Here is a 144,179-nt window from a genome sequence, read left to right on the forward strand (position 1 = left end):
CCCCTTGCTTCTCTATTCGGGACCTGCAAAAGGACCTTTGGTGACGTAATCAAATAGAATCTTCTACCTTCATTCAGCAGGACCTGCGCTGACATGACCGCACTCACCGCGTGGTGAGCGCGATTACATCACCAAAGGTCCTTTTGCAGGTCCTGAAAGAAGAAGCAAGAAGAGGATGCAGGCTGCGCGATCAATTGGAACAGGTAAGTTAAATTATTATTTTTTTTCACACCTCAGTCTACATTTTACTAAGCCTTCTGTATTCAGAATGCTATTATTTTCACTTATAACCATGTTATAAGGGAAAATATTACAGGGAACACACTTTAATGGGGTCCAGGGTTGCTTTTCTCCCTATGACCTCCTAGCAACAATGCATGAAAATCACACCGCATCCGCACTTGCTTGTGATTTTCACGCATATTAATAAATTTCTATGGGGCCTGCGTTGCACGAAAAAAAACGCAGAATATAGAACATGCTGTGATTTTCACGCAACGCACAAGTGATGCGTGAAAATCACCGCTCATGTGCACAGCCCCATTGGAGTGAATGGGTCCAGATTCAGTGCGGGTGCAATACGTTCACCTCACGCATTGCACCCGCACGGAATTCTCACCCGTGTGAAAAGGGCCTAAGACCTCTTTCCCATGACAGTGATTAATGGACATGTGCTATTCGTGGTACTCTATGGACAGCACATGTATCCATTGATTTTAAGGTGGTTATTCACACATCAGTGGTTTTCTATGGACCGTGGGTTACCGGTGACACTACGGAAGCATGGCCTATGATTAGATATCCCTCATGCACATTATAACCTGTGGGTCTGTGAAAACCATGGATGCCATCAGTGTTTGGTCTGTGGTTTTCCTAACTTCTAGCATATGATCTGTAAATTAATTTTTCAGCCTAGCAGTGTTGATGAAATACGGATGGCACATGAAGAGCAAACTGCGTCTGAAATAGGTGCAGCTGGTAACTGGTATGGGGCGGTCTGAGTATTGCCGTGGTCTATTTTGCATGGATGTCCAAGTGATGAATACTATGCTCTATCGCCGACATAAGAGAAGCAACGTCCTGAAAAGGATGATCCCAACCGGTACTCATACCTAATCCCTCTCCTAACTCAAACATGACACGCTAAGGCTGCCGGAACAGCCTACTTGATCTGTCTGCATTCCAGAATTGCCAGAAGCTACAGCGTCAATGTCCGGCTCCATTAACGATAATAGGCATCGCGCCACGGTTTTCATCTGGCCAATTCTCAGCATGTTTGCCCCGTTGTGGCTGAATCTTTGCGGATTCTCATCATAGTGAATGGGGCTGGTGGGTATCGGGTAGCATCTGGCACTGCCAGATTCAGACACCTCCAGCAGGCTGCTCCTTGTCAGAACAGCCTGCTGGAGTTTTTATAACACTAGTGTGAGATTAGCATAACCTGCTCCTATGTGTTTCGCCAGTAATAAGACACTGGCTCATCAGGGAGTCTGAGATTGCATGGTTCATAGGTTAGGACATTAGAGAGGCAGTGGCCATATGTTTTTAATAAAAATAAAAAAATAAAGTTAAAAGGGTTTTCTGTGATTTTTATACTGATGACCTATCCTTTGGGTAGGTAATCAGTATCTAATCAGTGGGGGTTCGGGACCCCCGCCGATTAATTGAGAAGACAAGGACGCTCCAGTGAGACCGATGGCTTTCTCTCAGCTTTTCCTAGGCCAGTGACGACACATTCATTGGTCACGTGGCCTAGGATCAGCTCAGGCCCATAGAAGTGAAAGAGGCAAAGCTGTGCTACCAAGCACAGCCGCTATACAATGTACGGAGCTGTGCTTGGTAAGCTGCAAGAAGGCAGGGGCGCATTGCCTTCTCAAACAGGTGAACAGCAGGGGTCCTGGGTGTTAGACCTTCACTGATCAGCTACTAATGACATATCCAGAGGATAGGTCATTAGAATAAAAAATAAATTGTATAAAAAGTTTTATACACTACTCCCTGTCTGGAGAAACAGTATAAATAACAGACTGATAGTTCTCTCTTTTGTATCAAAATGAGACATTGCGTCTCGCCTTGGGGCCTAGTATGGCAGCACCATGGCAAGTACATACAAACTTCATGCAAAGTCTCCCTGGTGAAATCCAATATAAAACGTATGACATGACTTAAAACGTATACATTTGTAGCCCATTTCATAAGAAAAAGAAACTTTGACCACACAAGTCGTGCCAGATAAAAAAATTATTGCCAAATCCATAAATAAATTTAAATTAACTTTAGTAAAATTGTAGCCCTATTATATATAAATTTAAAGGAGGCATTAGAGAGAAAAAACAGAATTTATTTACATTGGCACAAGAATCAGTTATCTTTAGCTGTGCAAAATGTAAAGTGTCTACATTCACTTACACATTTATAACAGATATTTCCTGTATTATGTACATCTTGGTTAATTATGGTAAATGCATTTACACTCATAAGACTAGATAGTAAAACCCATGTTTAATAGTAAATTCACTGCTTAAATTAAATCTGTCATCAGCAACCTTCCTGTCAAACTGTTTGCATAGACACACAGGCCTCATTCAGACGGCCGTATGCGGTCTGCAAAAATACTGAATGCTATCCGTTTTTTGCGGATCCTCAAAAAAATTGATAGCATTCAGTATTCTTGAGGACCCATAGACTTCAATGGGGCCATGTCCTGATTTTCACAGACAAGTATAGGACATGTTTCATTTGTTTTGCGGAACCGTGGAATAGAAAAGGGCCCCATAGAAGTGAATGGGTCAGCATTAATCCGCAGAAAAACGGATCCGCATTTTTGCGGATAGAAAATGGCCGTCTGAATGAGCCCTAAAATGCAATTTTTCTGTTGATCTGAGACTCCGTTGCCGAGTTATGACCATTTTTCATAAAGTGCAAATTACGCCTTTGCTGCAATGGGGGCATCACCATTACTCTTGAGGCACCAAAGTTTCTTTCCTTTCTCTGGCCAGCCCCTCCCTCGCTGCTTTGATTTTCAGGACCAGGCAAGTGACAATGCAGCCAAGAAGGGACAGGCCACAGAAAAGAATAGAGCTTGGCTGCATCAAGAGCAAAGGTGATGTCCTCGTTGCACCAAAGGTCTAATTTGCATGTTAAGAAAAAGTATACATAACTCAGTAACAGAGCATTGGATCAACAAAAGAAACAGCGTTTTAATCAGGTGGACCACAGTTAAGTGTCTATGCAACCAGTTGGCTAGAGAGTCAGCTGGGTTTTAACACTCTTTCCTTCTTCTTGCTGCATCTTTTAACACACGGGGCGGGTTTTCCACTGCAAATTTCACTCTCTTGCGAAGGATTAAAACCCTGGTGGATATCCACAGTGTAAATGGACATACTGTGGGTTTACAATCCACACTGCAGGTCAATTTATGCTGCTCATTTTTCAAAGCGTGTGGATATTTCTTAATATATCATTGTTTTTGCTGCTACTGCAAAAGTTTGGGGAATTATCCCGCCTGCAAACCGGGCATGCATCGCGTGGGCATACGCTGAACACAGGATTTCTGTTTATGTGGGTGGAGTGTTTCTGGTGTGAAAATGGAGATAAATGCTGTGCGCACTGATCAATCCGATGTCTCAGCTCCAATCGTTTAGCATGGAATCTCACACAGGTTGAGGCAAACCTTCTGCGCCCCTCTCACAGCACACAGACACAGAGGGTGAGATATGGCTGCACCTCATCTCCCTCTCTCCTTTTTACTGTTTTATGATACATATATTTATTGGAGCCCGATGAGGCTTTTAAACATGTACAGACACCCTAAACGGAAGGCATAGGAGAACACGAGAACTACAGGCTGGAAGGTGAGGAAGAGGTCTACCCTTCATCTAGTAAGATGCATGTATATATTATACAAGCACAAACAAATATACATATACCAAACACATTAAATATGTATTCACATGTGGTATTAACATTATGTACACTTCAATATTGATCTCCTAATAACTAAGAAACTTTCATTACCACAGAAAGGAATTTGAACTCTGAAAAAACCTAGAGGAAAAAAAGCTATATAAACACCTTTAATAAAACACAAATTTGAATTTAAAGGTAACTTGTCACCGGGATTTGATGTATAGAGCTGGCACATCCGCAATACCCAGTCCCCATAGCTCTGTGTGCTTTTATTGTGTAAAAAAAAATGATTTGATCCATATGCAAATTAACCTGAGATGAGTCCTGTATGTGAGACAAGTCCAGTGTGAAGGAGCCCAGCACCGCCCCACATCCTCAGACTCTCCTCCTTGCTCCCCGACGTCAGTAAGACAAAGCGCCGTAATCTTGCGATGCGGGAGCTAGCGCATGTGCAGTGTCGTCATAGTGTTCCTTTCCTGTGCTGGCATCAGCCTCAGGGAAGGAACTGCGCATGCGCTAACTCGTGCATCGCAAGATTACCACGCGCTGGCTTTCTGACGTCGGGGAGCAAGGAGGAGATTCTGAGGATGCGGGGCGGTACTGGGCTCCTTCACGCTGGACTCGTCTCACGCACAATACACATCGCGGGTTAATTTGCATATGGAGCAAATAATTTTTTTTACACAATAAAAAACACACAAAGCTATGGGTACTGGGTATTGCGGATGTGCTAGCGGCGATCTAGCAACCCATGTCCTCAGCTCTATACATCAAATCCCGGTGACAGGTTCACTTTAAAATCTATTTGCAAACTAGTCACTAGATGGTCCTAATCTTTACTACAAAAAGACTCTTAAAGGGGCTCTGTCACTGGTATCAACCCTATACAACCAGGCATATCATGCCCCCCTCCCTTTAGATTGACAGCACTAGACCAGAGGTCAGATCCCTGCCTGTCTAGGCTTCAAGCCAATAGAGCCGCCACTTCTGAGTTCAGCGACATGAACAGCACGTGGGCAGTATGCATCTTTGCTTCATGCCGATAAAGCCAAAGATGTTGTGCTCAAGTGCCGTTCTAGTGAGCTAGTGCGCAGGCTGTCAATCTAAAGGGAGGGGGCGTCTGTATGGAGCACCAGTGACAGTGCTAGAGCAGTGCTCAAACCGCATAAGCCCGCCTCTTGGTGCTCCAATAGCTCATTAGCATATTGATTAAAGTTTAAACTTCTCCACAACGCTACTACCCATGTTTATGTATCATTTTAATCAGTGTCAGCAACCCTTCCAGGCTATATACCTGGTTGTATAGGGTTGATCCATGTGACAGAGCTGCTTTAAGTGAAGCATTAAATATTGCTAATTCATCCCAATACCCCGTGATGATGAGATACATGGATAATCATGGCCTGTAGGATAAGTTTTCTGAACAGTGCAATCAAATTATGACCTGGAACTTTTTCTTACTGAAACACAATATATTTGACCAACTAGTGAAAGCGATTCATACAAATTGAATTTGTTCAAAAATCAGCCTATTTGAGCAGCGCAGGCAAATCAATTCTCTCATCACTGCTAAAAAAGATAGCATCTTGTTGGAACTTTCTGGGATAAAAGTACTTTAAACCTAAAAGTACTTTAAACCTTTGAAACTCAATATCCATTTCCCTTCCTGTTCCTTTATGGCAGGAAGTGAAATTTACCTGTACTGATTCATGCAAAGTTTGTTGAAATTACCATTTAAGAGACACTAAAGTATAAAATCCCTTTAGAATAAACAATAAAAAATACTTTTAATTCCTATAAAAAAATATCTTATCTTTATATCTTAAATATCCTGCACTGATGATCCAAGTGATAGAAACAAAAAGTTGATTCACAGTCTTCATATTCCCCCCCTTTCCACGTGCAAAGTGTGCAATCATAAAACTCAAGTCTTTAGTCAGGAAAAGCAACCATGGGCATTGATCTATCTTTCCTACCACAGTGAAGAAGGATATCAGACTTTCATGTGCATTTAAGGCAAGGAGGTTGGGTTAAACTATTCAATTCAAAAGGCATATTTAAAAAAAGTCTGAAGGAGCCTCCATGGCAGCATTTTCTTCAAGCATGAAGGACTAGTTCTAAAGCTAAGCCACACGTGTAGATACCAAATTCTTAGAAGCCATTATTCATCGCAAATGCCATAACTGACATAATGAAGATTATTAGCGCGTTTCCTAAAAGAGAAGAGAGACAAACACATTAGAAATGTGAAATTATGTTAATTTATAACTAGGGAAACTTGAGATCAGATGCGCCAACAAATGGTCAAGGTTTCCAGCCCTAAGGAATGGAAGAATAAAGGTAACATGAAGAAAAGACTGATAGAGGAAGGTGCATACGATGGACAGACAAACGCCCAGAAAAATTGTTAAGAAAATTTGCTGTAAAACATTTAAAGCAATAAACATAAAAGAATGCAACTTTAAAGCATGCAATGAAATACCGGTACCTTAAGAGGAATCTGTTGTAACTAAAACCATCTGCCTCTGTAAATATGTGCTTGTCAGATTCTAATTCTTGAAACATCGAGAAGGGACTAAGAGCATTCGAATCTGATGACGTGCAGAAGCAGACAGTTTTAGTTGCAGGTATGTGGTGACAGATTCCCTCTACATTAACACAGATAACACTTACAATGCTAGTTTGTAATGTTAAGTACGAAACAAACTGATGATAATTTATTTAAAAGGGATGCAATACAATTTTGAAAAATCTTAACACAGCCCCTTTAAATCAGCACTTAACTAAGTTCTTTCAAAGCATAAAATTATCAGCAAAAAATGACATTAGGTGCACATTTATTGACAGTGTCTCAAGAATGCCACTATTGTAATGCACTTTATGGCACAATTCTGAGGCATTACTTTGGATAAACGAGTCCTATATTGTTAAAATGTTAATGACAGAGATGAAAGATGGCCTTCAGGATGGCACGAGTTATAGCTAGGGCAGATACAAAACTGGCAGTTAAGGGTTAAATATGTAACAAAAAAAAAAAAAAAAGCGGCAACAAGGAGTTCTGGAGAAACATTCTTCTTCTTAATTCCTGATCTGCAAAGCCAGAAACGGTATCTTACAAACAAAGTCAATGTCATGACGATGTTAGTATGCAACATGCAGGACTACAGTTAATGACTCATGGAGCACAGGAAGCGTTGAAAGCTTGTCCAGAGACAGATCTACCTGTGCTTATATCTCCTTCATATCACACTGCTCTATAGGTGTCTGATGGCTACTTGATGTGCCACCGTCAACGTTGTTTCGGGTTGGACCTACATAACCATCACTGCACAAGTGTCCACATAAGAACGAAAAAGACAACAGTATATGGTGCATGTTAATATAATGACATAGTGCCAAATTATTACAAATGTAATAAATTAAATGTAATAAAAGAAAATCTGTTGGCTCTCCTAACATGTCTGTTGTAGTAAGAATCTGCATTCCCCAGATCTTGAGTATCTACTTACAACTCTGTGTTGGGTCACACCTCTGGAAGTGTATGATAACTGGGTGTTACCGCTGCCCTTGTCAAAGTGGTAAAGGTAAGGGATGGCATAATGCTATGTCATAAGCAAAGGTTCGCCAGAATTGTTATAATATGGGAAACATAAGTAAAACAGACATATCAGGAGATGACTTCTATAATCCATCAACTCCTAATTCATCCACACCCAGATTTTCCATAGCAGCTTCTGACTTCATAGATGGTTTGCCCCCTTTCCCTCTCAGGCCCCTAACTGAATTACTGACTAGGTTGTGCCCATTAGGGGAGTTTTGAAAATGTATTTTGCAGTGTCAGTTGGATGTATACACAGGGAGGATCGCTGACCTTTACCTCCACCAGATGACATGGCTTCCATTGTAAAAAACAGAATTCATATGACAAACGCATCGGGAGCTTTCATGACACATGCAGCAAACATATGTGAAAAATGTATACTGCAAATGACTAACTGCAGTCATAATGATTTCTGGGTCTATTACAGAAGTTAAAAACTCATTTTGGCCTGAAAGATGTTGTCCGGGATATTGTTTTTAAGACTGGGAAGGTATTAGAATAATAAAACCTTATACTTACTGACCAGAACCACCTCCATTCCAGTGGCAGTGCTCTGTCCTCCCCGCCAGGCTGTTTTCACAACAGCAGCAGTGACATACATGCTTGTATACTGTGCGTGACTGCTGCCTGCAATCAGTGACCTCAGCGGTTTGGTGCCATATAATGTCCTGCTAAGGCCAGTGACTGGCTGCAGTGGTCATTTGTGGTCGATAAGCATGATATCACTGCAGTAGAAGAAAAGGTAAGAGTGGCAGTGCTAGAATCTTTTCTTCTACTGCAGTGATATCAGTGCTAGAACAGGGGGTTTAGAGTGTTAGTATATTTTTTTTAAAATTATTCTAATAACTTTGCTGGCTTTTTAAAATAACTGCGGCAACTCCTGTAAGCCCTTGGATACTGGAGGTTTTTTCATTTTTGCACATTCATTTTTCTTCCCCATCTACCTTGTGCCATAACTTCTCATGAGGGCTTGTATTTTGCGGTACAAGTTGTAATTTCTAATGCCACCATTTAATATGGTATACAATGTAGCGGGAAAATAAATTTTAAATGGGGTGGAATTGGGAAGAAAAAAAAAATATATATATATATATATTTTTTTTTTATTCCTCCAGCATTTTACGCGTTTTGTTCCTACTGTGTTCCCTTTGCGGCAAAATTATTTTTATAATTATGTAAAAATAAATTAAAAACTTTGAAAAAAAATATTTTTTTTTTCACATCACTATCTTCTGACTCCCATAACTTTTTTATAGTATGTACTGAGCAGTGTGAGGACTCTTTTTTTGCAGGACGATCTGCATTTGTTATTGATACCTTTTTGGAATATGTGCAACTTTTTGGCGTGTGTGTGATCACATTTTATAAAAAATGTTTGGGGTAAGAGAAGTGATGAAAAAATAGCGAATTGGTCTTTTTGACCATGTTTTCCGTTACGCCATTCACCGTATTGGAAATTATTTTTTTTTGATTTTAATAGTACAGGCGTTTTTGGACATAGTTATACCCACAAAGTTCATATTTTTTGTTATTATGTATTGATATTTTTATTCTTTGGAAAAGCGATTTACATTTTTATATATACAGGTGAAACTTGAAAAATTTGAATATCGTGCAAAAGTCCATTTATTTCAGTAATACAAATTAAAAGCAATTGCATTAATGCAGCTTAAAATTAGAATTTTAAGAAAAGGTTCAATATTCTAGGCTCAAAATGTCACACTCTAGTCAGATAATCCATATCCCCTGAGCAAAGGGTAGCTCAAAATTGTGACTTTGGGGTTTCATAAGCTGTAAGCCATAATCATCCAAATTATAACAAATAAAGGCTTGAAATATCTCGCTATGCATGTAATGAGTCTATCACCTATGTTAGTTTCATCTTTTAAGTTGCATTATTGAAATAAATGAACTTTGCACAATATTCTAATTTTTCGAGTTTCACCTGTATATCTTTTTAAAATTTCAAACTTTTTATGGTTTTGTAGATCATGTTTGAGGTTAGGAGACTGACTTTTTTTTATTATTCAATATTACCACACTCCATACAGGAGCATGGTAATAAGTGAATTGCTGATTTCTTATGTTGGCCTGCCACATGCTGGCCAAAATAAGAATTGAGCTCCAATACCCTGGGTTTCTTCAGAAAGACCCAGCGTATTGAATTCAAATACAGACATCCTCATTGGTCGCAGTGATCACACATGATCACAGCATCTACAAGGATTTAATGATCATAATTTCTAGGGTCACTAGAAATTATGCCTGTGCGAGCAAGTGCCATGTTTAGTAGCAAAAGAGTTAAATGCTCACTGTACTGTTAAACTTTGCAGAAATCAATAGTTTGTGTGAATGAGAAACTTTGTAATATATATTATCAGAAAAAAATGCTTTTAAGCTCACTCTACCTCTCCATAAACTTCTATGGGCAGCATGTAATCTGATCCTTCTGTCAGTTGACAGTCCATCTGGTCTCTAAAGACAGGCTTAGCAGAGAACTTACGTAGGAGGGGAGAGGAAGAAGCATCTTCCACTACATTACAAAAAATGATTTATGCAAAGTTTGTTGAAAGTACAATGACCACTTAAAATTGATGCATTATCTGAAAACACCTTTAACTCATGCCATGTAGCTTGAAGCAAATGAATGGCTTCAACAGTGAAGATGACCAGTTCCATATCCAGCTGGAAGAAAACAAGCCAGGGACTGGAAGCTGGGCGAGCATAAGCCAGCACACACGACCGGAGCAGTGGAGAGCAGTTAAGAATGACTCTCACAATAGGTAAGGCAGGATACAGGGCATAAGTAAAAAATGAGGACCTTTCTGTTTTAGTAAAACTGCATTTCACATGAAATGACAATTCAGGAGAACATGAATGGCTATAAATCTACAGATGCAGCAATCATTATTTTGACAGGCTTAATGCATTGACGCCACAAAAATATATTAGGCCTCTTTCACACGAGTGTGGCGTGTGATAAGATGCGGGTGCATTGCTGTAACATGCGCGATTTTCCCGCGCGAGTGCAAAGTGTTTTAATGCGTTTTGCACGCGCGTGAGAAAAATCGCCATGTTTGGTACCCAGACCCAAACCCGGACTTCATCACTTGTTGTGTATATTTTGTTATTTTCCCTTATAACATGGTAATAGGGATGGAGGGGTAAAAAAAAAAAAAAAAAAAGAAAAAGAAAAGGTAACTTACCTGCTCCATAGCTGCCGGTCTCTGTTCTATCAGGACCTGGCAAAAGACCTGTGGTGACGTCACTGTGCTCATCACATGGTTCATCACCATGGTGAGGGACCATGTGATGTGACGTCACCACAGGTCCTTAGCCGGCAGCTCAACATTACAGAAGACGACAGAGATCCGCAACTACGCGATCAAGTGGACTCGGAGTTAACTTTTATTTATTTTTTTAACCCCTCCATCACTATTTTACTTTGCATTCTGCATTAAGAATGCTATTATTTTCCCTTATAACCATGTTATAAGGGAAAATAATACAGATTGGGTCCCCAGCCCGATCGTCACCTAGCAACCACGCGTGAAAATCGAACCGCATCCGCGGATGCTTGCGATTTTCACGCAGCCCCATTCACTTCTATGGGGCCAGTGTTGCGTGAAAAAACACAGAATATAGATGCGATTTTCAGGCAACGCACAAGTGATGCGTGAAAATCACAGCTCATTTGCACAGCCTCATAGAAATGAATGGGTCCAGATTCAGTGCGGGTGCAATGCGTACACATCGCGGAATACTAGCCCGTGTGAAAGGGGCCTTAGAGTAATAAAACAAATCTCTTCACCTGACCACATTAGGAGGTCTGCCTGAAATGCCCTTGGGGTGAACAACCCATTTAAATGACCGCCCTTGCACAGCTTGTGTCAAAATAATGTGGGGTACATCTGTATGTTGTGCCATTCCACTATTATCCCTACTAAAAGGAGATTTTTGTGAAACTCACCTGTAAAATCTTTTTCTCGTCTTTTCCATTGGGGGACACAGACCATGGGTATAGCTTAGAGGTATTAGTAGGAGGGACACTATGCAAATGAAAGAGCTCCTCCTCCTCGGGCTATACCCCCAGACTCCACCAGGAGGAACTCAGGCGTTGCACAAGCAGTAGGAGAAGGAGCAAGAAAAAATCATGGAAACCATCGGACCAAGCCATAAGGTCCAACCAGAAACAGAAAAACTGAACTAAAGACCCCTCCTGCAACAGGAATAATGGGTGGGAGCTGTGTCCCCCAATGGAAAAGACGAGAAAAAGATTTTACAGGTGAGTTTCACAAAAATCTCCTTTTCTCGTGCTTTTTTCCATTGGGGGACACAGACCATGGGACGTCCAAAAGCAGTCCATGGGGTGGGAAAAAATACCAGCACCGCCAGGAGGAACGCCCCAACGGTCAAACAGGAACCACAGCCTGCAAAACCCTGCGGCCAAAGCCGCATCAGCCGAAGCCAGTGAATGCAACTGACAAAAATTTGCAAAGGTATGCAAGGACGACCAGGTGGCCGCCGTACACAGCTGAGACGCAGAGGCACGACTGCGTCTTGCCCAGGAAGCCCCCTCCGCCCCAATGGAGAGAACGGCAATTCTAGCCGGGGGAACTCCACCACAAGCGTGACAAGCCGCGGAAATAGCCAAGCAGATCCAGAGCGCCAAGAACGGCGGACGGAAGCAGTAGCCGCGAGACACACCTCCAGGACCCGTACAACATCCAGGGAATGCAGAGTGCATTCCTTGGGGTTAGCCGGAGAAGGACAAAAGGAAGGCAGGACAAGATCCTCATCAAGGCGGAAGGGAGAGACCACCCTGGGCAAAAAGAAGGGGACTGGACGGAGCACAACTTAATCCTGGTGGAAAACCAGAAAGGCTCCTGACAGGAAAGAGCGGCCAGCTCCGACACCAGTCTGACTTAAAAGCTCGTGATGGGACGTGAACTCACAGCCACTGCATAATAGCCCAGAACTTTAATCACTACGCTATGTAGCTGTATCAGAAGCTATGGTCACAAGGAAGTCCAGATGAGAACAGTCAGAGAGACCCTCCTCAAAGGCTCGAAGGGGGCCGACTGCAGAGCGCGCAGAACCAAATTGAGATCCCAAGGAGACAAAGGGGGAACATACGGGGAACCGAATGCGCCACCGCCGAAGAAAGGTCACCACCGGACCCTTAAGAGCAAGGGACCTCTGACGGCCCGCGCCGAAACCTGACCTTACAGGGAACTAAGCGACAGTCCCTGCACAAGCCCAGACTGAAGAAAAGACAGTACCATCAAGATGGAAAACCGAAGGGGAGGGAACCCCGAACCCTCAAAAAAGGATAGGAAGGCCATCCAGGTACGATAGTAAATCCGGGAGGAAGAAGACTTCCCCGGACTGATCATGGTCCTAACCACTGAATCCGAGAACCCCATCTTTATCAGGATGGCGGTTTCAACAGTCATGCCGGTAAACGAAGAGACCGCAAATTCCGGTGGAAGAACGGGCCCTGAGACAGTAGGTCCTGTCCGTCGGGAAGAGGCCATGGGGTGTCCGCCAGCAACCGAGCCACGTCCGAAAAAACCACGCGCGGCGAGGCCACTCTGGGGTGATGAGAACGGTCGGAGTCCCTTCCGCCTCGAACTGGCGTAGACCCTTTGGTAGGAGAGGAAAACAGAGGAGGCTGAAGTCCTGCCACGGAGACACCTGCGCATCCATCCGTACGCCTCCGGATCTCGGGCGCGAGCCAGGACCACTGGGATCTTGTTGTTGAACCCGGACGCCATTAAGTCCACATCCGGACGGTCCCATCTGTGGCAGATTTCCTCGAACCCTTCTGGATGCAGAGACCACCCGCTTGGATCCACCGTGTTGTGGCTTAGAAAGTCCGCTGTCCAGTTGCCCACTCCTGGAATGCAAACTGCTGACAACACCGGAACGTGCGTCTCCGCCCACGTCAGAATTCTCTTCACCTCCTGCATCACCATCCGGCTGCGGGTCCCGCCCTGATGGTTGATATAGGCCACGGCATTGCCCGTTTGAACCCGCACTGGGAGGCCCGCAAGGAGAGAGGTCCAATAGGAGAGAGAGAGCGGAAAAAATCGCCCTCAGTTCCAGAAAGTTGATTGGAAGGCGAGACTCTGCCGCCGACCAAATTCCTTGAACCGTGCGAGACTGGAAAACGCCACCCCCAACCCAGGATGCTGGCATCGGTGGCGGCGATCGTCCAGGAGAATGCGAGAAAGGAACTCCCCGACCTCAGGTTCTTTGGGAACAGCCACCAAGGGAGAGCTGCCCGAACCCGCTGAAAGGTAAAGGATCTCCTGTTGCGCCAGGCGAGTGTGAAACTGGGCATATGGAAGGCCTCGAAAGAGGCTACCATAAGACCCAGGACCTGCAAGTATTCCCGAATGGAGAGGCACGGGGAGCGCAGCAGATGCGACACTGCCCCCTGGACCTGGGAGGACTTGAAGGCTGGTAGAATACTTAGGCAGCCGAGGTGTCCAAAATCACCCTCCGGAAGGAGAGCCTCTGGGACGGGAAGAGGCAGGAGTTTGGGAAAGTTACCAGCCAGCCGAACCGTTCCAGGGTCTGAACAGTGATCCGGACGCTGTCCGTGGTCTGCGGTAGAGAGGGGGGCCTCTATCCGGATATCGTCCCGATAGGGCAGCAAAGGAATGCCCCTGGTACGAAGAAGCGCCATGAGCGGTCCAGGACCGTGGCAAGGACCCGCGGGGTGGTCGCCAACCCGAAGGAAGGGCGACAAACTGACAGTGTCGACCCATAATGGCGAAGCGCAGGAATCGATGGTGGGATTCCGCAATCGGGACATGTGATAGGCCTAGGAGCAGCAGGGCGGGCTGACTGGGCCCTCTAGTGCCGGGAAGGCTGGTGCAAAGGAAGGGCTCTTTGCGGGCGACCTGAGACCCCCGGCGGAGGAAGCAGGCGACGGCCTACCAGATGAGAAACGGCAAAAGGCATGCAGAGATGAACTCGTCCAGCTGATCCCCATAAGGTCTGGAAACCCCAAAGGGGAGATTAGCAAGGGAACGCTTGGTGGAGGCGTCAGCATCCCACACCTTCAATCAAATCTCTTCGCGCTGAGTGACAGAGATGGCCAACCTGCGGGCAAAGAGGGAAACAATGTCCCTAGAAGCTTCGCAAAGAATCTTAGAAGCCTGAGACATCTGGAGAACCAACTCCAGTGTGTTAGTAGCCGCATCTCGTACCGCCAGTTCCTGGTGGTGGTGTTGTAACCACACCGAGAGAGCACTGGCTACCCCTGCTGAGTGAAAGGTAGGTCACAGGGACGCGCTGCCAGCGAAAAAAGGACCTGGAAGAGAGTCTATGCGTCTGTCTACAGCATCCTGGAAAGAGGAACTGACTAAGACAGGAAGGACCACATAATTGGCTAATCCGGCCACCGGAGGATCCACCTTAGGGGGAGGAGACACCTCTCCTCGCCGTCAGCAGGGAAAGGAAAGTATATTCATGCGCTGGGTGGTCGAGAACCTTATTAAGACCACCCCAGGCCCTGGACATGACCGCGGAAAAATCCCTCATGGACCGGGAACATGGTAGTCTCCGACTGCCTGGACGGAAAAAGGGGGAACTCCTGACCAGTGGAAGGAGGAGAATCCCCTTGGAGAATAAAGGTGTCTCGGACAGTCACCACTAAGTCAGCCACCCTGGTGGAGAGCTTAGGCGAGGGGTCCCGCTCCATGACCTAATCAGAGCCGGAAATTCTCCTTCAGACTTGCGCTCCCTAAGGGAGGGGAGAGTCGCCCGAACGCGCCTCTAGACGAGGGGGGGGGGGGGGGAGAGCCAGAGCCATCCGAGGAGGGATGCTGCTGCTCACGCTCCCTGTTAGTAGTCGGGCGTCTTCTGTGGAAAACCACTTAGAGAGGTGGTTGGCGTCACAGGATTTGAAAATGCCCTATAGTCCAAAAAGGACCTGGCTCGTCCGAGCCGGATAATTCTCCTTCGGATTACTCTCCCTAGGGAGGGGGAAGAGCAGTCCGCAAGCGCCACCGGCGAGGTGAGGGGGGTGGAGAGACGGAGACATCCGAGGTGTGATGCTGCCGCTCACGCTGCCTCTTCGTAGTCAGACACCCACTGTGGGGACCACTGAGAGAGATGGAGTCGTTAGCGCCACAGGATTAAAGGACATGGTTGCCTTGGCGACTAAGACCAATTTAGCGGCCGCGCTGGACATGGCAGATGCCCAAGCGGGGACCGCAGGCCCCCAGGGACGTGGAGGAGGGGTGGAGGAGGGGGGTAAGGCAGGGATGCAGGTAATACTTATCTGCTCCTGCAGAACTTCTCCTGCAGAACTTCTCCCTCGACTCCAGGACCAGCAGGGATGCACCTCATCAGGCTTCTGACTCCTTGTCCAGGAGTGCAGTGTTCTGGTGGAGGGTGGCAGCAGGAGACCCAGTAGCTGGTGGGATACCGGAGCTGCAGCTCGAGCCCGGATCCACTTGTCTTCTTTGGGGGGCAATGGAGGCAGCCAGGCAGCGTCCAAGGACGGCAGCGGGCATTCCACGGGGGACCAGGAAGGCGCCATGCCGACCTGTGTCCCCATCTAGAATAATATAAACAATTTTTGAAGGCTGAAAGGGGCTTTGAACTCAGAAAGCCTGGACATGGGGCAGCAGCAGCAGTACCACTGAGCTACCAGCTTGCCTGGCACAAAACGGAGTAGAGTGATGAGGAGCTGCACGGCCATGAGCAAACAGAGTCTCCGGTGTAAGGAGAGTCAGAGCGGCATGTCGAGGCTCCGCCTCCCCGAACGCGTCATTATGGCGCGAAAAAAAAAAAAAAAGCGCGCGAAAAATAAGCGCGCGCGCGAAAATAAGCGCGCGCGCGAAAATATGCGCGCGTGCGAAAATATGCGCGAAAATAAGCGCACGCGCGAAAATAAGCGCACGCGCGCGGAAATAAGCGCGCGCGTGATTTAAACAAACACCACGTGGAGGAGCGGCCTGCCGGCGGGCGCTGAGGGAGCGCAGCAGCCAAGGCCCGACGAGAGAAGCGCTGAAGCCCACAGTTTAAGGGGGAAGAGATGCCAGTACTCCAGTGCCAAAATGAAGAAAGTGCCCCATCAGGATCCTTCTTCAAGTTCACCCAGGTAGCCACAGACAAATAGACACAGAGGGAGGGGGAGGGATTGGGCAACACTTATCTGCTCAGCATGCTCCCTCGATGTCCAGACCAGCAGGGATGCGCCTCTTCAGACTTCTGACTCCAATCCAGGAGAACAGTGCTCTGGAGGAGGGTAGGCAGCAGGCGTCCCAGCAGCTGGTGGGATGCCGGAGCTAACAGGTCGAGCCCGGATCCACTTATCTTCTTGGGGGGAAATGGAGGCAGCCAGGCAACGTCCCAAAGACGGCGGCGGGCACTCCACGGGGGACCAGGAAGGCGCCATGCCGACCTGTGTCCCCATCTAGAATAAAAATAACAAAAAGGAGTAGAATCAGAGAGTGTCAACCTCCTTCACCAGACACTAAGCAAAGACTGAGTTCCTCCTGGTGGAGTCTGGGGGTATAGCCCGAGGAGGAGGAGCTCTTTCATTTGCATAGTGTCCCTCCTACTAATACCTCTAAGCTATACCCATGGTCTGTGTCCCCCAATGGAAAAAAGCACGAGAAAAGTTTGTTAATAAAAAGGTACAGTATGCAGGTATATTGTTGGACTGTGCAGGGACATCACTTCCAACTAATTATACCTTTATACATAAACTTCAGCAGGGAATAATGAGTCATGGCACAACATATCTACAAGAAAATATGCAGAACAGTGGCTCAGTGGTTAGCACTGGTGTCTTGCAGCTAATGTCTGTAATACACTAAGAAGTATGTCAGTGCTATATAAGGCCTCATTCACATATACATGGATTTTCAAGGACAACAGTCCGTGAAAACCCACGTGTGTGTGTGTGTGTGAATGAGGCCTAAATGTGTCTAGAAGTGATATTGCATGGGAAATGGCTACTAAAACAGACATGTCAGGAGAGGTGACAGGTTCTTGTTAAAGAGTCATTAAACTACCAGGATTCACCAGTTTCTCACATTATTTATCATGCTGTAAAAAACAAACAAGGCCAGATTTTTGCCAACATTGCCTCCCCCCAAAAATAACCAATAAGCGATTAAAAAATTGTATGTACCCCAAACCTGTTGTGATAAAACCATTAGCTCGCCCTGCAGAAAAAGCCCTTTCGATGGAAAAATTAGGAAAATAAGTTATATGGAGAAACACAGCATAACTAAAGCTATAAAAATGTAGTACTGACCGCAGAATAAAATTAACATGTCATTAACACCATGCATATTGAGAGCTACCCGGGGCTAAAAGAATGCTCATTAGGCATACATTTAACAGGGGAACACTGGAGCTTTTTTTCCCATGGAGTAAGGCTTTGATGCTACACATGGTGTTAAAGGGGCCTAATATATTGTTATAGAAGGGCAAGATAGCAGAGGCATTTAAAATTCCCTTGGGCTTCCTTGTCTACGTATGCAGCAGCTAAATACAGTACAGCTGAAACTGCGGCAATTAGAAATCATAACACGACTTCCCCGCACTAGTCCCACTGCCTGGTAGAGATACTATAAAAAAATATATTTTACTTTACTCTGTTGAAGCTATATTAAGAAAACAATTTTCATACTATAATCTCACCCTTTTCTTTTCTTATACCAGCACATATAAATAACTGCTGCTGTAACCAGAATTCCAACAATTCCAGCGATAACTCCTCCTTAAAAGAAATACAGCCATGTTACATACAAATGCACGTTTATGTGCTTGACTAAAAAGTACTCAATACTCATTAGTCAAGAAGAAACAGTTACACTTGGACATTGAACAAATGTTCCCACAGTAGCTGTGTGAGGTTAATATCTTAGGCTACTTTCACACTAGCGTTCATAGGTCCGTTCGTGAGCTCCGTTTGAAGGAGCTCACGAGCGGACCCGAACGCCTCCGTCCAGCCCTGATGCAGTCTGAATGGAGCGGATCCGCTCAGACTGCATCAGTCTGGCGGCGTTCAGCCTCCGCTCCGCTCGCCTCCGCACGGACAGGCGGACAGCTGAACGCTGCTTGCAGCGTTCAGCTGTCCGCCTGGCCGTGCGGAGGCGAGCGGATCTGTTCAGACTTACAATGTAAGTCAATGGGAACGGATCCGCTTGAAGATGTCACCATATGGCTCAATCTTCAAGCGGATCCGTCCCCCATGGACTTTACATTTAAAGTCTGAACGGATCCGCTCAGGCTACTTTCACACTTAGAATTTTTTCTAAGTTATTAATGCAGACGGATCCGTACTGAATGGAGCCTCCGTCTGCATTAATATGATCGGATCCGTTCAGAACGGATCCGATCGAACGCTAGTGTGAAAGTAGCCTTAAAAGAACAAAAGGGTTAGGAACAGGCAATAATGGATGTATAAAAAATGTTCTGGGGCAATAAACACCACAAGGAAAACCAGAAGCTAGCGAAGCCGACTAAATAAAGGAAAAGTAAATTAAGTAAATACAGATAAAAGGCAGCACGATGAAGACAGAAAGGTTCTATGTCAGAGTAAAATTAACCCTAAAAATGTTCTTCAGATATATAAAAAGGTATAAACGTTAAAACTGAATGTGTTGGCCCTTTAAAAGGTGATAAGGGAGGAGTTGTAGAAGGTGAGGAGGAGAAAGTGAGTTTAAAAGGGTTGGCTGCTTTCTGGTTACTATTGACCAGTGTGTTTGTAAAATGATTACATATGAATACAGTCTTTGTGGAAATTCTGTAACATTTTCTATATTTCGTATATCATACAGTATTCCTCCCTTGTTTGCCAAGTCTTTTGTGCTGCCCACACAGAAATGGTCAATAAAATGGCTGCTAATAGAGGGTCATGTGACCAGGCAAATCACCTCAAGTGATGTCACCTCTATTCAAATACTCTTCCCTTGCAATCTGCACCTGCGCTGTTTGGAGTTTAGAGTACATGCAGTGTGTTTGAATAGAAGAGGCGGAGACCCTCCATCAGCAGCCATATTATGGACAAGACCTCTATGTAGACAGCACAGAAGAATTGCCCAACAATAGCTTATGAAATAGAGCAAACGGCACAGAATGTCAAGAAAGGCTATATTAGTAAGTGCCATATAGGTATACATACACATTGGTCACAAGTAGCCAGATAGTGGCCAACCTATAAGTGAATGTATTCAGAGGAAAGTGCAGCACCTCCTTAAAAAGATAAAATAAACAAATCACCTGGTACAGATGGCATACATCCCTATATCCTGATGGAAATAAGTAATATACGGCAATAGATTGAACCTTATTTCTTATATTTAAAGAAGTTATGTCATGACTGATGTAAAAAGGAATATCACACATAATATAGAACATGACAATCTGTTTCTAAGGCTACTTTCACACTTGGGTTTTTCCCTGATCCAGCAGGGATCAGCAAAAACACTTCCGTTTCTGATAATACAACCATCTGCATTCATTATGAACGGATCTGGTTGGATTATCTTTAAAATAGCAATGACGGATCAGTCATGAATACCATTGAAAGTCAATAGGGGCTGGATCTGTTTCCTATTGTGTCTGAGAAAACTGATCTGGCACCATCGACTTGCATTGTGTCATGCGTATTGCTCTGCATCCCATGCCATACAGAAAGCTGCAGCTTGCTGGAAATGCAACCAAACGGAACGGAATACATTTTGGAAGATTCCGTTCAGTTTTGTCCCCATTGACAATGAATGGGGACAAAGCAGAAGAGTTTTTCTCCGATATTGAGATCCTCTGCCAGATCTCAACACTTGAAAAGTTAAACGCAAGTGTGAAAGTAGCCTAACAAAGCTAGAAACTGCCCTGTACTTCACGTGGATTAAGAGCTCCTCCTGTTCATTGCTCTGCTAGATTCTCTTCAAGCTGGCAGCTAAGGGGGCATGTTCTATCTGCTGCTACTCTCTCCATAAATCCTTCACACCTTTAACAGTATATAAAGCTGATGGCAGATAAAGGATGGAACGGAGCATGTGCGACCACTTCAGTATGTGGATGTGCATGTTACTATATAGTTTAAACACCAGGTGGCACTATTCTAGTGGTATAAAGAAATAAATCTCACAACTGGTGCATTTTTGTAACACAGTAAATTAGAAAACTAACTTCATGCTGAATTCCATTGGAAAAAAAAACTAAAAACAACATTTAATGGTGGCACAACCCTTTAAGGATTTTATAACGACAGCGTCTGTTTAACAGGACTGGCACATGGCATAGGGGGTACCTATATTCAAAGAGGGGGTAAAAAAGGGAGCCTGGAAATTCTAGGCTGTTAAGTTTAACCTCTATTATGGGTAATTGTTTAAAGAGGACCTTTCACCTGAAAATGAAAGTTAAACTAAAGATATAGCCTTACTTACATGCCCCCGCTATTGCGTATTCAGTCATTAATTTTTCAATCAGTGCCCCCGTTTGTCCGTGCTGCCCCCTGTAATATTTGCCGCCTTGTATGCTAATGAGCCATTCGGCTCAACTGGGCAGGCCTTCAAAAGTTCTCCCGGGCGTGTCATTCCTCTCCCTGGCATGAAGCGCATCCCAATCAGCCGTGCTCCGCTCTTAGCCAGGGAGAAGACGCACCAGTTCTCGCGAGATCTGGAGCGATTTTATCCATCTGGAGCCTGGCGCCTATCTCGCGAGAACTGGATCGTCTTCTTCCTGGGTAAGAGCGGAGCGCGCAGATTGGATGCGCTTCGTGCCAGGGAGAAGAATGACATGCCCCGGAGAACTTTTGAAGGCCTGCCCAGTTGAGCCGAATGGCTCATTAGCATACAAACGGGGGAACAGGATTGAAAAATTAATGACTGAATAAGCAATACTGGGGGGCATGTAAGTAAGGCTATATCTTTAGTTTAACTTTCAATTTCAGGTGAAAGGTCCTCTTTAGAGGTTTTCTAAGAGGTGCTATTCTGGAGTATCTAAATAAAAATAAGGGTTCAACTCTGTATAAGCATCGATGTACGAGGGATCAGTCCTATCAAGCTAATCTGACCAATTTTTATGAGGTACAGATGTAGCCAGTGCTATTTTAATACCAGCTGCTCTAGGATGATCACTTTAATGACATTTGTTGTATAGCTGTAATGTGTTTTTGTTGCGTTAACGCATTAAGTGGCAAAATGGCAGCTACATCTGCAAGTTCTAGTCTGGACTTGTGTCAGTCGCTGGATGGGATATATCTTATCTCTATTTTTGCAAAGCATTCAATATTGTGCCACAAAAAAGGTTAGTAGATAAAATGAGAATGCTAGGACTGAGTGAAAAATGTATGTAAGTGGCTAAGTGATAGAAATCCATGCGGTGGTTACTAATGGTACATACTCTGATCAAGTCACAGTTACTAGTGGGGTACCACAGAGATCAGTAATAGGCCCTATTCTCTTCTATATGTACATATTTATGTGGTTCTGGGAATTCAAAGAATCATAAAATCGGCATGATGCTGTGAGTTTGATCACGGGAGCAGGGTTTGGTCTGGGAAATGCAGCCATCACACAGAGCGCGTTTCCCAGACACACCATAATTGTGTGAAACTGGCCTCACTCGCCTAAAGGACTTCAGAAACTACTACTGCAATAAATGTCTATTATTATTATTATTCAGTATTCCTGAATTTTGCATTAATAAAACACAGCTCAAATTAGGTTTCAGGCCTTGATTTGCAATTGTGTATCTGCTGAAGACTCTAAAGTTTCATAGTGCTAGCCTTTTCATATTGCCCTGCTCACCATGCAATGCTATCAAATATTAAGTATACTGCCAGATGGTTAACAAGCTAACAAAACACTATTACCCACATTCAGTACACTTAGCTGTAGATACATCATTTTTTCAACTGGAATCTTTCAGAAAAAATAATCTGGTGTATAGAGATTACTCTTACATATCTGCGATTCCCTCTTGGAACGTATACTTAAAAGGGAATCTGTCAGCGTCAAAAACCAACCCAAACCGCCAGCAGTGTGTTTCTAATGACTATTTTCTTCCTGCAGCGTTTTGGTGTTCGCATGACAATGCAGAGCCAAACGGATCCGTCCTGACTTACAATTTAAATCAATGGGGACAAATCCGTTTTCACTGACACAATATGGTGCAATTGAAAGATCTTTTATAAAGAATAATGCAAACGGATCCGTTCTGAACAGATGCAAGCGTTTGCATTATTGGTGCGGATCCGTCTGTGCAGATACAAGACAGATCCGCACCAAACGCGAGTGTGAAAGTAGCCTTAACTGCATAATTCCAACAAACATTTGAAGAAAAAATAAATCATCATCTGGAAAGCACAGTAATGAGATTACACACGTGGAATGGATATTTTCCACTCCTGTCCTGCGGGCAGCACAGAATGGGTTATTGTCCAGCTCCTCCTGTCTAGGACAGAAGGAAGTAAAGCAGTTAATGTACTATTGCTTTACATTCTGGGACCTCATGCAAAAGACCGTATGCATGTTGCAGTCTGCAAATTGCGTTTCTGCAAAATGCGGATACCATCAGTGTTGCAGCCACATTTTTTGTTGACCCATTTGTCATTATCATTTTGCGGAACGGACATATGCATGCGAAAACATGTGTTCCCTCCTCTTCCCCTCATACCTAGAGTACTGCGGAAGTTCAGAGACGAGAAGGGTGTGCTTTTCTACATATGTTAAAGCATCTTATTGACAGCTTCCAATTCTTCTCCTCCTTGGTGGTCTACGACATCCCAATCCACACATTTTTCCGTTTAGAGTTTAGAAACTGACAGGATGTGATTAAAAAACAAGCGGCTAACAAATAAGTTATTTCTAACCTTTTAGCAGCCTATAATAGGTATATTCAAACAAACATAAAATCTGCTACAGATTTAGTTGTGGAAAACATATTTTTAATCTGCCAAATTCACCATCAAAAACCTAATATTACACAGTGGCGTTTTTTCCATGTTACTTCTTCGAAGCAGATTGTTAGTGGATTTTCTATTGAAGTCAATGGGGAAGCAGAAAAAAGGTAGAAGTTTTAGAAGCTTTTTTCTATCCACCTCTTCTAGATCCTCTTCTGGAAAGCTTGCAATACTCCACTAAATCAACTATCAAATTAACAAGTCGGTTTTGACAGCAGATTTCTAGCAGTGAGTAATCTGCTACTGATCTTGCTGTGTGAACTTTAGCCTTAGGGCTCATACATATGACTGTATGCATTTTGCGGTCTGCAAAACACTGATCCGCAAAAAATAAAAAATACGGATGACGTCCGTGTGCAATCCGTATTTTGTGGAATGGGACAGCTGGCCCCTAAAGAACAGTCTGAATTATTTTGTGGAACGGACATATGGTAACATAATGCACATGGAGTAACATTTCTTTTGCGGACCCATTGAAATGAATGGTATCGGATACGGTCCGCAAAAAAAATGCTACAGACACGGAAAGAAAATATGTTCCTCTGCTACTTCCAAAGCTAGATTTGGAAGATCTTGACAGATTGGTGCACAAAAAACAGCTTTCAGAATCCTTCCCTTCCTCATGTGTTCCAATTTAGGTAAGGGCTACAGAGCAACAAGAAAATTGTGCTTCATGTAATGTATTTCAATGGTGTCGCAACGTGGCATGCTGCGACACGACAGACACATGGTGGTTCATTTTCCAATCAAACATTAGTTAGAAGATTCTTCAGAAGCACTTGAAATCCTCCAGTAAAACCTCTGGTTTTATCGTGGGATCTTTTGGCGGTACTCAGCAGCCTCACGGATCCACCTTTTGAGCCGCTTTCAGAGAACAGCTTTAGATTTCTTTTCTGGAAGTCTTTGGCCCTGATTTATCATACCTTCACTCCAGAATTCTGGCATTATAAAGTCGCAAAAATAGGGCTTTTCCAACTTTTTTGCACTCAATTGCACAAAATGTAAGCATAAATGTTGCGACTTGTGTGTCTATATGCATTTTTACAGCACTCATTTCAGTTTTGCAATGTGGGTGGGAAAGTGGGTGTGGTTAGCTTCACTCCAGGAGGAGGGTGGAGTAGTTAAAGGGAACCTGTCACCTCCTAAAAACATCTCAAGCTGGTAGCAGTACCTGAGAGTAGCCAGCAGCGTGTTTGTAACGATCAATTTCTTCCTGAAGGCAGATGAGGCAAAAGCTGTAAAAACGTTCTTTAATCCCCTGCCCGGCGCGCTTCTCCAGTCAGGCTTAATGTCTGACAGCCAGCAGTTCAGCAAAGCCAGCCAAACTGTCGCGCATAAGCGCTGTCTATCACAGCGAAGGGGGCGTGGTTACCGTGACTTGAAGCAAGGAGGCCGCTGCCTCCGTGACTCCAAGCCTGACTAGAGAAGCGCGTCGGCAGGGGATTAAAGAACGTTTTTACAGCTTTTGCCTCATCTGCCTTCAGGAAGAAAATGATCATTACAAACACAGCTGCTGGCTACTCTCAGGAACTGCTGCCGGCTTGGGATGTTTTTGACAGGCTTCCTTTAAACTGGAGTAGCTTCTAGACAAAAGTGTTAGGTCTAAGGATTAACGCCTCATTCACAAGTCAGTATTTTGGTCACAAAACAGGGGCAGATCTTTTCATTACACCTTATATCTGTGGAGCCTCCAATCCTGGTTTTGGCTCTCAACCACTGATGGAAATCACTGACCAAAACACTGACGTGTGAATGAGGCTTAATACAACTCGCTCTTCCTAGAACTTCATGGTTCCTGAAAGGGTCAAGCTGCCAACATATCTACTCTAGTTCTGTAGATTCAAACTACTATTTACAGCTGCCATGATCTATCAAAGCTCATTCCACTTGATCACATAAACCAAGAAGAAAGTGGGTTACCTTTAAAAGATATCTTTTAATAATACATAAAATGCCCATAGGTGAATAAGTGCAAGTGCAATTTAAATGAGCAGGGTACAACTTACCCCAATTTAGGTGGGTTTGTTATAGTCTAAGGAGGGTGCTGCCATATGCGGAGTCCAGCTGCTGGGTCAGCGGGAAACATATCGCTAGGCCTGCAATCTTGGGAACATGTCCACTGACTGTCTCTCCTAACATAAGTAATCTCTTTGCTTGAAATCGCCCTATGTAGTTTTGGCATATTTGTACATCGCCAATACACTGGGCGGTTGTGAACTCACATTAATACCAAGACATTTATCGTTACTGGTTTCTGTGTGCTATCTTGCTACTCTTGTGTTGACCCCCTCCTCTGCTAACACCAATGTGTCAAGGCCCCTGATGAACTAGCAAGACCAGAGAAACGCATCGGGTTGTTTTATGGTGTATTTGAGGTGTACACACCAGCATTTATTCAGACAACTGAATATGGGTGTTCACATGGTCTGCTGACGCCTGAGTTCTTGGATATGCAGGACAAACTGTTTTTCAAATTCAAGCGTTGTGTTAGAGTGGCTGTGTCCCAGGGACCTGGGTACACAACACCTGGCAAAGGTGGGTTTGTGACTTAGGCTACTTTCACAGTTGCGTTCAGAGCGGATCCGTCAGAGAAGGATCAACTCATATAATGCAGACGATGGATCCGTTCAGAACGGATCCGTCTGCATTATATTGTAAAAAAAATTCTAAGTGTCAAAGTAGCCGCAGACGGATCCGTCCAGACTTTACATTGAAAGTCAATGGGGGACGGATCAGTTTGAAAATTGAGCGATAGTGTGTCATATTCAAACGGATCCGTCCCCATTGACTTACATTGTAAGTCTGGACGGATCCGTTTGCCTCCGCACGGCCAGGCGGACACCCAAACGCTGCAAGCAGCGTTCAGGTGTCCGCCTGCTGAGCGGAGGGGAGGCCAAACGCTGCTAGACTGATGCATTCTGAGCGGATCCGCATCCACTCAGAATGCATTAGGGCCGCTTGTGAGAGCCTTTGAACGGAGCTCACAAGCGGAGCCCCGAACGCTAGTGTGAAAGTAGCCTTAGGGTATCCTATCCCCCTCTTCCCTTCCGCCTCAGGACGAAGCTGGGCAGTCACTGCACTGTTCAGGGAAGCATATAGGGATGGTATAAGAGTTGTGCGGTGGCTAGGATAGGGATCCTATATTTAGGGTGTATAGTAGGGGCAGAGACCCAGCAGCCCCGTTCCCCCCTATCCTATCCCCTCCTTAGACTATAACAAACCCACCTAAATTGGGGTAAGTTGTACCCTGCTCATTTACATTGCACTTGCACTTATTCACCTAGGGGAGTTTTATGTAGTATTAAAAGATATCTTTTAAAGGTAACCCACTTTCTTCTTGGTTTATGTGATGTAATTATAGGGTACCTGAATAGAAAAGAATACAATTAGGCCCCATGCACACGGCCGTGTTTCACAGCCGTGTGCGGGCTGTGGAACCGCGGCCTGGATCCCTCCTGAGAGCAGGAGCGCACGGCGTCACTGGTTGCTATGACGCCGTGCGCTCCCTGCTGCCGCCGCAATACAGTAATACACTGGTATGATCTATACCAGTGTATTACTGTACTGTGCCGGCAGCAGGGAGCGCACGGCGTCATAGCAACCAGTGACGCCGTGCGCTCCTGCTCTCAGGAGGGATCCAGGCCGAGGTTCCACGGCCCGCACACGGCTGTGAAACACGGCCGTGTGCATGGGGCCTTAATCTGAAAGGTTCTTGTCATTCCACTTGATCCACTGTGACCTCATGGATGGAGAAAGGCGGAATTTCATTTGATCAAATCTGCAGAGCAGCAACATGGTCATCATCCTGCATTTTTGGCAAACACTACAGATTAAACCTGGTTGCTGCTAGCCATTCAGCCCTCAGCAGAAGAGTGGTCTCAAGCGCAATTATTTCTACCCCCTTAAGTTGTATTGCTTTTCATATTCCATTATAAGCTGCCTGAAGAACGATAAGGAAGGAGAAAATTTGCTTACCGAAATGTTTTTTTTGACTTGAGTCCAAAGGCAGCACATACTTATTCCTCCCTAATAAATGTATTGCTTTGCATAAAACACATCAGGTTTATTGTGTAGGGTCCTTTATGGGGCAAATCCAATTTATGTAACCCATTTTTAACGTTTTACTTTAACCCATTCTGAGCTGCCCTTGGCCTTAAGGAAAGAAAGATTTCTGTAAGAAAATCTTCTTGCAGGGTCCTGGAATGTGCCAACTTCTATGGGGATTTCACACACTGAAAAATTTTGAGAAAATTTGAGGAAAACCAGGAAATAATTCACAACACACAGCATTGTCCACTACAATCTCTACTTTCAAATCTGCACAAACATCCTGTAGGCTCTTCAGATTTTTACGTCGCACATTTTAAAGGCAGCTTAAAAGTAGCCGTGGAGAAGTGGAACATACAGAGGCTCCTGCTATAATGTAAACTGTTATTTTCACACATTAAAATATGGTTACTTATATCTATGGATATAAAAAGATCACAAACGCTAAATGAAGCTGCTTTGTGAAACAAAAAAATAACATCACTGAAGCAATGCATGAAATGTTTACCTGTATACTGACTGGCAAAATATAAATAAAACATTTCTTACCCACGACAGCACCAGTGTTATTTCCCCCTATAACAAAAAAATAAAATAAAATCACAACAGATAAATGAAGTGAATATTATAGATTCAGAACATATTTTCCATATGACTAAATACCAATTTACCACATAACTAGAAAAAAAAATACATTAAAAAAGAAAACAAATGTGTGAATGAAAATTCTTAACCACTTAAGGACCACAAGTTTATACCCCCCTGGTGACCAGGCCCCTTTTTACAAATCGGCACTTCACAACTTTAACGGTTTATTGCTCGGTCACGCAACTTGGCACACAAATTAATTTGACCTCCATTTTCTTCTCACAAATACAGCTTTCTTTTGGTGGTATTTGATTGCTACTGAAATTTTTTTTTCGTTTTTCTGATATTAATCAAAATAGACCGCAATTTTCTCAAAAAAAAGTGTATTTTTAACTTTTTCTGGTAAAATTGTTCAAATATAATTACATTTCTATACAAGTTTGTCAGAATTTATTGTGCAACATGTCTGATAAAAAAAAAAAAAAAAAAATCCAATAAGTGTAATATTTATTGGTTTGCGCAAAAGTTATAGCGTTTACAAACCTATTGTACAAAAATGTGAATTTCCGCATTTTGAAGCAGCTCTGACTTTCTGAGCACCTGTCATGTTTCTTGAGGTGCTAGAATGCCAGGATAGTATAAATACCCCCAAATGACCCCATTTTAGAAAGAAGACACCCCAAAGTATTCGGGGAGGGGCATGGTGAGTTCATGTATAATAAAAAAAATTCTTTGAGGAAAAAAATAAATAAATAAAGTTTCCATTTCTGCTAACTTCTGGCAAAAATAATAATAAAATAATCTCCCACGGACTCACTATACCCCTCAATGAATACCTTGGGGTGTCTACTTTCCGAAATTTGTGGGGCGTGTTTACTGTTCTGGCATTTTGGGCAGGGCTAAATTGTGAGCAACCCTGTAAAAGCCTAAAGGTACTCGTTGGACTTTCGGCCCCTTTACGCACCTAGGCTGCAAAAAAGTGTCACACATGTGGTATTGCCGTACTCAGAAGAAGTAGGGCAATGTGTTTTGGGGTGTATTTTTACATATACCCATGCTGGGTGAGAGAAATATCTCTGTAAATTGACAACGTTGTATAAATTTGTTTTTAAAGTTGTCATTTACAGAGATATTTCTCACACACAGTATGGGTATATGTAAAAATACACCCCAAAACACATTGCCCTACTTCTCCCGAGTACGGCGATACTACAAGTGTGACACTTTTTTGCAGCCTAGGTGCGCAAAGGGGCCCAAATTCCAATGAGTACCTTTAGGATTTCACAGGGCATTTTTACGCATTTGGATTCCAAACTACTTCTCACGCTTTAGGGCCCCTAAAATGCCAGGGCAGTATAAATACCCCACAAGTGACCCCATTTGGGAAAGAAGACACCCCAAGGTATTCTGTGAGGGGCATAGTGAGTTCAAAGAAGTTTTTTTTTTTTTTGGTACAAGTTAGCGGAAAAATATATTTTTATTTTTTTTCTTCTTACAAAGTCTCATATTCCACTAACTTGTGACAAAAAATAAAATCTTTCATGAACTCGCCATACCCCTCACGGAATACCTTGGGGTGTCTTCTTTCCAAAATGGGGTCACTTGTGGGGTATTTATACTGCCCTGGCATTTTAAGGGCCCTAAAGCACGAGAAGAGGTCTGCAATCCAAATGTCTAAAAATGCCCTCTTAAAAAGGTACTCATTTGAATTTGGGCCCCTTTGCACACGTAGACTGCAAAAAAGTGTCACACATGTGGTATCGCCGTACTCAGAAGAAGTAGGGCAATGTGTGTGAGAAATATCTCTGTAAATGACAACATGATATTTCTCTCACCCAGCATGGGTATATGTAAAAATACACCCCAAACCACATTGCTCTACTTCTTCTGAGTACGGCGATACCACATGTGACACTTTTTTGCAGCCAAGATGCGCAAAGGGCCCAAATTCCAATGAGTACCTTTAGGATTTCACAGGGCATTTTTACGCATTTGGATTCCGTGAGGGGTATGGTGAGTTCATGTAAGATTTTATTTTTTGTCACAAGTTAGTGGAATATGAGACTTTGTAAGAAAAAATAACAAAAAAAATAAAAAATCTTCTATGAACTCGCCATGCCCCTCAAAAGTGGTCTTTATAGCGCCGCAGCAATTTTACTGTGTTTTTGCAGTGATCAGAAAAAAAAAAAATTCTTTCACTGCGGTGGGGCAGACCGAACGCATGCGTGCGCACAAGATCAGGCCTGATCGGGCGAACACTGCGTTTTTTGTAGAGCCTAAGGTGACCCTAATGTACTGATATAGATCTGATTGCGATCAGTCTTGATCACTTACAGATACGCGATGACGCTAATCAGTGACTGCGGTGCGGTGGGCTGGGCGCTATCTATCTAACAAGTAGCTAACTAACTGGCAGTGATAAGGGACCCTTAGGCCCCATTCACACGTCCGCAATTCTGTTCCGCATTTTGCAGACCCATTCATTTCTATGGGGACAGACTTTGTCCCGCTCGGGTCCACACTTCAGTTCCGCAAAAATATAGAACATGTCCTATTCTTGTCCCAATTGCGGACAAGAAAAGGCATTTTCTATATAGTTCTGGCAATGTGCGGATCCGCAAAATGCAGAATGCACATTGCCGGTGTCAATGTTTTGCAGATCCGCAAAACACATACGGACGTCTGGATGGAGCCTTACAGGGGGGTGATCAGGGAGTCTATATGGGGTGATCAGGGGTTAATAAGTGACCGGGGGGGGGGGGGGTGTAGTGTAGTGTGGCGATTGGTGCTACTTACAGAGCTGCCTGTGTCTTCTGGTGGTCGATATGTAGTAACGGACCTGCGGATTTCAGCGATCTGTCACTACTGTGATGGCATTTAGTACTTTTACAGTACTGACCTGACAAAGTCCACTCTAGCACAGGGAGAGAGAGAGATAGGTCCAATGCTGCATGTTGCCCGAAAGCTTAAGGCCGGATCCGGATTAATGCCTTTCAATGGGCATTAATTCCGGATCCGACCTTGCAGCAAGTGTTCAGGATTTTTGGCCGGAGCAAAAAGCGCAGCATGCTGCGGTATTTTCTCCGGCCAAAAAACGTTCCGGTCCTGAACTAAAGACATCCTGAACGGATTTCTCTCCATTCAGAATGCATGCGGATAATCCTGATCAGGATTCTTCCGGCATAGAGCCCCGACGACGGAACTCTATGCCGGAACAAAAGAACGCAAGTGTGAAAGAGCCCTAAAAGGGGTGGGCGATATATATTACCACCACTGTTGCTATATTTTTCGGTTTAGATATTTATGGGCATTTTTTGTGAGGCAGTGCATAGCCTTGTATCCGGAGACTTATCACAGTTCTGTGGAGTAACATGGCTGTCCTATGAGGTTTTGCCCCTCGCTTCTCTGTACATCTTTTTCCATCTTGCCTTTTTTCCCTCCATATTTTATATAGATTATTGAAATAAAGTTGGTATAATTTTTATTAATTGGCCCCACTGATTTTTTTGCTCTACATAACTAAAGCACATCCACCACCAGCCTAAATCTATGCCAGCTCCCTTGGCAAGCATAGATTTAGTTAATTTTCTATGCCTAAAACAGGCATAGAAAATGATAAACGAGATGGTATCATTACATCCTACTGAGCTAGCTGTACACGGCATTGTGCCTGGTTTCTGAGTGATTTTCCTGGCAAGAGTTTCTTTAAAAGAAACATTTCGAATACAAATGCTCGAGGACCTGTGGCAAATAAAATAAAGAAATATGACTGGATCAGGGGTAAACATGTACAACGTGAATCATTTTATTAATTCCCAGAAAACCCCTTTAAAGACAAGAACTGTACATGTAAGGTAGAAGTCAGGGGTTCAGCTTCTGAGGTTTACAAAGCAGACATCAGGAGGCAATATCCGATTGTTGACATTGCCGATTATGAACATTTAACCCCTTTAGGCTCCTGTCATTCAGTGTTGCCTTGTAGTTTCTGCGTCTTCATTGTGTAGTGGATGGTGGAGGTAACTGCAATACTACTCTCACTGAAGTGAATGGGAGCCAAATTTATTTTATTTTTTTAAAGAATACTACGTGTGTAACCATAATACCAAGGAGGCTTCAGGCAGCCAGAATTATACCATTTAAAACTATTGCTGAACGGAAGCAGGTTACTTAGAAAGCTGTATCAGAAAAACAAACAACCCACCCCATATATTGTGAGAAAGCAGCAACCCAATGTTGGACCAGAAAGCAAAAAAGTTATAGACTTCATTGGTGGATGCGTTTAAGGGTTTGTGAATGAAATGGTGGTGCACATATGTGATTACCACTCAATTCAGTTTTACACGACTGCCGGTGAGACCCGATTGCGGTACCCTGCAGTCCCCAAAAAAGCAAGTACAACGGGGGTCGTACATGAGCACTACTGCTCTAGTCACTCATGGGACTTGGGGATCCTGTTTCTTGTGATGAGGGGGTCCCAGAAGTCAGACTCCCAGCTAACATTAGGCTTGTTTCAGAGGCCCGTTTCGGTGTGCTGTCCGCATCTTTTGTGGCCCCGTTGAACTGAAAATTGCGAGAATGCAGAAAGAAAAATACGGTCGTGTGAATGGGCCATAACCTGTAACCTTCTATTCCGTAATCACATAACTTGTATCTTCTTGTTAACAGAAATTATCTTTTTTTTTACCTTTAAATGGTGGTTTCACACACATCCTTTTTTTTCAGTTTATAGCATTTTTTTTAAAGCATTGTTCGTCGTGTTTATTTTTGCCATTTTATGCAGTAAGATGTTGCTTTAAAGTCTTCAAGTAAATGTAGCCCTAGTCAAACTCATGGCCTCAGAGGTACAAAGCAGCAGCACTAACAACTAAATCACTGTGCGAGATTTATATTTGTAACATTTAATATAATAGTTATTTTGTTAGCCTGGTTATAAACTCTAATAAAATAACCCATCTATTCTGTATGTGTAATGATTTCCGTTTTACCTCCAGTCGTCTCATCCTTCTGCTTAGTCGTGTTTTTAGTAACAGTTGAACCTGGGGTTAAATAAACAGGACTTTGAATTTCAGTAGAAAAACCACTTATCAAAGCATATACGGTAAAATGTTTTGTGTATTTGACACAGCTATTCCCACTAAACAGGACAAGAATCCAATCTTACGCCATTCAGCAAGCTATCCATCAGAACAACAGGATACGCATAGAATCCACAGATTACTCCTGTACCTTACATGTCAAATAAGCAGATTAATAATGGGTTTTAGCAGCGAATAGGCAAGATAAACCTAGCTTTTCATTATTTCCTATACACATTAGGTAATAGTTGTTCAACTATCCACCAATTGCCAGGAGGTCAGGGAAAAGAAAGATCAGGCATGTAGAGTTCAACATGCCCGATCCTTTGTTCACCTCAATAAGCTGCTGATAGGGCTGCTGTCAGACTCCATCTCCTCTCCCATTTAAAATCATTTCTATGCTCACATTTGTATGTTTTGTAGTAGATAAAAATGTTCATCATATTTTTAGGCAGCTTCAAGATAACACTGATGTGTACACCTTGCACTCTCACTGCATGCAGATCTCTTTAGTATCACTTTTTGTTTTCCATTTTAATGCAAAAAGCAACATTTGCTATATGATTTTATAACAAAGGCATGAAGATGTTGCCCTTGTAAAAGGTGTCCATGCACCTTTATTAGCTGCTGGCCTTTTCTTCTGTATGTTCAGAATCGCCCATACACATACACGCTTGGTTCGGATGCTTCACATACACATTAGTTTGTGGGCCTCTCCTGTCAAAAACGATGGATTCTGTGGACAATACTCTGTTGTGTATGGGGGTCTTAAGATGCAAATCTAAAATCTGCAGGACAGCAGTGCGAACTACTGAACCACAGACGTGTATAAATGACTAGAATTGTGTGTTTTTTTTTAAAAAAATGATGAGGCTACCCAGTTGATACAATAGAGACACTTAAATATATTCATCCCTTTGCCATTTGACTTTTACCTTCATTGTTCTCATCTTTCCCCTTGGTAGTTGGTTTTTGGTTGGTAGTTGGTTTTTGGTTGGTAGTTGAGCCTAGGATTAAACAAATGTTGCTTTGATAGGTGGGGTTTTCTACTGAAATTCACAGGCTATGCTTGTTGCATATATTTTACAAAGCGCATGCTCCCAAATAGTACAGAAGAATCAACTGTTACTTTATTCAGTAAACCAATTTTTACAGAAGGTTGGAAACCAATTTTCATATTCCAGATTACTTTTGTACTTTTAGAGGACAATCAAAAACAGAGTTGCTTCCAGTGATGCAAATAAACATTAGATTCGAGCAGTATGTAAAAACCTGAGCTGTCCTAGACAGAGTTAGGAAATGACTCAGATTTTACATAGGTCTAAAGCAGGATGAATGCACAAACCACGACACAAGGATGGAAACAGAACTAGAACCAATCACAAAAGTATAAAGCATCCAATAGGAGAGGAGGTAATTGCAATGTTAGCAGTGGATTTTAGCATGCAGAACTAGATCTTATCCATACACATGAAGAATAACTAAGCCCATTTTTAACTCATTTCAAGAGCCATACATTTTTAGTTCACAAAACCATATGAGGGCTTATTTTTGCATGACAAGTTGTATTTTTAAATGTCACCATTTTGTTTACCATGTGTTGTATTAGAATGGGAAGAGAAAGGAAAGAAAGGAAAAAAAGGAGGAAGTTTATTCAGACACTCAAGGATCTGGAAAGGAAAATCCCCTTGTGTCTGACAGTAGGCGCCGACAGTAGCGCAAGGGTGGAAGCCGAAAAGTGTCCACGGAGGGCACTCAATATAGATTTTGACAATACAAAAATAAGAGTAAGGGGAAGGTACAAAAAGGCACCAAACCGAGCAAAAATGCACTAGAAAATGTCAAGAATTTTGTATCATGGTGCTATAGTGCTAGCATATTATACATATAGGTCCAAAAACTTTTTTTATATATTATATATAAATTATTTTAGTTTTTTTAAACAGTTGAAATAAAATGCGGTCCCTGCTGTGGTTTACACAGAAGGTTGAAGGCAAAAGGTAAAAGCTGAGGTTAAAAACAAGGAATAAAATGGATGAACAAACATCCAGTGAGGCACTTACTTCACTGGGGGGTCGTCAGCAGGATAAGCATAAAACACCTGTGACGATTCCCCCCTGGCCAGGATCGTGTGTAGAGTCTCAGTGAATGACGGCAGCAACGCAGTGTGTTTCTGATCAAATCACCTTTATTAGCAGATATGTGGCTCAACACGTTTCGGGGATCAAGGTTGTCCCTTCATCAGGAGCAAGTGGCTAATGAAGAAGGGGAAACCTTGAACCCCGAAACGTGTTGAGCCACATATCTGCTAATAAAGGTGATTTGATCAGAAACACACTGCGTTGCTGCCGTCATTCACTGAGACTCTACACACGATCCTGGCCAGGGGGGAATCGTCACAGGTGTTTTATGCTTATCCTGCTGACGACCCCCCAGTGAAGTAAGTGCCTCACTGGATGTTTGTTCATCCATTTTATTCCTTGTTTTTAACCTCGGCTTTTACCTTTGCCTTCAACCTTCTGTGTAAACCACAGCAGGGACCTCATTTTATTTCAACTGTTTAAAAAAACAAAATTCATATATATATATATATATATATATATATATATATATATATATATATATATATATCTATATATATCTATATATATATATATATCTATATGTATATAAAGTTTTTTTTACCTATATGTATAATATGCTAGCACTATAGCACCACAATACCAAATTCTTGACATTTTCTAGTGCATTTTTGCTCGGTTTGGCGCCTTTTTGTACCTTCCCCTCACTCTTATTTTTGTCTTTTCAAAATGTTGTATTAGAAAACAGGGAAAAACTGCAGGCTGAAACTGAAAAAAATCCACAATTCTGCCAAGGTTTTGTTGGGGTTTTTGATGAATCTTTGTTCATTGTACACTAAAAACAACAGGACACCCTTATTGTGAAGGTCAATACAGTTTTGTATAGTTTAGGGGGGAAGGGATAAAGTGACTAATAAATGGTGAATCGCATGTTTATTTTTTTTTTCCCCCCGTTACGGAGTACACCGCACAGGAAAAAGATTTTTATATTTTAATCGTTCAGACATTTTTGGACAGGGCAATACTTGCCATGTATATAATTTTTTTTATGTTTATTTTCATATGTATAATTGGGAAAGGGGGGGGTAATTAGAATTTTTTTTTTTTTACATAACTTCTAACCCCTTAGGGAGCTAGAATCTGCAATCCTCTGATCACTTGTCCCATAGACCATATTAGAGAACTATAATGGTCTATGGGATTCTGACGCTCTGCCTGCTGAGCAATGTCTTATGCATGGCTTTACAGGCAGTTAACCATGACAGGCATTTACAGGCCCAGGCTGCCATGGTAACCGATTGGAGCCCTGCAATTTCACTATGTGGGGTCTGATTGGACGGCAGAGGGAGGCCCCTCTGCCTAACTCCACAGATACCACTATTGCTATTGACTGTGGCATCTGAGAGGTTAAAAGGACCAGGCTCGGCGCTATCACCCATCCTGGTCATTGCATCCTGCTGTATTATACAGCTGGCACCAGCCATGTATGGAGCGGGTTTAGCAGAGCAGCCCACTTCATACAATCTTGCACATTATCATGTACACAATAATGTGTGAAGGGGTAAAAGGGGGATGTCTAGTTGCAATTTAAAAAACAAACAAAAAACATCATACTAAACTTGTTGAACCCCCGCTGTGCTCCTGTCCTCTGCCCAAATTCTACTTCCTCTTTACAAATAGGAAATGGCAGTTCAGCCAATCACTAGCCACAACTGTTACCTGTTTCAGCAAGTCACTGGCTGAGCGGTCATTTTCTGTGTTAAAAGACACAAGGAAGTAGATGGGGATAAGGACACTTCGCAACAGAAGCGCCAGAGGATCAGTGAAGTACGTATAAGTGGTGTAGTTTCTAAATAATTTTTTATTGCCACCCCTTTGAGTGATCTCATTGAGAAATAGGCCAAATGTCATCAGTTCATTTATCCATACAGACATATTTTGAAGCTTAGTTATTCTTTTGTATAGCCAATAGAGTTATTTACCTCCAAATTCAGTCTCCTTTTCAGTTGTTGTTGGACTCTGAGTAACAATTCCTAATGTTTAAAAATAAGGGTTAGTAATAGGTTAATTGGTTTTTATTGTTAAAATACTAGTTTATCTGCCAGTAGCTGTGTTGCATATTAAATCATACAGACCATTTAGTTAGTAAACTTTATTAAGAAGAATTTGAAATACTCTAATTCATTTTTGTAATATATTTTATATTTTTATCATTTTACTCACAAAATAGGCTCCCAAAGTGCAGGGTGTCTATAGGGCTATCCATACAACAGTATACCGCTGATATGTCAGGGGTGTACCGGTGTAAGAATTACACTGTACTGCAGGCATGGGGAACAAAGTGAGCACTGTATTGGGAGGAGCATACATGCCTGCTCCACCGATGTCTGGCATAGCACATCGATGTAGGTGACCCTGCACTGTTGTGCTATGCAGAGCTCTTAGCGAAGCGGGCACAGGCATGAGCTCTCATTAGCACATCACTGCTCCTGCCTGTGTTTGTTCTGCTCCACTGAAAGCTTTGCATAGCCTGTCAGTACCAATGTGTGATGCCAGGTTTCAGCAGAGAGGAGCAGGGACAGGCAAGAGCAGTGATGTGCCAGTACAGCACTCACTGTGGCCCCTATGTCTGCAGTGAAGTAGAATCTGTACAACATTGTCTAAAAACCAGGTGTGGGGGGGCACACTTCAAATGACAACACTTTGAGGGATGGTAATAATACAATTTAATAAAATTTAAATTAAGATAACACCCCTAAAACATACATAAAATGTGGTACATCATTGAATATGTTCCAATTAATTAAAATGCACACTCGATTCGCAGGATGGCTCTGTAAAGCAATATATATTGTTGTCCACAATCGGCAGTGCTAACCAAACAATTGATAGCTAAAGTCCGGCACCTTCAAGCTAAAGGTGATAGTGTCCCGCAAGTAAGTGGGGCAGATGTATATGTTCACATCCACTGTTCGTTCCAGTGTCCTCTCAATCTCATGCCCACACTTAGGAGCTGACAGTCAAGAACTTGAAAATGCTGTTATAAGGTAAAGTGCTCCAAACCGAGCCCGGTCTTACCCTTCACCGCTGTTGTAGCGTTGTTCCAGGAGGCCGCACACCCGCAGCGTCCCACGTGGTGTGCTGCTGCCTGTACGCGGCGTCCCACGTGACCTGGTTTCCAAGGGGACCGGATGCAAGCTCGTGTGACGTATAACTTGTGCGTCAGCGTCCGCTCTGTGCTTTTTGTTACGAAACTCTTTCTTTTCTTTGCCGGCTTTCTCGCTTTGCATATATATACATTGCAATACTTTTTTCAAACCAGTCGCTAAAAACAGTTTTATCAGATACGCTAGCTGTCATTTACCCCGCTGGTTAATCAATGTGCCAACCAGTCAGTTCCGCAGGCTACGGCGGAACTGTACTGAAGATGCCAGGTTTGAGGAGGAAGCGACTGTTTTGAAAGAACAATTGCTAGAAAAAGATTACCCGGTACAGGTGATCGAAAGGTCACTTGCAAAAGTGAAAAAAATGGAAAGAAAAGATTTCTTTCGGGTAAAGGATCCCCAAGGTTGTGACGAGGTACTGAGAATTATTTTACCTTTTAATTCTCAGTACAAGACTATAGAGAGGAGTATTCGCAAACATTGGGGACACCTATTAAATGATAAGTGGGTTGGCCCCCTTTTAAGTGAAGTTCCCAAAATAACCTACACTAGGGCAAATAACCTGGCCGGGAAGATAGCCCCGACAGTGCAATTGAGGAAAGAAAGCCATAAAAAAGTAAAGGATAATTGGTTAGCAGTAAATGGATTCTTTAAATGCGGCAGGTGTTCAAATTGTAAAATCACCAGTTTCCCAAAAAAGACCACGAAAGTGGTATCCACAGTTAATACGTTCAGTCTGGAGATACAGGAATGCCTAACCTGCGATTCCACAGATGTTATCTATCTGCTACAATGTGGATGCAGGAAGCAGTATATAGGCAGGACCAAAAGAACGCTGAAAAAGAGAGTGGCAGAGCATGTGGCAAATATCAAAAAAAGCCTGGAGACGCACTCTCTATCCAAACATTTTAAATTAATACATAACTGTGATCCCACAAGTCTAAAATTTGTGGCAATTGAAAAAGTTAAAAAAGCCTGGAGAGGGGGAAACCATATTGCACACATGTCACGACAAGAATCCAGAAGGATCTTCGAGTATGACACCATCATTCCTAGAGGCCTCAATGCTGAGCTGGAGGTCTTTGGGTTTTTGTGAGGGTTGTCCTGTGGAGATGGGAGATCGTAGTCTGGCCGTTTTACCGACACTGTGATTTCCCCTCCCCGCAGGACGGCCTCTCCTAACTACATAGAGATCAGTAGTATCCGCCTCGACTACACGAAATTAAGGAAATTTTTATCTTTGAAGGAAAGGCAAAATGTACGGTCCCAGCTATGAATGTGCTGGTCACCCCAATGTATGAAGGCAAAATTGAGGTTATAGATAAGGGAGAAGTAATTTTTTAAATTTTTTAAGAAAAAACGCATGGAAGACGCGATGCGGTTTTGATGCGTTTTCCATGCGTTTTTTATGTGAGACCTTGTAGTCTTCTCTGATATCTATTTTATGTATATGGGGCATTTATATTTATCGTTTTAAAGTATTTTATACAAAATGTATGATAAAAAGGCACATCAGGGTGACAGCCTGGTTCATGCAAAGCAAATCCACCCCACAGAGTAGTAGAAGCAGAAACAATATGGAGTAAGGAGGGTGGAGCTAACCCTTTATAAAGAGTAAAGATCCGCTTACCCAGTAGGCCACTGAGGAAGGGGCTTGAGACCCCGAAACGCGTCTGGCGGTGTCTAGAGTAAGCGTTGATCTACACACGAGCAAAGAAAAAGCGAGAAAGCCGGCAAAGAAAAGAAAGTTTCGTAACAAAAAGCACAGAGCGGACGCTGACGCACAAGTTATACGTCACACGAACTTGCATCCGGTCCCCTTGGAAACCAGGTCACGTGGGACGCCGCGTACAGGCAGCAGCACACCACGTGGGACGCTGCGGGTGTGCGGCCTCCTGGAACAACGCTACAACAGCGGTGAAGGGTAAGACCGGGCTCGGTTTGGAGCACTTTACCTTATAACAGCATTTTCAAGTTCTTGACTGTCAGCTCCTAAGTGTGGGCATGAGATTGAGAGGACACTGGAACGAACAGTGGATGTGAACATATACATCTGCCCCACTTACTTGCGGGACACTATCACCTTTAGCTTGAAGGTGCCGGACTTTAGCTATCAATTGTTTGGTTAGCACTGCCGATTGTGGACAACAATATATATTGCTTTACAGAGCCATCCTGCGAATCGAGTGTGCATTTTAATTAATTGGAACATATTCAATGATGTACCACATTTTATGTATGTTTTAGGGGTGTTATCTTAATTTAAATTTTATTAAATTGTATTATTACCATCCCTCAAAGTGTTGTCATTTGAAGTGTGCCCCCCCCACACCTGGTTTTTAGACAATTCTTTACATTTGGTCCTAAGGGTGGGACCAGGGGGTGTGCACCTTATCCGTATAGGAAGAGGGTGAGCCACCGCTGCCGTTTGATTTTCAGAATCTGTACAACGCTGACATGTCAGCAGCGTATGAGTCTACGGATTCCAAAGCACTAAAGACAGACTTCAGGAGCCTATTTTGTCAGCTAAATGGTAAAATAAAATATATAGTTACCCTTTAAAATACCTACTAGTTTCTCTGCCAGTAGCTGTAAGTTATACATTTATAATACTGACGCACACAAATCTATTAGTATAATCAACTGCAGCCAAGCAGCCTTCCCCCTCAGTAGGACAAGAAATTAAAGTTTGTATATACGCAGATGTACACTATCTTCAGCCTTGGGGCCGTCTTTTAGTTACATTATAATAATTATTAAAAACCAACAAAAGCAACTAATGGCATGTTCACACAGTGAATGTACTGTGCCCTCTAGATTACTGCAAATATATATTTGCCGTTTTGAAATCCTGTGGATCTACACACAGACTTAGCAGAGTTTATTGGGTTTAATTTTCATGTGGACGCCTGCTATAGTTTCCATGCCAAATCCATAGAAACATAATGTCAGGAAAAGACTACATGGTCCATCTAGTCTGCACTTTTCATTACTTTCATTTTAGGATAGATATACACCTATCCCAATCAGGTTTACATTCAGTTACTGTAGAATGTCCACAATTTCTGCTGGAAGTCTGTTCCTACTACTCTCTCTAACGCTGTGTCTGATTATCCCCAAACTAATTTCAGGTTGTGCGCCCTTGTTCTTGTGTTTAATTTATTATGCAAATTAATCTTATTTAAAAAAAATAATAAATAAAAATAGAAAAGAAAAAAACAGTGCCTACATAAATTTAACAGTAGAAACACAGACCAAAATCACACATAACCCTGTTTTTTGCCAAAATTAAGACATAAGGAGAGAAAAAGAACCAACTACAAATTTATGAAGCAAACAATAGGATAGCAGAAGACTAGGGATGAGCGAACTCGAACTGTATAGTTCGGGTTCGTACCGAATTTTGGGGTGTCCGTGACACGGACCCGAACATTTTCGTAAAAGTCCGGGTTCGGGTTCGGTGTTCGTCGCTTTCTTCGCGCTTTTGTGACGCTTTCTTGGCGCTTTTTGAAAGGCTGCAAAGCAGCCAATCAACAAGCGTCATACTACTTGCCCCAAGAGGCCATCACAGCCATGCCTACTATTGGCATGGCTGTGATTGGCCAGAGCACCATGTGACCCAGCCTCTATTTAAGCTGGAGTCACATAGCGCCGCCCGTCACTCTGCTCTGATTAGCGTAGGGAGAGGTTGCGGCTGCGACAGTAGGGCGAGATTAGGCAGATTAACTCCTCCAAAGGACTTGATTAACTGATCGATCTGCAGCTGTGGATCATTGAGCTGCTGATCCTCAATTGCTCACTGTTTTTAGGCTGCACAGACCGTTTGTCAGTCTCATTTTTCTGGGGTGATCGGCGGCCATTTTGTGTCTTGTGGTGCGCCAGCACAAGCTGCGACCAAGTGCATTTAACCCTCAATGGTGTGGTTGTTTTTTGGCTAAAGCCTACATCAGGGTGAAGCTGTGACACCAAGTGCATTTAACCAGCAATAGTCTGTTCATTTTTTGGCCATATCCCAGTCTAATTCTGTCACTAAATCCATACCGGTCACCCAGCGCCTAAATACTAGGCCTCAAATTTATATCCAGCTAAATCTGTCCCTAGTGCTGTAGCTGGGCGAGTTATTTAGTGTCCGTTCAAGCACATTTCTTGTTCTGGGTTGAAATACAATTCCCAATTTAGCAATTTCATAATTTAGTGGTTCCTGCTATATCAGAGCTCTTTGAAATCTATCCCAAAAAGGGTATATAATATTGAAGGTGCACATAGGGTCATTCAGAGTAACTTCACACACACCCGCTACTGTGTATTTCCAAGTCTAATTCTGTCACTAAATCCATACCGGTGACCCAGCGCCTAAATACTAGGCCTCAAATTTAATTCCCTCTAAATCTCTCGTTACCCACCGCTGTACTGTTGTTGCTGGGCAAGATATTTAGTGTCCGTCAAAGCACATTTTTTGTTCTGGGTTGAAGTACAATTCCCAATTTAGCAATTTCATAATTTAGTGGTTTCTGCTATATCAGAGCTATTTGAAATCTATCCCAAAAAGGGTATATAATATTGAAGGTGCACATAGGGTCATTCAGAATAACTTCACACACACCCGCTACTGTGTATTTCCAAGTCTAATTCTGTCACTAAACCCATACCTGTCACCCAGCGCCTAAATACTAGGCCTCAAATTTAAATCCCTCTAAATCTCTCGTTACCGTTGTCCTGTTGTAGCTGGGAAAGTTATTTAGTGCCCGTCAAAGCACATTTTTTGTTCTGGGTTGAAGTACAATTCCCAATTTAGCAATTTCATAATTTAGTGGTTCCTGCTATATCAGAGCTATTTGAAATCTATCCCAAAAAGGGTATATAATATTGAAGGTGCACATAGGGTCATTCAGAATAACTTCACACACACCCGCTACTGTGTATTTCCAAGTCTAATTCTGTCACTAAATCCATACCGGTGACCCAGCGCCTAAATACTAGGCCTCAAATTTAATTCCCTCTAAATCTCTCGTTACCCACCGGTGTACTGTTGTTGCTGGGCAAGATATTTAGTGTCCGTCAAAGCACATTTTTTGTTCTGGGTTGAAGTACAATTCCCAATTTAGCAATTTCATAATTTAGTGGTTTCTGCTATATCAGAGCTATTTGAAATCTATCCCAAAAAGGGTATATAATATTGAAGGTGCACATAGGGTCATTCAGAATAACTTCACACACACCCGCTACTGTGTATTTCCAAGTCTAATTCTGTCACTAAACCCATACCTGTCACCCAGCGCCTAAATACTAGGCCTCAAATTTAAATCCCTCTAAATCTCTCGTTACCGTTGTCCTGTTGTAGCTGGGAAAGTTATTTAGTGCCCGTCAAAGCACATTTTTTGTTCTGGGTTGAAGTACAATTCCCAATTTAGCAATTTCATAATTTAGTGGTTCCTGCTATATCAGAGCTATTTGAAATCTATCCCAAAAAGGGTATATAATATTGAAGGTGCACATAGGGTCATTCAGAATAACTTCACACACACCCGCTACTGTGTATTTCCAAGTCTAATTCTGTCACTAAATCCATACCGGTGACCCAGCGCCTAAATACTAGGCCTCAAATTTAATTCCCTCTAAATCTCTCGTTACCCACCGCTGTACTGTTGTTGCTGGGCAAGATATTTAGTGTCCGTCAAAGCACATTTTTTGTTCTGGGTTGAAGTACAATTCCCAATTTAGCAATTTCATAATTTAGTGGTTTCTGCTATATCAGAGCTATTTGAAATCTATCCCTAAAAGGGTATATAATATTGAAGGTGCACATAGGGTCATTCAGAATAACTTCACACACACCCGCTACTGTGTATTTCCAAGTCTAATTCTGTCACTAAACCCATACCTGTCACCCAGCGCCTAAATACTAGGCCTCAAATTTATATCCAGCTAAATCTGTCCCTAGTGCTGTAGCTGGGCGAGTTATTTAGTGTCCGTTCAAGCACATTTCTTGTTCTGGGTTGAAATACAATTCCCAATTTAGCAATTTCATAATTTAGTGGTTCCTGCTATATCAGAGCTCTTTGAAATCTATCCCAAAAAGGGTATATAATATTGAAGGTGCACATAGGGTCATTCAGAGTAACTTCACACACACCCGCTACTGTGTATTTCCAAGTCTAATTCTGTCACTAAATCCATACCGGTGACCCAGCGCCTAAATACTAGGCCTCAAATTTAATTCCCTCTAAATCTCTCGTTACCCACCGCTGTACTGTTGTTGCTGGGCAAGATATTTAGTGTCCGTCAAAGCACATTTTTTGTTCTGGGTTGAAGTACAATTCCCAATTTAGCAATTTCATAATTTAGTGGTTTCTGCTATATCAGAGCTATTTGAAATCTATCCCAAAAAGGGTATATAATATTGAAGGTGCACATAGGGTCATTCAGAATAACTTCACACACACCCGCTACTGTGTATTTCCAAGTCTAATTCTGTCACTAAACCCATACCTGTCACCCAGCGCCTAAATACTAGGCCTCAAATTTAAATCCCTCTAAATCTCTCGTTACCGTTGTCCTGTTGTAGCTGGGAAAGTTATTTAGTGCCCGTCAAAGCACATTTTTTGTTCTGGGTTGAAGTACAATTCCCAATTTAGCAATTTCATAATTTAGTGGTTCCTGCTATATCAGAGCTATTTGAAATCTATCCCAAAAAGGGTATATAATATTGAAGGTGCACATAGGGTCATTCAGAATAACTTCACACACACCCGCTACTGTGTATTTCCAAGTCTAATTCTGTCACTAAATCCATACCGGTGACCCAGCGCCTAAATACTAGGCCTCAAATTTAATTCCCTCTAAATCTCTCGTTACCCACCGGTGTACTGTTGTTGCTGGGCAAGATATTTAGTGTCCGTCAAAGCACATTTTTTGTTCTGGGTTGAAGTACAATTCCCAATTTAGCAATTTCATAATTTAGTGGTTTCTGCTATATCAGAGCTATTTGAAATCTATCCCTAAAAGGGTATATAATATTGAAGGTGCACATAGGGTCATTCAGAATAACTTCACACACACCCGCTACTGTGTATTTCCAAGTCTAATTCTGTCACTAAACCCATACCTGTCACCCAGCGCCTAAATACTAGGCCTCAAATTTAAATCCCTCTAAATCTCTCGTTACCGTTGTCCTGTTGTAGCTGGGAAAGTTATTTAGTGCCCGTCAAAGCACATTTTTTGTTCTGGGTTGAAGTACAATTCCCAATTTAGCAATTTCATAATTTAGTGGTTCATGCTATATCAGAGCTATTTGAAATCTATCCCAAAAAGGGTATATAATATTGAAGGTGCACATTGGGTCATTCAGAATAACTTCACACACACGCTTCTGTGCATTTCCAAGTCTAATTCTGTCACTAAATCCATACCGGTGACCCAGCGCCTAAATACTAGGCCTCAAATTTAATTCCCTCTAAATCTCTCGTTACCCACCGCTGTACTGTTGTTGCTGGGCAAGATATTTAGTGTCCGTCAAAGCACATTTTTTGTTCTGGGTTGAAGTACAATTCCCAATTTAGCAATTTCATAATTTAGTGGTTTCTGCTATATCAGAGCTATTTGAAATCTATCCCTAAAAGGGTATATAATATTGAAGGTGCACATAGGGTCATTCAGAATAACTTCACACACACCCGCTACTGTGTATTTCCAAGTCTAATTCTGTCACTAAATCCATACCGGTGACCCAGCGCCTAAATACTAGGCCTCAAATTTAATTCCCTCTAAATCTCTCGTTACCCACCGTTGTACTGTTGTTGCTGGGCAAGATATTTAGTGTCCGTCAAAGCACATTTTTTGTTCTGGGTTGAAGTACAATTCCCAATTTAGCAATTTCATAATTTAGTGGTTTCTGCTATATCAGAGCTATTTGAAATCTATCCCTAAAAGGGTATATAATATTCAAGGTGCACATTGGGTCATTCAGAATAACTTCACACACACACGCTTCTGTGCATTTCCAAGTCTAATTCTGTCACTAAATCCATACCGGTCACCCAGCGCCTAAATACTAGGCCTCAAATTTATATCCCGCTGAATTTGAATACAATACATTGGGCCAAATAATATATTTGTTGTTGTGGTGAACCATAACAATGAGAAAAACATCTAGTAAGGGACGCGGACGTGGACATGGTCGTGGTGGTGTTAGTGGACCCTCTGGTGCTGGGAGAGGACGTGGCCGTTCTGCCACATCCACACGTCCTAGTGTACCAACTACTTCAGGTCCCAGTAGCCGCCAGAATTTACAGCGATATATGGTGGGGCCCAATGCCGTTCTAAGGATGGTAAGGCCTGAGCAGGTACAGGCATTAGTCAATTGGGTGGCCGACAGTGGATCCAGCACGTTCACATTATCTCCCACCCAGTCTTCTGCAGAAAGCGCACAGATGGCGCCTGAAAACCAACCCCATCAGTCTGTCACATCACCCCCATGCATACCAGGGAAACTGTCTCAGCCTCAAGTTATGCAGCAGTCTCTTATGCTGTTTGAAGACTCCGCTGGCAGGGTTTCCCAAGGGCATCCACCTAGCCCTTCCCCAGCGGTGAAAGACATAGAATGCACTGACGCACAACCACTTATGTTTCCTGATGATGAGGACATGGGAATACCACCTCAGCATGTCTCTGATGATGACGAAACACAGGTGCCAACTGCTGCGTCTTTCTGCAGTGTGCAGACTGAACAGGAGGTCAGGGATCAAGACTGGGTGGAAGACGATGCAGGGGACGATGAGGTCCTAGACCCCACATGGAATGAAGGTCGTGCCACTGACTTTCACAGTTCGGAGGAAGAGGCAGTGGTGAGACCGAGCCAACAGCGTAGCAAAAGAGGGAGCAGTGGGCAAAAGCAGAACACCCGCCGCCAAGAGACTCCGCCTGCTACTGACCGCCGCCATCTGGGACCGAGCACCCCAAAGGCAGCTTCAAGGAGTTCCCTGGCATGGCACTTCTTCAAACAATGTGCTGACGACAAGACCCGAGTGGTTTGCACGCTGTGCCATCAGAGCCTGAAGCGAGGCATTAACGTTCTGAACCTGAGCACAACCTGCATGACCAGGCACCTGCATGCAAAGCATGAACTGCAGTGGAGTAAACACCTTAAAACCAAGGAAGTCACTCAGGCTCCCCCTGCTACCTCTTCTGCTGCTGCCGCCTCGGCCTATTCTGCTGCTGCCGCCTCGGCCTCTTCCTCCGCCTCTGGAGGAACGTTGGCACCTGCCGCCCAGCAAACAGGGGATGTACCACCAACACCACCACCACCACCTCCGTCACCAAGCGTCTCAACCATGTCACACGCCAGCGTTCAGCTCTCCATCTCACAAACATTTGATAGAAAGCGTAAATTCCCACCTAGCCACCCTCGATCCCTGGCCCTGAATGCCAGCATTTCTAAACTACTGGCCTATGAAATGCTGTCATTTAGGCTGGTGGACACAGACAGCTTCAAACAGCTCATGTCGCTTGCTGTCCCACAGTATGTTGTTCCCAGCCGGCACTACTTCTCCAAGAGAGCCGTGCCTTCCCTGCACAACCAAGTATCCGATAAAATCAAGTGTGCACTGCGCAACGCCATCTGTAGCAAGGTCCACCTAACCACAGATACGTGGACCAGTAAGCACGGCCAGGGACGCTATATCTCCCTAACTGCACACTGGGTAAATGTAGTGGCAGCTGGGCCCCAGGCGGAGAGCTGTTTGGCGCACGTCCTTCCGCCGCCAAGGATCGCAGGGCAACATTCTTTGCCTCCTGTTGCCACCTCCTCCTTCTCGGCTTCCTCCTCCTCTTCTTCCACCTGCTCATCCAGTCAGCCACACACCTTCACCACCAACTTCAGCACAGCCCGGGGTAAACGTCAGCAGGCCATTCTGAAACTCATATGTTTGGGGGACAGGCCCCACACCGCACAGGAGTTGTGGCGGGGTATAGAACAACAGACCGACGAGTGGTTGCTGCCGGTGAGCCTCAAGCCCGGCCTGGTGGTGTGTGATAATGGGCGAAATCTCGTTGCAGCTCTGGGACTAGCCAATTTGACGCACATCCCTTGCTTGGCGCATGTGCTGAATTTGGTGGTGCAGAAGTTCATTCACAACTACCCCGACATGTCAGAGCTGCTGCATAAAGTGCGGGCCGTCTGTTCGCGCTTCCGGCGTTCACATCCTGCTGCTGCTCGCCTGTCTGCGCTACAGCGTAACTTCGGCCTTCCCGCTCACCGCCTCATATGCGACGTGCCCACCAGGTGGAACTCCACCTTGCACATGCTGGACAGACTGTGCGAGCAGCAGCAGGCCATAGTGGAGTTTCAGCTGCAGCACGCACGGGTCAGTCGCACTACAGAACAGCACCACTTCACCACCAATGACTGGGCCTCCATGCGAGACCTGTGTGCCCTGTTGCGCTGTTTCGAGTACTCCACCAACATGGCCAGTGGCGATGACACCGTTATCAGCGTTACAATACCACTTCTATGTCTCCTTGAGAAAACACTTAGGGCGATGATGGAACAGGAGGTGGCCCAGGAGGAGGAGGAGGAGGATGAGGAAGAGGGGTCATTTTTAGCACTTTCAGGCCAGTCTCTTCGAAGTGACTCAGAGGGAGGTTTTTTGCAACAGCAGAGGCCAGGTACAAATGTGGCCAGCCAGGGCCCACTACTGGAGGACGAGGAGGACGAGGATGAGGAGGAGGTGGAGGAGGATGAGGATGAAGCATGGTCACAGCGGGGTGGCACCCAACGCAGCTCGGGTCCATCACTGGTGCGTGGCTGGGGGGAAAGGCAGGACGATGACGATACGCCTCCCACAGAGGACAGCTTGTCCTTACCCCTGGGCAGCCTGGCACACATGAGCGACTACATGCTGCAGTGCCTGCGCAACGACAGCAGAGTTGCCCACATTTTAACCTGTGCGGACTACTGGGTTGCCACCCTGCTGGATCCACGCTACAAAGACAATGTGCCCACCTTACTTCCTGCACTGGAGCGTGATAGGAAGATGCGCGAGTACAAGCGCACGTTGGTAGACGCGCTACTGAGAGCATTCCCAAATGTCACAGGGGAACAAGTGGAAGCCCAAGGCCAAGGCAGAGGAGGAGCAAGAGGTCGCCAAGGCAGCTGTGTCACGGCCAGCTCCTCTGAGGGCAGGGTTAGCATGGCAGAGATGTGGAAAACTTTTGTCAACACGCCACAGCTAACTGCACCACCACCTGATACGCAACGTGTTAGCAGGAGGCAACATTTTACTAACATGGTGGAACAGTACGTGTGCACACCCCTCCACGTACTGACTGATGGTTCGGCCCCATTCAACTTCTGGGTCTCTAAATTGTCCACGTGGCCAGAGCTAGCCTTTTATGCCTTGGAGGTGCTGGCCTGCCCGGCAGCCAGCGTTTTGTCTGAACGTGTATTCAGCACGGCAGGGGGCGTCATTACAGACAAACGCAGCCGCCTGTCTACAGCCAATGTGGACAAGCTGACGTTCATAAAAATGAACCAGGCATGGATCCCACAGGACCTGTCCGTCCCTTGTCCAGATTAGACATTAACTACCTCCCCATAACCATATATTATTGGACTCCAGGGCACTTCCTCATTCAATCCTATTTTTATTTTCATTTTACCATTATATTGCGATGCTACCCAAAGTTGAATGAACCTCTCCTCTGCCTGTGTGCTAGGCCTAAATATATGCCAATGGACTGTTGCAGTGGTGGCTGACATGAAGCCTGATTCTCTGCTATGACATGCAGACTAATTCTCTGCTGACATGAAGCCAGATTGTCTGTTACGGGACCTCTCTCCTCTGCCTGGGTGCTGGGCCTAAATTTATGACAATGGACTGTTGCAGTGGTGGCTGACGTGAAGCCTGATTCTCTGCTATGACATGCAGACTGATTCTCTGCTGTCATGAAGCCAGATTGTCTGTTACGGGACCTTTCTCCTCTACCTGGGTTCTGGGCCTAAATTTATGAAAATTGACTCTTACAGTGGTGGGTGACGTGAAGCCTGATTCTCTGCTATGATATGAAGACTGATTCTCTGCTGACATGAAGCCAGATTGTCTGTTACGGGACCTTTCTCCTCTGCCTGGGTTCTGGGCCTAAATTTATGAAAATTGACTCTTACAGTGGTGGGTGACGTGAAGCCTGATTCTCTGCTATGATATGAAGACTGATTCTCTGCTGACATGAAGCCAGATTGTCTGTTACGGGACCTTTCTCCTCTGCCTGGGTTCTGGGCCTAAATTTATGAAAATTGACTCTTACAGTGGTGGGTGACGTGAAGCCTGATTCTCTGCTATGATATGAAGACTGATTCTCTGCTGACATGAAGCCAGATTGTCTGTTACGGGACCTTTCTCCTCTGCCTGGGTTCTGGGCCTAAATTTATGAAAATTGACTCTTACAGTGGTGGGTGACGTGAAGCCTGATTCTCTGCTATGATATGAAGACTGATTCTCTGCTGACATGAAGCCAGATTGTCTGTTACGGGACCTCTCTCCTCTGCCTGGGTGCTGGGCCTAAATATATGCCAATGGACTGTTGCAGTGGTGGCTGACGTGAAGCCTCATTCTCTGCTATGACATGCAGACTAATTCTCTGCTGACATGAAGACAGATTCTCTGTTACGGGACCTCTCTCCTCTGCCTGGGTGCCGGGGCCTAAATATCTGAGAATGGACTGTTCCAGTGGTGGCTGACGTGAAGCCTCATTCTCTGCTATGACATGCAGACTAATTCTCTGCTGACATGAAGACAGATTCTCTGTTACGGGACCTCCCTCCTCTGCCTGGGTGCTGGGCCTAAATATATGCCAATGGACTGTTGCAGTGGTGGCTGACGTGAAGCCTCATTCTCTGCTATGACATGCAGACTAATTCTCTGCTGACATGAAGACAGATTCTCTGTTACGGGACCTCCCTCCTCTGCCTGGGTGCTGGGCCTAAATATATGCCAATGGACTGTTGCAGTGGTGGCTGACGTGAAGCCTCATTCTCTGCTATGACATGCAGACTGATTCTCTGCTGACATGAAGCCAGATTCTCTGTTACGGGACCTCTCTCCTCTGCCTGTGTGTGTGCTGGGCCTAAATATATGCCAATGGACTGTTGCAGTGGTGGCTGACGTGAAGCCTCATTCTCTGCTATGACATGCAGACTGATTCTCTGCTGACATGAAGCCAGATTCTCTGTTACGGGACCTCTCTCCTCTGCCTGTGTGTGTGCTGGGCCTAAATATATGCCAATGGACTGTTGCAGTGGTGGCTGACGTGAAGCCTCATTCTCTGCTATGACATGCAGACTAATTCTCTGCTGACATGAAGACAGATTCTCTGTTACGGGACCTCCCTCCTCTGCCTGGGTGCTGGGCCTAAATATATGCCAATGGACTGTTGCAGTGGTGGCTGACGTGAAGCCTCATTCTCTGCTATGACATGCAGACTGATTCTCTGCTGACATGAAGCCAGATTCTCTGTTACGGGACCTCTCTCCTCTGCCTGTGTGTGTGCTGGGCCTAAATATATGCCAATGGACTGTTGCAGTGGTGGCTGACGTGAAGCCTCATTCTCTGCTATGACATGCAGACTGATTCTCTGCTGACATGAAGCCAGATTCTCTGTTACGGGACCTCTCTCCTCTGCCTGTGTGTGTGCTGGGCCTAAATATATGCCAATGGACTGTTGCAGTGGTGGCTGACGTGAAGCCTCATTCTCTGCTATGACATGCAGACTAATTCTCTGCTGACATGAAGACAGATTCTCTGTTACGGGACCTCCCTCCTCTGCCTGGGTGCTGGGCCTAAATATATGCCAATGGACTGTTGCAGTGGTGGCTGACGTGAAGCCTCATTCTCTGCTATGACATGCAGACTAATTCTCTGCTGACATGAAGACAGATTCTCTGTTACGGGACCTCTCTCCTCTGCCTGGGTGCCGGGGCCTAAATATCTGAGAATGGACTGTTCCAGTGGTGGGTGACGGGAAGCCAGATTCTCTGCTATGGAACCTCTCTCCAATTGATTTTGGTTAATTTTTATTTATTTAATTTTTATTTTAATTCATTTCCCTATCCACATTTGTTTGCAGGGGATTTACCTACATGTTGCTGCCTTTTGCAGCCCTCTAGCTCTTTCCTGGGCTGTTTTACAGCCTTTTTAGTGCCGAAAAGTTCGGGTCCCCATTGACTTCAATGGGGTTCGGGTTCGGGACGAAGTTCGGATCGGGTTCGGATCCCGAACCCGAACATTTCCGGGATGTTCGGCCGAACTTCTCGAACCCGAACATCCAGGTGTTCGCTCAACTCTACAGAAGACACTTATAATGTGAGAAGTGGATTTTGGCATGCTGTATTATCCATGCACATGAAGAATAAATAAGCCCATTTGTAACATCTTTTAAAATTAAATTTAAAGGGGATGGTCAGCCAATAAAAAAATTAGAGAATGCTCAGAACACTGTAAAATGCGATCCCCCCACAGCTCCTATTCTCCACTTTACACCCAGGAAATAACTAGCCGTAGCTGCGATTTGTGGTTGGAGTGGTCACTGTGTTGAGAAGCACCAGGAAGCAGAGCAGGATCAGAAAGCATTTACAGCATTTTGAGCCTTTTCTAAATAATGCCATCCTTTTTAGTGATCCCTCTGAAAATGAGGCAAATAGTTGTTTATATATGTTAACATATTTTGAGGCTTAGTTATTCTTCTGTATACTCAGAGTTGAGCTTTACCTCCATCTACAGTCTTCTTTTCTACCGTTGTTGGACTCTGAGTAACAATTTCTGATGTTTGAAAATAGGTGTTAGTAATAGGTTAAATGAGTGTTAGTGTTAAATACTAGTTTATCTTCCAGTAGCTGTGTTATATATAAGGCTACTTTCACACTGGCGTTTTGAATTCCGTTTGTGAAATCCGTTCAGGGATCTCACAAACAGTTCAAAATGGATCAGTTCAGCCCCAATGCATTCTGAATGGATAAGGATCCGTTGAGAATGTATCAGTTTGGCTCCGTTCCGCCTCCACTCCGCTCTTGATGGGGACACCAAAACGGTGCTGGCAGTGTTTTGCTGTCTGCCTAGCGATGCGGAGCCAAACGGATCCGTCCTGACTTACATTGTAAGTCAATGGAGACGGATCAGTTTTCACTGACACAATATGGTGCAATTGAAAACGGATCTGTCCCCCATTGACTTTCAATGTAAGTCAGGATCCGTTTTGACTAAGACTTTTTTTTTTTGACAGAATAATGCAAACGGATCCGTTATGAACGGATACAAGCGTTTGCATTATAGGTGCAGATCCGTCTGTGAGGATACCAGACGGATCCGCACCTAACGCAGGTGTGACAGTAGCCTTAGTTATACAGACACACACAAAACGGAGTATAATCATCTGCAACCAAGCAGCCTCTCAGTCAGATAAGAAACCAAAGTATATGTATAGTGCATTCAGAAAGTCTTCAGACCCTTTCACTTTTTCATATTTTGTTATGTCGCAGGCCTGTGGTAAAATAAAATTTGAAAAATTTCACATTTGCCTCCATCAAACTGCACCCTATAATGACAAAGTGAACATTTTTATAAAATGTTTGAATTATTAAAAAGAAAAAAATATATATCTATCTATAACATTTTGCATGGAAATAAGTATTCAGACCCTTTGCTACGACACTTGAAATTAAGGGGCGTCCCATTTCTCTGGATCCTCTTTAAGGTGTTTCTACACCTTGACTGAAGTACACCTGCGGTAAATTCAGTTGATTGGACATGAGTTGGAAAGACTCACCTCTGTCTGTACAAAGGCTCATATATGGCAATGGATATCAGAGCAAGACGCAAGCCAAGAGAAGGAAAGAACTTCCTGTACAGCTTAGAGACAGGATTATGTGGAGGGACAGATCTGGAGAATTGGGGAAAAAAAATAAAAAATTCTTATGCACTGAAAGTTCCCAAGAGCACGGTAGCCAGGGGAGAAGGACCTTTGTAAGATAGGTGACCAAGAACCCAATGGTCACTCTGCCTGTGCTCTAAAGATCCTGTGTGCAGGTGGAAGAATCTTCCTTGAAGCTCAACCATCACTGCAGCACTCCACCAATTTGGGTGTTATGGCTGAGCGGCCAGAAAGAAGCATCTTTGCAGTAAAAGAAACATGAAAGGTTTAAAAAATAAATATATAAATATATATATATATATATATATATATATATATATATATATATATATATATATATATATATATATATATATATATATATAAAATATAAAAAACAAAAACAAAAAAAAAATCACCCAAAAGGACTGACTGTGGGGAAACAAGATTCTCTGGTCTTCTGAAACCAAGACTGAACTTTTTTGCCTCAATTCTAAGAATCAGATTTGAAGGAAACCAGGCACCGCCCAAGAATAGTGGTGGCGGCATCGTGCTTGGGGGGTTCAGCGTCTGGGACAGGGAGACTGGTCAGAGTTGAGGGTAAAACTGAAAGCAGCAAAGTACACAGATATTCTTAATGAATACTTGATTCAGTGTGCTCTGGACATCAGAATGGGCCCAAGGATTGCCTTTTAACAAGACAATGACCTTAAGCTCACAGCCAGGGCAACCTAGGAGTGGTTTTGGGACAACCCTGTGAGTGTCGTTAAGTGGCCCAGCCAGAGCCCCGACTTGAACCGAATCTAATATCACTGGAGAGACCTACAAATGGCTGCCAACGGACTGTCCCATCCAACCTGATGGAGTTTGAGAGGAACTGCAGAGAAAAATGACAGAAAAATCCCCAAACCTTGTGGCTCCATACCCAAGAAGATCGGAGGCTGTAATCGCTGCGAAAGGTGCTTCAAGTAAGTACAGTGTCTAAATACTTATGTCAATGTAATTTTTTAGTTTTTCCTTTTCAATAAATTAGCAAAGATTACTAACATTCTGTTTTCACTTTCTCATTATGGGGTACTGAATGCAGAATGATGGGGAAAAATTAGAAATTATTTTCATTTTAGCACAAGGCAGCGAAATAACAAAATGGGAAAAAAGTGAGAGTCTGAAGACTTTCCAAACGCACTGTATATGCAGATTTTAGTTTTACAAAGAGTATAGCCTTGGCACCATCATATAGGTCCAAAATAATTTAAACTTAAACCAGCTAAGGGCATGTTCACACAGCAAATTTACTGTGACCCTTGAATTTCTACCACAGATCTGCACACAGACTTAGCAGCGTTTAAAGGGTTAAATCTCCATGTGGACTCAGTCATAGTTTCCATGTGTAATCCACAAAAACATACGACATGATACTGAAATTTCCCTCGGGATCAATAAAGTGTATCACAGCAGCACAATATAGACATGGATGACAGTCGATAATTGACAGTATAATCCCATACATTACTATTCATGACAGGCCAGTACAATACAGAATTGATACCACAATAATGCAACATAAAAAAGACCATCTAGTCTGTATCTATCCTAAGATAAAAATAAAAATACATAGTTATCCCAGGCATGTTTACATTCATTTACTGCTGATTTTCCAACCACATCTGCTGGAAGTTTTTTTTTTCCCCCCAAGAAGCTACTATTCTTTAGTAAAATAATATTTTCTGACTTTGCCGCTGATCTTGCCCCAGCTAATCTCAGGTTGTGCCTCCTTGCTCTTGTGTTCAGTTTCTTATTAGGGTACTTTCACACTTGCGGCAGGACGGATCCGACAGGCTGTTCACCCTGTCGGATCCGTCCTTCCGCCGCTCTGTCCCCATTAACTATAATGGGGACGGGGGCGAGCTCCGGCGCAGCACGGCGAAAGGCCGCCGGACTAAAAGTCCTGCATGTCAGAGTTTTTAGTCCGGCAGCCTCTCACCGCGAACTGCGCCGGAGCACCGCCCCCGTCCCTATTATAGTCAATGGGGACGGAGTGGCAGTCCGGCAGCACAGCGAAATAGCGGAAGGACAGGGTGAACAGCCTGTCGGATCCGTCCTGTCGCAAGTGTGAAAGTACACTTATGCAAATTAACTATCTTTCTAAAAAAAAAAAAAAAAATATGTGCCTCTGGCGCCATCTATTGTAAGGTAGCTATCCTAAAATTAAATGCTCAGTTTTTTAAAAGGGTAGTCCAGTTTTCCAATATTAGGATAGGTCATCCATACCTCTCTCAGCAACCCTGCTGATCATCTGTTTGACGGGGTTGCAGCCCTTGTGGGAGCACGGCTTCCTCCTCAACGGAGCAAGCTGTCAACATTGTAGTGATGGTGCAACCCCGTCAAACAGCTGGTCGGTGGGCGTGCCGGGAGTCGGGATGTTTTATTAAATAACTCAGGGACTATGCGAGATGGGATCCAATAGACTGTATAACCGTCACAAACCAGTACATATGAAGTTCAGTTATCCAGGTTTTATTATGTACAGTCCAAAGACAGCAACTTTAAAAGGGTCACTTTAGTGAAAAATCAAAACTTTAAAAAAGGTCCTTAAAGAGGTTCTGTACGTTTTGATTACTGATTATCTATCCTCTGGATGGGTCATCAGTATCTGATCGGTGGGGGTCTGACATCCAGGACCCCCACTGATCAGCTGTTTGGGAAGGTGGCGGTGCTCACAGTTGGACCGTGGCCTTCTAGCTGCTTACAGCAGGCCCGGTGATGTCATGACTATTATCACTGGCTCGGGTTTCAGCCAGACCAGGCTAGGAAGAATAGTCACAGGGAGAAACGAGAGGACCACAGCGCTACTGTGAGCGCCGCTGCCTTCTCAAACAGCTGATCGGCTGGGGGCCCGGGTGGCAGACTTCCACTGGTCAGATACTGATCTTTTATGAGGATAGATCATCAGTAATAAAAAGGTGTAGTAGTTAATGTCAGGATTAATTCAGAAAAACTCAGAGTTCAGTGCCTTTTAACAAGTTTGCAGTTTCAATTCAGTGATGATTTTGGCTCCCTCAGACCAACAAACATCTCGCTGCCTGCTCTCTTTGGCAGTTTACTTTTCATAAGAGACAATGAGCCCCATCTAGGCTCCTTTACGGGCAAACAACACCCAGGATGGAGTTATGGGAGTGACCTTCTTCAAGGACTACATTACTGGGACAAAAAGCCTCATACCTGACATCCACCACTTTACCACCGGATTGTTTAAAGGCCATTTTAAAATTTTGATCACAAGTATTGTGGCTGCTGGTTTGAAAAATGGAGATTATTATTCCTGGGACAGCCCCTTTAACCCAGATATATCTGTTCTGCATTGATGACCAAATCTCTCAAAACAGCAGTCTGCAGAGGAGCTACTGAATAGCCAATAACCCTGTTATGTCTCAAGGTCGAACTCTGCCTCACAGGACAGCTGCCTTCCAACAGGTGGTACCAGAGGTACAGCTTTCTTTTCTTTCTTTCTTTTTGGAAAAAGTTTTAAAGGGGTTGTCCCATTTCGATACCTATTCTGTGAATAGGGGATAAGTTATGTGTCTGATGTGCACAGAACCGACCGCTGCAGCAACGCCAATCATGAAAATGGGGGACCACGCTCCTCATTTGAATGGCGCAGCTATATACAAATTAAGCTCTTTGAGTCTTTCTTGGTATTTCTGATGCTTATAAGGGTTTTCCAGTAATAAATCACTTTTTACTTTTTCCTGTAACCTGAATTACCAATTGAAATATTCACATGTACCTGCTCCCTGCCGCATTGTAACTATTGAGGACATTATAGGAGAGCATAATTACTGGGGACCCTATAGGGGCCTTATAACTACCGAGGGCTTTATAGGACAGCAAGAAAACTACTGGACGCACTATAGGGGGCATTATTAATGGTGGCAATATAGAGGTCAGTATAACTCATGAGAACACTATAGAGGGAGCTATAACTACTGGGGGCACTTTGGGGAAAATGATTTCCACTACGTGGGGATTATTACAACCATGGGTATTATGGGATGAATTATTATTGGGCACAATATGGAGTGCACTACCACTAATTGAGGCACTCTATGGGGGTACTGTTACTAATAAGGGCTCTCTGAAAGATGATGATTATTACTACTGGTGGGATTTTTGGGAGTGCCTCTTTGTAGCAGTCGAGGTGGAGGTGGAGTTGCTGAAAACAAGTCTGTGCCTCCGCAGTTGTGAACACATTTTGGTGGGCTAATTGGGCTGGGGACCCACTGAGATGCATTTAACCCCTCCTGTGCTAAACTCCTAGCTACATCTCTGCTTTCCTGAAACACAGGCGATATCCATGACTCCATGATCTTTATAAAACAATTATTTTTCTAATAATGATCAACATGTTACTACCTTGGAAAAGATCAGTACATTTGCTCTGTGTACAAAACCACATAGGTCCAAGCAATATATTGTTAGGGTACTTTCACACTTGCGTTAAACACTTTTCTCCATCCAAAATTCCAGAACACTTTCCAGTGAAATGCATTAAAGAGGACCTTTCACTACTCTACAAACTAAAAACTAACTATACATGTGGGCAGAGCGGCGCCCAGGGGTCCCCCTGCACTTACTAGTAAGTCTGGGCGCCGCTCCGTTCGCCCGGTATAGGCTCCGGTGTCTCAGCTCCCTCTGACTGATTTCTTGTAGGAGGCGTGTCCCTTGCTGCACTGCTGGCCAATCGCAGCGCACGGCTCATAGCCGGACCTTTAAAAATGTGAAAAAGATAAATACCGGATCCGTTTTTCCAGATGACAACCGGAGAGACTGATCTGGTATAGCAATGCATTTGTGAGACTGAACCGCATCCGGATCCGGAATTCAACAACGCAAGTGTGAAAGTACCCTTAGATTCCTATTCTCTTCTTTTCAAATTCCAATACATAAAAAGCAAGATCAAATCTTTTCTTGCTGCACAAACATGCCAACACATGAACAGGTTCCATATACTGTACTTGAAGAAAAGTACAGGCAGCTATGTGAAGCAATAACTACAAGGTCATGGAAAAGATACTTACTGCTGCAGGTAGGTAGAGCAGGTTCCCACTCACTACTAACATTACACTTGACAGAGGCAGATCCAACCATAGTGTAGCCTGGTAAACACCGAAATTCAATAGTATTAAGTAGGTGGTAGGGGCCAGAAACTCCAGATACTTTTTCTGCATTGTTAACTCTAGGATCTGAGCATTCCACCGCTGGAAGGGGACCAAACAAAGATAGACAATTACAAGAGTATTTTTGACAACATTCAACTAGCATGTCTGTCATACTTAAATGATATTATATTTTGCCAAGAAAATAACATATTTGGAGAAAAGACAAAAAGTCTTACAGTATCGATTTGTATTGGATATTGTCTGCTGTGCCTAAATACAATACCTTGAAGATATTGTCAGGAGACTGCATGGAGCAGGCTCAGGGACTGAGCCTGCACCATATGTGCCAGCTGTGCTTTACAGCTGACACTTGTCTACAACTGCTAGGATGGGAAATAACTCTGATCCCAGCTGTTGAACCCCTAAGAAGCCATAGTGACTGTGGCATTTAAACATTCAGTTTTCATGGCAGTCAGGAGTCTAATGAAAGTCTCCAAGAATGCCATCTTAGTACTCCCATTACACTCTGCCAAAAGCTGACAACATAATACACTACCATACAGAAGTATCGTAGTGTACTTTACAAGCGACCGCATGCTCAAGCTCCCAAGGTGGAATAAAAAAAATATGAATATTGAGATAGGTCCCATCTGATTAGAAGCCACCTTGACGTCTGGTAGATGGGCCCCGACATATTTTTGATCAATTATATGCGCTAAGAGCTTCTACCCAGCTTAATAGCAAGTATGGGCGTCATGTATTTGACCCTGTTCACACATTCACCTGTTCACCCAGTCTTAGTGTATTTAGTAGTGTTCTGCTATTTTTTTTGTACTTTTATACATTGCTGCCTTGGTAGCTTGCACCTGCGATTCTGTCTTGAGATGCTGTTCTTTTCTTTGGTTATATGTATATATAGTAGAGGAATAAGGCTTCCTCTGTGGAACTTAGCACTCCCCGCCCACCGCCTGGTGGTTTAGTCAGAGTAAGGCCTCATGCACACGAACGTTTTTTTTTTCTTTCGTTTACAGGCCGCTTTTTGCGTTCCGTATACGGAACCATTCATTTCAATGGTACCGCAAAAAAAAAAAAACTGAAGTACTCCGTATGCATTCCATTTCCATATTTCCGTTCCGTTGAAAGATAGAACATGTCCTATTATTGCCTAGAAATCACGTTCCGTGGCTCCATTCAAGTCAATGGGTCCGCAAAAAAAAACGAACACATACGGAAATGCATCCGTATGTCTTCCGTATCTGTTCCGTTTTTGGGGAACACTTTATTGAAAATGTTATGACCAAACCAACTTTTTTCTATGTAATTATTGTATACTGTATATGCCATATGGAAAAACGGAACAAACAAACAAAAAACTGAACGGTTCCGTGAAAAACGGACCGCAAAACACTGAAAAGTCATACGGTCGTGTGCAATAGGCCTAACAATGGAGCTGGATACTCAGTGTTAGAGTAGGTCCCATCTGATTAGAAGCCACCTTGACGTCTGGTAGATGGGCCAGACATATTTTTTATCAATTATATGTGCTAAGAGCTTCTACCCCGCTTAATAGTAAGTATGGGCGTCATGTATTTGACCCTGTACACCCAGTCTTAGTGCATTTAGTAGTGTGCTGCTATTTTTTTCGTACTTTTATACATTGTTGAAGTGTGTGTGATAGTGTGTGTGTATATATATATATATATATATATATATATATATATATATATATATATATATATATATATATATATATATATATATATATATATATAATAAAAAATATTTTTTTTTAAAAAAGGAAAAAAGTGGCAGCACCGTCTCTAACGCAAACACGGGGGTGTAACTGGCCCAATGTGGATATTAGCAAATCCAAAGCATAAAAGTAAAAAAAAAAATAAAAAATATGGGCAGCACTCCATAGGATAAAAAAACAGTACAAAAAACTTTATTTACCCAAACAGGACATGAGACGTTTCGGCTCCAGCATAGAGCTGAAACGTTGCATATTCCTGTTTGGGTAAATAAAGATTTTTGTACCTTTTTATCCTATGGAGTGCTGCTCACTTTATATATACAGTACAGACCAAAAGTTCGGACACGCTTTCTCATTCAAAGAGTTTTCTTTATTTTCACGACTATGAAAATTGTAGATTCACACTGAAAGGCATCAAAACTATGAATTAACACATGTGGAATTATATACATAACAAAAAAGTGTGAAACAACTGAAAATATGTCATATTCTAGGTTCTTCAAAGTAGCCACCTTTTGCTTTGATTACTGCTTTGCACACTCTTGGCATTCTCTTGATGAGCTTCAAGAGGTAGTCACCTGAAATGGTCTTCTAACAGTCTTGAAGGAGTTCCCAGAGATGCTTAGCACTTGTTGGCCCTTTTGCCTTCACTCTGCAGTCCAGTTCACCCCAAACCATCTCGATTGGGTTTAGGTCCGGTGACTGTGGAGGCCAGGTCCTCTGGCGCAGCACCCTATCACTCTCCTTCATGGTCAAATAGCCCTTACACAGCCTGGAGATGTGTTTGGGGTCATTATCCTGTTGAAAAATAAATGATGGTCCAACTAAACGCAAACCGGATGAAATAGTATGCCGCTGCAAGATTCTGTGGTAGCCATGCTGGTTCAGTATGCCTTCAATTTTGAATAAATCCCCAACAGTTTCACCAGCAAAGCACCATCACACCTCCTCCATGCTTCACGGTGGGAACCAGGCATGTAGAGTCCATCCGTTCACCTTTTCTGCATCGCACAAAGACACGGTGGTTGGAACCAAAGATCTCAAATTTGGACTCATCAGACTAAAGCACAGATTTCCACTGGTCTAATGTCCATTCCTTGTGTTCTTTAGCCCAAACAAGTCTCTTCTGCTTGTTGCCTGTCCTTAGCAGTGGTTTCCTAGCAGATATTCTTTTTTTTTTAATCAAATCATTTTTATTGAAAATTTTTAAAGAAGGCAATATCAGGGTTCACAATCACTTTTTGCCATTACCACCATCACAATACTATTCCATCATAGAACTCACAATTGGCAAAAATGACAACTGCAATTTCACATACTATACAATCTTGAGTATTTGAAATGGCATATAAATACACCCCCCAAAATCCCCCCCCCAAATGAAAGGAGTAAGAAACCTTCTATCCTAGTTTATAGCATAAGATGAGTATGTGACATCCATTCGTTCCACAACTTGTCAAACTTCTGAGGACAGCCACGCTTGACAAACACACTCTTCTCCAATATCAACATGTCGTTCACCTTCCTTTCAAACTCTTCAATTGCTGGCGGACTCCCCTGGATCCACCTCTGCGCCACCAGTTTCCTGGCTACATATAACAGTCTTCCCACCGCCACCTTAACCAACTCACTTCCTCCAATCTCAGCCACATATCCCAGCACACACACCTTAGTTTTTTTTTGCAAACTCAGCCCCAGCTTACGGTTAATCTTATTCAGCACCTCATCCCAATATCTAATTATGACAGAGCACGACCATATCATATGCACCAGATCCGCTCCTTCCGTCATACATTTCGGACACCTATCATCAGTCCTGACCCCGATTTTTCGTAAAAATACTGGTGTTTTATAAACTCTGTGGATGATAAAGAGTTGTGATAATTTCGCCTGCTCACTTAGAGACACTCTGGGAACTGCATCTAATATAGCATCCCACTGATCCTTCGAAACTGCACCCAAATCACCCTCCCACTTCAACATCCGCGACCGAGGGAACCCATCCAGAAACTTATCCAGTAATAACGCATACACCTGTGAAATCAGTCCTCTCCTCCCACCTTTTGAAAGAATAAGCTTCTGCACCACATCTGTTTTAGCTATACGACACCCTTTCCTTACCGTGACATCATACGCGTGCCTCAATTGCAAATACTGGTAAAACCATCTCTTTGGGACATTAAACTCTTGCTGCATTTCCTGAAAGGATTTGAATACCGTGCCTTCAAGTAATTGACCTATCCTCATCACCTCCCGAGACTCCCAGTTCCTAAGTCCCGACAGTGACGTGAACTCTGGCAATAGATTGTTATCCCATATAGGGGAAAGCTCACCCACACCACCCACTCCTCTAAGTTGCTTCACCGTCGCCCAAACTTTCTTCATAAGATCAATAATTAGGACCCCATCTCTCCCCCCATGCATTCCCGCCCCCTCTAATATACACATAAGGTCCCGACTACCCACCCAATGTTGCAATATCTTCCCCGTCACATCCGAGGCCTGAAAATCAATCCAGCCCTTCAAGTGCTGGCACTGAGACGCCAGGAAATAAATCCAGGCATTCGGGACTGACAAACCACCCTCCGTCTTAGGGTACTGCAACGTCTCTAATTTGATCCTTGCTTGGCCATACTTCCAAATAAGATCTCTAAATATGGAATGAATTTTCCTAAACCTATCTCGAGGGATCCATACAGGAGCATTATTAAGTACATAAAGCAGCTGTGGCATCATAACCATTTTTAAAAGGTTCACTCTACCCACTACCGACAAAAAGAGCTTACACCAAGTTCTCACCTTAAGCCTGAAAGCCACGAGCAAGGGGGTTAGATTAAGATCTTCGAAGTCCATCAGTCTAGACGTTATGTACAGCCCTAAATATTTAAACTTATTAACCCAGGGAATTCTATCATCCACTCGCACATCAGGCACAACCTGTCCATCCACAGGCATCAAAGCAGATTTTTGCCAATTGATCCTAAGACCGGAGAAACTCCCAAATCTATCTATTAGGGACATGGCACTGTCCAAAGATGACCCAGTATCGCCCAAAAAAAGCAAGGTATCATCGGCATATAGAGCCACCTTATTCTGGAATTCGCCATATCTAAACCCCACAATATGAGGAGACAGGCGTATTAAAGCTGCTAGTGGATCAATGGCCAGTGCAAACAGTAAGGGCGACAATGGGCATCCCTGCCTGGTACCTCTAGCCAAATTAAAATTGTCCGACAATCCTCCATTAGCTCTAATGCGGGCTCTGGGACAAGAATACAAAACCTGTACCCACCTCACAAACCGGTCCCCAGACCCCATAGCTCTCAAAACACCCCACAGGTAAGTCCACTCTACACTGTCAAATGCCTTAGCGGCATCTAAAGAGAGCAGAGCCCTATCTCCACAGTTGTCAGCCGGGACATTCAGACCAGCATACAACCTCCTGATGTTAATATCCGTCGACTTCCCAAAAGCCTGTCTGGTCAGAATGTACAATAGTCAGAATCACCCTGGACAACCTGTTCGCCAGCACCTTAGCCAGGAGCTTCACATCAGCCGTGAGAAGTGAAATCGGCCTATATGATTCTGGAAATTTGGGATCTTTCCCAGGTTTGGGAAGTACTACAATTATAGCCTCCTGCATCGAGAGTGGTAGCGAACCTGTCTCCAGTGAGTGTTCCAGCACCTTAAGTAATTCCGGAAGCAGCACCCCTTGCAGCTTCTTATATACCTCCACAGGCAACCCGTCTGCCCCCGGGGCCTTACCATTCGCCATACCTCCCAGTGCTGCTTCCAGCTCCTCCAGTGAAATCGGCTCTTCCAGTCTCTCTCTATCCTCATCCGACAGAGCCGACAACTGTGCCCCCTCTAAAAAGATGTTCAACGCATCCCCAGAACTAGGGACAGTAGATTTATACAGTGACACATAAAAACCCTGTAATATATCCAAAATTCCCTTGGTATCTTGCCTACCGTTCCCATTTCCATCCCTCAGTTCCTGTATACAGGAGGATCCCCGTTGGGCCTGAGAGACGACCGACAGCAGATGCCCAACCTTCTCACCCTCTTCAAAAGGATCTTTGGCGGTAAAAACTACGCTTCCGCTCCGCAGCCTGGATTAAGTGACACCTCAACTGTTCCTGGGCAACCGCCAGCGCCTCACTATTAACCAAGGAAGGCACCATGCTAAACACCCTTTCAGCTTCTGCCGCTTGTAAATGTACCTTAACATCTGCTTCCCTAGACTTGGTTTTATGCTTACAAATCTCTTTAATTAACACTCCCCTCAAGAATGCTTTCATAGCGTCCCAGACACCGTGAATTGACGCCGTCCCTACATTAATCGCAAAGTATTCTCTAAGCGCTATAGAAACTTCAGATAAATCACCCAATACATTAAGCCAATGCGGATTGCACTTCCACAACCTCGGTCCCTGTCCAAGCTCCCCCAAGCACAGGTCAATTTGTACCAGGGAGTGGTCAGACAACGACCGGGGATGATAGACAACCCCCCGGACCAGAGGTAACATACAATCATTAACCAGCGCCAAATCAATACGTGACAATGAATGATGCGTAGCAGAACGACACGAATATTCACGCCTATTGGGATTGCGTACTCTCCACACATCCACCAAACCGACTTCAGTCATAATATTTCTCAGGGCCGCACTACCAGGCGATCCGCCCCCACCTTCCACCCGACATCTATCCATCGAGTCATCCGGCGTGCAGTTAAAGTCCCCCACTAGTAGCCATGGCAACCCAGGGAAGTCCGCCACAAACGTCATAATTGCCCTTACTAAAGGGGAAGCGAATGGAGGCGGCACATAAACCGCCACTAACACCACCTGGATCCCATCAATCTTACACACAATACAGACAAACCTGCCCTCACCATCCACACATTGCTGCACATGTTCATACCTAATACTCTTATGCACTAAAACACTCACCCCCCTGGAATGTGAAGAATGCGTCGCATGAACCACCTGACCCACCCAATTCTTGCTCAACCATTGTACAGTATCCCTAGTCAAATGCGTTTCCTGCAAGCAAAGAATAGCTGGCTGAAAGCACCCTAAATAATGAAAGACACTTTGCCGTTTTTTCGCATCAGCCAAACCTCTCACATTCCAGCTCAAAACTTTAATCCCCCGTGTCATGGTAAAACATGCCAACATATCTGCCACTCACACCCCACTCACATCTCATCCACTCATATATACCACCCTTCATCATACTCCTATCTAACTTACTACTCCCTTCCCCCCCATCCACCCCCACCCCCCCTATCCGTTATCAGGTTACCGTAACTGGGGATCTCAGTCCCCCCTTCATCACCCCCCATTCCTAACACGGGGCAAACAGAGAGCAAGTCGCCCCCTAACTTATTACAATCATAACATATTACAACACCTTTTCTCGGGTAGAGAATCCTCCCCACATCTGAGAAAAACATCATACATTTTTAACCACCTACTCCCTCCTCAGGATCTACCATACGGTAGCATTGCATAACACACTTCATAACTGGTGCAACATCAAAGCAACCTTAAAGTGCAAACACATAATACTATCAAGCATAAGAAACCATATCTCAGCCTTCTTCAAGTGTCCAGGGCCCCACTCCTCAATTGCCGCTCGTGGACGTCCAGCCACTGCGCCGCTTCCTCCGGATCCTCAAAAAATCTGGTGGATCCCAACGCCACCACACGCAGTTTAGCAGGGAACAGCATAGCGTACTGGACTTGTAATCCTCTCAGCCTTTTCTTTATATCCATAAATCTACTATTTCTCCGCTGCACCTCATTCGAGTAATCAGGGAATATGGACACTTTAGCCCCGTTCAGGACCATCTCCACATTGTCCCTAGACTGCCGCAAAATAGTGTCCCGGTCCTTGAAATGCAAAATCTTCGCCAATATCGGGCGAGGGGGCCTGCCGGGCGGCAGCGGCCGCATGGGCACTCTGTGCGCCCTCTCCACCGCGTATAGGGAAGAGAGGCCTTTCTCATGAAACAGTTGGTGCAGCCATTTTTCCACGAATTCTGTGGCATTATCCCCCTCCGCCTTTTCCGGCACCCCCACAATCCGCAGGTTATTCCTTCTGGACCTGTTCTCCAGATCATCCGTTTTGGCATATAAAGCAGCAATGTCCTTAGCAGTCGTTTTCGCCGCCATTTGCAACGGCTGTACTACATCTTCAATCGTGGACACCCTTTTCTCCAATTCAGAGGTGCGCTCAGAAATCTTGTGTAGATCATGTCTAATTATAGACACATCTGATCTCAGGCTGCCAACTTGCACTGTGAGCACCTTCAGGGTACTGTTACAGCTGGCCACAGCAGCCATGATATCTTTTAAGGTGGGCTCCTCACAGGACGCGGCCTTAGGGCCTACTATGCTTTTAACTGCGCCTGCAGGAGTCAGCGGCGGCCAGTTCACCGCATCCAGGGCCTCACTATCAAGGGATCCGTCCTCCTGATCAGACGAGGTACGTATATCTGCCTCCTTTCCCTCAGCCCAATCGCCCACTCTATTATCAGCACGAGCATACTTGCTCAGTTTAGCAGCCACGCTCTGGCTCATCGTCAGCTGCGCCGTCTCCTCTCCTGCATCGGCGCCATCTTGGCCCACCTCCGGTCCGTCAAACTTCGGCACCTTGCTCGACTTCCTCGGCATATCGGAGCTCACACAGACACCGCCGCACTCTCCGGTCACTTTCCCTCCACCAGGGTATACAGGATTAGCAATCCGCTGGGTGCTACCACACATTAAATCAGGATACCGGCAGGAGCTGTGAGCGGTGCGACCTACTCCATGCGCTCTCAGGCCACGCCCCCTTCCTAGCAGATATTCTACCATGAAGGCCTGATTCACACAGTCTCCTCTTAACAGTTGTTCTAGAGATGTGTCTGCTGCTAGAACTCTGTGTGGCATTAACCTAATCTCTAATCTGAGCTGCTGTTAAACTACGATTTCTGAGGCTGGTGACTCGGATGAACTTATCCTCTGCAGCAGAGGTGACTCTTGGTCTTCCTTTCCTGGGGCGGTCCGCATGTGAGCCAGTTTCTTTGTAGCGCCTGATGGTTTTTGTGACTGCACTTGGGGACACTTTCAAAGTTTTCCCAATTTTTCGGACTGACTGACCTTCATTTATTAAAGTAATGATGGCCACTCGTTTTTCTTTACTTAGCTGCTTTTTTCTGGCCATAATACACATTCTAACAGTCTATTTAGTAGGACTATCAGCTGTGTATCCACCTGACTTCTCCACAACGCAACTGATGGTCCCAACCCCATTTATAAGGCAAGAAATCCTACTTATTAAACCTGACAGGGCACACATGTGAAGTGAAAACCATTTTAGGTGACTACCTCTTGAAGCGCATCAAGAGAATGCCAAGAGTGTGCAAAGCAGTAATCAAAGCAAACAGGTGGCTACTTTGAAGAACCTAGAATATTTTCAGTTGTTTCACACTTTTTTGTTATGTATATAATTCCACATGTGTTAATTCATAGTTTTGATGCCTTCAGAGTGAATCTACAATTTTCATAGTCATGAAAATAAATAAAAAAACTCTTTGAATGAGAAGGTGTGTCCAAACTTTTGGTTTGTACTAATTATATATATATATATATATATATATATATATATATATATATATATATAAAATAAAAATAATATTTTTAAAATATTGATTTCAAAATTAAAATATTGAGTTCAGAACAACCCCCTTTTATCAGTTCTCATGTAAAAAAAAAATATATATAAAAAAAACAAAAAACTGAATTGCTGCTGTTTGGTCACCTAACCTAAACACAGTTTACCTGACAATAATAATAAAAAATAAATAAAAGTTATGGGTCTCGAAATACGGCAACATTTCACCCCATACAAGCCCTTATAAAAAAAAATAAAGTTACAGGTCAAAATTAAAGCTCTTGCAATGTTCAGCTTCTGCCTTTTCCTGATCAGCTCTGTCTCTGTACTGGCTCCTTTAAATGTCCCAGTTACAATAAGGTGCAAAAAAAATAAAAATAATAATAATAATAATAATAATAATAATAATAATATATATATTTATATATATTAATAATAAAAAGCTTTTTTAGATGCAGAACACTTCAATTTGGTGAGTTTATCAGCTGCAGCCATTACAGGTTGGCACTGTCCATTGCCAATGCAATAAAGAGCAACAGTCTATAGCGCCTTCTAAATTTCACAGGACACACAAATACTAGGAAATGCAGTAACTAAAAAGGATAAGCCCTCTTAATAGGAATGTGGTAAAACCTATTGTTGTAAGTGGTAAAGATAACCTAGAAACGTCAAACTCTTCAAACCTTTGCATTGTGGAGGATCGGCACTCCAGTTTCCATGCTCTGTGCAAGATAGAGTCTTTTCTCCAATAAGTCCGTATGTCTTATCTTTACATTGATAAGTCACAGCATTCAAGTATTCGTACTCCTCATTATCTGGAGTAAACGACCCATCTGTAATTGCATTTGGGGGAGGGCAGGTCTGAACTGTGGAAACAAAAAAGTTACACTTGAATACCTTTACAACAAAGCCTCACAATGGCCAACTCCTTACTTTTACATTTAACCATTTCAATACAACAGCTCAGAATCTTCGCTTTCAAGTTAGGCTACTTTCACACTAGCGTTCGATCGGATCCGATCATATTAATGCAGACGGAGGCTCCGTTCAGAACGGATCCGTCTGCATTAAAATGGCAAAAAAAAGCTAAGTGTGAAAATAGCCTCGGACGGATCCGTCCAAACTTTCAATGTAAAGTCAATGGGGGACGGATCCGCTTGAAGATTGAGCCATATTGTGGCATCTTCAAACGGATCCGTCCCCATTGACTTACATTGTAAGTCTGGACGGATCCGCACGGCCAGGCGGACACCCGAACGCTGCAAGCAGCGTTCAGCTGTCCGCCTGTCCGTGCGGAGCGGAGGCTGAACGCCGCCAGACTGATGCAGTCTGAGCGGATCCGCATCCATTCAGACTGCATCAGGGCTGGACAGAGGCGTTCGGGTCCGCTCGTGAGCCCCTTCAAACGGAGCTCACGAGCGGACCAACGAACGCTAGTGTGAAAGCAGCCTTACACGGGAGTCCAAGTCAAACAACTGGGAAATAGCACTTGTCTGAAGGTTTCACTCCTTGCTTCTGACCCCCGCCCCATTCACAGAGAATATATATATATATATATATATATATATATATATATATATATATATATATATATATATATATATATATATAATTTTATTTTATTCTTTTCGAGAAAGGCTCTAGTGCTGAGCCGAAACGTTGCGCTGCCCACATGGGTGAATAAAAGGTTATTCTTTGGGCCGTGCACTCTTCTACTGATTGAACCTACTGTGCTGCCTCATTATTTATATATATTTAATTATTTTTTTAGGCAATTTACTGGCATTTTAAAAAGGAAGATTTTTGGGCTCTTCATTTTTAATTATGCCATAAGTAGTAAGTATGAATTCAACACCTCTCAAATGTTTACATTTTGGGTGGTGTTCCTCCAAGGCTCTGCTTTTAGCCACAAAAATTACATGTAATAAAATGTTACAGTTTGATGCAAAGGTGCATGAAAGTGCCAGACACCTACTTTTAGAAAATAATTGGGTATGTCGGTATAATATACATTTTTTTTATTTTATTCTGGTGGTATTTGTGTACCCCTGGCAGTGAAAAGGGTAAAAAACAACATGTATTTATTATACAGTCTGATCCATGTTTAAACTTTTGATGGCCTATCCCCAGGATAAGCCGTTGATATTTCAATGTCAGGGTGTCAGACTGTTACGAAGTTGCTTCAGTGCAACACCCCACTGTACCATATATAACCTATTCACCCCACTGTACCATATATAACCTATTCACCCCACTGTACCATATATAACCTATTTCATTGATCATCATGTTTTACATTTGACACGTGTGCTATCCCAGGGTGGCGTTCTTTCCCCTTTTTTCTGCTTCTTTTCACTTTTTAACGGTATATTATTCATTGTATTACATTTTAATCATGTCATAATAAAATTATATATTTTTATACACACTACTACGAGCTCAGTTTCCTTGTTTTTTCGCTTGTTTCATTTGGGAGTTAGTACCGAGTTACATTTCCGGGTGTCCTTTTGGTTCCATTGGGTGGACACTGTTTTCCACTTTTTACCAATTGGCCACCTTTGGTCTTCATTGTTTTTTCTAATATGTGATAATATATTAGATTATTTAACAGCGTACCTAGTTCATGATCATACATGCATCAGGTGGCTGAGGTGACTTTTAGGTACAGAGGCAGGCCAGCCAGTATACTCTTAACGTACTGTATACCTTCACTCTTGAAGTCGAAGCAGGGACCATAATCATATTGTAGCATCTTGCTGCTTCTGCCGCTGTGTGGGCAGTTATTTGCATGTTGCTACACAGTGGGCCTCCAGAATAAAATTTTACTGGTGGGCCCTAGTCCGATACTGGTGGTGTGGATTAAAGTGTAACGGTCATATTTTTTATTTGCTAGTTTATTAGAGCTAGGCATGTATACCTGAGTTAGTCTGTCAATGGTTGTCAAAAGATCTGTAATTACCTTATAAATAACAGCTTTCATTAACCACTTCACGTCTGGGCCATTTGCCCCCTTCCTGACCAGGCCTAATTTTGCAAATCTGACATCTCACTTTATGTGGTAATAGCTTTGGAACGCTTTAACTTATCCAAGCCATTCAGAGACTGTTTTCTCGTGACACATTGTACTTCATGATAGTCAGAAAGTTGAGTCAATATAGTTCACCTTTATTTTTTTTAAAATCCCAAATTTACCAAAAATGTTGAAAATTCGCAATATTCAAAATTTCTATTTCTCTGCTTTTAAAACAAAGTGATACCTCATAAAATATTTATAACTTAACATTCCCCATATGTCTACTTTATGTTGGCATCATTTTTTAGGACGCTAGAAGGCTTAGAATTTTAAAAGCAATTCTTAAATTTTTTTCTTTCCCAAAACCCAATTTTCAAGAACCAGTTCAGATTCTGAAATCACTTTGTGGGGCTTACATAGTGAATACCCCCATAAATGACCCCATTGTAGAAACTACACCACTCAAGTTACTTAAAACAGATTTTCCATTTTAATCCATTTTTTCTTTAACACAGAGGGTTAAGAGCCAAACAAAACTCAATATTTATTACCCCGATTCTGCGGTTTACAGAAACACCCCACATGTGGCCGTAAACTGATGCAAGGACACACGGCAGGGCACAGAAGAAAAGGAGCGCCACATGGTTTTTGGAAGGCAGATTTTGCTGAACTGGTTTTTAGATGTCATGTCCCATTTGAAGCCCTCCTGATGCACCCTTACAGTTGAAACTCCCAAAAAGTGACCCAATTTTGGTAAATAGGGGATAAGGTGCCAGTTTAATTGGTACTATTTTTGGGTACATATGATTTTTTGATCATTCATTATAACACTTTATGGGGCAAGGTGACCAAAAAATTGGTTGTTTTAGCAGTTATTTTTATTTTTAAAGCGTTGACCTGAGGGGTTAGGACATGTGACATTTTTATAGAGCAGATTGTTACATTTTCTTAAGTTTTACACAATAATAGCATTTTTGAAACAAAAACATTTTTTAATGTTTCCATGTTCTGAGAGCTATATTATTTTTTAAATGATTTTCTTATGTTAGTGCTCATTTTTTGCGAGATGAGTTGACGGTTTCATTGGTACAATTTTGTGGGACATACGCCTTTTTGATCACTTGGTGTTGCACTTTTTGTGATGTAACGTGACAAAAACTGCTTTTTTGACACCGTTAATTTTTTTTATGGTGTTTCATGGGTGGATCATGTGATATATTTATAGAGCCGACCGTCATGGACGCGGCAATACCAAATATGTCTTAATTTTATTTTTTCTATTTTTAAATTCCTTTCTTGGGGAATTTCTTTTTTTTTTTTTTTTTTTTTTTTTTAACACTTTATTTTACACTTTGCGGCTCCCATAAGATCATACAATACCTCTGGGGGACATTTTACTTCCTTTTTATTTCCCCACCATCGATTTCTCCTGTAACTGGGGCTGACATAGTAGCCCCAGTTACAGGGGAAATACACCACCCCCCCCTCCCCAGAGAGGCTGTACAGCACCGATCGAGGTCTGTTAAAAGACCAGACAGCCGACTGCCGGGCCGGAACAGGAAGCGCATATTACTTCTTGATCTGTATACACAGAGCTCGCTGAGTTACCCTTTTACTTTATTATGCACAGAGGACCATATATGCACCTATTTTTAAGAGGCCTTTTAATAAAAGGTGCACTTCACTCCAAGAAGAATTTCTCTTCCAGTGGATTTCTGCAAGTAAGTCTACATTCAGCCTCTGAATAAAAGGAGTGCCAGATGTCAACAACTGCCCATACAGCTTCTATGTACGAAGACCACCCACATTAGTACAGCAGGCCTCGCTAGACTATCACTTTACCTTCACATACAGGTACCTCATTACTCCATATTCCATCGATCTGACATTCTCTAAAATTCCTTTTAGATATCATTTTGTACCTAAAAGACATAGAATAGCACATTAAAATATACCATCATACAAATGATCCACAAAGAGCATATTTCTGAACAGCAGTGTTGTTTCCCAAGGTGATGGTTATCGTAATGGATATTTCCAACACATTTTACCTCTGCTTGATTTTAAATATCGGTATTATGGATGGTTAAGATCAGGGGTGTTGCCAGGGTTCCAAACATAGTGGTCAACGACCATGCACCGGAATCGCCTGCAGCTGAATGCTAGAGCAAGGCATGGGATCCAGTTGCTTCCTGCCCCACGCTTAGGCTACTTTCACACTTGCGTTCGGGGTTCCGCTTGTGAGTTCCGTTTGAAGGCTCTCACAAGCGGCCCCGAATGGATCCGTCCAGCCCTAATGCATTCTGAGTGGATGCGGATCCGCTCAGAATGCATTAGTCTGGCACAGTTTGTCCTCCGCTCAGCAGGCGGACACCTGAACGCTGCTTGCAGCTTTTGGGTGTCCGCCTGGCTGTGGGGAGGCAAACGGATCCGTCCAGACTTACAATGTAAGTCAATGGGGACGGATCCGTTTGAAGTTGACACAATATGGCTAAATTTTCAAACGGATCCGTCCCCCATTGACTTTCAATGTAAAGTCAACAAAACGGATCCGTTTGCATTATCATGAACATTTTTTTTTGTTTTGTTCATGGTAATGCAAACTGATCCATTCTGAACGGATCTAAGCGTTTGCATTATAGGTGCGGATCCGTCTGTGCAGATACCAGACGGATCCGCTCCAAACGCAAGTGTGAAAGTAGCCTTATTCATAGGCCTCGGGCTACTAGGAGGATCACGTAGACTGTCGCAACGTAAGGACATCATTGTGGCCACCTGTGTGAGAGCACAGGCAGCACGTTGACTCAATTGTGACTGCCTGAGCTGGGGTGCGGGCAACTCAGGCCGGAAGTGGCCTGCAACGGGGAGCAGCAGTGAGATATTTGTTTTTCTTTTGTCATTTTGGGGCTGGATAGTACTGGGGATTTAAGGGGGAAAGCATTATAACTGCAGGGGTGCACTATAACTACTGGGGAGAACTATAAATAGTAAGAGAATTACAACTACTAAGGAAACTATAGGGAGACATTATATTTACTGGGGGCACTACAAAAGGACAATAGGGCTACTTTCACACGTGTTTTTCTTTTCCGGCATAGAGTTCCGTCACAGGGGCTCTATACCGGAAAAGAACTGATCAGTTTTATCCCCATGCATTCTGAATAGAGAGTAATCCAGTCAGTTTGCATCAGGATGTCTTCAGTTCAGTAGTTTTGACTGATCAGGCAAAAGAGAAAACCGCAGCATGCTACGGTTTTCTCTCCGGCGAAAAAAAAAACTGAAGACTTGCCTGAACCCCGGATCTGGCATTTTTTCCCATAGGAATGCATTAGCGCCGCATCCGGCATTCAGAATACCGGAATGCCGGATCCGTCGTTCCTGCATGCGCAGATCGGTAAAAATGTGAAAAAAATAAATAAAAAATGTACAAGATGGAGCCGTCGGTCCGCATGACAAGCAGAGAGATGGATCAGTCCTTGCAATGCATTTGTGAGACGGATCCGCATACGGATCCGTCTCACAAATGCTTTCAGTCAGCGGCAGATCGGCGGAACTGCCTCTCGGATCACACTGCCGCAAGTGTGAAAGTACCCTAAGGGTGCCTGCACATGGTGCAGCTCTGTGTGCAGAAAATCTGCAAGAAATCTGCACTGAAACCACACGAAAAACGCACATAAATCTGTACCATTTATCATGGCATTGGCACAATTTTATGTGCTATTTTCTCAAACGTAATTGGAGTTTTGCAGCAGATCTCACCATTTCACTAAAAAGGGGGAAATAAAAAATAAATAAAAAAAATGCAATGACACAACAGCATGTAAATTTACACAACTAAGAATAATAGCAAAGTGTTTCATACACATTGCGGGTACTGTATGACGCTGTGGTTTTACAAAACTAAATCTGCCCTGCGTGCAGGCAAACTAAAACTAGTGGGGGCACTACAGAAGCAGATTATACCTACTGTGGAAACTACAGGGGGTAGTATATATACTGGAGGCAGTATAGTGGGCATTATACCAGCTGAGGGCACTACAGGGAGAATTATAACTACTGGAGAACTACATGAGGAATCAAAACTACTGAGGCACTGCATAGTTACTGGGGGCACTATACCAGCTGAGGACACTACAGGGAGAATTATAACTACTGGAGAACTATATGAGGAATCAAAACTACTGAGGCACTGCATAGTTACTGGGGGCACTATACCAGCTGAGGACACTACAGGGAGAATTATAACTACTGGAGAACTATATGAGGAATCAAAACTACTGAGGCACTGCATAGTTACTGGGGAACTATAGGGGGCATTATACCTACTGGGGGTCTATGGGGGGGCATTATACCTACTGGGGGTCTATGGGGGGGCATATTACTACTGGGAGCAATTTGGAAAAATATCACTATTGGGAGAACTATAGAGCATTACTACTACTGGGACTTCTGTGGGGGCATAATAATAATATATTATTATTATTATTATGCACAATGTGGAGGGAACTACTACTAACAGGGGCACTCTCAGGGAGCATTATCACCATATAGTGCATTACTACTAATGAAACCGCTCTGGGAGAGAATTATTACTATTTGTGGGACTTTTGGGAGCACCCTCTCTATGAGGGAGACTAATCTGTATTTTTCTGGCAAGATGTGGCTGAAAGAAGTCACTATAGCTGTCTGGGCTAAATGGAGAAGATGAGGAAATATAACGTCTACATCAGAGGAGACGTCACTGGATATAATAGGTAATGCTGTAACTCTACTGTAAGGCAACTTCACATATGTCCTGTGATCCAATTTAGTTCCCCTCTGGAGTGAAGTAGAAAAGCGCTGGAGGGGAACTCAAGCTAGATAATTCCCTTAGTATTCTATGGCATCTTTCTCATACATTCATGATGCCGAATTTCAAAGAGCGCCAAACAGAAATCTGCTCAGTTTTTATGTCCAGCGCTATCAGTGTGAAGATGCCAGATCTGTGCACATATACATGTCGTGCCTGGCTCCTGGCTTAAAACAGCTGGCTTGGCACAACTGATCTATATGAAGCAGGCTTAAGTGTTAGGGCCGTTTCACACGAGCGGATGCCGTGCGTGGCATCCGCTCTCTGAAAGAGTGCCAAGACCCGCTGCAGACTGCAGAGGCACGGAGCAGTAACATGACTGTTAATGCTCCGTGCCTCTCTGTGATCTCTTTACTACGAAATCACAGTGACAACTGTGATTTTGTAGTAAAGAGATCACAGAGAGGCACGGAGCATTAACAGTCATGGTACTGCTCCGTGCCTCTGCAGTCTGCAGCGGGTCTTGGCACTCTTTCACGGAGCGGATGCCACGCACGGCATCCGCTCGTGTGAAACGGCCCTTAGGGCGCTGAATATAATGTCTATTCAAATATACCTTTACAGCTGGGTGTTTGGACTGAGAATCCAAACACTTGCTTTAGGGCCCTGAAACTTGAGAACCTGGTTAAGATACTGATAATTTAAAATAATGCATCCTGTCATCTATACACAGTTCTAATACATTCTATATTTGGACTTAAAAGGGATATACCCCAAAGGGGCCGTCTCAGAATAGACACTAGAGGCAAATGGATAGAATATTCCACCAATGAGTGGGGGTGGGAGTGACTGCTGATTACTTGTACAAACACTTCCACGGTTTCACAATTACATTGTGAAAACTCAGATATTTTACATCATTTAGCGTTAATCGTTTAATAGGTAATAGTAGAGCACAAATATATTATTTTTTTGTGGGTTCAGTAACTGCATCAAAAAGCTTGTCTTAATGAGGGTGTGGTCCGGTTTCAAGGGAACCGCCTGCAGTTTGGCTACACGGTGACCGGTGTCACGCGACAAAAAGGATACAACTACACTGCAACAGCTGTCGAGCAACATTCCTGTCACGTGACATTTTTTTTATAATGATAGTCAATGGGGGGGGGGGGGGTCACACTGCAACATACGGCGCCTGCAACAAGACAATCACACGGAAATCCAACTTGGATGGATTTTTTGTGACTGTCGTTTCGCAGTCGCAGCATGTCACAGTACAACCCCATTGACCATCAATATAAAAATGATCCTGCGTTGTTTCTCCGATTCTCCCCACTAGCTGCAGCGGCGGCATGTCAACAACATGTGACAGCTGCAGCCAATCACTGATGAAAGTGGGCACACCAGGTAAGAATGGTTCTTTAGTGTGGGCACATCCCCCGTGTTGCCCACTTTCTTCCTGAAACCGGAAAACCCCTTTAAATTAAACTATGCTTATTCATCATGTAAAAATGTAATGAAAACCTTCTCTCATATTAATCTCAGGCACTATCATTTAGTGGAGCCGCTTCCAAAAAAGAAACCTTGACACAAGATTGAACTGAACTCCCTCCATCACATTATACACTGCTTGTTTCCATAGTTATGACTACCCTGCAATCCATCAGCGGTGGCAGTGCTTGTACACTATAGGAAAAGGCGCCAGTATCTCTATTGGCTGGGACTGCTGGAGTGCACATAGGCCAGCAGATTTTCTTATAGTGTGCAAGAACGACCACTGCTGCTGGATTGGACGTTGGTCATAACTCCTGGATACGAGCAGTGCATAATGCAATGGACAAATGAACCCAGCCAGCAAAGAAGGCAATATGGAGAGTCTCAATACATTAGTAAGTGTCTTGTATTATGTTTGTCTACATGATAAATGCCATTTACTGAAGACAACCCCATTAAACTTAAACAGTCCCATTAACCCTTCTAGCTCTACACACTGCTAATATGAGAACACAGTAGATGACAGAACTCACCCAAGATCACAAGTATAGGTTGCTCTAGATCCAAACAGTGTATCTGTAAAGGACACTGATCCATGTAGTAAATCACCAGGATTCCCACATGATCGTCCTTAGTAAAACAAAAAAGAAAATATGGGTTATTTTATTAGCAAGGAGAAAAAAAAAAAAAAAGGTTAACACTAGTCACACAGCTGGTCATCTTCAAGAAGAAGTTCACTAAATCATATTAGACCACATTCTGAGACGCTGGAATTGCTGTGGATTTTGCATCAATACATGTGGATGGTCTTTAAAGGGAACCTGTCACCGGGATTTTGTGTATAGAGCTGAGGACATGGGTTGCTAGATGGCCGCTAGCACATCCTCAATACCCAGTCCCCATAGCTCTGTGTGCTTTTATTGTGTAAAAAAAAACGATTTGATACATATGCAAATTAACCTGAGATGAGTCCTGTCCCTGACTCATCTCACATACAGGACTCATCTCAGGTTAATTTGCATATGTATCAAATCGTTTTTTTTTTACACAATAAAAGCACACAGAGCTATGGGGACTGGGTATTGCGGATGTGCTAGCGGCCATCTAGCAACCCATGTCCTCAGCTCTATACCCAAAATCCCGGTGACAGGTTCCCTTTAAAAACCCTCATCCACCTATAGAGGAAAGAAACAGGAACGGAACAGGCGGACCATTGTAGACATGCCTATTCTTGTCCGCAAAACGGAGAAGAATAGGACACGCTATATTTTTTTTGCGGAGCCTCGGAACGGAGCAACGGATGCGGACAGCACATGGAGTGCTGTCCGCATCTTTTGCGGCCCCATTGAAGTGAATGGCTCCACACCTGAGCAGCAAAAACTGTTGTGTGCATGAGGCCTAAATGTGATCATGAGGTGGATTCACTAATCTGTCTGGACTTGGTCTTAATCTAACAGGGGTACAATGAAGCATTGAGAACAGACACAATATAGAGGTTTTAAAACCATCATTACTATATAAGGCTACTTTCACATTTGCATTCGGGCTCCACTTGTGAGTTCCGTTTAAAGGCTCTCACAAGCGGCCCCGAACGCATCCGTCCAGCCCTAATGCATTCTGATGTTACCCGTGCATGCGGTCCCCAATGCACAGAATGGCTGCACAAAGGCCGTGTGCATGAGGCCTAATAGTCAGAATTTGGGAATGCACTGAAAATAATACATAGGAAAACTAGAATATAAAGTTAGTGCTCTGATAAGGCAGGGAGTAAAAAAAAAAAAAAAAAAAGAAAGGAAAATGGCTTGTCAGGAAGGGGTTAAAAAGAACTACCAGATTAAGACGACTCACGTGTGCAGAACTCATCAGGAGTGGACCATGTGGAGTTACTTAAGCAAGTTATAGAATTGTTGGTTCCTTGAACTCTAGTAAATCCAGATCTGCACTTATAAGTTACGGCTGCACCAGTAGAAAAATTATCTTGGTCGCTGAATTGTGTGTCGAGCTCCCCAAACTGCAGTCTAGGAGGCGCACCGCAGTCACCTGAAAAACAGCACAATAATTAAATAAAAAAATGCAACTAGAAGAATCAGCAATAATCAGCCTGAAGCAGGATTTAGCCTGGGTTCAGACCTGAGCGTTCGGGATGGAGCGCGCGATTGTATGCGCGTTTACAATCGCGGCTCCGGAACAAGTGAACGTCCATTGTCGCGCGTTCCCAGAAGTCTATGTACGGGAACGCGTGACAGTGACCTCCACAGCCCCCCACCTCCTTAACCGCCTCCCGACCGCTGAACGCACGGATGCGTCCGGGAGGCGATCAATTCATTCCTCCTGGACGCATCCGTGCCTCGAGATTTCCTGTGAACGCGCGCACACAGGATTGGAAGGTAAGAGACAGGATCTCCAGCCTGCCAGCGGCGATCGTTTGCTGGCAGGCTGGAGATGCGATTTTTTTTACCCCTAACAGGTATATTAGACGCTGTTTTGATAACAGCGTCTAATATACCTGCTACCTGGTCCTCTGGTGGTCCCTTTTGCTTGGATCGACTACCAGAGGACACAGGTAGCTCAGTAAAGTACCACCAAACACCACTACACCCCCCCCCCCCGTCACTTATTAACCTCTTATGAACCCCTGATCACCCCATATAGACTCCCTGATCACCCCCCTGTCATTGATCTCAACCCCCCCCGTCATTGATCACCCCCCTGTCAGGCTCCATTCAGACGTCCGTATGATTTTTACAGATCCACAGATACATGGATCGGATCCGCAAAACACATACGGACGTCTGAATGGAGCCTTACAGGGGGTGATCACCCATATAGATTCCCTGATCACCCCCCTGTCATTGATCACCCCCCTATAAGGCTCCATTCAGACATTTTTTTGGCCCAAGTTAGCGGAAATTATTATTATTTTTTCTTTCAAAGTCTCATATTCCACTAACTTGTGTCAAAAAATAAAATCTTACATGAACTCACCATACCCCTTACGGAATACAAATGCGTAAAATATTTTAGACATTTATATTCCAAACTTCTTCTCACGCTTTAGGGCCCCTAAAATGCCAGGGCAGTATAAATACCCCACATGTGACCCTATTTCGGAAAGAAAACACCCCAAGGTATTCCGTGAGGGGCATATTGAGTCCATGAAAGATTGAAATTTTTGTCCCAAGTTAGCGGAAAGGGAGAATTTGTGAGGGGAGAAAAAAAAAAAAAAAAAAAAAAAAAAAAAAAAAATATCAATTTCCGCTAACTTGTGCCCAAAAAAATAAAAATAAAAAAAAAAAATAAAAAAAAAAATTCTATGAACTCGCCATGCCCCTCATTGAATACCTTGGGGTGTCTTCTTTCCAAAATGGGGTCACATGTGGGGTATTTATACTGCCCTGGCTTTTTAGGGTCCCTAAAGCGTGAGAAGTCTGGGATCCAAATGTCTAAAAATGCCCTCCTAAAAGGAATTTGGGCCCCTTTGCGCATGTAGGCTGCAAAAAAGTGTCACACATGTGGTATCGCCGTACTCAGGAGAAGTTGGGGAATGTGTTTTGGGGTGTCATTTTACATATACCCATGCTGGGTGAGAGAAATATCTTGGCAAAAGACAACATTTCCCATTTTTTTATATACAAAGTTGGCATTTGACCAAGATATTTAGCTCACCCAGCATGGGTATATGTAAAATTACACCCCAAAACACATTCCCCAACTTCTCCTGAGTACGGCGATACCAGATGTGTGACACTTTTTTTGCAGCCTAGGTGGGCAAAGGGGCACACATTCCAAAGAGCACCTTTCGGATTTCACCGGTCATTTTTTACAGATTTTGATTTCAAACTTCTTCTCACGCATCTGGGCCCCTAAAATGCCAGGGCAGTATAACTACCCCACAAGTGACCCCTTTTTAGAAAGAAGACATCCCAAGGTATTTTGTGATGGGCATAGTGAGTTCATGGAAGTTTTTATTTTTTGTCACAAGTTAGTGGAATATGAGACTTTGTAAGAAAAAAATAAAAAAATAAAAATAAATCATTTTTCGCTAACTTGTGACAAAAAATAAAAAGTTCTATGAACTCACTATGCCCATCAGCGAATACCTTAGGGTGTCTACTTTCCGGAATGGGGTCATTTGTGGGGTGTTTGTACTGTCTGGGCATTGTAGAACCTCAGGAAACATGACAGGTGCTCAAAAAGTCAGAGCTGCTTCAAAAAGCAGAAATTCACATTTTTGTACCATAGTTTGTAAACGCTATAACTTTTACCCAAACCATTTTTTTTTTTTGCCCAAACATTTTTTTTTAATCAAAGACATGTAGAACAATGAATTTAGCGAAAAATTTATATATGGATGTATTTTTTTTTTTTGCAAAATTTTACAACTGAAAGTGAAAAATGTCATTTTTTGGCAAAAAAAATCGTTAAATTTCGATTAATAACAAAAAAAGTTAAAATGTCAGCAGCAATGAAATACCACCAAATGAAAGCTCTATTAGTGAGAAGAAAAGGAGGCAAAATTAATTTGGGTGGTAAGTTGCATGACCGAGCAATAAACGGTGAAAGTAGTGTAGTGCAGAAGTGTAAAAAGTGGCCTGGTCATTAGGAGTGTTTCAGCTAGGGGGGTTGAAGTGGTTAACCACCTCAGCTCCCCTAGCTTAAACACAGTTATTGACCAGACCACTTTTTACAATTCTGCACTACACTACTTTCACAGTTTAATGCTCGGTCATGCAGCTTACCACCCAAATGAATTTTACCTCCTTTTCTTCTCACTAATAGAGCTTTCATTCGGTGGTATTTCATTGCTGCTGACATTTTTACTTTTTTTGTTATTAATCGAAATTTACTGAAATAAATAAGGCTCCATTCAGACGTCCGTATGCGTTTTGCGGATCTGATCCATAAAACACATACGGACGTCTGAATGGAGCCTTACAGGGGGGTGATCTGGGAGTCTATATGGGGTGATCAGGGGTTAATAAGTGACGGGGGGGGGGGGTGTAGTGTAATGTGGTGCTTGGTGCTACTTATTACAGAGCTGCCTGTGTCCTTTGGTGGTCGATCCAAGCAAAAGGGACCACCAGAGGACCAGGTATATTAGACGCAGTTATCAAAACAGCGTCTGATATACCTGTTAGGGGTAAAATATACCTGTTAGGGGTAAAAAAAAAAAAAACGCATCTCCTGCCAGCGAACGATCACTGCTGGCAGGCTGTAGATCCACTCGCTTGCCTGCCGATCCTGTGAACGCGCGCCTGTGTGCGTGCGTTCACAGGAAGTCTCGCGTCTTGCGATATGATGCGTAGATGCATGACTCTGCCTGAGACAGCCGCCTCCGGACCGTGATCCTGCGTTAGGCGGTTAAAGAGGACCTTTCACCGATTATGACCATGTGAACTAAGTATACAGACATGTAGAGCGGCACCCGGGGATCTCACTGCACTTACTATTATCCCCGGGTGCCGCTCCGTTCTCCCGCTATGCCCTCCAGTATCTTTGCTCACTAAGTTATAGTAGGCAGAGATTTCAGTCACTAAGTTATAGTAGGCAGAGTCTGCCCTTTTTCTGCTGTAGCGCTGGCCGGTCGCATTGCAGAGCTAACAGCCTGGGAGAAAATAACTGGAAAGTGCAGGGTGAAAATTTCCACTCAAAACAGTCTATGATGTTCAGAGTCATAGGAGGCGGCTGTGCAAAATTTTGTGATGGTAAATGCGACAGTGCGGATGTACACACAGACATACACTCCGCTTTATATATTAGATATCTTTTGGGACTGTATGGGATTGACTGCTTTTTTGGGATTCACTCTCTTCTAGCTGGGATTTTGGGCTATCGTTCCCCTTACTTAATGTATGGTTGGCTGATATCCCTAGAGGCAACTAATCATTAGTATTGTATTTCATGTTGTAACAGCAGCAAACATTCTCATTGCTAAACATTGGCGTTAAATTCAGATTCCTCATATTAGGCCTCGTTCACACTTCCGTTTTTCACTGCCGTGTACTGTCCGCATTTTCTGGGGAATCCACACATACCCATTGATTTTAATGTGTCTGTTCACACATCAATATTTTTTTTTACGGACTCACGGTCAGTAAAAAAAAAAAATAACTACATAAATAAAATTATAAAAATCACAGAGACATGTACTACTTTGGTCCAGGGTGCAGACCAAACACGCCCACAACACGGATGGCATCCGTGGTGTGTCAGTTTTTCAAGAAAGACAGATAGGAAATGCTCTTGAAATGATTTAATTAATTCAGCTGAGCAACATCTGTGGATTACAGATGACACACAGAGGTTAAAAACTGACACATGGACCCATCCACGAACATCTCCATGAATTAAGTAAGGATGCTTTTTTTTTTTCCACGTACACAATACGGACACGGAAATGTGAACAAGGCCTTGATGACATTATAGCTAGGAAGGGTTGGCGATGGAAAGCACCATCACATCATGTAGAGAAACATATAACTTATCTCTAATTCAGGGGCGGGGAACCGCCAGCCCGGGGGCCAGATACGGCCCGCTCAATCATTTCATGTGGCCCCAGCTCCCTGCCAGAGCATAGAGTGCATTATGGAAGCGGTCATTAGCATGCAGGAGGCACAGGAAGGAGAGAACAGCACTGTGCCAGCTGTACTCACCTTCCCTGGTCTTCTTCCGGGCCCCGCTCTGTGTCTGACACGTACAGAGTTAGGATGTAGCGCACATAGGCGCGCACTATGACCTGACGCTGTGCGCTATCAAGTCACAGTACAGCTCGACAGGAATAAGACCAGGGAGGGTGAGTGAATCTGCCGAGTGGCAGTGCTGTCCGGACCTGTAGAGATACAGTAAGTTTATTTTTATTTTTTTATGATCTGGGGTCTGATTAGGGGGCTGATCTGAAGAAGTGCAGGCTGGGGGGGTCTGATTGGATGCTGGGGGTCTGATCTGAGGCTGGGTGGTCTCTGATGTAGGATGGTGTGAGGCTAATGGAGAGTCTGATGGGGGTCTGAGCTGAGGCTAATGAGGGCTGGAGATGGTCTGATGGGAGGCTAATGGAGGCTAGGGAGGGTCTGATGGGGATGTGATCTGAGGCTGATGTAGGCTGGGGAGTCTGATCTGAGGCTGAGAAAAGGGCAAAAGGCACGGACAGTGTTTAGGGATCGTGAAAGCTGGGTGAACCTCCCTCTGAACTCCTCTGGGATGAGCTTGGCCCAATATTGCAAAATAAGGAAATAAAGAAGTAAATATATAGCATGCAGTCAGACTGCTATATTTGGTCAAAATGGTACATAGTGCACGCACCATTTTGTGCTGCAAGAATACAGTACAGTGCTCTGGAATTTGTTTAAATTGAAACACAATTTCTGTAACTTACTCCTAAGGCCTCTTTCACATGAGCATGACGGATTAGGTCCAGATGCGTTCAGTGAAACTCGCACCATTTTGCAAGCACGTTCAGTCAGTATCGTTTGCGATTGTATTTTTTCCACGCGGGTGCAATCCTTTTAGATGCGTTTTTCACACGCATGATTAAAAACTGAAGGTTTACAAATAACATCTCTTAGCAACCATCAGTGAAAAAACGCATTGCATCCTCTCTTGCTTGTGGATGCAATCCGTTTTTCATTGAAGCCCCATTCACTTCTATATTCTGCGTTTTTTCACGCATAGAACATGCTGCGATTTTCACGCAACACAGAATTGATGCGTGAAAAACAACGCTCAGGTACACAGACCCATTGAAATTAATGGGTCAGGATTCAGTGCGGGTGCTATGTGTTCAAGTCACGAATTGCACCCACGCGGAAAACTCGCTCGTGTGACAGGGGTCAATTAGATGTTTGACAAAATACGGCAGTTACATTTTTCAGTTGAGAATTTTGTATGACCCGCAAACAATGTTACAAACATCCAAATAGCCCTCCGCAGCAAAAAGGTTCCCCACCCCTGCTCTAATTGGAGAACATTGCTCAATAAATACCCAGCACTTAGGGTCCATTCACACATCCGCAAAAGGGTCTGCACCCGTCCGCAATTTTGCGGAACGGGTGCGGACCCATTCATTCTCTATGGGCCCGGACGTGAAGCGGAGAGAACACATTATGTGCTCTCCGTTTCCGCATTTGCGAAGCGCGGCCCTGAACTTCCGGTCCGCAGCTCCACAAAAGATATAACATGTCCTATTCTTGTCCGCAGCTGCGGACAAGAATAGGCATTTCTATAGCGGGTGCTGGCTGGGTGTGTTGCGGATCCGCAACACACCACGGACGTGTGAATGGAGCCATAATGTGCCTTGAAAGGATTAGTTATACTTTAACTTTTCGTTATGCCTCACAATACAAAGTGCTCTTCATTGGGAATGGTATTCCTAATTACTAGTGTGTTCCTTAAACATTAGGACTTCTAATCTGGAAAATGTTGTCAATGTTGAGACAGCACAGTATGTTGTGTTTTTTGTTTCTTTTGTATTGGATTAGATTTAAAATATTTTTTTTTTTGCAGGCTAACAAAGCCTATATGTCCTAGTGATCATGGCACCTATGTGTATTGTAAATTTACTTGACTGTTAGGCTACTTTCACACTAGCGGTTTTACTGGATCCGGCAGGGTTGAGCAAGAACGCTTCCGTTACTGATAATAAAAGCATCTGCATCTGTTATGAACTGATCCTGTTGTATTATCTTTAACATAGCCAAGACGGATCCGTCATGAACACCATTGAAAGTCAATGAAGGACGGATCCATTTTCTATTGTGGCAGAGAAAACAGATCCGTCCCCATTGACTTGCATTTGGGGTCATGCCGGATCAGTCTTGCTTCACATCCCAGGATGGAAAGCAAACTACGAACATGTTGCGGTTTGCTCTCCAGTATTGGGAATGCAACTAAACGGAATGGAATTAATTTTGGAACATTTAGTTCTGTTCAGTCCCTATTGATAATGAATGGATGAATGGGGACAAAACTGAAGCGTCCCCCCCCCCCCCCCCCGGTATAGAGCCCCTATGACGGCTCTCAATACCAGAAAACTAAAACGCTAGTGTGAAAGTAGCCTAAGGCCTCATGCACACGACCGTTGTGTGCATCCGTGGCCGTTGTGCCGTTTTTTTTTCGCGGACCCATTGACTTTCAATGGGTCCGTGGAAAAATCGGAAAATGCACCGTTTTGCAGCCGAGGCCGTGATCCGTGTATCCTGTCCGTCAAAAAAATATGACCTGTCCTATTTTTTTGACGGACAACGGTTCACGGACCCATTCAAGTCAATGGGTCCGTGAAAGAACACGGATGCACACAAGATTGGCATCCGTGTCCGTGATCCGTGGCCGTAGGTTGCTTTCATACAGACGGATCCGAAGATCCGTCTGCATAAAAGCTTTTTCTGATCTAAGTTTTCACTTCGTGAAAACTCATTTCCGACAGTATATTCTAACACAGAGGCATTCCCATGGTGATGGGGACGCTTCAGGTTAGAATACACTGCAAACTTGGTACAAGACTGCCCCCTGCTGCCTGGCACCACCCGATCTCTTACAGGGGGATATGATAGCACAATTAACCTCTTCAGGTGGGGCACCTAAAGGGGTTAATTGTACTATCATATTCTCCTGTAAGAGATCAGGGCTGCCAGGCAGCAGGGGGCAGACCCCCCCCTCCCCAGTTTGAATATCGTTGGTGGCACAGTGTGTGCCCATCGCCCCCCCCCCTTCCTCCCTCTATAGTTAAAAATCGTTGGTGGCACAGTGTGTGCCCATCGCCCCCCCCCCCCTTCCTCCCTCTATAGTTAAAAATCGTTGGTGGCACAGTGTGTGCCCATAACCCCCCCCCCCCCCCCTTCCTCCCTCTATAGTTAAAAATCGTTGGTGGCACAGTGTGTGCCCATGCCCCCCCCCCCTTCCTCCCTCTATAGTTAAAAATCATACTTACCTGCTTGCTGCTGCGATGTCTGTGACCGGCCGGGAGCTCCTCCTACTGGTAAGTGACAGTTCTTTAGCAATGCACCGCACAGACCTTTCACTTACCAGTAGGTGGAGCTCCCGGCCGGACACAGACATCGCAGCAGCAGGCAGGCAAGTATGAATCTTCTACAATTGTACTATTGCTAAGTAACCATGGCAACCAGGGATGCAGTAGCTTCCTGGTTGCCATGGTTACCGATCGGAGCCCCAGCGATTAAACTGGGACTCCGATCGGAACTCCGCTGCCACCAATGATGGGGGGGGGGGGGGAGATGGAGGGGGGGTCGATGGGCACACACTGTGCCACCAACGATTTTTAACTATAGAGGGAGGAATGGGGCGGCGATGGGCACACACTGTGCCACCAACGAATTTTAACTATAGAGGGAGGAATGGGCGGGCGATTGGCACACACTGTGCCACCAACGATATTCAAACTGGGGAGGGGGGGTCTGCCCCCTGCTGCCTGGCAGCCCTGATCTCTTACAGGAGAATATGATAGTACAATTAACCCCTTTAGGTGCCCCACCTGAAGAGGTTAATTGTGCTATCATATCCCCCTGTAAGAGATCGGGTGGTGCCAGGCAGCAGGGGGCAGTCTTGTACCAAGTTTGCAGTGTATTCTAACCTGAAGCGTCCCCATCACCATGGGAACGCCTCTGTGTTAGAATATACTGTCGGAAATGAGTTTCACGAAGTAGCTCATATCCGACAGTATATTCTAACGTAGAGGCGTTCCCATGGTGATTGGGACGCTTCAAGTTATGTTCGGGTGTCCGCCTGGCCGTGCGGAGGCAAGCGGATCCGTCCAGACTTATAATGTAAGTCAATGGGGACGGATCCGTTTGAAGATGACACACTGTGGCTCAATTTTCAAACGGATCCGTCCCCATTGACTTGCATTGTAATTCAGGACGGATCCGTTTGGCTCCGCACGGCCAGGCGGACGCCAAAACGACTTTTTTTTCATGTCCGTGGATCCTCCAAAAATCAAGGAAGACCCACGGACGAAAAAACGGTCACGGATCACGGACCCACGGACCCCGTTTTTTCGGACCGTGAAAAAAAACTGTCGTGTGCATGAGGCCTAACTCATACATCTGCAATCCTTTGACTTGTGCTTCCTATACAAATGCTAATGTCATGTAACAGCTTGTTATTTTGCTATTCTTCCATAAAAAGTATGTCAGGATCTGTTGGCCCACTGATGCCAGTAAACTGCTGGCTGCAGTAAACAATTACTTTAGAAATAGAGTATTCCATAGATTATTTTTTACGATTAGATCGTGTAATCTAATAAGAAAAAAAATTAATAGACTGTTTTCCTTTATAAAAACTCATCAGACCCCCTGCCATCAGTCCCCAACACCCTTCGTTCCCCCCTGTGCGATCAGCCCAAGTGCATCAGTTCCCGCTGATGCCATCAGCTCTCCTCCCCCCCCATTGTGCCAGCAGCTCCCCCCCCCCCATTGTGCCAGCAGCTCTCCCCCCCCCCCATTGTGCCAGCAGCTCTCCCTCCCCCCCATTGTGCCAGCAGCTCTCCCCCCCCCATTGTGCCAGCAGCTCTCCCTCCCCCCATTGTGCCAGCAGCTCTCCCTCCCCCCCCCCCATTGTGCCAGCAGCTCTCCCTCCCCCCCCCCCATTGTGCCAGCAGCTCTCCCCCCCCCCCATTGTGCCAGCAGCTCTCCCTCCCCCCCCATTGTGCCAGCAGCTCTCCCTCCCCCCCCATTGTGCCAGCAGCTCTCCCTCCCCCCCCATTGTGCCAGCAGCTCTCCCTCCCCCCCCATTGTGCCAGCAGCTCTCCCTCCCCCCCCCCATTGTGCCAGCAGCTCTCCCTCCCCCCCCATTGTGCCAGCAGCTCCCCCCCCCCCATTGTGCCAGCAGCTCCCCCCCCCCCATTGTGCCAGCAGCTCTCCCCCCCCCCCATTGTGCCAGCAGCTCTCCCTCCCCCCCATTGTGCCAGCAGCTCTCCCCCCCCCATTGTGCCAGCAGCTCTCCCTCCCCCCATTGTGCCAGCAGCTCTCCCTCCCCCCCCCCATTGTGCCAGCAGCTCTCCCTCCCCCCCCCCCATTGTGCCAGCAGCTCTCCCCCCCCCCATTGTGCCAGCAGCTCTCCCTCCCCCCCCATTGTGCCAGCAGCTCTCCCTCCCCCCCCATTGTGCCAGCAGCTCTCCCTCCCCCCCCATTGTGCCAGCAGCTCTCCCTCCCCCCCCATTGTGCCAGCAGCTCTCCCTCCCCCCCCCATTGTGCCAGCAGCTCTCCCTCCCCCCCCCCATTGTGCCAGCAGCTCTCCCTCCCCCCCCCATTGTGCCAGCAGCTCTCCCTCCCCCCCCATTGTGCCAGCAGCTCTCCCTCCCCCCCCATTGTGCCAGCAGCTCTCCCTCCCCCCCCATTGTGCCAGCAGCTCTCCCTCCCCCCCATTGTGCCAGCAGCTCTCCCTCCCCCCCCATTGTGCCAGCAGCTCTCCCTCCCCCCCCATTGTGCCAGCAGCTCTCCCTCCCCCCCCCCATTGTGCCAGCAGCTCTCCCTCCCCCCCCCCATTGTGCCAGCAGCTCTCCCTCCCCCCCCCCCATTGTGCCAGCAGCTCTCCCTCCCCCCCATTGTGCCAGCAGCTCTCTCTCCCCCCCCCCCATTGTGCCAGCAGCTCTCTCTCCCCCCCCCATTGTGCCAGCAGCTCTCCCTCCCCCCCCCATTGTGCCAGCAGCTCTCCCTCCCCCCCCATTGTGCCAGCAGCTCTCCCTCCCCCCCATTGTGCCAGCAGCTCTCCCTCCCCCCCCCCATTGTGCCAGCAGCTCTCCCTCCCCCCCCCATTGTGCCAGCAGCTCTCCCCCCCCCCCATTGTGCCAGCAGCTCTCCCTCCCCCCCCCATTGTGCCAGCAGCTCTCCCTCCCCCCCCCATTGTGCCAGCAGCTCTCCCCCCCCCCCATTGTGCCAGCAGCTCTCCCTGGACTGCTACGGATTGGGGCCATATAGCCTTTAGCAACAAATCCAGCTACGACAGTTGGTTTCAGTTATGGAGGCCTGGAGATGAGTGCTTCAATTCTGCCTTTGCTGTAGATCGACACACAAGGTCCCAACTACTGGTGTGACGATCTGAGGAGCCATCACATATGACACTCAGTCTCCTCTAGTAGTGATGTGAGGGACACTAACAGCTCAGATATATGTACAGGACATCCTGCGGCCACATGTGTAGCCTCTCGTGGCAGGGCTTCTGCTGAAAAATGCTAGTTGGGACAATGCACAGCAAGGGTTTCCCAGGCATGTGTTAACTTGAAAGAGCGCTGCATTTGCACAATTACTGACTGTGTCCATCCATTTAAAATATAATTTTACTTATAATGTATAAAATGTTTCTATTTGTTCTACATAGTTTATTAAAAAGTACTGCAAAATTGTAAGCGTGAACTTACCATGAGTTCTACCAAAGGAGGCTGCAAACAGGAAGATTGTCCAGTAGTATTCCATGATGATAAGTTGTGATAAATAAGCACAGAAATACTACAAAAAATAAAATAAATAAAAAACACATGTTAAAATAAATGCTGCCTCCTTTATATATATATAGTTACACATAGTTCTGTGGCTATCTGGAGAGAGAAAACACACACACACACGGTATTCACCAGGACTTTAATGTTATGTTAGGGTTGTCTCTTGATTTAAACTTATCACATATCCACAGGATAAGTGTCCAATTGGTGGGGTCTGACTGGAGGGACCACAAACGATCATGAGTTCTGGAGTATTGTGCATTTTGTGGTCAGCACCATTGAATTCTATGGGGCTGTTGGATATAGCAGAGTCCTCCCATCTCGCTACTAGCAGATAACTTGGGATTTAAAAGTGACAGCAGCAGAAAAACTAGGGCTATTCTAACAGCTCCAGCACATACCAGTAAGTCCTCATAGTCATGAGCTCACGGCTCTCCCTGCCCACCTGCCTCTGATTGACAGGTTTCTCCATATGAATCAGCGGCAGGTGGGCAGGGAAAGCCAGGAGCTCATAAATATTCAGGACTCATTATGCGCTGGAGCTGTTCAATACAAGATTTTGGCAAAATAGCTAGAAAGTGACCCAGCATGGAGATCTGTCACTAGTTTATGTTACCCTTAGTGAGAACACCATAAAACTGGTGACAGATTCCCTTTAAACCTCATAGGATAAGTTACGGAAGTCATATCACATGACAACCAACATTTACAGAATAACAGACAACTTAAAAGGGGTTGTCCCACAAAACATATTTAACATTTTTCAAACCAGCACTTCACCTGAACACTTTTGTAATTGCATGTAATTAAACATTTAGCATAGCCATGAGTTATTTAACAACATGTTTCTGTACAGCACCTCCTGCTGTTTGTTCTTTCTTATTTCTTTGACCTGCTCACTGAGATGGCCGCACATGCTCAGTTTCATCCCTCAACTGCCCCATGAGCTGTGATAGGGAGAGGATGGAGCAATATATGAGGAGATCTCTGGATCCTTGTGAGGTGCAGGGCTGGTTCTAGCTTTGTTAGTAAGAGATTGTCGTCCGATTTTTTTTTTTTTTTAACACTAGTCATGGGATAACCTCCTTAAGCTCCATTCACACTGGCCCAGATTTACTAATCCTACAGATGGTGTAAGCGTAGATAAATCTGGTTCAGGCCTAGACAGACTATCACAGAGGCTCAGGCCAGATGATAAAGGTGGTGCAGTGACAGACACTTTTCTCCGATTCTATACTATCGATTAGTTGACTTCTTGTCAGACAGACTTATTAGCCAAATTGCGCATCTTGGGACTTATTCCCACAAAGCCCCAGTCCCGCTCTGCAAAGCCTGTCCCCTTGTCAAGCAGGTGGAAAAATAGAGTACAGACCACAGATGTGCCAGATTGCACTCATTTTATAGACAGAATTTTGGCGCAGACACATTAGTAAATCTGTGCTCCTGTGTTTACTGGGTCTGTTGGTTGTATACCAATAAGGTCTCATGCACACGACTTTTTTTTTTTTTTTTTTTTTAAGGTCCGTGATCCGTGATCGTTTTTTCGTCCATGGGTCTTCCTTGATTTTTTTGAGGATCCACGGGCATGAAAAAAAAAAAAAAAAAAAAAGTCGTTTTGGTGTCCGCCTGGCCGTGCGGAGCCAAACGGATCCGTCCTGAATCACAATGCAAGTCAATGGGGACGGATCCGTTTGACGTCGACACAATATGGTGCAATTGCAAACGGATCTGTCCCCCATTGACTTTCAATGTAAAGTCTGGAGTCCCTTTTATACCATCGGATCGTAGTTTTCTCCAATCCGATGGTATATTTTAACTTGAAGCGTCCCCATCACCATGGGAACGCCTCTATGTTAGAATATACCATCGGATTTGAGTTAGATCATGAAACTCAGATCCGACAGTATATTCTAACAGAGGCGTTCCCATGGTGATGGGGACGCTTCAGGTTAGAATATACTAAAAGAACTGTGTACATGACTGCATCCCCCCCTGTATTTAACACATTGGTGGCCAGTGCGGCCGGCCCCCCCTCCCTCCCCTGTAGTACTGTAGATTCATTGGTGGCCAGTGGCCCCCCACCCCCTGTCTCCCCCTCCTAATTAAAATCTCCCCCCCTATCATTGGTGGCAGCGGAGAGCACCGATCGGAGTCCCAGTTTAATCACTGGGGCTCCGATCGGTAACCATCGCAGCCAGGACGCTACTGCAGTCCTGGTTGCCATGGTTACTTAGCAATTTTTAGAAACATTATACTTACCAGCGAGCTGCGATGTCTGTGACCGGCCAGGCGCTCCTCCTACTGGTAAGTGACAGGTCTGTGCGGTGCATTGCTTATAGCACAGACCTGTCACTTACCAGTAGGAGGTGCGCCCAGCCGGTCACAGACATCGCAGCTCGCAGGTAAGTATAATGCTCCTAAAAATGATAGGGGGGGGGAGATTTTAATTAGATGGGGGGGGGCCCCACTGGCCACCAATGAATATACAGTACTACAGGGGAGGGAGGGGGGGGGGGCCCACTGGCCACCAATGAATTTAAAACTGGGGAGGGAGGGAGGTGTGCCCCCTCCTGCCTGGCAGCACATGATCTCTTACAGGGGGCTATGATACGCACAATTAACCCCTTCAGGTGCAGCACCTGAGGGGTTAATTGTGCGGATCACAGCCCCCTGTAAGAGATCGGGTGCTGCCAGGCAGCAGGGGGCAGTCATGTACACAGTTCAAAGTATATTCTAACTAGAAGCTTCCCCATCACTATGGGAACGCCTCTGTGTTAGAATATACTGTCGATCTGAGTTATCACGAAGTGAAAACTCAGCTCTGAAAAAGCTTTTAAGCAGACGGATCTGCGGATCCGTCTGTGTGAAAGTAGCCTACGGCCACGGACACGGATGCCAATCTTGTGTGCATCCGTGTTTTTTCACGGACCCATTGACTTGAATGGGTCCGTGAACTGTTGTCCGTCCAAAAAAATAGGACTGGTCATATTTTTTTGACGGACAGGAAATACGGATCACGGATGCGGCTGCAAAATGGTGCATTTTACGATTTTTCCACGGACCCATTGAAAGTCAATGGGTCCACGAAAAAAAACTGAAAACGGCACAACGGCCACGGATGCACACAACGGTCGTGTGCATGAGGCATAATAATAATGAAAGAAAATCAAACTCTCGCAGCTCCACTCCAAATGGGAAGTCAGGAAGTACAAAGGGTATTATGAACACACAATGCGGTGGAGTCATGGTTGTGAACCGTACAGCCATATGAGCCGCAGCTGGCTCTTGTTAACTAATGAAGACAATTAATGGCTTTAACAATACAGACCCACCAAAAGTGCAGTCTCATTTGTTTAATTAGAAGCTATTGCAGCCCTTTCAGCCTCGCAGCACAGCCGTATCACAAGCACCAGACAACTGTACCGGGTGGTCGTACACTTATAAGGAGTCACAATTAATCCAATATTCGCTGGGTTCACTGTAAAATTATCAACTGCAGCGGTGCTTCCCTAGTGGAGGTGCGTCACTTGTTTTCTGTACAAGAGTGCAGGAGATGCGGCCAAAATGTGTTGGACTCTCACAAGGACTTTTAAAACACTTTCACTACAGAGCTGTGTGTGTGTGTGTGTCTGTGTGTGTGTATATATATATATATATATATATATATATATATATATATATTGCAAACGATTGTATCCGTTCAGAACGGATCCATTTGCGTTACCATGGGGGGGGGGGGGGGGAAATAAAAACAAAACACAGCACTGTCAGTTTTATATGTCCCTCAGCAGTAATTATGCCCCCCATAGTGGCTCATAATGTGCCCCAGCAGAAATAATGCTGCCCCCCCCCCCCCATAGTGGCCCCCAGCAGTAATAATGTTCCCTATAGTGGCCCATAATTACTCAAGCGTGATGATGTCATCACACACTGACAACATGATCGCGTTGTGAGGTCATCACGCTTGAGCGCAGGTTCTTCAGAATAAAGAGAGGAGTAACTGCCTCTGCACGTGCAAGTGGAAGAGTTTAGTGCTTTTTTTAACCCCTAAATCACCATATTGTACTAGTGTACCTGTTTTTATGCAATACATTAAAACACAGTGCAAATCGTCTGTGGAACTATTCTTGTCATTAGAAGCAAAAAAAAAAATAATAAAAAAAAAAAGGCAATGACAAAACAAGTTTTAACATGGATCCTTCAAAGCAGCCATGAAACTAGTGAGCCCTAAAAAGTAAAAAAAAAAAAAGCTTTAACCACTGTGGCCATCTGTTTTATAGGCTACATAGTGCTCATTGAGTGCTATGCAGCAAATAAAAGGAAGTGGAAATGGCGCTGCCTCTACTGGACATGGTAATCACGTGGTCACTGCGTTTTCTTTAGGCACAGCAGAGTTGCTGGGTCTTGGCACACCCAGGTCAGCTTTTCTAGCGTAAAATGCCACCTAAATGCTTTTTCCCCTGAATAGAGAGTCCCATGAATGCCCCAGTTACAGCAGAAAAGGGTGGAATATAAAAAATAAAAAGGGTGGCTGCCCAACAAATCTAAAAGTTAGGACTGTTTAACTGTCAAGTGTGCAGAATCCCCAGAATGTGCCTGGTCATAAACTCCTTTCCAGGACAGGTTATTAAGGGGTTGAGAAATGCAGTCTGTATGCGGCACACCATGTTGCCATATATTTCCCAACACAAACTGGCACTCTTCTTCTACAGTTACTCAGAATAAATAAATGATGAACTTTTTTTTTTTTCCAATTAGACTTCAGAAAAGTTAGATAGATGGCGCCACAAATGCTATCCACATGTTCTTCAGCTGGAGCAGTGCAAGTCTGCGTGCTTAAAGCTTTCTCTCTACACACTCCATTAAACAGTCCTGTATTAATAATATATGGTCACATAGACCCTTCTCTGTGATTGTGTGCTGGAAATGTGACCAGCAGGAATGAGAGATCCAGCTTGGGTACAGTCACATGCAATGTGGTTAGGTCATAGTTTTTTATGCAATTTGTATGAAATTGTGAGGTATTGTCACAGCTTTTGCGAAAACAACATGAGCACATAATGTGACTTGCATAGTATCACCAGTTCACGGTCCTGCAGCTTAGTTATAGCTCTGTGTGCCATACAGACCTAAAATTAAGGGCTCACGCACACAAACTTATTTTTTGTCCGTGTTTTTTTTTTTGTGGCTCAATGCAGAACCATTCATTTTAATAGGACCGCAAAAAAAAAAAAAAAAAAAAAAAAAAAAGGAAATGACTGTGCATTCCGTGTCTGTATGTCCATTCCGCTAAGAATAAAACATCCTATTATTGTTGGAATTAGGGACAAGGATAGGATTGTTCTATTATGGGCCAGCTGCTATATGTTTTGCTGATCTGCAATTTGCGGAACGCAACAACAACAGTTGTGTACATGAGCCCCAAGATAAGTAGATCAGTGCACTGTGCATTTTAATAGAAAGTACTTGTCCTTCAACCGTTTTCAGCACTGGCGTCATCTTGGAAGCTATAGACGTGGCGCACAGCACCCACGGGCAGCGGGAGGCCCATATGGCTGTGCTAGAGTAACGTAATAGGTCTTCGTACTGATTCATATGCCAATAAATCAGGGAATGGGATTTCAGAAGATAAAAGTGCTGATTGAGTTGTAGATATTGATAAGCTGTCCTTTAGGACAGATCATCAATGTCAGATTGGTGGGGGTCAGACCCCCAGCACCCCCATCATCAGCTCTCCTCAGCAGAGATAGCAAAGAAGATGGCAGCAGAAATAGTCAGCTCAGATCCAGTTCAAGTCTATTTGTTGAACGTCCGCCAATCTGATACTGATAACCTTAGGCCTCTTGCACACGAATGTGTGCTGCAGACCGCAAATTGTGGTCCGCAATGCACAGGCACCGACCGTGGGCGAGCCGCATGCGGATCACGACCCCATTCACTTGAATGGGGTCTGTGATCTGTCCGTTCCGCAAAAAGATTGTAAAAGTTCTATATTTTTACGGAACGGAAGACCACAGAAGCACTCCGTAGTGCTTCTGTTACGTATCTCCAGATTTGCGGACCCATTGAAGTAAATGGGTCTGCATCTGATGTGGAATGCACACGGCTGGTGTCCCATGTATTGCGGACACGCCGTATGTGGGTGTGCAAGAGGCCTTTTATCCTGTAAATGCCTGGACAGCCTGTGAAATGACAGTGTGTCATTTCAAGGGAATGGGTCCGCATCCTTGATGCGGTGCACAAATGGCTGGAGCCCGTATATTGCAGACCCGCAATAAGAGCACGGACAGGCAACAGCCGTCTGCATGAGCTCTTAAACAGTTAATGTTAAGGTGAGGCCTGATTTTTCTATGATATATGATAGAGGGTTTGGCTCACTAAGAACATAGAACATATCTGATAAGGTCATGACTTAATAACGCACAAAGTTCTTACAGAATAAACAATTCACGGTATTTACTCTGGAAGCATTTTAATAATTTGATAAGAAGAAACTGGCAGAATGGCAGAGCCATTTTCAGGTCACTCCCTCATAAGGGCGCCTTCACATGCACCAGATTTTGTGGCGGAAAATTCTGCGACTGAAAATCAATTCCATTCACATGAATGGGGCTTGCAGAAATCCATGTGCTTGCCGCCCCATTCAAATGAATGGAACAGATTTTCAGTCACAGAATTTTCTGGCACAAAATCTGCCGCGTGTAAAGACGCCCTTAACAAGGAAACGACTCAAGTCACATGACAGCAATCATGTCACTGCTCTCCCTGGCTCTATGTAGTCATCATATCGGGGGGAGGGCTCAGCCACACACTCAGGTTTCGGCATACAGTTTAGGAAGCCAAAGCCAAAAGTGAAATGAATAAAAAAGGGAATTTGCATCCTTTATGCTTTCACTTCTTCTATGGTCCACTCCTGATTTGGCTTTCAAAACTGCATGCAGAAACCCGACCGTGTGGCCGCACCGCGAGTGTTCCCTTCAGAGCAAACACTTCTGCACACAAGCTGGTTCTCTTCATCCTAAAACACTCTGAATTAAAAGGAAGTGTCCCCAGAACATGACCTATTGTTTAAATCCATTTTTCTTTTTTATCTACAATCATGCAGTTTTCATACTGGGCACAAGGCCTAAAATATGTCAAGATTTCCTGTTCTTTGACAGCACCCACATGGAATAACGATTTCTGCTTAAGAGAGAATCTCACTGACTTCTATATATCTGTCAATGTAAGAGCTCATGCACACAAACATTTTTTTTTGGCTATGTCTGTACTAAATTTTTCTTTTTTTGCAGTCCATATTCAGAACCATTCACTTAAAAAAAAAAGCCCTCGGACAGCTACAAGTTGCTTTGGGGTACACATAGCTTACTGGTTAACTTTTTTAAAGGGAGTCCGTCACCAACCTGACTGGTTTTAAACCAATCACATAGTTCAGTGTGACACAGACATGACACAGATGGCACCTTTGTTTCGTTTTTCAGATCATCCAAATCGCCCAAACTGTTTTTTTATGATAGGCTGATGAGCCGTCACAAGTGCCCAGGGGCGGAGCCACTGTAGGCAGAGGCACAGAGATATGCAGTGCGCATGCGCCAGTTACTGGCGTGAAATCTGTGGCAGAACACTGCGCATGGCCGGGCTATAGGGAAATATGATGTCATAGAGCCACAGGGCTGGCTGGAGCTTACAGAGGGGTGGAGTTAGGCGCGAGGGAGGCAGGGAACTTGGGCACTTTCAGCAAACTCTCCGCCCCTGGGCACTTGCGACGACTCATTAGCATATCATAAAACGACTTTTTGGGCGATTTGGATGATCTGAAAAATTAAACAAAAAAAAGGTGCCATCTGTGTCATGTCTTTGTGTCCCACTGAACTATGTGATCGGTTTAGAACCGGTCAGGTTTGTGACAGACTCCCTTTAACTCTTTAAACCACAATGCCATAGATGTAGACATCTTTGATACGCTGTAGTGTTTCAAGAATAAATGCGCGTCACGTGTGTTTCGCCACCCTCTTCTGTTCCACGCCCTACCAAACCCATCTCTGGATGCGGCTTGTTGGAAGGTAATGATTTCTTAAATGTAATACCGTGAGTTACTTAGAAACAATCGCTTTTAGTTTCGGCCCCTTTGCTTGGAATACCTGAAGCTCCAGCTCCTGGGTTCTCTTCACTGGACTTCTGGTTTCCATCTGTCAACTTCCACATTAACAGTATCACGTGCACCACTGCAACCAATGACTGGCCTCAGTGATGACGTGTCTCCAAGCAGCACGCCACTGTTGGGGACACATAAGCGGTGTAGCCAGTCATGGCTGCACAGGCACACGTGAGCCCATCCGTCCAGAAGTTGACAAATGGAGACCTGAAGTTCCGTTAAAAAAAGGCTCTGGAGCTGGAACAGAACGGTGAGGAGCAGGAAAATATTCCTTTAAAGAGGACCTTTCACCTGGAAGAAAAACATTGTGAACTAAGTCTCCTGACATAAACAGCGGCGCCCAGGGATCTCACTGCACTTACTATTATACCTGGGCACCGCTCCGTTCTCCCGTTATGTCCTCCGGTATCTTCGCTCAGTAGGTTATAGTATGCGGAGTCTGCCCTTGTTCTGCTAGGCGTCTCCTCCTCCTAGGCTGTAGCGCTGGGCAATCGTAGCGCACAGCTCACAGCCTGGGAGAAAAAAAATAAACTCCCAGGCTGTGAGCTCTGCGATTGGCCAGCGCTACAGCCTAGGAGGAGGAGACGGCTAGTAGAACAAGGGCAGTCTCCGCCTACTATAACCTACTGAGCGAAGATACCGGAGGACATAACGGGAGAACGGGGCGGCGCCCAGGCATAATAGTAAGTGCAGTGAGATCCCTGGGCGCTGCTGTATATGTCAGGAGACTTCGTTCACAATGTTTTTCCAGGTGAAAGGTCCTCTAAGTTGGCCATGCATATTAGATCACTGGATGAATCCGCTACTTTCGGTGGTTCCAGCTGGCCATCTAATGTGTATGGGGTGTCCCAACAGTTACTATCAGGGAGAGAAGGATCCCTGACATTTACAATCAGGGATGATCATTTCTTGCGCACCTTCACAGCAGAAAGAATAAATTGCAAAAACACTGCAGTAAAACTACATTGAAATACTTCATAACTGGAGGAGAACATTGAAGCGCAAAATCCATTCAAATGTACTACCTGGAACGGCCCTGTTGAACACATTTGAATAAAAGTTATAAATAGGCATTTCAGACTACAATCACAGATAGATATGCTTTCCAGGCTGCGGCAATACTGCCCATAATAAATTCTCGACCTCCGCTCAAACTGGTGAATTATTAATTAGCATATTGTTTTATTGCTACTGTTCCTTTAAGTAGACAGGATGAAAACATCATATCCAGCACATGAACTGCTCACATGCTGCACCACACACAGCAAGATCTAGATGATTAAACACAGAATATGAAGACTCTCCTCCTGCAGATATGGGAGGAAGGCTCTGTCCACTGGAGGCAGACTCAGGAGTATTGTCTTATATAGGCTAGGCCCTAGGGTGTATCATGGGAATACACTGTGCACTCCCATATCATATATGCCAATCTTACGTCCCTTGTACCATGGACCAACCTTACAAATTTTGGCAAGTGCTCTTTCCATTATTAATCAGTAGTATAGTGAGTATATGAAATGCTGTGCTAAAATTTAAAGGGACTTCTTCATTTCCATCCTGCATGAGTAACACATCCCTTTCAAAGGCCTATATAACAACTTCAAGGTGCGAATATTTAGCTAAATGGTTCTAATCAGTGATAGTCAGTTCGGCTGCCATCTTGACTCACCCGTCCGGTGATGCACAGGTAAGCCCTTGCGTGTCGGGAGCCGGTCTGAAATCAAATGCGGTCACCGGGAGCAGGCAGTTCCAAGAACAGCCCGATGAAAGCCCCCGGCGGCTGTTCTCAGAACTGCCTGCTCCAGGTGACCGCATTCGATTTCAGACCGGCTCAAGGCACAGGCAAGGGCTTACCTGTGCATCACCGGACAGGTAAGTCAAGATGGCAGCCCGCATGTGTTTGCTGGTGAACACTACGAACTGACCAGCACCGGTTCTAATCTCACAAAACCAGAAACACATCAGCAATGTTGTAGCCTAGGTCGCTGAACATGAAGAAATATCTACCACCAAACCTTTACAATGTATTACTGGGGCTATGCTCACATGTCTGATGGCTGTCGGATGGACAAAAACCTTTGCATGCAATGGATTTTGTCAGGCCAAAATTCAAGATTTATGTCAGATCACCATCGGACCTTATTCTAGCAGTGAGCTGTGGAATCCGGAAATGCCTGCTGGATTGGCTGCCACAGATAGGAAAGTTCCCTAGATGTCTGTATACCACACACAAAAAGCAAACAGAAATGTAATACCAATACAGTAGATATTGCTAGGCAAGAAGCAGGCATAAATAAACCGCTATCACTGCAATCTGTGGCTATCTGTGGCTGACAGACACTGTTACGGGGGGGGGGGGGGGATCTGTGGCTGACAGACACTGTTACGGGGGGGGGGGGATCTGTGGCTGACAGACACTGTTACGGGGGGGGGGGATCTGTGGCTGACAGACACTGTTACGGGGGGGGGGGATCTGTGGCTGACAGACACTGTTACGGGGGGGGGGGGGGATCTGTGGCTGACAGACACTGTTACGGGGGGGGGATCTGTGGCTGACAGACACTGTTACGGGGGGGGGGATCTGTGGCTGACAGACACTGTTACGGGGGGGGGGATCTGTGGCTGACAGACACTGTTACGGGGGGGGGGGGGATCTGTGGCTGACAGACACTGTTACGGGGGGATCTGTGGCTGACAGACACTGTTACGGGGGGGGGGGATCTGTGGCTGTTACGGGGGGATCTGTGGCTGGCACTGTTACGGGGGGGGATCTGTGGCTGGCACTGTTACGGCGGGGATCTGTGGCTGGCACTGTTACGGGGGGGGGGATCTGTGGCTGGCACTGTTACGGGGGGGGGGATCTGTGGCTGGCACTGTTACGGGGGGGGGATCTGTGGCTGGCACTGTTACGGGGGGGGGGGATCTGTGGCTGGCACTGTTACGGGGGGGGGGGATCTGTGGCTGGCACTGTTACGGGGGGGGGGGGATCTGTGGCTGGCACTGTTACGGGGGGGGGGGGATCTGTGGCTGGCACTGTTACGGGGGGGGATCTGTGGCTGGCACTGTTACGGGGGGGGATCTGTGGCTGGCACTGTTACGGGGGGGGGATCTGTGGCTGGCACTGTTACGGGGGGGGGATCTGTGGCTGGCACTGTTACGGGGGGGGGGGGATCTGTGGCTGGCACTGTTACGGGGGGGGGGATCTGTGGCTGGCACTGTTACGGGGGGGGGGATCTGTGGCTGGCACTGTTACGGGGGGGGGGTCTTATGGGGCGAAAAATACGGTATATGAGAGTAATGTAACAATCAAGGCTTCTTGTGTTCATCCACTATGACGCATCTTTTTCTGGGGAAAAGAAAAGCACAGAGCACTGGTCTGGAACCTTACACAAAGTTTGGCTGGGAACCTCAGAGTACATAAGACCTAGATGACTAAGTTTTATTATTACTTCCTTGAGCTTTGTCTTTTTAAAAGGAGTGTCTTTAGTGTAAACGATAGTTACATACTTGATACGGTGGACAAAAATCCAAGTCCAACCAAGGGATAGATGGGGACTCAAATCCCAGAAGGAAATGAGACTCAAATTTCTACACATTTTCATAAGCATTAATGTTTTTTAGTTTTAAGAATTAATCTAAACCCTTTTTCAAACTGTCCACTGTTCCTGCTGTGACCACATCCTGAGGTAGACTATTCCACAGCTTCACCGTTCTTACAGTAAAGAAGCTTTGACGCTTCCGGAGACTGCTCTTTTTCCTCTCCAATCGGAGGCAGTGCCCCCTTGTCTTTTGAGCACGTTTTGCACCGTATTTTTTGTATGGCCCATTTGTATAGGTTAATCATGTTTCCCCTTAGATGTCTCTTCTCAAGACAAAATAAATTCAATTCTTTTACTCTTTCTTCATAACTAAGACCCTCCATGCCCCTTATCAGTTTAATTGCTCCCCTCTGTACTTTTTCCAGCTGCAGTGAGTCCTTTCTATGGACTGGTGCCCAGAACTGAACTGCATATTCCAGATTAGGCTGCACCAACGCTTTGTAAAGTGGTAATATTACATCCCTGCCCCGCGAGTCCATGCCTCGTTTAATGCATGACAATATCCTGGTGGCCTTAGAAGCAGCTGATTTACATTGTATGCTGTTATATAATCTATGATTTACAAGGACACCCAAATCCTTCTCTATAAGTGACTCCCCCAATGTTACATCACCTAGTCCTAGGACAGATGAAGCACACAGATTATTACTACCAAGATGCATAACTTTACATTGATCCACATTGAACCTCATTTGCCAAGTTGATGCCTAATCACTCAGAAGTACTCAATTCGGTCAGTGGACCGACAAAAATCCCTGTAGGGGTCCTAAACTAAATAACTTTATTGTAACAAATCTAAAATCGAAAGACCTACGGTTCCTCACTTGCAATTGGTGCCACCTCACACTTTATGGACTATTTGGTTATTTTATGGGCGCAGAACTGAAGATAGCTAGACTACATTAAGGATCAGGTGTAGTTTACATGTGTGGTACTGCTGTGCGAGACAGAGTTCATTAATAAACAAACAATTAGGTGCAATCTAGGTTGCTACCATTGAATGTTATCTTACAGTCTCCCAGAAACTCGTAGCAATTATTGCCAATGGTAATGGGATTGTTTGATTCGTGCAACTCACATTTGATCAATTAGCATTCAGACCAAGGGTACTAATCAGTTCTGTTGTATAGGTACTGAGGCTCAGTACCAACACACAAAACGTAATTCCTGTCCCTAAAAGCTATATCTCTTTATTGTGTATGGCTATTGCTCCAAACTCCTGATGAAGCCGCATCGCGGCGAAACATGTCGGGTGGAGGAGTGTTAGGTGTGGCATTTTAGGCAGGAATGAAGGTTGAATGTGACCTGTATTTGTGTGTGACCACCATTGTACAGGGGCAGATATCTTAGGCCAGTGATACACAATACAGAGATATAGCTTTAAGGGACACCGCTGCGTGAATGACAGCCAAGACCCGATGCGGACAGCAGAAGCACGGAGCAGTAACATGATTGATGATGCTCCGTGCCTCTCTGTGATCCCTTTACTACGAAATCACAGTGAGATAAAGTTGTCACTGTTGTTTGTTTAGTATTTTTGCAAATTTTATCTCCTTTTTAAAGATTTTATTTAGCCCTTTGTAAACTTCAAAAGCTACAGCTGAACCTCCGATTTGTATTTTTTAAAACTCCCTTTTTTTTTTTTTCTTTGCTTTCCCTTTTTACAGTAGCGGTAAGCCATGGGGGGGGTTTAATTTAAGCCGTTTATACTTGTTACCTAAAGGAATAAAATTTGTGGATTTAAAGCTCTCCCATTTAGGCCTCATGCACATGGCCGTTGTTTTGGTCCGCATCCGAGCCGCCGTTTTTTCGCGGCTCGGATGCGGACAGGACTCAGTGTGCTGTCCGCAGACATTGCTTTGTTCCGTGGCCCCGCAAAAAAAAAAAATATAACATGTCTGTGGCGAAACCAACCTCGCCACTGGGTTTTGGAGGGGCCTGTTTACCAGCCTCTTGCCTCAGGATTATGGCCCATACTAACTTTAAAGGGCTTCTGTCAGCCCACAAAACAGTTTTTTTTCCCCCGGTTAATATTAATCCCTACACTGCAAGCTCCCTGTACATATGCTAAATATTCATTTTCGTTCAGTAGATTTTGTTAAAAATCAAGTTTTATAATATGTAAATTACCTTGCTACCAGCAAGTAGGGCGGCTACTTGCTGCTAGCAGCCGCATCCTCCTCTCATCATGACGCCCCCTCCGCCGTTTGACAGGGCCAGGGAACGGGATCGTTCTCTGCTGGCCCTGTTTGAATTCAAAATATCGCGCCTGCGCCGTACCTGTCTTTAATCAGCGCAGGCGCACTGAGAGGCGGCCGCTCTCTCGGCCGCTCCATCCTCAATGCGCCTGCGCCGGGTGTAGATGTGACGTCATCGGCGCAGGCGCATTGAGGATGGAGCGGCCGAGAGAAAAAAAAAGTCCTGAACGAAAGTCCCAAAAGAAAGCTGACCAGACCCAATTGTAGTCGATGGAGTCTGTTCATTTGTATTCATCTCAGTTATTAGGGTACTTTCACACTTGCGGCAGAGGATTTCGGCAGGCAGTTCTGTCGCCGGAAGTGCCTGCCGGGTCCGGCAATCCTGACGCAAACAGATGGCATTTGTCAGATAGATCCGGATGAGTCTCACAAATGCATTGCAATACCGGATCCGTCTTTCTGGTTGTCATCTAGAAAAACAGATCCGGTATTTATAGTGCGCATGCACAGACTGCAAATCCGGATCCATTTTGCCAAAACACTTGGGGGTCGGATCCGTCATTAATGCATTTTAATAGAAATTGTTCCGGCAAATGTTCAGTTTTTTTGCTGGAGAGAAAACTGCAGCATTCTGCGGTATTTTCTCAAAGCAAAAAACGTAAGAGGGACTGAACTGATGCATACTGAGTGGAATGCTCTCCATTCAGAATGCATTAGGATAAAACTGATCAGTTTTTTTTTCTTGTACTGAGCCCCTGTGAGGGAACTCAATGCTGGAAAACAAAAACGCTAGCGTAAAGTACCCTTATGCGTTTCTGTTATTTTCACTGTTCTGCTCCTCAATGGAAATATATGGCAGAGGTGTGAACTCACCCTTATATGTTCCCATGAGCAGAAAAGAAACCAAATCATTATTTTCAGAACCTTCGGGAGGCGTCTCATTGGGATTTTGCATCTCCAGGACCCGTCTTTAAGTTCTATAGTCTTATTTTTTACTGACCCTTATAGGTATCTTCATGGTGCTCCAACGCCTTTATTTACAATGCATGACCTTGTGCTGCACATGCTCAGTAGTGAAGACCAGAGGAGAACATTCTCTACTGGGTATGCCTGCAATCATCTTAGAACAGCATCAAAAGGTGTTGTCCAGGAGTAGGTCACTTTTCTACAGAAGCCCGCAGCCTGTCAGATCAGTATGCTATAGAAATAATTACCTACCCCCTAGCATGGGCATGGTCACCTGCTCTACTGCAGCCAATGACTGGCTTCAGTGCTGGAGTGTCTCTTGTGGACGCATCACCACTGAATCCAGTCATTGGCTGCAGAGGAGCAGGTGACCATGCCGGAGTGGAAGTAAACAAGCCGCAAACTGGAAGATGTACACCCAGTAGGCAGCGCAGGTATCTTTCCATAGCAGATGCAGGCTGTGGCATTCCCAGGCAAGAATAAAATCAGCTGCACTTTAACATTTCTTTTATTTCTATTTAGACTTGCAGAGGATCCTCAGCATTTCCAGTAAACACATATAGAGCTTTTCTAACTTTTTTCTGAGGACAAATTTCTAGATTTCTTCAAATTAAATGTATAACAGTATTTCCTAGTTTTAAATGCACAGCATGTTGCATATGTATTTACAGGAATTTAGAACATTTTAGGAATTTCAGAAGTTGCATTCCAATAAATATGGTTTGAAGAGATATTCCAGTTGTTTCAAGTTATCCTCTATCCACAGGATCAGATCGGTGGGGGTCCTACCGCTGGGACCCTTACCAATCATGCGAACGGGGGCCCCGTACGACTTGCAGACCCCTAAAATGAGCGGAGCGCTCTGCGGCACATGGCCGCTCCATTCATTTCTATGGGAGCTGCGGAGATAGCCGAGCACAGCGCAGGGAAAGTGAAATGTCTGCCCAGATAACCCTTGTAAGGTCCTGTCCTCACAGACGTTCATCTGGCTGCATACCTGAACTGCTGTATCATTGCTGACGCCTGCACTGTTTTTTGTTTTTTCTAGCCTCGCCCATTCAGCTGCTATTGTTGCTGTTGTTAGCCTCGCTCTTCCATAGCAGTGAGCCGTCAGGTGGGCGATGCCCAGCACTGAGGTACGGCATGCCACCAGTTACAGTTCTGTGATGGCAGCTTTAGACACAATTTCATGTCCGGTTCAGAAACATGGATGCAATAGACGATGCGCCTCAACCCTTGATCACCATTTACAGAGAAGGAGATTGTCCGGTTTCTAAGAGGCGCAGCAATAAAATCTCCCTCCACCTCCTCATTGGATATGCTATTTGTTCCCATATTTGACTCCCAAATGCTGTTCTCCTTATTTCTTGTCCGCCTTATTGAGGTCCTCGCATGAACTCTCAGCTTCCACTGTCACCTGCCTTATATTCTGTTAGAAGCCGTGGCAGTAAAAGAGCTGCAGCAGAAAGGACCCCCCCCCCCCAAGCTGCCAGTCTGAAACAAATCTAGCAGATCTCTGAATCTTTGTGCCTTACAGGGCAGGATCTAGTATGATTTTCTGGCTTCTGAATACTGCTGAAAAGTGCTGACAGAAATACTGACTGGTGGAGGTGGACTTCAGAAGGATTCACAGGGACTATGGGTAGGTCATGTGACCACTAATTTCACGCCAGAAAGAATCAGGCATACACATGAAAGGAGCTTTATCCAATTTTATTTTAATTTTTTATATACCGTAGTCTTTTTATTTTAGGGTATTTCAGCACCACTTATTAGAAACCAGACAATCCCTTTAAATAGATTTAAGAGTACTGTAGCTTATGGCGGGTGAGGCCCATAGAACCCACAATGGCAGCAGGGGCAGGGAGACACCATTAACCCTTTATGTCCACCACCTGTAGATATACCGCCTGATCGATGATGCAACATGCAGCTAGGACAAATACATCAGTATATAAGCCACTAGTTTCATGGCAAATACTGTATTTTATAGGACGCACCAGAACACACGAGCGTGGCGGATTGGCTCCGGATGCGTTCAGTAAAACTCGCACCATTTTGCAAGCACGTTCAGTCAGTTTTGTCTGCTATTGCGTTCCGTTGTCTCTTTTTTTTTCGCTGGTGCAATGCGTTTTTCACGCACGTGCTAAAAAAACTAAAGGTTTACAATCAACATCTCCTAGCAACCATCAGTGAAAGACGCATTACATCCGCACTTGCATGCGGATGCAATGCGTTTTTCACTGCAGCCCCATTCACTTCTATGGGGCCAGGGCTGTGTGAAAAACGCAGAATATAGAACATGCCAAGTCTTAGGTCTTAGGCCCGGGTGCGATGCGTGACGTGAATGCATAGCACCCGCACTGAATCCTGACCCACTCATGTCAATGGGTCTGTGTACCTGAGCGTTTTTTTTTCACACATCAGTTTTGCGTTGCGTGAAAATCGCAGCATGTTCTATATTCTGTGTTTTTCGCGCAGCCCTGGCCCCATAGAAGTGAATGGGGCTTCAGTGAAAAACACATTGCATCCATAAGCAAGTGCGGGTGCGATGCGTTTTTCACTGACGGTTGCTAAGAGATGTGGTTTGTAAACCTTCAGTTTTTTTCTCACGCACGTGAAAAACGCATTAAAGCACATTGCACCCGCGCTGAAAAAGATTGAACGCAATTGTAGACAAAACTGACTGAACTTGCTTGCAAAATGGTGTGATTTTCACTGAACGCGCCCTGAGCCAATCCATCACGCTCATGTCAGAGGCCTTAAAGGGGTATTCCCATCTTTACTTTTCATACTTCCCTTCGTTGAGCGCGACGTTCACTTCCTGGATTCTTCTCCCGGCCGGGCCACGCAATGTCCTGAACGCGCACGCTGCCGCGCATGCGCCATGGTGACTTATTCCTGGTCCGTATAGTACAGAACCGGCGTGACCGTTCGTGGCTCTGTACTATACTGGCCAGGAAGAAGTAATCATGGCGCATGCGCGGCGGCGTGCGCGTTCAGGACATTGCGTGGCCAGGCTGGGCGAAAATCTTCAGTCTTCTGCGCAAGCGTGGCCTGGTGGGATTCGACAGGAGAGGTGGCCGTAACCAGGGGAGACGAAAGCAACGATCATGTAAGAGGGGACTTATTTTCTCAAAAAGGGTGTGAATTGGGTAATTAAATGTATTTACAAAAATGATCACTGTCAAATCATTAACAGATCTAACAGTGATCATTGTGATGGGAATACCCCTTTAAGATTTAGAGGAAAAGAATAAGAAAAAAAAAAACATTTTTTTTTCCATCAGACCTCAGATCAGACCCACCACCAGATCTCAGATCAAACCCCCCCACCTCCCAATAGATATAAAATAAATAAATAAACTTGCCTCTCCTGCCACTCTGCAGGTCCATCAGCTCTACCCGCACTCACCGCTCCCTCATCTTCTCCGGGCCCGCACTGCACTGTGACCTGATGTCACACAGCGCCAGATCAAAGTGCACGCACCACCTCCTCATACTGTACACAGTCAGGACAATGCCCAGAGAAGACCAGGGAGTGGTGAGCACAGCCAGGACAAGGAGTGCAGTATTTACCACTCCCCGATTCTTATGTGTAGTAATCAATGCTTCCATAACGCAAACGATCACTAGTATTCCCTCCAAAAGATGCACAGCCATTCCCCCCCGCCCCCCCCCCCTATTTTAGGAGGGGGGGGGGGGGGGGAGAGTGTGTCTTATGGAGCGAAAATACAGTATCATTGTCGGTCACTCTGCAAGAGACTGGATCGGCAATTTGTCAGATCGATTCTCCTGAAGCGACCAGGAGTGGAAATGGTCGGCTTTCAGTCACAGAAAGTATCAAGTATAGCGAGAACTGTAATAACATCTAATGGCAGAAGAGACCCAAGAATAATTTCTTCTCGGGTACTCCAGTGATGGAGGAAAATACAGTTGTACAAGGACCAGCACAAGGATTATTTTTGGTATGAATTTCTTTTGTCAAATTTCTCATTAAACTAATAAACATCAAAAAGAAACATTTCAATTCTACACTAAAACTAAACAGTAAATTTTACAGGTCTTATTTGGTACCATATGAAAACTCAATCTATGTCACAAGAATATAAAAAGAAAGCGCCAAATACAAATAAATGTACGTTAGAAAGCACTGTTCTGAAAAAATGAAAACTTGATTTGGACATTCAGCCACCAAAGCCCTCGGTTACGAAGTTGTTAATAAGCCACAATGCCCGACGCCACATGGACATGGCACCTGTCACGTCCCCTTCTCTGTAGGCCAGCTTCACAGGAGCATGTTCAGTCTGGGAAACGCGCCCCATGTAATGGTAACAACTCCCGGCCCAAACACTGACCCGAACTCACAGAACCATAAAGATTTATAATGCGGCTAATTCCCGGACTGTGGGTCTAAGGTGTTCACCTAAAACCATGACTACAGTACAGCATCGGATGTTACTGGGACGCTGTAAAGTTAGGGTCCAAAAATGCAGCCATCACAAGGAGCGTTTCTCCCTGACCAAACGTGTGAAACTAGCCTAAGAACCGGAAACCAACTCCCAACCCCCCCACTTCCCCAATGTCAGAATTAACCAACCTCCAAAAACCGCTGCAGTCCCCAACCAACGCTACACAACACATGAACAGAAAAAAAAAAAGCCTAAAATACTGTACAACACACTGCAGTATAGTAACAGCATACTACTATATAATAACAATGTAGTACAATAGCAAACACCTTACAATACAAAGTACGATAGCACATAACAGTCCTGTATGACACACTCATCACTGAAAAGTGTCCGAAAACACAACCTTTATTCGTGTAGATAAAATATAGTGCAACACAAACAACCAAAAAGGGCCCAAAGAGGAAAACTAAAGCTAAGATAACTCCAAATAAAAAGGTGCAGGGAAAGATATCCCTCTTACCCGATTCCTGCCGCCACTAATGCCGGACCATTACTTTATTTGGAGCTTAGTGTTTGGTATCTTGGGGCTCTTTTTGGTTGTTGTCTGTGTGCCGCTAGATTTTATCTAAATTAATATATACGGTAGCTTTTCTGTGATAGTTATTTTTGTTACAAGCATTATATAGTCCGTCCAATGTCAGTGATATCACATCATACAGCACAGGAGGTCATACCATTTTACAGTAGCATACAATACTGTACAATAACATACAACACCGTACCATATACAGTACATTATGTTGTACAATAACATAGCTGACTATACATCACATTACTGTATAACACACCAGACAGTGCAATACTTAATAACATACCGTACAATACTGCACAATGTATAGATAGATATATAACACAATGCACTATAACTGATAAAAGTACACCACACCGTGGACTCGCAGTCCTCCAGCCCCGCTCACCTCAGGACGGTGACTTCTCTGTGAAACTTCTCGTCTACTGCGCAAGTGCGCAGGCAGCAAGATAGTAGTGACGTTTGGCCACGCCCCCATTCCGCTCTACCCCACGCACTGGCCACGCCCTTATGACGCGGCATGTGATCAATGACTAAGCGCGGCCACTTTCCCAAATTGCGAAAAGTCACAGTTAGTGAACGTGACGTGGGCAATGGCTTCCGAGCCCCTTCACCAGTCACCTTACATCCGTGTCTAGAGCTCGCTGTTGATCAGTTCTTGTAGGTGGGGTACTGATAATCCCTGCGGCCTCTGAACTTCTGGGGAAAAAATATTCTAAAATCTTGTAGAATATTAAACCATACTCCAGCACAGAGAGATGCGGTTTTTGCGTTGTCTAGCCGCTGTACACACCAGCGCCATGTGGAGTGGCAGCTAACTGACTTCTTTCACATAAGGACACCCGCAATGTCTGTACATGCTGCAGGCCAGTCTTGTAGCTCAGCCATAGCAATCAATTACCTGTGCTGAGGACGCCGAGTCAGCTCCCTGTGGGCCAAAAATCCAGGCGGTGCACCCAGGGGGGCGAGTCTCCAGAATAGCACAGACTGCTCAATAAGGACTCATGCACACAAACGTATTTCCTTTCCGTGTCTGTTCCTTTTTTTTTTAAGGCTATGCGTAACCGTTCATTTCAATGGGTTCGCAAAACAAAAAAACGGAAGTTACTCTGTGTGCATTCCATTTCCGTATGTCCGCATGCCCGTTCTGCAAAAAAATAGAACATGTCCTTTTGTTTTCCGCATAACGGACAAGGATAGGACTGTTCTGTTAGGGGTCAGCTGTTCCGTTCCACAAAATATGGAATGCACACGGACGTCATCTGTATTTTTAGCGGATCTGTGTTTTATAGACCACAAAATACATGCGGTCCTGTGCATGAGCCTTAGGGCTCGTTCACATGACCGTTGGTGTCCCGTTCTCGTATTGCGGACCGCATTTGCGGATCCACAGTACACGGGCACCGTTCCGTTGTCATTCCGCATCACGGGTGCGGACCTATTCATTTCAATGGGTCCGGAGATATGGAACGGAGCACCACGGAGTGCTTTCTGGGGTTCCGTTCCGTGCCAGTGCATCGCAAAAGATAGAACATGATCTATCTTTTTGTGGAACGGAGGGATCGCAGACCCATTCTGTGATCTCCATGCGCCTGCCCCACAGAAGGTGCCCGTGCATTGCAGACCGCAATTTGCGGTCCATAGCACAGGCTTCACACGAGCCCTAAATCTGTGCTGTAGAAAGAAAAACGCGTGAAAACCTGACTGACCCAGTATATGCCGTCGGGATCCGCTACAGATCTCCATCGTGCCTCTGCTAGTTTTTCTTTATTGTTTTTAGTTTTTGTTCATTTTTTTGCAAACATGGAAATATGAATCGGCACAGGCACACGGCCGTAGCTGTTTTTGTAGGCTGCAGATTGTGGATCCGGAAAAGCGGGATACCAGTCAAGACCCAGCCGCCATTTTGTTTTTACACCTTCACAAATATTCTATCCTTGTCTGCAAAATGGACAAGAATAGGACATGTTCTATTTTTTTCCGTGGCCGTGGAATGGATTCTTTTGAGATGAATGGGTCCGCATCTGATCCGTAAAAAATGCGGATCAGATGTGGACCGAAACCACTGTCGTGTCGTGAGCCCTTATTCGTATTTTATTTTATTTTTTTATCTTTTTTTTATAGATTCATTATGTGAAAGGGGTTGTGGTATGACCTCTCCTCAGGAGAGGTCATCAACAGTGAAGGCCAGTTCGCCGTGTTCGCCCGCGAACACATGCGGGCTGCCATCTTAACTCACAAGTTCGGCGATGCACAGGTAAGCCCTTATAAAGGCCCCCGGTGGCTGTTCTCGGAACTGCCTGCTCCCGCTGACCGCACTTGTTTTCAGACCGGCTCGCTCACAGGCACAGGTAAGGACTTAGGGCTCTTTCACATCTGCGTTATAGTCTTCCGGCATAGAGTTCCGTCGTCGGGGCTCTATGCCGGAAGAATACTGATCAGGATTTTCCTAATGCATTCTGAATGGACAGTCCGTCCTTCAGGATGTCTTCCGTTCCGGAACGGAACGTTTTTTGGCCGCAGCAAATAGCGCAGCATGCTGCGCTTTTTGCTCCGGCCAAAAATCCGGAACACTTGCCGCAAGCCCGGATCCGGAATGAATGCCCATTGAAAGGCATTGATCCGGATCCGGCCTTAAAGGGGTTGTCCGGGTATACCCTTATTTTCACCCCGGCAGCCCTCCTGAGCCTGGCATCGGAGCATCTCATGCTCCGATGCGCTCCCGTGCCCTGTGCTAGATCGCGCAGAGCACTGGCTCTTGTGTTTTCTATAACACACTGCCGGGCGGTAACTTCCGCCCAGCAGTGTGTTCGGTGATGTCACCGGCTCTGAGGGGCGGGCTTTAGCTCTGCCCTAGCCGTTTTACTGGCTAGGGCAGAGCCAAATCCCGCCCATCAGTGCCGGTGACGTCACCGGGCTGCCTGTCAGCCCCATAGAGAGCCCGGTATGTCACCGGATCTCAGAAAAATGCTTTTGCCCTGCGCGATTTAGCGCAGGGCAAAGGAGAGCATCGGAGCATGAACTGCTCCGATGCTCATGTCAGGGGGGCTGCCGGGGTGAAAATGGAGGGATGTCCAGGTTCAGCTCTGAACCTGGACAACCCCTTTAAGATAAACGTCGTTTCGGCGCATTGCCGGATACGACGTTTAGCTTTTTCTCAATGGTTACCATGGCTGCCGGGACGCTAAAGTCCTGGCAGCCATGGTAAAGTGCAGTGGGGAGCGGGGAGCAGCATACTTACCATCCGTGCGGCTCCCGGGGCGCTCCAGAGTGACGTCAGGGCGCCCCAAGCGCATGGATCACGTGATCGCATGGACACGTCATCCATGCGCATGGGGCGCTCTGACGTCATTCTGGAGCGCCCCGGGAGCCGCACGGATGGTAAGTATGCTGCTCCCCCGCTCCCCCGCTCCCCACTACTACTATGGCAACCAGGACTTTAATAGCGTCCTGGGTGCCATAGTAACACTGAAAGCATTTTGAAGACGGATCCGTCTTCAAATGCTTTCAGTACACTTGCGTTTTTCCGGATCCGGCGTGTAATTCCGGCAAGTGGAGTACACGCCGGATCCGGACAACGCAAGTGTGAAAGAGGCCTTACCTGTGCATTGCTGGACCTGTGAGTTAAGATGGCTGCCCGCATGTGTTCGCGGGCGAACACGGTGAACTGGCCATCAATATTAGATCGGAAGAAGTCTGACTCGCGGCCCCCTGCCGATCAGCTGTATGAAGAGGCCACGGCCTCGTTGTTTACCTGCTCACTGTCTGCATTGTAGCGGGGGTGCAGTGGGTGACAAGAGAATGGGAAACAGCTGCTTGTGTGACAAGGATGCTCTCGGGGGGGACCTTTGGGGCACATTCGCAGGGGACGTGTATGCTGCATGTTTGCAGACTCTAAGCGAACCCCTAAAAGTGACAGTTCCTCTATAGAAATAGTGAATTGCCTCATTCGATTTGTGCTGTGTGGTAGAAATCTTTCCCCTCCATCATATGGGAATTCCCATAGTGGATGTGCCTGGAGTTTCCCGGCTATCATGTGCACAGATTTGTATGATAGCAGCAGGGTTGTCTCTTCCATTTAGGGCCCATTCAGACGGCCGTAGTCCTTTGCGGATCTGCAAAACACGAATACCTGCCAGGTGCGGACCGCAATTTTCAGACCGCACATGGCCGCAACCATAATAGAAAAGTGCCTATTCTTGTCCGCGATTGCAGATAACAATAGGACACGTTCTATCTTTTCTGCAGGGCCGCGGTACGGAATAACGGATGCAGACAGCACATCTTTTCAGGGCCCAAAGAAATAAATGGATCCGCAGACCTTCCGCAAAATTGCGTAATGGGTGCGGATCCGTTCATACGGCCGTGTGAATGAGCCCTTACTATGGAGATGGAGCCTTGATGGTGGGTTTCAGTGTACCAGGTTGAAGAAAATAACCAATCTGTATTTTTCATAAACTAAATGGAGAGAAAAACTTCACCCAAAGGGAGGAGTGAAATCCACGTGGGGCACATAGCGCAGTGTCACGCCCTTGCTCAGTGATGATGTCACTGGGAGTTCCAGCTATCATGAGTGTTCCTATGACTGTGTTATATATGGCTCTGATAGTATCTACTCTCTCTAGATGGACACATTAGCTATTTTCTCCCAAATTCCCGATTTCAGACATTCTGACTTTTTAAACCAATTAGCTCATATATATGATATAGACAGAAAGTTGGATACAGACACATATTGTACACACAGGGTGGAGAATCTATAGGAAGAAAGTCTCAATATACTGTGATACATTGGGATACAGTCTACTGTACTACAGCTGGATTATTTCACTTTATGGGATATTCCCAGCTCTTGTTCTCACCATAGGGGATGTGTCAGACTGGTGGGGGTCCAGCAACTGGGACCTCCACTGTTCACAAGAAAGGGGGTCTCATGTCCGAATAAAGAGCAGCAGCTCTATTCTATTTTATGGGATGGTAGAAGATAGCTGAGTACAGAGGTCTGTGGATAAGTGTGATCCCTGGAAAATCCCTTTGTAAGGGTCCATTCACACGTCCGCAAATGGGATTGCGGAACGGGTGCGGACCCATTCATTTTCTATGGGGATGGAATGGATGCGGACAGCACACATTGTGCCCCGATCTTCGTGTCCGCAGCTCCGCAAAAGATAGAACATGTCCTATTCTTGTCCGCAGCTGCGGACAAGAATAGGCATTTCTATAGGGGTGCCGGGCAGGTGTGTTGCGGATCTGCAATTTGCGGGTCCGCAACACACGACGGACGTGTGAATGGAGCCTTAACAGCTCATTCAGACGACAGTATCTGTTTTGCGGTCCACAAATTGCAGATCTGGAAAACATGGACAATGGCCGCGTGCGTTCCGCATTTTGTGGAACGGAACTGCCAGCCCTATGATAGAATTGACTGTCCTTGTCCTGAATAGGACTTATTCTATATTTTTGCAAGGCCACAGAACGGAAGTACGGATGCGTACAGTGGTTCCGCATTTTGCAAATATACCGTCATGTAAAGGGGTCCAAAACGGATCAATTTTGCCCTAATGCATTCTGAATGGAAAAGGATCCGCTCAGAATGCATCAGAATGAATCAGTTCAGTCTCCATTCCCGCTTTGGAGACGACACCAAAACGCTGCCTGGGGGACACAATCTGGCACAATAGAAAACGGATCCGTCCTCAATTGACTTTCAATGGTGTTGAAGACGGATTCATATTGGCTATGTTACAGATAACACAAACAGATCCGTTCTGAACATAGAAACATAGAATGTGTCGGCAGATAAGAACCATTTGGCCCATCTAGTCTGCCCAATATACTGAATACTATGAATAGCCCTTGGCCCTATCTTATATGAAGGATAGCCTTATGCCTATCCCATGCATGCTTAAACTCCTTCACTGTATTTGCCGCTACCACTTCTGCAGGAAGGCTATTCCATGCATCCACTACTCTCTCAGTAAAGTAATACTTCCTTATATTACGGATGCAGACGGTTGTATTATCTGAACGGATCCGCCTGTGCAGATCCATGACGGATCCGCACCAGACGCGAGTGTGAAAGTAGCTTTAAACATAGCCTTTTGTGAGATATCTATGAAGGGTTAGGGCTGTTTCACACGAGCAGATGCCGTGCGTGACATCCGCTGCGTGAATGACAGCCAAGACCCGATGCGGACAGCAGAGGCATGGAGCAGTAACATGATTGATAATGCTCCGTGCCTCTCTGTGATCTCTTTACTACGAAATCACAGTGTCAACTTTATCTCACTGTGATTTCGTAGTAAAGAGATCACAGAGAGGCACGGAGCATTATCAGTCATGTTACTGCTCCGTGCTTCTTCTGTCCGCAGCGGATCTTGGCTGTCATTCACGCAGCGGATGTCACGCACGGCATCCGCTCGTGTGAAACAGCCCTTAGGGCTGACTTCACATCACTGTTTAGCTTTCCGTCCTTCTGATTCGCCAGAATATAACTGATCTCTGACAGAAGCGACACAAACTGATCATAACGGATACTAAAAAAGACAGATCAGTTATTTTAAGTGCAAACTGATGCCAAAGCCTCATGCACATGATCGTGGTTATTCAAAGGGGCCACAAAAGATGCAGACATCACACTGTTTTTGCAGACAAGAATAGGCAATGGAGAAGGTGGTTCTGATCCGCAAAATGCGGAACGCACATGGACATTATCCATGTTTAGCATAGCCACAATTTGCAGACTGCAAAAAATGATACGGTCGTGTGAATGAACCCTGGAAATGATTTGAGACTAATAAGGTACCGTATCCTTTGTACCTACACATCATGGTATCTACATTGCTGGATCTCCATTGTAGGTTGCATCTGATCACTGTTCTTCCATGTAATGTACCAGCTGTGCTCTCGGATCTGGGTAATAGATGAGAAATCTGAATAGTCCTGAGATTCAGATTTCTTAACCACCTCAACCCCCCTAGCTTAAACCCCCTTAATGACCAGACCACTTTTTACACTTCTGCACTACACTACTTTCACCGTTTATTGCTCGGTCATGCAACTTACCACCCAAATGAATTTTACCTCCTTTTCTTCTCACTAATAGAGCTTTCATTTGGTGGTATTTCATTGCTGCTAACATTTTTACTTTTTCTGTTATTAATCGAAATTGACCAAAATTTTTGCAAAAAAATGACATTTTTTTAACTTTCAGTTGTAATTTAAAAAAAAGAAATAGATTTCTATATACATTTTTCTCTAAATGTATTGTTCTACATGTCTTTGATTTAAAAAAATGCAATAAGTGTATATTTATTGGTTTGGGTAAAAGTTATAGCGTTTACAACTATAGTACAAAAATGTGAATTTCCGCTTTTTGAAGCAGCTCTGACTTTCTCAGCACCTGTCATGTTTCCTGAGGTTCTACAATGCCCAAACAGTAGAAACACCCCACAAATGACCCCATTTCGGAAAGTAGACACCCTAAGGTATTCGCTGATGGGCATAGTGAGTTCATAGAATGTTTTATTTTTTGTCACAAGTTAGCTGAAAATGATGATTTTTATTTTTTTTATTTTTTTCTTACAAAGTCTTATATTCCACTAACTTCTGACAAAAAATAAAAACTTCCATGAACTCACTATGCCCATCACGAAATACCTTGGGGTGTCTTCTTTCCAAAATGGGATCACTTGTATGGTATTTATACTGCCCTGGCATTTTAGGGGCCCTAATGTGTGAGAAGTAGTTCTGGAATCCAAATGCGTAAAAAATGCCCTGTGAAATCCTAAAGGTGCTCTTTAGAATTTGGGCACCTAGGCTGCAAAAAAGTGTCACACATGTGGTATCGCCGTACTCAGAAGAAGTAGGGCAATGTGTTTTGGGTGTATTTTTACATATACCCATGCTGGGTGAGAGAAATATCTCTCTAAAAGTCAACTTTTCCAATTTTTTATACAAAGTTGTCATTATAGAGAGATATTTCTCTCACCCAGCATGGGTATATGTAAAAATACACCCCAAAACACATTGCCCTACTTCTTCTGAGTACGGCGATACCACATGTGTGACACTTTTTTGCAGCCTAGGTGCGCAAAGGGGCCCAAATTCCTTTTAGGAGGGCATTTTTAGACATTTTTGGCACAAGTTAGCGGATTTTTTTGGCACAAGTTAGCGGAAATTGATTTTATTTTGTTTTTTTCTCACAAAGTCTCCATTTCCGCTAACTTGTGACAAAAAGTTCAATCTTTCATGGACTCACTATGCCCCTCAGCGAATACCTTGGGGTGTCTACTTTCCAAAATGGGGTCACATGTGGGGTATTTATACTGCCCTGGCATTTTAGGGGCCCTAAAGCGTGAGAAGAAGTCTGGAATATAAATGTCTAAAAATGTTTACGCATTTGGATTCCGTGAGGGGTATGGTGAGTTCATGTAAGATTTAATTTTTTGTCACAAGTTAGTGGAATATGAGACTTTGTAAGAAAAAAATAAAAATAAAATCAATTTCCGCTAACTTGTGCCCAAAAAAATAAATCTTCTATGAACTCGCCATGCCCCTCAAAAGTGATCTTTTTATAGGGCCGCAGCGATTTTACAGTGTTTTTGCAGTGATCAGAAAAAAATAATTTCTGTCACTGCGGTGGAGCGGACTGAATGCAAGTGTGCGCACAAGATCAGGCCTGATCAGGCGAACACTGCGTTTTTTTGTAGAGCCTATAGAACATGTCCTATTCTTGTCCGCAATTGCGGACAAGAAAAGGCATTTTCTATATAGTTCTGGCAATGTGCGGATCCGCAAAATACGGAAAGCACATTGCCGGTGTCCGTGTGTTGCGGATCCGTGGATTTGCGGATCCGCAAAACACATATGGACGTCTGAATGGAGCCTTACAGGGGGGTGATCAATAACAGGGGGGTGATCAGGGAGTCTATATGGGGTGATCACCCCCCTGTAAGGCTCCATTCAGACGTCCGTATGTGTTTTGCGGATCCTTGGATCCGCAAAACACATACGGACGTCTGAATGGAGCCTTACAGGGGGGTGATCAATGACAGGGGGTGATCAGGGAGTCTATATGGGGTGATCACCCCCCTGTCATTGATCACCCCCCTATAAGGCTCCATTCAGACGTCCGTATGTGTTTTGAGGATCCGTGGATCCGCAAAACACATACGGATGTCTGAATGGAACCTTACAGGGGGGTGATCAGGGAGTCTATATGGGGTGATCAGGGGTTAATAAGTGACAGGGGGGGTAGTGTAGTGGTGTTTGGTGCTACTTTACAGAGCTGCCTGTGTCCTCTGGTGGTCGATCCAAGCAAAAGGGACCACCAGAGGACCAGGTAGCAGGTATATTAGACGCTGTTATTAATATACCTTTTAAGGGGTTAAAAAAATTGCATCTACAGCCTGCCAGTGAATGATCGTCGCTGGCAGGCTGTAGATCCACTCGTTTACCTGCCGATCCTGTGAACGCGCGCACCTGTGTGCGCGCATTCACAGGAAATCTCGCGTCTCGCGAGATGACGTGCTGGCGCGTCCAGGAGGAATAAGAGGGCCGCCGCCAGGATGCAATCCTGCGTGCGGCGGTCCTGTAGTGGTTAAAGGGGCTGTCCATTTTTTTACCTTTTTTAAATGTCAGTTGCAGCCTCATACTCGCCTGTTCTCCTATTAGAGGACCTTTCACTAGAATAAAACTTCTAAACTAACTATACAGACATGTAGAGCGGCGCCCAGGGATCTCCCTGCGCTTACTGTTATACCTGGGCGCCGCTCCGTTCTCCCGGTATAGCCTCTGGTATCTTCGTATGTTAGGCTCCACCCAGAGGAACCTGCTGGCGTCTCATTCTCCCATGCTGTAGCGCTGGCCAATCGCAGCGCTCAGCTCATAGCCTGAGCATATTGTCATAACAATAGCTTTATATGCAGATAGAGTTTTTCAAAGTATTCGAGATCGCACAAATCGCCACTATTGATTTGAATATTTTAGCGCAATACATACAACTTCACCTTTAATCTGGTCTGACAACATAATGCTAATTGAGTATTGTTGTGACATCACAGCACTATGTCAGTAGCATGTATGTATGGACAGCAGAGAAATCTCTCTCACATGCACATTTATGTGAAAAAGACTGCCAGAGGGATCCGTCCATCTACATGGCAAGCAGATAGGCGGATCCATCCTTCCGGTCTGCGCATGCACAAACCGGGAAAACTGTGAAAAAGACTGCCAGAGGGATCCGTCCATCTACATGGCAAGCAGATAGACGGATCCATCCTTCCGGTCTGCGCATGCACAAACCGGGAAAACTGTGAAAAAGACTGCCAGAGGGATCCGTCCATCCACATGGCAAGCAGATAGACTGATCCATCCTTCCGGTCTGCGCATGCACAAACCAGGAATACTGTGAAAAAGACTGCCAGAGGGATCCGTCCATCCACATGGCAAGCAGATAGACGGATCCGTCCTTCCGGTCTGCGCATGAGCAGATCATGAAAACTGTGAAAAAGACTGCCAGAGGGATCCGTCCATCCACATGGCAAGCAGATAGACGGATCCATCCTTCCGGTCTGCGCATGCACAAACCGGGAAAACTGTGAAAAAGACTGCCAGAGGGATCCGTCCATCCACATGGCAAGCAGATAGACGGATCCGTCCTTCCGGTCTGCGCATGCACAAACCGGGAATACTGTGAAAAAGACTGACAGAGGGATCCATCCGCATGACAAGCGGATAGACGGATCCGTTATTGCAATGCATTTCTAGACGGATCCGCAACTGAGTACGTCTACAAATGCTGTCAGTTGTCACACTGATCGGCGGATCCAGCAGGCACGCAGCTCTGACGATGGAGCTGCCTTGCGGATCCGTCCTTCCGGTCTGCACATGCACAAACCGGGAATACTGTGAAAAAGACTGACAGAGGGATCCGTCCATCCGCATGACAAGTGCGTATTTTTTTATTTTTTTTGCAAAGTGCAGAGCAGGGTGAAGGAAAGGTCAGGTTGTTCACGCCCAGAAATATTCATGAGGCAGAGCTCAGGCTTTGTTGGTACACGCCCCCTCAGCTTTGTACCTCAGCATGTAAACACAGCAATAACACAACCATGAAAAGATGGACATATGGGTTTTAACTTGATGAAATCTAGCTTAACCAAATTATATGTATATCCTGATGGATTTTAAGTGTTTTTTTTTTTTTTTATTAACTCGGATAACCCCTTTAATTTATATATTGACGGTGTAGGTAACTTTTCTATTGGTTGCTAGGGATGTTGCTAAGCTGTGACAAAGCCTTCTGATTGGCCCACAAGCTAGAAGAAGGGAGGGATGATCACCTGATATGTACTGTGTAAAAAAAACTACCGAATATTCGTTGTTACGAATATATAGCACTATTTTTGCGAATTCTCGAAGTGTCGATATTTATGATAAAAATTCATAATACGAATATTCGCGCTCAACACTATCTGTTACCACGGACCATAACTCAATTCTATTACAGAATGCATAACGGAAGGCCTTTAGAGGCATTCTGTTATTCATTCTGTCATAATAGAAGTCTGCGGGCTGGAAAACGGATCCGTCCCGTTTCCGTTATGCAGGAAAGGACTCCCTTGCATAATGGAAACGGGACGGATCCGTTTTGCAGCCCATAGACTTCTATTATGATGGTCCGTTATCCATTCTGTTAATAGAATGGCTTTATGGTCCGTGGTAACGGAATCCATAACGCAATTCATTTTTCACCACCAAAATATGAAATTTGCTCATCGCTACCGATAATCTACCAGATCATCGGTCCATGTAAAGGGACCTTTATTTTTCTAAGGCCTCTTTCACACTTGCGTTGTCCGGATCCGGCGTGTACTCCACTTGCCGGAATTACACGCCGGATTCGGAAAAACGCAAGTGTACTGAAAGCATTTGAAGACGGATCCGTCTTTAAAATGCGTTCAGTGTTACTATGGCACCCAGGACGCTATTAAAGTCCTGGTTGCCATAGTAGGAGCGGGGGAGCGGTATACTTACAGTCCGCGCGGCTCCCGGGGCGCTCCAGAATGACGTCAGAGCGCCCCATGCGCATGGATGACGTGCCATGCGATCACGCGATCCATGCGCTTGGGGCGCCCTGACGTCACTCTGGAGCGCCCCGGGAGCCGCACGGACGGTAAGTATGTGCTCCCCCGCTCCCCGGTACACTTTACCATGGCTGCCAGGACTTTAGCGTCCCGGCAGCCATGGTAACCACTCTAAAAAAGCTAAACGTCGGATCCGGCAATGCGCCGAAACGACGTTTAGCTTAAGGCCGGATCCGGATTAATGCCTTTAAATGGGCATTAATTCCGGATCCGGCCTTGCGGCAAGTCTTCAGGATTTTTGGCCGGAGCAAAAAGCGCAGCATGCTGCGGTATTTTCTCCGGCCAAAAAACGTTCCGTTCCGGAACTGAAGACATCCTGATGCATCCTGAACAGATTTCTCTCCATTCAGAATGCATTAGGATAAAACTGATCAGGATTCTTCCGGCATAGAGCCCCGACGACGGAACTCTATGCCGGAAGAAAAGAACGCAAGTGTGAAAGGGCCCTAAATGATCAAAATTAGAATCACAATTGCAAGCGTATACCAACTGCCATCAAAGGGCACGATGACCTACAGCTTTTGTGTCTGTGGCCTGAAAGCATTCGTCACAGGCTTCCTGTGGCACTTTTATATTTATGGCAGCTAAAAATCCTTTTAAGGGTGAACAAACCATGGATTACCTGGGTGGCGTCCACCACCATGAGGGAGACAGTGCTTGTATGGTAATGCAGAAAAGCTTGAACAACTTCTTTTGTTTGGACCGTTTACTTGGGAAGATAATTTCATCTACTTCCTTACCTTTTATGAGCACTTTACATTGTTTGAGTCCTAAATGGTTCAGATTATGGTACAGAGTGTGGTAATAAAGTAAGAAAGCTCTGTAATTTTGTAATATACTCTCATTTCATAATACACAGCGTAAATCTGGGCGCTACAAGCTGGCGGCATTTGTTTATGCTTTCTTTATAGACAAGATCCTTAGGCTTCATGCCCTTGACGTGTCTGTCGGCAAGCAATGGATCCTCAAAATACGGATACCATCCTCATGCATTCTGTATTTTTCTCACTCCCATCAATATAAAAGGGCTATTCTTGTCTACAATACACTCCCACATGGATCCGCAAAACATATGAATGTGTTCATGGCCCCATAAAAATCAATGGGCGAACCTGCAAAAAATGTAGATATCACACAGATGAAATATAAAGTTGTATGCATGAGGCCTTCACTGTTTTGAGATTAGCGATGTTCACATCTGTTACAGCAGTGGGTGGAGAATCACTGGGTTAACCAACAGATTTGACTTTGGGTTAGGGTACTTTCACACTGCATGCAGTACTTTTAGTCTCGGCGTGCGCTGCCATCGGAACTCTGTCCCCGCCCCCATTATAGTCAGTAGGGACGGAGCGGCAGTCCGGGGGCACACGTGAACTAGTGGCAGGACGGATCCGACAGGCTGTTCACCTGCCGGAGTCCCCCTGCCGCTAGTGTGAAACTAGCCTTATACTTAAGGGAATTATCCTGGCAGTTCCATAGTTTTCACCCTTTAAACCCTGTACAGGGACCTGCACCTGGACTCACCAGGCCACTACCTCTTGGAGTAGTCTCTATGTGATTGACACCTGACGCACACAGGTGCAGGGCATTAAAGGATCAAGCAAAATCATGGTCAGTGACAGGCCGAGGTCAGTGTAGGAAGAAAACGTGCTATATGGTAAACAGTTTGCGGTCAGGCAGAAGTCATACATGGGCAGACAATGAGAGATAGCACACTTTTGCAGGAATTAGCGGATTGGGAACTTTATTGCTCAGGCACCTTCCCACATGGAGGCTGCACTGCTACACAAAGTCCCATGCAACCTTGCACTATAGAGCCACAGCATGACTTGTTGTAAAGTAGCGGTATTAGTTCCAGCAGACTGTTCCTGTAGAGAACAACCTGCTGGAGCTCTCTGCATCTGGCATAGCCGGATGTTACCACAGTTTCCTCCAGCCCCAGATGACTATAGCTGAGACCTGACTGCTACCGGCAGGGATTCGGCCAGACAAGTAGCCTTAGCTGCCATATGTAAAAGCTTTTCTCCTCAATAACAAGGCTTTAAGGGGAGAATAGCTCAGCGAATATATCATCCAGTGGAGAAAGTTATTTTTCTTTAAAGGATAACTGTCATATTATTATTATTTTTTGTGGAGTATTGGATTGTGGTGATTAGTATCACCTTGGTGGCCCTATTTCAACGTTTCACTGTGTATTCAATTACCCCTTAATTCCACAGTTTAGTTCCCTGTACTGCCTACTTTTGCCTGTGCTTAAAGAGGACCTTTCACTACTCTACAAACGAAAAACTAACTATACCTGTGGGCAGAGCGGCGCCCAGGGGTCCCCCTGCACTTACTAGTAAGTCTGGGCGCCGCTCCGTTCGCCCGGTATAGGCTCCGGTGCCTGCGCTCCCTCTGACTGTTTTCTTGTAGGAGGCGTGTCCCTTGCTGCACTGCTGGCCAATCATAGCCAGGCTATGAGCTGTGCGCTGCGATTGGCCAGCAGTGCAGCAAGGGACACGCCTCCTACAAGAAAACAGTCAGAGGGAGCGCAGGCACCGGAGCCTATACCGGGCGAACGGAGCGGCGCCCAGACTTACTAGTAAGTGCAGGGGGACCCCTGGGTGCCGCTCTGCCCACAGGTATAGTTAGTTTTTCGTTTGTAGAGTAGTGAAAGGTCCTCTTTAAAATCAGGTTGCTATGCAGGTCGTCCTCTGTGTTGAAGGACGCAGAAGCACCTGCAAGGTCAGATTACAGACAGCCAGGGTACTGTAAGTAAATGATTAAAGCCAGGTCCTCCCCAGCAGCTGATAACAGTGCCTGGGCTGTGTGCACTTCTCCCTGTCCCTGCGCTTGGCAGACGCTCCCTCACTCAGCAGACTGGGACAATGCAGAGCCGAATCAGCGCAGAGCAGGGAAGGGAGATATGCCCTCTGCTCAGTGTATAACCCTAAGTTCACACCTGAGCGTTTTACAGCGCGTTCCTACGCTCTGTAAAACGCTCAACAAGGAGAAACCAATGCTTCCCTATGGGAATGGTTCTCACCTGGGCGTTTTACAGCGCGTACGATCGCGCTGTAAAACGCCCGACGCTAAAACAAGTTCTTGAGCTTTTTTGGGGCGTTTTGTCGCGCGTTCCCGTACATAGATATTCGGGAACGCGCGACAATGTGTGTTCGCCTGTCTCTGTATGCGCGATTGTAAACGCCGGTACAATCGCGCATACAGAGCGCTCCTTTCGGAACGCTCAGGTCTGAACCCAGGGTAAATGAAAGCAACATGTGGTAAGAGGACCCCTTTGTGCTGCAGGAGATTAACCCTTTAGGGGGGAGGGCTCTGGTTACAGACACTTTTGGGGGGCGATTGTTACTGGCTAGTGAGGGCAGGCGGGATTAGCTCCAGGTGGGCAGTGGCGGCCATCTTAACTGAATACTGAAATTGCAGTTTTATGCAGACTGGTTGCTAAGGTCTGAATCTTATTAACCACCTCCCGACCGCCTAACGCGCCGATGCGTCCGGGAGGTGGTTGATTTGTTCCTCCTGGGCGTGTCATCTCGCGAGACGCGAGATTTCGTCACAGCCGGCCCGCGCATGCGCATCGCGGGCCGGCATTTCGTAGCCAAGTATTTCGTCAGCAACCTGCCGGCCACGATCATTGGCTGGCAGGTTGCTGATTTAAAAAAAAAAAACAATCAGCAGCCATTTAACCCATCATATTAGTAAATATGATGGGGTTATATGGCTGCTGTGCTCCTCTGCTCCTTCTTTTGGTCGGTTGGTTCCAGCAGAGGAGCACACATCACTGTGAGTACCCACTACACCACACTTAGCCCCCAGATCACCCCTATTAACCCGTTGATCACCCCTTCTTGCCCCTGTCAATCACTAGTGAAAGGAAAAAAGTGATCAGTGCAAACTGTCACTTTTTTTTTTCACTGGTATTGACCGTTAGGTTTTAGGTATAGTTTAGGCCCCTTGGTTAGGTAGTTTAGGGATCAGTTAGCGCCCAGCCCACCGCACCGCAGTCACTGATTCGCTGATTAGCGTATCGCTAATCAGCATTTGTACTTTTATAGTATCTGGAAGTGATCAAAACTGATCACGGTCAGATCTATAATTGTATTAGTGTCACTTTAGTTCTCCCTCCACCCAAAACGCAGTGTTTGCCCGATCAGGCCTGATCGGTCGCCCACACGTGCGTTCACCCACGCCCGCCCCACCGCAGTGACAAAAAAAAATTTTTTTTTTGATCGCTGCACATTCACTTCACGATAAAAAAATCAGTTTTGATATTTTTTATCAACCGCAGCGGCCTCCGGTACTTCGCTAGCCTCCCATTTGTAAGACAGGCTTGCTTTTTTTTTCTTGGGTAGTCTCAGGGAATACCCCTAAATTTAGTTGCCCACATGTCAAACAGGGGGTATTCTTCTGAAGAGGCCTACAGGCTTCTGACCCAGTCGGATGAGGAATGGGAACCCTCATCTGATGAATCCAGCGGGTCAGAATACGAACCTGTAGAAAGCAGTGGCTCTCTGACCCAAAGTTCGGACGAGGAGGCTGAGGTCCCTGATAGCAGCAGGCGTACCCGGCCCCGTGTCGCTAGACCGCAGGTTGCGCAGGATCCGCTTCAAGAGCAGCAGAGTGGGGCTGGTGCTGTCGGATTACGTGGTGAGGCATACACCAGCAGCCCAGCCCTTCCTGGACCTAGTACCAGCACTGCTGTAGAACATGGTGAAGTAGCGAGCACCAGAAGGGCAGTTGAAGCTGGTACGGTGGCACGTGCAGTAGTGACCCCGTCGCAGCCACCGCAAAGACTTGCCCGTAGAGCCCCTAGAATCCCAGAGGTGCTGGCAAACCCTGATTGGCAGTCCCCAACTTCAGCCGCACCTGTAGTTCCCCCTTTCACCGCCCAGTCTGGAGTTCGGGTTGAGACAGCTCAGATCGGTTCGGCCCTGGGATTTTTTGAGCTGTTCTTGACTGCGGAGCTCTTAGACTTAGTTGTGGCAGAGACAAACCGGTATGCCACACAATTTATAACCGCTAACCCGGGAAGCTTTTATGCCCAGCCTTTCCGGTGGAAACCAGTCCAAGTTTCCGAAATTAAAACTTTTTTGGGCCTCCTCCTCAACATGGGTCTAACTAAAAAGCATGAATTGCGGTCATATTGGTCCACGAACCCAATTCATCACATGCCCATGTTCTCTGCTGCTATGTCCAGGGCACGATTTGAGACCATCCTGCGTTTCCTGCACTTTAGTGATAACAGCACCTCCCGTCCCAGCGGCCACCCTGCATTTGACCGGCTCCACAAAATTCGGCCCCTCATAGACCATTTCAACCTGAAATTTGCAGATATGTATACCCCAGAGCAAAACATCTGCGTAGACGAGTCCCTGATACATTTTACCAGGCGCCTTGGCTTCAAACAATACATCCCAAGCAAGCGCGCCCGGTATGGGGTCAAATTGTATAAGCTCTGTGAAAGGGCCACAGGCTATACACACAAATTTCGTGTCTATGAGGGAAAATATTAGACCCTGGAGCCGGTCGGTTGCCCTGACTACCTGGGGAGCAGTGGGAAGATAGTCTGGGACTTGGTGTCACCCTTATTCGGCAAGGGGTACCATCTTTATGTGGACAATTTTTACACAAGTGTGGCCCTCTTTAGGCATTTGTTTCTAGAACGGATTGGCGCCTGTGGTACCGCGCGAACTAGTCGAGCGGGCTTCCCCCAACGGCTCGTTAGCACCCGTCTTGCAAGGGGGCAGAGGGCCGCACTGTGTAACGAAGAACTGCTCGCGGTGAAATGGAGAGACAAGCGTGACGTTTACATGCTCTCCTCCATTCACACAGACACGACAATACAAATTGAGCGAGCAACCCGTGTCATTGAAAAGCCCCTCTCAGTCCACGACTATAACCTTCACATGGGAGGGGTGGACTTCAATGACCAGATGTTGTCTCCGTATTTAGTTTCCCGCAGAACCAGACGCTGGTATAAGAAGGTGTCTGTATATTTAATTCAATTGGCTCTGTATAATAGTTTTGTTCTCTACAGTAAGGCTGGGAGAACTGGATCCTTCCTCAAGGTAAAAAAAAAAAAAACACCAGTAAGCAAACACGTTAATGTTTAGTTCAAAAAGTGAAAGTTTACATGTTCTGTTCCAAAGTTAATAAAATTATTGCGTTGTGGCCTGGTTTTTTCTTTTTTTTTTTTTCTTTTTTTACCTTCCAGGTGGACCAACCGATCGACTAGCTGCAGCACTGATGTGCATTCTGATAGAAGCATTGCGCTGCTGTCAGATTACACACAAGTCGGTGTATGCGGCGCTGCAAGACGAGATTTTCTCCTCTGCAGTAACAGATACGTTTGCCAAGGCATACGAGCTGAGGAGGAGGCGGCGTTCCTATGCTTTGGCAAACACTTTGTATATATATAAAAAATAAAATAAAAAAAATGCCGGCAATGATTTATTCATCCACACCGATTGATGTGAATGGAGAAATCTGGTTTGCCAGGGCATACGAGCTAAGTGGGTATGGATGTTGGGCGGAGCTCCTATGTCCTGGCAGACGCCTTTCCCCTCCTTTTTTTTTTTTTGGGCAGAGATTTTTTCATCCACATTGATCGATGCGAATGAAGAAATCTGTGGCGTTCATTTTTTTCTTTCAGCCCAGAGGCTGAACGGAAAAAAATATCTCATTACCTGTATGCTCAATATAAGGAGAATAGCAGAAACTCCTAATGCTGGCCATACATGTAATGATTGCGGAGACCCTCAAATGCCAGGGCAGTACAAACACCCCACAACTGACCCCATTTTGGAAAGAAGACACCCCAAGGTATTTGCTGAGGGGCATATTGAGTCCATGAAAGATTTAAATTTTTGTCCTAAGTTAGCGGAAAGTGAGACTTTGTGAGAAAAAAAATAAATAAATCAATTTCCGCTAACTTATGCGAAAAAAAAAAAAATTATATGAACTTGCCAGGCCCCTCATTGGATACCTTGGGGTGTCTTATTTCCAAAGTGGGGTCACATGTGAGGTATTTATACTGCCCTGGCTTTTTAGGGGCCCTAAAGCGTGAGAAGAAGTCTGGGATCCAAATGTCTAAAAATGCCCTCCTAAAAGGAATTTGGGCACCTTTGTGCATCTAGGCTGCAAAAAAGTGGCACACATCTGGTATTGCCGTACTCAGGAGAAGTTGGGGAATGTGTTTTGGGGTGTCATTTTACATATACCCATGCTGGGTGAGATAAACATCTTGATCAAATGCCAACTTTGTATAAAAAAAATTGGAAAAGTTGTCTTTTGCCAGGATATTTCTCTCACCCAGCATGGGTATATGTAAAATGACACCCCAAAACACATTCCCCAACTTCTCCTGAGTACGGCGATACCAGATGTGTGACACTTTTTTGATGCCAAGGTGGGCAAAGGGGCACATATTCCAAAGTGCACCTTTCGGATTTCACCGGTCATTTTTTACAGATTTTGATTGCAAAGTACTTCTCACACATATGGGCCCCTAAATTGCCAGGGCAGTATAACTACGCCACAAGTGACCCCATTTTGGAAAGAAGACACCCCAAGGTATTCCGTGAGGGGCATGGCGAGTTCCTAGAATTTTTTATTTTTTGTCGCAAGTTAGTGGAATATGAGACTTTGTAAGAAAAAATAAAAAAATCATCATCATTTTCCGCTAACTTGTGACAAAAAATAAAAAGTTCTATGAGCTCACTATGCCCATCAGCGAATACCTTAGGGTGTCTACTTTCCGAAATGGGGTCATTTGTGGGGTTTTTCTACTGTTTGGGCATTGTAGAACCTCAGGAATCATGACAGGTGCTCAGAAAATCAGAGCTGTTTCAAAAAGCGGAAATTCACATTTTTGTACCATAGTTTGTAAACGCTATAACTTTTACCCAAACCATTTTTTTTTTTTGCCCAAACATTTTTTTTTTATCAAAGACATGTAGAACAATAAATTTGGCGAAAAATTTATATATGGATGTCGTTTTTTTTTTGCAAAATTTTACAGCTGAAAGTGAAAAATGTCATTTTTTTGCAAAAAAATCGTTACATTTTGATTAATAACAAAAAAAGTAAAAATGTCAGCAGCAATAAAATACCACCAAATGAAAGCTCTATTAGTGAGAAGAAAAGGAGGTAAAATTCATTTGGGTGGTAAGTTGCATGACCGAGCGATAAACGGTGAAAGGAGTGTAGTGCTGAAGTGTAAAATGTGCTCTGGTCATGAAGGGGGTTTCAGCTAGTGGTTAAATATGGGGTGAGTCAGTCTAATAGTAACTGATTCTGGAATATGATGTTATTAGCAACTACATACAGTACAGACCAAAAGTTTGGACACACCTTCTCATTCAAAGAGTTTTCTTTATTTTCATGACTATGAAAATTGTAGCTTCACACTGAAGGCATCTAAAAATAAACACATGTGGAATTATATACATAACAGAAAAGTGTGAAACAACTGAAAATATGTCATATTCTAGGTTCTTCAAAGTAGCCACCTTTTGCTTTGATTACTGCTTTGCACACTCTTGGCATTCTCTCTATGAGCTTCAAGAGGTAGTCACCTGAAATGGTCTTCCAACAGTCTTGAAGGAGTTCCCCGAGATGCTTAGCACTTGTTGGCCCTTTTGCCTTCACTCTGCGGTCCAGCTCACCTCAAATCATCTGGATTGTGTTCAGGTCCGGTGACTGTGGAGGCCAGGTCATCTGGCGCAGCACCCCATCACTCTTCTTCATGGTCAAATAGCCCTTACACAGCCTGGAGGTGTGTTTGGGGTCATTGTCCTGTTGAAAAATAAATGATGGTCCAACTAAACGCAAACCGGATGGAATAGCATGCCGCTGCAAGATGCTGTGTTAGCCATGCTGGTTCAGTATGCCTTCAATTTTGAATAAATCCCCAACAGTGTCACCAGCAAAGCACCCCCACACCATCACACCTCCTCCTCCATGCTTCACGGTGGAAACCAGGCATGTAGAGTCCATCCGTTCACCTTTTCTGCGTCGCACAAAGACGCGGTGGTTGGAACCAAAGATCTCAAATTTGGACTCATCAGACCAAAGCACAGATTTCCACTGGTCTAATGTCCATTCCTTGTGTTCTTTAGCCCAAACAAGTCTCTTCTGCTTGTTGCCTATCCTTAGCAGTGGTTTCCTAGCAGATATTCTACCATGAAGGCCTGATTCACACAGTCTCCTCTTAACAGTTGTTCTAGAGATGTGTCTGCTGCTAGAACTCTGTGTGGCATTGACCTGGTCTCTAATCTGAGCTGCTGTTAACCTGTGATTTCTGAGGCTGGTGACTCGGATGAACTTATCCTTCGCAGCAGAGGTGACTCTTGGTCTTCCTTTCCTGGGGCGGTCCGCATGTGAGCCAGTTTCTTTGTAGCGCTTGATGGTTTTTGTGACTGCACTTGGGGACACTTTCAAAGTTTTCCCAATTTTTCGGACTGACTGACCTTCATTTCTTAAAGTAATGATGGCCACTCGTTTTTCTTTACTTAGCTGCTTTTTTCTTGCCATAATACAAATTCTAACAGTCTATTCAGTAGGACTATCAGCTGTGTATCCACCTGACTTCTCCACAACGCAACTGATGGTCCTAACCCCATTTATAAGGCAAGAAATCCCACTTATTAAACCTGACAGGGGACACCTGTGAAGTGAAAACCATTTCAGGGGACTACCTCTCTAAGCTCATCAAGAGTGTGCAAAGCAGTAATCAAAGCAAAAGGTGGCTACTTTGAAGAACCTAGAATATGACATATTTTCAGTTGTTTCACACTTTTTTGTTATGTATATAATTCCACATGTGTTAATTCATAGTTTTGATGTCTTCAGTGTGAATCTACAATTTTCATAGTCATGAAAATAAAGAAAACTCTTTGAATGAGAAGGTGTGTCCAAACTTTTGGTCTGTACTGTATATGAAAATTGAAATCAGGGTCTAAGTGTGGCAGTTATCCTTTAGGTTTCATTTTAAATCCAAAATATAAAAATCTGTATAATTGTATTCAGATGTTGTAGTTGAGGTGCAGTTCAAAACTGCATCTGGAAAAAAAAGGGGTGGTCTTGAGAGTCAGTAACTGACCACATTTGTTTTACATATTTTTCCTGTAAAAAGCATGTGACCATTTATAGTATTGCCAATAAAGGGCAAATCTGTATAACCTCGACTGTAACATTAGAATACACCCTAAGGCCTCTTTCATTTGTCTGTGATGACATCCATGACCAGATAGTCAATGGTTCATCCATGAAGATGTCTGTGAAGGGTCTGTGTGTCCGTTTTTTGCTCTGTATTTCATGGACAGTGCTCAGCTGAAAACGAATCTAGCGCTTATTCTAGCAACAATCTTCAAAAACCACGGACCACACACAGATGGCACACATGGAAAAACATAGGGCATGCTTTTATGGTGTCACCATGGCCCTGCCTTCCATGGAAAACCACTGATGTGTGAATACAATGAAACAGTGTAAAGAGGTGCAATAAGGCACCATACACCTCCGTGGGTGCCCTATTATGGGGTCTGTCCAAAATGGACTTACAGTTAGGTCCATATATATTGGAACAGACATTTTTCTAATTTTTGGTCTGTACATTACCATAATGGATTTTGAACAAAACAATTCAGATCGAGTTAAAGTTCAGACTTTCAGAGGGTTGAACAAAATGATTGCATAAAAATGTGAGGAACTAAAGCATTTTTTTTACTCAATCCCTTCATTGCAGGGGCTCAAAAGTAATTGGACATATTAAATAATTGTAAATAAAATCTTAATTTCTAATACTTGGTTAAAAAACCCTTTGTTGGCAATGACTGCCTGAAGTCTGGAACTCATGGACATCACCAGACGCTGTGTTTCCTCCTTTTTAATGCTCTGCCAGGCCTTTACTGCAGCGGTTATTAGTTGCTGTTTGTTTGTGGGCCTTTCTGTCTGATGTTTAGTCTTTAACAAGTGAAATGCATGCTCTCTGCAGGCACCCTCAAACTGCGGCCCTTCAGCTGTTGCAAAACTACAACTCTTAGCATGCCCAAACAGCCTACAGGTATCAGCCTACAGCAGGGCATTGTGGGAGTTGTAGTTTTACAACAGCTGGAGGGCTGCAGTTTGAGGATGCCTGGTCTATTGGATTTAAATCAGGTGACTGACTTGGCCATTCAAGAATATTCCACTTCTTTGTTTTAATAAACTCCTGGGTTCTTTTGGCTTTGTTTTGGGTCATTGTCCATCTGTATTATGAAATGCCGACCAATCAGTTTGGCTGGATTTGAGCACACAGTATGTCTGTGAAAACCCCAGAATTCATCTGGCTGCTTGTATCCTGTGTCACATCATCAATAAACACTAGGGACCCAGTGCCACTGGCAGCCATGCATGCCCAAGCCATCACACTGCCTCCGCCGTGTTTTACAGATGATGGGGTATGCTTCGGATCATGAGCTGTACCATGCTTTCCCCCTGCTTGATCTTGATTTCATCTGTCAAAAGAATGTTCTGGCTGCTTGTATCCTGTGTCACATCATCAATAAACACTAGGGACCCAGTGCCACTGGCAGCCATGCATGCCCAAGCCATCACACTGCCTCCGCCGTGTTTTACAGATGATGGGGTATGCTTCGGATCATGAGCTGTACCATGCTTTCCCCCTGCTTGATCTTGATTTCATCTGTCCAAAGAATGTTCTTCCAGAATTGTTGTGGTTTTTTAAGATGTTTGTTAGCAAAGTCCAATCTAGCCTTTTTATTCTTGAGACTTATGAGTGGCTCGCACCGTGCAGTGAACACTCTGTATTTACTTTCATGCAGTCTTCTCTTTATGGTAGATTTGGATATTGATAAGCCTATATCCTGGAGAGTGTTGTTTACTTGATTGGCTGTTATGAAGAGTTTGGCCCCTTTCACACGGGCGAGTATTCCGCGCGGATGCGATGCGTGAGTTGAACGGATTTAACCCGCACTGAATACCGACCCATTCATTTCTTTGGGGCTGTTCACATGAGCGGTGATTTTCACGCATCACTTGTGCGTTGTGTGAAAATCGCAGCATGCTCTATATTTAGCATTTTTCACGTAACGCAGGCCCCATAGAAGTGAATAGGGTTGCGTGAAAATCGCAAGCATCCGCAAGCAAGTGCGGATGCGGTGCGATTTTCATGCACGGTTGCTAGGAGACTATCGGGATGGAGACCCGATCATTATTATTTTCCCTTATAACATGGAGGGGTAAACATGGAGTAAAATTGCGCTGGAGGGGTTAAAAAATAATAAAAAAATTAACTCACCGTAATCCACTTGCTCGCGCAGCTCGGCATCTCTTCTGTCTTGATCTTAGCTTTGTGTAGCAACAAGGACCTTTGGTGACGTCACAGTCATCACATGATCCATCACATGATCTTTTACCATGGTGATGGATCATGTGATGACCGGAGTGACGTCACCACAGATCCTGTTGCTACATAAAGCTAAGATGAAGACAGAAGGAGATGCCGGGCTACGCGATCAAGTGGACTAAGGTGAGTTAAATTTTATTTTATTTTTTTAACCCCTCCAGCGCTATTTTACTATGCATTCTGTATTCAGAATGCTATTATTTTCCCTTATAACCATGTTACAAGGGAAAATAATACAATCTACAGAACACCGATGCCAGACCCGAACTTCTGTGAAGAAGTTTGGGTTTGGGTACCAAACATGCGCAATTTTTCTCACGCGAGTGCAAAACGCATGACAATGTTTTGCACTCGCGCTCAAAAATTACGGGTGTTCCCACAACGCACCCGCACATGTTTCCGCAACAGCCGTGTGAAAGAGGACCTTTCACCGATCCTAACACTGTGAACTAAGAATACAGACATGGAGAGCGGCACCCGGGGATCTCACTGCACTTACTATTATCCCTGGGCGCCGCTCAGTTCTCCCGCTATGCCCTCCGGTATCTCCTGCCACTAAGTTATAGTAGGCAGAGATTTCAGTCACTAAGTTATGGTAGGCGGAGTCTGCCCTTGTTCTGCTCTAGCGCTGGCCAATCGCAGCGCAGAGCTCACAGCCTGGGAGAAAATAACCTCCCAGGCTGTGAGCTCGGCAATGCGATTGGCCAGCGCTACAGCAGAACAAGGGCAGACTCCTCCTACCATAACTTTGTGACCGGAGATACCGGAGGGAATAGCAGGAGAACGGAGCGGCACCCAGGTATAACAGTAAGTGCAGTGAGATCCCCGGGCGCCGCTCTCCATGTCTGTATTCTTAGTTCCCAGTGTCATAATCGGTGAAAGGTCCTCTTTAAGGCCTTAGTCATTGCTTCCCAATGCACTGAGGCATGTCATGGCTGAAAATACAAAATAAAGCACAATGCAACACTCGGCACACAACAAATTAACTAATGCTGTACTCACTATATGAATAAACACAGTTTTTATAATTTTGTGCTTTGTAATTTTTATTTCCCTTAGGAGATGTGAATATGCAATCTTCTGATCACTTGTACCATGGACTGCAATAAAATACTATTGCAGTCTATGGGTTTTTAACAGGCTTCCTTTTACGCCATGCTGCAGGCAGAGGTTAAATGACCCCACAGATTATGGTTACTGCTGGCAGGTGTCACCTGTATAACAAAGATGGCACTTTCTGCACAGTTATGTCATTTAGGAATTAAGAGGAATGTTAATAAAGTGTTTAGAACCCATTTTACACCCCATTTTTTAGAAAAACACTGCAGTTTTTCAAGTAAAAGCCAGAAACGAATTCAAATGGAATGGAAACGGCAAAGGAAGGATTCATAGTTCTTCCTGTTGAATTGGCATTTTTTCATAAAATGCTGCAGGGAAGATTTATTAAAACTGGTTCAAAAGAGCCAATTTTCTGAAAAATGAAAGGAGCAATCTGATTGGTTACTGTGGGCTAAAACTAAGCTAGTTTTCCTTTGCGCCAGTTTGAATTTATCTCCCCGTGTCTCAAACTTCCATAAAATGGGTTCTAAACACTTTATTAGCATTCCTCTTAATTCCTAAATGACATAACTATGTGGAAAGTGCCAGCTTTGTTATACATTTATACATTTTTGACATAACCTCTGCCTGCAGCATGGCGTAAAAGGAAGCCTATCAAAAACCCATAGACCTCTACATATTGTAAGGCTAAAAGACTTTGACGCTGTATGTACATTGACCTCTATATGTTGCGAGGCTACGAGGCGTTGTAGACATCAATGTACATGCAGCTTCAACGTCTCAGCCTCACAACATGTAGACATCAGTGTACTGTACATACAGCTTCATGTTGTGAGGCTGCGAGACATTGAAGCTGTATGTACATTGACCTCTACCTGTTGTGAGGCTTAGAGACATTAAAGCTGTATGTACATTGACCTCTACATGTGAGGCTGAGAGACATTAAAGCTGTATGTACAATGTACGTATTGTGCATTAGGGAAAGCAGTTTTGGCCTCACAGAACTGGCAGAGGAGCCATCTTGAGAAGGTCCTCATATTGTAAATGTTTAAACAGCCGTAACTAAGGGTAAAGCTCAAGGAAAACAGTGGTATGTGAAGAAACTAAAGATGGCTTTATGCATAATGCTGCTGCAGCAGTAACATATGCTAAAATGGATTTATTTCAGGAAAATATGACAGTTATCCTTTAATTGAATGCAGTGGTAACAATGTCAGGCTTTATGATCAATGTTTGCTATGCCAGTATCTGTTTGCATCTTTATTTTTCAAATTACTTAGAAATGTCCCTTCTGGATCTTCACCATACATGCACAGCACAGCTGGAATGGAGCTAAGGATCGTACTATTACAGTGTGGGGACCAGGTGGCACAGGAGCTGTGCCCACACGATCAGATGCAGGGACCTGGCTGTTACAGATAACCACGCCCCTGCTGTATCTATTAGCATGGCTGAAAACTCACATGCTGGTGGATTAACTCCTTAGATGTTGCAATTAATGCTGACTGCCACACCTAATGGATTTAAAGAAGGGGGAGCTCCCTTTCTGAACCCATTAGCAAAAAATTTCGGGCCTGCCAGCTTCAGAAGCCTATGAGGCCCAGCCCAAATATCAGAATAGGTAATCAGTATGTGATCAGTTGGGCTCTGACTCCTGGCACCCCTGGGGTTAGCTGTTTGAGGAGGCTGAGGCACTTCAGTGAGCACCAAGACCTCCTCATAGCTTACAAAGCTCAGCATCGTCAATTGGATAGTAGCTGTGCTTGGAATTACAGCCCAGGCCCATTCACACTGCACCTAGGCTATATAACCGATGAGCGTTATGTCGCTGGCCTAGAAAGAGGCCGCAGTGCTCACTAGTGATGAGCGGGAGGTGCCATATTCGATTTCGACAAAATTCGCGAATATTCGCTAGAATATTTGTTTCATATTCGTCAAAATCGAATATTCGTCATTTTTCTAGTTATCGCGATTATTATGCGATTTTAATAATTGCGTATTGTGATTGTTACTTAAGGCTACTTTCCTATTGGTTTGATATCTAGAATTAGCGAAGATGGCGAATATGATGAATGTATTCGTCATATTCCTCAAAACGAAGATAACAAAGTATTCTCCATCTTCGTTTTAGCTACCTATTCGTCAACTTCGCTAATTCTAGCAATCAAATAGGAAAGTTGACTATAGAGACAGCTAAGTTTAATTCGCTATGCGATTATATTGCTTTTTTTATATAAATAGAATAATTATAATAATTATCAAGTATTATAATTATTCTATTTATAAAAAAAAAAAGCTAAGTAATATAATCGCATAGCGAATTAAAGTTAGCTGTCTCTATAGTCAACTTTCCTATTTGATTGCTAGAATTAGCTAAGTTGACGAATAGGTAGCTAAAATGAAGATGCAGAATACTTTGTTATCTTCGTTTTGAGGAATATGACGAATACATTCGTCATATTCGCTAATTCTACCAAGCCAACCATAGTAAACCAGGTCCAAGTTGAAATCGCAATTCGATTATTATAACTTGAATTAATCAAATTGCGATTTCAACATAATTCTCAAATCCGACAGTACATTCTAGTATGGCGACGTTCCCATGGTGATGGGGACGCTCCATGAGCACGGAAGTCGGCAGAAGCGGCAACGGGCACTGACTGGAGCAGCCAGGAAGCCAGGAATCCTAAGGACAGGTAAGAACTACTTTAGGGAAGTGGGAAAGAAAAAAATCTAACAATAGAAAAAAAATGAATATTCGAAATATCTAATTTATAGCACTATATTCGAAATATTCGCGAATTAGCGAAGTGCCGATATTCGCTAAAAAAATTTGAATATTCGCGCTCAACACTACTGCTCCCTAGACTACAGAGGTCTCTTCAAACAGCTGATCGGTGGGGTGCTGGGAATCCTATCCTGAGGATAGATCATTGACATAAAACACTCGACAACCCCTTTAATATAGCAAACTGCACATTAAATGCTGCTTATCTGGCACTCAGTACTTGCCCCCTATCTTTTATTATGTTTTCTTCTTATGTTATTTCCTATTATTATTACCATTATCTCTTTACTACCGGTGCATATATGCAGTATATGAAAATAGGTTTCGATTTTTTAGGGTTCTCTTTCTTGATACCTCACGCAGTGAAGAGTATACTTTTGTGTATGAGGTCACAGGCCATTTCCCTTTTGGCGCCATCACTGCAAATATATGACTACTTCTGCTATTTGTATTTTATCTTTGGCCTGAGAAAGATGTGGTTTCCACATCAAACCGCGTTGCCTTTTGCTTTAGTCCAATAAATATACAAACCGGATTCCAAAAAAGTTGGGACACTATACAAATCGTGAATAAATACTGAATGCAATGATGTGGAGGTGCCAACTTCTAATATTTTATTCAGAATAGAACATAAATCACAGAACAAAAGTTTAAACTGAGAAAATGTACCATTTTAAGGGAAAAATATGTTGAATCAGAATTTCATGGTGTCAACAAATCCCCAAAAAGTTGGGACAAGGTCATTTTCACCACTGTGTGGCATCTCCCCTTCTTCTTACAACACTCAACAGACATCTGGGGACCGAGGAGACCAGTTTCTCAAGTTTAGAAATAGGAATGCTCTCCCATTCTTGTCTAATACAGGCCTCTAACTGTTCAATCGTCTTGGGCCTTCTTTGTTGCACCTTCCTCTTTATGATGCGCCAAATGTTCTCTATAGGGGAAAGATCTGGACTGCAGACTGGCCATTTCAGTACCCGGATCCTTCTCCTACGCAGCCATGATGTTGTGATTGATGCAGAATGTGGTCTGGCATTATCTTGTTGAAAAATGCAGGGTCTTCCCTGAAAGAGATGACGTCTGGATGGGAACATATGTTGTTCTAGAACCTGAATATATTTTTCTGCATTGATGGTGCCTTTCCAGACATGAAAGCTGCCCATGCCACACGCACTTATGCAACCCCATACCATCAGAGATGCAGGCTTCTGAACTGAGCGTTGATAACAACTTGGGTTGTCCTTGTCCTCTTTGGTCCGGGTGACATGGAGTCCCAGATTTCTAAAAAGAACTTTGAATCGTGACTCGTCTGACCACAGAACAGTCTTCCATTTTGCCACACTCCATTTTAAATGATCCCTGGCCCAGTGAAAACACCTGAGCTTGTGGATCTTGCTTAGAAATGGCTTCTTCTTTGCACTGTAGAGTTTCAGCTGGCAACGGCGGATGGCACGGTGGATTGTGTTCACTGACAATGGTTTCTGGAAGTATTCCTGAGCCCATTCTGTGATTTCCTTTACAGTAGCATTCCTGTTTGTGGTGCATTGTCGTTTAAGGGCCTGGAGATCACGGGCATCCAGTATGGTTTTACGGCCTTGACCCTTACGCACAGAGATTGTACCAGATTCTCGGAATCTTCGGATGATGTTATGCACAGTTGATGATGATAGATGCAAAGTCTTTGCAATTTTTCGCTGGGTAACACCTTTCTGATATTGCTCCACTATCTTTCTGCACAACATTGTGGGAATTGGTGATCCTCTACCCATCTTGGCTTCTGAGAGACACTGCCACTCTGAGAAGCTCTTTTTATACCCAATCATGTTGCCAATTGACCTAATTAGTGTTAATTGGTCTTCCAGCTCTTCGTTATGCTCAAATTTACTTTTTCCAGCCTCTTATTGCTACTTGTCCCAACTTTTTTTGGATTTGTTGACACCGTGAAAATTTGAATCAACGTATTTTTCCTTTAAAATGATACATTTACTCGGATTAAACGTTTGATCTGTCATCTACGTTCTATTGCAAATAAAATATTGACATTTGCCATCTCCACATCATTGCATTCAGTTTTTATTCACAATTTGTTTAGTGTCCCAACTTTTTGGGAATCCGGTTTGTATTGTTTTATACCGGCAGTTGCTTGCTTCTTTTATTATTATATTTACTGACACAATAATGAGCCCTCAAAGTTTAGCAAGAACAACCCCAATAGGAGCTGAATTTAGAGGCAATCATTAGCCACTGGTGATTATTCCTAATAGTTTGGCTTACAAAGAACCTACTGTATTATACATTTATTGATGATATATCCTCCATATGTATTGATGACAACAACGTTTATGATGATGAACATTTTGAACGTTTTGTATAATTGTGCCAACCTCTCTGTTGTGCCCAAGAAAACCTTCCACCATGCTTCACCGTTGGGATGTGGTTTTGATGTTGGTGCTTATTCTCTCCAAACATAGCCTATGCATTAATGCTAAAAAGTTCCACTTCTGGCTCATCTGTTCATAGAATATTTTCCCAGAAGCACTGTGAAACATTGAGGTTTTATTAGCAAACCTGAGGCTGGCCACAATGGTTTTTTGTACAGCAGCCACTTCCTTTGTAGTAGTGTCTTTGCATGAACACCATTCTAGTTCAGTATTTTTCTAATAGTGAGAACATTAATAGAGGTTTTTACAGTTTGTGGAGCTATTTTCATGTTTCTGTCTATCTGATTTTTCTTTTTTTCATTTCTAAATAATTAGTCTAACTATGGAGCAATGTACACCCTGATCTTTAGCTATGCTTTTCTAACCTTTTCTAGCTTTATTTGTCTCTAAAACATATCTTCTGAGGTCTTCTAAAAGTTGTGTGCACTGAGGCATACCTACCTTTCTTGAGAGGAACAGATTTGTCAGTAACCAGACTTTGTGTGCCTTTATTTAATAAGCAAAGCACCTGTAAAACCCACACTTTCCATTCTCATTTCCTTAATTGAATCATTATTGCAAATAAGCTCATGAACATACAGATTCACTTTTTCTACCTGCACCATGGATCTTTAGACGAAGAGGATGCGGTGCTCCATGTGAGTTCTGCTTTCTGGTCTTTACGCTACGCGTTGTCTCCAGTAGAGTGGTAGTGTAGTGTAATTACAAGTACTCTCTCCATTCACTTTGTCTTGGAAGTGCAGTGTAATGAAGAGGAAGCGGCGCTCACATGGAGCACCACCTCCCCTTTCAAACAGCTGATCGGTGGGGGTGCCAGGTGTCGGACCCTGGAAACCAGATATTCATGACCTATCCTGACAATAGGTGATCAATATTAACAATAGGACAACCCTTCTCCCTGTAAAATAATTCAAGGGAGTTTTTTGCATTACTAGTTCTTGGAAATTAGTTTTAGAATACAAGTTTGTTTTTTTGCCAGGATAATGAGGGTCACTCACCATGTAGGCTCTGGAGCAGTGTGTTATGGGCACAGGACTAGGGAAAGAAAAAAACTCTATAGTTTTAAGAGTGGAGCAGGGGCGTAGCTATAGGGGCCCATTCAGGAGGAGGAGGAGGACTAAAGGATTTTGTCAGGGCTCCCTCAACAGTATTACACAATCAAATTATATACAGTGACAGTATAGACAGTGTATAAGACGGATGGAACAGCTGCCGGGCCTGGTCTGAGAGAGCGATCTTTGCTAGCCACAGGAATGGGGGCGGCATGAAAGGAAGGGGTTGCGAAAAAATTTGTGGGGAAGGGAGGCCCCATTCAAACATTTGCTGTGGGGCCCAGTCATTTCTAGCTACGCCATTGAGCAGGAGTCAGCTTTTTGTTCTTTGTATAAGGAACCTGGTTTCCTGCTCGGCTGCCTGCTGTGTCTTAGCAGTGTTTTCTCTTTAGTTGATCACATCAGGGGCTATTCATTCTTGGTAAATAAGGAACGTTGCTATGTAAAGCTCCCAAGAGAAAGGCACGGTAAATGCTGCTGTAGTTAACTGCTGCTATCTAATGTGTAATTGATATGCTGCAGATGTCTGTCATGGAAAATCTTTTATTTCAGGAATATATAATATAATGGACTATAATTTAATACTGTAGTAACTGAACAGCATTAACTCTTTCGGTTGAGAAAGACACGGGCTACTAGGTTGCTTATTCATTTTACGCAGACAGCCATAATAGACTATAGATTTATGTTGGATGCTTACTCACCAGCCCTGCTCCTTCAGACTAAAGACCCTA

At 44.5% G+C, this 144,179-nt stretch overlaps 1 protein-coding gene across 1 annotated transcript; it reads right to left on the bottom strand.

The window, feature by feature from the left end:
- Positions 1–4,592: 4,592 nt before the first annotated feature.
- LOC122933389 (complement receptor type 1-like) lies at positions 4,593–111,982 on the bottom strand. Its single transcript, XM_044288356.1, has 13 exons — positions 111,936–111,982; positions 91,545–91,632; positions 80,027–80,218; positions 78,712–78,808; positions 73,741–73,820; positions 69,569–69,751; positions 59,387–59,566; positions 37,230–37,280; positions 34,102–34,173; positions 33,077–33,127; positions 28,053–28,079; positions 18,185–18,263; positions 4,593–6,122 (listed from the first exon to the last, which is right to left on the bottom strand). Exons 2-13 carry the CDS (start codon positions 91,597–91,599, stop codon positions 6,071–6,073), a joined length of 1,119 nt encoding a protein of 372 aa, XP_044144291.1. The 5' UTR covers positions 91,600–91,632; positions 111,936–111,982; the 3' UTR covers positions 4,593–6,070.
- Positions 111,983–144,179: the final 32,197 nt, after the last annotated feature.

This window comes from Bufo gargarizans, chromosome 3, assembly GCF_014858855.1.
Source record: "Bufo gargarizans isolate SCDJY-AF-19 chromosome 3, ASM1485885v1, whole genome shotgun sequence".
Classification (NCBI taxonomy): Eukaryota; Metazoa; Chordata; class Amphibia; order Anura; family Bufonidae; genus Bufo; species Bufo gargarizans.

Coding starts and splice junctions, on each gene's coding strand:
- LOC122933389 (XM_044288356.1), bottom strand. CDS start 91,599: ATGGAATACTACTGGACAATCTTCCTGTTTGCAGCCTCCTTTGGTAGA. Junction 59,567..69,568: donor CGATCCTCCACAATGCAAAG/GTTTGAAGAGTT, acceptor GTCCCCTTCCAG/CGGTGGAATGCTCAGATCCT. Junction 6,123..18,184: donor TGGTATAAGAAAAGAAAAGG/GTGAGATTATAG, acceptor CTTCTCTTTTAG/GAAACGCGCTAATAATCTTC.